At 46.9% G+C, this 142520-nt stretch overlaps 2 protein-coding genes and 1 long non-coding RNA gene across 11 annotated transcripts; 2 read left to right on the plus strand and 1 right to left on the minus strand.

Annotated features, from left to right (window-relative positions):
- Positions 1 to 7830: 7830 nt before the first annotated feature.
- DGKE (diacylglycerol kinase epsilon) lies at positions 7831 to 35173 on the minus strand. Of its 2 annotated transcripts, XM_060646476.3 has the most exons (12): positions 35064 to 35173; positions 34132 to 34608; positions 24344 to 24503; positions 22480 to 22599; positions 20310 to 20453; positions 19879 to 20036; positions 19497 to 19548; positions 18153 to 18266; positions 17076 to 17147; positions 14663 to 14790; positions 13873 to 13984; positions 7831 to 13263 (listed from the first exon to the last, which is right to left on the minus strand). In XM_060646476.3, the coding sequence occupies exons 2-12, from the start codon at positions 34584 to 34586 to the stop codon at positions 13084 to 13086; spliced, it is 1695 nt and encodes a 564-aa protein (XP_060502459.1). In that variant the 5' UTR covers positions 34587 to 34608; positions 35064 to 35173; the 3' UTR covers positions 7831 to 13083. The 2 variants fall into 2 exon arrangements, with proteins under 2 accessions (XP_060502459.1, XP_060502460.1); XM_060646477.3 differs by lacking the exons at positions 22480 to 22599; positions 35064 to 35173 and having other exon boundaries at positions 34132 to 34843.
- Positions 35174 to 35182: 9 nt separating this feature from the next.
- CE1H17orf67 (chromosome E1 C17orf67 homolog) lies at positions 35183 to 70143 on the plus strand. 8 transcript variants are annotated; one of them, XM_081791244.1, is made up of 6 exons: positions 35183 to 35272; positions 36708 to 36945; positions 40024 to 40226; positions 47190 to 47290; positions 67942 to 68079; positions 69952 to 70140. In XM_081791244.1, exons 2-5 carry the CDS (start codon positions 36908 to 36910, stop codon positions 68056 to 68058), a joined length of 459 nt encoding a protein of 152 aa, XP_081647370.1. In that variant the 5' UTR covers positions 35183 to 35272; positions 36708 to 36907; the 3' UTR covers positions 68059 to 68079; positions 69952 to 70140. The 8 variants fall into 8 exon arrangements, 6 of the variants coding, with proteins under 6 accessions (XP_081647370.1, XP_081647369.1, XP_078293467.1 ...); XM_081791243.1 differs by lacking the exon at positions 35183 to 35272 and adding an exon at positions 35302 to 35390; XM_078437341.2 differs by lacking the exon at positions 35183 to 35272 and adding an exon at positions 35375 to 35469.
- A 47606-nt stretch (positions 70144 to 117749) lies between these two features.
- Positions 117750 to 121263, plus strand: LOC132687884 (uncharacterized). Its single transcript, XR_009614312.3, has 3 exons — positions 117750 to 119805; positions 120484 to 120588; positions 121104 to 121263. It is a non-coding gene; the product is annotated as an uncharacterized LOC132687884 (long non-coding RNA).
- The last annotated feature ends 21257 nt before the right edge of the window (positions 121264 to 142520 follow it).

Below are 142520 nucleotides of genomic sequence, written 5' to 3' on the forward strand. Positions count from 1 at the left end.
CTGGGGACTCACTTTGGGAATCACTTACTGGTCTAGAAGAACACCTCAGGGGGCATCAGCAAATACATCCATCTGGGCTTTTGTGTGTCAAGTTCAGGCCCCGTTGAGGTCCACCACTGTGAGTGGAAGAGAACTCTGTGGCATTCTACGTGGTGGGGCCATCCCTCGCGTACTGATACGCTCACCTCCCTGGCTTGCATCACACTTCCCTTCCCCTTTCCTTTCCTGGTTATTTGTCATTTCATCCTCTGTTGATTCTGCTTGTCCACTCCCTCCCCTAAAGGTGACTGATTGTCCAGAGTCCCTGCTATCCTTACCTCAACATTCTGCCCTCCAAGAACCCACCTACCATCACCATCATCACCACCATCATCGCTGACATTCATTTCCACTTACTGGGTTCCCGGTAACATATCAGACTTTACACGAACATATTGGTTAGGATGCTGCTTTTGATGGCAATGAACAGAAAACCCAACTTAAACAGATTGGGAAGATTTTCATCTCATATACCAAGTAGGCCTGAGGCAGGGCCGTTCCAGGGTCGACTGACTCAGTGCCTCAACATTGCCCTCAATGGGTCTTTCCTTCTTTCCACACTACCATTCTTGGCCAGTTGGCCTTGTCTTCAGGCTTGCTTACCTCATGGTCAGAAAATGGCTACAGTGGTTGTAGGCATTCCACATGGTCATGACATTGTAGACCATAATGTGTTATTAGATCTTCTAAGCAACCCTGGGAAGCAGGTTCTATTCTCCATTTTTTTTTTTTTTTTTTTTTTGTAGATGAGGAAAACAGGCTCAAGAGATGATGTTAGAGTCTGAAAGCATTATGCTATGTAAAATAAGCCACACGCAAAAGGACAGATCATGTACCATGCTACTTATCCGAGGTACGTAGACTAGACACATTCATGAAGATAGAAAGCAGAACCGCGGTTCCCAGGGGCTGGAGGGGGCAGGGAATAGGGAGTCAGTGTTCCAGTTCCCAGGCTCAGTTGGGGAAGATGAAAAAGCTCTGGAGATAGGGGTGATGGTTGCACAACATTGTGAATGTACTTAATGCCACCGGATTGTGCACTTAAAAATGGTTAAAATGGTCAATTTTATGTTACGTATATTTTACCATCAGCGTGAGAGAGAGAGTCCCAAAATGGCCACAGCCCTCTTTTCATTTCCTCATGCTCTTCCAGAACCTTCCCACACCCTCGCTAAGAGTCCAAGCCTATTTCTCATTTTGTTGAAACTCAGCAGTTTTGTCACCACCTTGGTGATGGAAGCGACACTGTGTGACTTCTGAGGCTAGGTCACAAGAGGAGATAGGGCTCCTGGGGCGCCTGGGTGGCTTGGTTGGTTAAGCATCTGGCTTCAGCTCAGGTCATTGTCTCGCAGTTTGTGGTTTTGAGCCCCGCCTCGGGCTCTGTGCTGACAGCTCAGAGCCTGGAGCCTGCTTCGGTGTCTGGGTCTCCCTCTCTCTCTGCCCCTCCCCTACTCATGCTCTGTTTCTCTCTTTCTCTCTCAAAGATAAACAAACATCAGGGCGCCTGGGTGGCTCAGTCAGTTAAGTGGCTGACTTCAGCTCAGGTCATGATCTCAGGCTTCTTGAGTTCAAGCCCTGCATCAGGTTCTGTGCTGACAGCTCAGAGCCTGGAGCTTGCTTCGGACTCTGTGTCTCCCTCTCCCTCTCTCTCTCTGCCCCTCCCTTACTCATGCTCTGTTTCTCTCTCAAAAAAAATAAACTAAAAAATAAATTTTTTTTTAAAGAGATGGGGCTTCTGCCTGGCTCTCCTTTCTGGAATGCTTTTCTGGGAACTCAGACATTGCATGTGAGGGAGCCCCAGCCCCAGCTGGAGTCCCGACCCACAGGGTGTGCGAATGAGTGAGCTTTCTGCCAGCTCAGCCCCCAGCAGACACCGGGCGGAGACATAGACTCATGTGAGAAATGCAGAGTCCCGCCCAAGTTGCAGAGTCAGGAGCAAAATAAATATTCTTACTCGAAGCCACTAAGTTTTCAGGTAATTGGTCACACGGCCATGGTGACTGGAACACACACGTAGTGAGTGACAGTCGGAACCTGAACCCTGGAGCTGAAATGCACTCGGTCACACCCCTGCTTCTCCGCAAATGACCCACAGATCTGCACCTGTAGTTGCGGCCAGCCCCGATCAGGTCTACACGAAGGTCCCAGTGTAACTTCACGGTCTGTGCAGCTATTTAGAACCAAGCTCATCTTCTGTTGCTCAGAACCAGCTGTCCCTTGTGTGGAGGAACAGCTCAGCCACGGTATCACGGTGTCCTTGCACATGTCATCCACTTAGGCCAAGGCTCGAACCACCCCTTCACTGAATCTTGGCAGAGCGCCTCGCGATCCTCGCAGACGTGAGTGGATGCGAGGTCTGGAAGGAGCTGGTGCAAGGCCATCTTCTGTTTGCCTCCTGTCTCTCCTGGGAAGCTGTCAGGAGAAAGTTTCGCATTTCTCCGGGGTTCCGGTGAGGCATGGGTTTCAGACTTTCACACCGCCTCCCCGCGGTCTCGAGCCAGCTCTTCAGCACGGTGTGCTCCACGACTCACCCTGCAGTCACCTGGCCCCTCTTGCTCTGCTGTGGTGGTTTTCGGTGAGCCGAAAATCCCAGGGAGCTCGCACCGTTGGCTAATTCTTTTTGCTGCCTTTATTTACTTATTTTTAAGAAATGTTTACTGGGGCGGCTGGGTGGCTCAGTCGGTTGAGTGTCCGACTTCGGCTCACGTCATGACCTCGCGGTTCGTGAGTTCGAGCCCCGCGTCGGGCTCTGTGCTGACAGCTCAGAGCCTGGAGCCTGCTTCCGATTCTGTGTCTCCCTCTGTCTCTCTGCCCCTTCCCTGCACACACTCTCTCACTCTTAAAAATAAATACACGTTTAAAAAAATGTTTATTTTTGAGAGAGGGCACACGAGTGGGGGAGGGGCCGAGAGAGGGAGACCGAGGATCCGAAGCAGGCTCTGCACTGACAGCAGAGAGCCTGACGCAAGGCTTGAACTCATGAACTGTGGGATCATGACCTGAACCAAAGTTGGATGCTTAACCGATTGAGCCACCCAGGCACCCCTCTTTAAGTAATAAACTGTCTAAATCGAAAAGCGGCTCCTTGTAACTTCACTGGTTGAATCAGTTAGGCCTTGGCCTTGGCCTTGTACGTGTGAGCTTGAAACCCTGCACTTCTCCATTCCTATCATTTATGTATTCACGGTCAATATTTATTGAGCAAATCCATTCTTCCAAGGCTCAAAATCTTGAGACTACTTAATCCTTTCCTCAAGGTATCCTTCATCCAGATCTGTCCATTCTTCGTCTATAAATGTTCTCATTTCTGCTTCTATTTCCATGTCTGTTGTCTCCCTCAAGCCCTCGTCCACTCACTCCTAGATTGTAGTAAGATCCTTGAGCTAGGCTTCCTGTTTCCATTCCTTCCCCTTATAAGTCATCTTCCACGGTACTGCCCGAGTAATGTTAAAATGCCATTTTGTACATGGCACCCCAAAGTTCACAGGCTTGAAGTTGACATGCTTTAGCTTCATGTTCAAGGCTCTACAATTTTTGCCGTATCTCCACATTAATCTTCTCTTAATCCTCCACATTAACTTTTTCTTCTCACCAGCTTGGCCAACACAGTGTTCTTTGAATATGCCAGATGGCATCTCCTATGAAGTTCGGGCTAAGTGCCACTTTCTTTCTTCCCGAAGCGTTTCTCTACCACTAGCTCTCCTGACCTCGTGTGCCACTGAGTTCTCTGTAGTACTCAGTGGGTCTGTGGATGAGTCAGAAAAGAAAATGACTAGAGACGGCAGAAGATAACCAGATAGTACAGGTTTATTGACAGTGGATACTAAATGTTTGAGACACCCCCGCTGGGCCTGCTGTTCTTGGCTCAGAGGTTCTTAAGTGGAGGGGTGCCTGGGTGGCTCAGTGGGTTGAGCGTCCAACTTTAGCTCAGGTCATGATCTCACAGTTTGTGGGTTCGAGCCCCGCATCGGGCTGTCTGCGGTCAGCGCAGGGCCCGCTTCAGAGCCTTTGTCCACCTATCTCTCTCTCAAAAAAAAAAAAAAAAAGTTCTTAAGTCTAGGAGGCCCCTGAAGTTGGTCGTAAAATTCTGCGGTACGTGCAGATCACCACTATCACGCCGTCTCTGTGTGTGTGTCCGTAACCATAACCAGCTTCTTACAGAGGTCTGCTTACAGGCTGTGAAACCCTGACCTACACAGAAGATGGTATATGTTAGTGACAGACAAAGCAAGAACAAACGCCATTAGATTTTGGAGTCCCAAGACTGGACTGGTGTCCCAGCTCTGTGAGACCCTGGCATGTCACTAACCTTTCTGAATCACAGTGTACTCATTTGGAAAACAAATTATATCTGCTCTGCCTACTCAATTGGGTTTCTGTGAAAAATAAATAAAATACGTGAAATTGCTTCATAAGCGACTGAATGCTCTATAAATGTAAGTTATTGTGCCACTTAATTCCAAACCATATGGTTCTGTTTATATGTTCCGGTTTACATCATGTCTTAACCTATCTTGAAAGGATAGGTTCTTCAGTAGTCGTCTTTTTCATTTTCTTGAAGATTTTACAGCCTTTAAAATTTTACAGTTAGTTAGGTTCTAACAGGATGCCTGGAGGTCAGCAATGAAGAAGTCACGGCCAGCTGTCGGGAAGGTTGGAGCCCTGTCCTGGCGGACTCCACGAGAAGCCGGGTCAAAACCACCCTTTTTTGTTTGTTTGTTTGAAGTATCGTTGACAAGTTCTTATTCGTCGTGTTTCCTTGGTTCAGAGTCCACTGCCCTTGCCTAAGTCATGATCTTAAGCTCTCGCATGACACTATAAAGTACGGCTCCTATCACCAAATTAAAGCAAGCCTCCTGCAACATTTCAGTCAGAGCTCGTTGATAAGGAGACTCACCAAACCTGGGAGCCCCTCTGCTGAAGGAAGCAAGCATTTATTTAAAGCAGGGCTTCTCAAAACTGGTGGACAAGGTGGGTTTTTAATTTTAATTTTTTAAAAATTTCCAACACATCATATAGTGGTATTTTTATAAAATAGAGAAAAATGGCATGAAAAACACATAGAAAATACAAACCACATTTTATTATCACTAGATTCAATAATAGTCAACTGTCAAAATAAGCTATAAAGATGAAAAAAAAACCCCACCTTTTTTTAATGTTTATTTTTGTGGGAGAAAGAGACAGTGTCAGTGGGGGAGGGAGACACAGAATCCGAAGCAGGCTCCAGGCTCTGAGCTGTCCGCACAGAGCCCGACTTGGGGCTCAAACTCACGAACTGGGAGATCATGATCTGAGCCGAAGTCGGACACTTAACCCACCGAGCCACCCGGGCCCCCAAGCTATAAAAATTTCTGAACTCTTAATTTCTGCTGCACTTATTTCCTGATAGATTAGAAGCAAACTAAGTGGGCCATACTTTTGGTACAGATTTCAAGTACTTAAGTACTTTCATGAAGTCCATGGAAACAAAGCCCCGCGGAGAACCTGATTGGCTACTGGTCTATTGACGGGCTCCCCGGGTCCAATCAGCCACAGGGGAGGAATGATCACATGGCCCTTTGGCAGAGTCTCTGGCAGGGGGCACTTCCCTGGGAATGGGGCGGGAGCTGCTCAAAGGGATGCTGTTTGCCTGGGCTGCTGTACGGTGTACGGTTGTGCCTGTGTAGCAACTTGTTCAGAGACCTTGGAGTGCTCCCCCACCCCCCCACCCCCCCCTCCGCCGCCATGAGCTGGAAATTGGGAGGCTGAGAGTAATGTCCTGCAGAGGTGTTCTATATAACACATAGAACAGAATCTTAACAAACGATGTGCAAATGCTCGTTAATTTGAATGCAGAGATGAGCCAAAGAAACTCCCAGCCTTCAAGAGCTCACAGCTTTCTCACAGACTAATTAATGCTGTTTCTATTTCCTAGTTTCAAAACCCTACCCCAAAATTTAAACTCTTACGATGGCCAATGTGTAACGGTTTCAGCTTGTCAAAATCTCCGACCTCCTTCCAGAAGTAATTCATCTTTGTTTCCCTGTGTGGGGAGTCCCTCTGAGGGCTTATCATAAACCCCAGCATTCCCAGTGCCCAGAACAATAACGTGTCTGTCTACACCTCGCATTACTTTCTATACGATACGCTGTTGGTGGTGGGTGTGTTGATGATGCAAACACATCAGGAGTGACCTGGCATCACAGGCACATGAAAAGATGTTCAACGTCGCTCCTTATCAGGGAAATACAAATCAAAACCACACTCAGATACCACCTCACGCCAGTCAGAGTGGCCAAAATGAAGAAATCAGGAGACTATAGATGCTGGAGAGGATGTGGAGAAACAGGAACCCTCTTGCACTGTTGGTGGGAATGCAAATTGGTGCAGCCGCTCTGGAAAGCAGTGTGGAGGTTCCTCAGAAAATTAAAAATAGACCTACCCTATGACCCAGCAATAGCACTGCTAGGAATTTATCCAAGGGATACAGGAGTACTGATGCATAGGGGCACCTGTACCCCAATGTTTATAGCGGCACTCTCAACAATAGCCAAATTATGGAAAGAGCCTAAATGTCCATCAACTGATGAATGGATAAAGAAATTGTGGTTTATATACACAATGGAATACTACGTGGCAATGAGAAAAAATGAAATATGGCCTTTTGTAGCAACATGGATGGAACTGGAGAGTGTGATGCTAAGTGAAATAAGCCATACAGAGAAAGACAGATACCATATGGTTTCACTCTTATGTGGATCCTGAGAAACATAACAGAAACCCATGGGGGAGGGGAAGGAAAAAAAAAAAAAAAAAAAAAAAAGAGGTTAGAGTGGGAGAGAGCCAAAGCATTAGAGACTGTTAAAAACTGAGAACAAACTGAGGGTTGATGGGGGGTGGGAGGGAGGGCAGGGTGGGTGATGGGTATTGAGGAGGGCACCTTTTGGGATGAGCACTGGGTGTTGTATGGAAACCAATTTGACAGTAAATTTCATATATTAAAAAATAAAATAAAATAAAATAAAAAATAAAAATTAAAAAAAAAAAAAAAAAAAAAAAGAAATTGTAAAAGTCATTTTTACCCTTAATGTAATCTGCCAAGAAAAAAAAAATTCTGTTTTGCCTTTTATCAAGCCTTGAATTCTTAAGAAAATGGTGTCTTCTCTATTAAAGGAGCTAAGTTTTTTTATATAAAAAAAAAAAAAAAAAAAAAAAAAAAAAAGGAGTGACCTGGCATCAACCTTTAGCCCCGAGTTCACAATCTGTAAAATGGACTCAATAACATCTACTTGCAGCACTGTAGATTATAATGAGGTAAAAGTAAAAATATCGAGCATACGACCCAAGTGACCAATAAATGTGTTAAAACCCTAAGAAGTCAAAACACGGACCTGTCAGGGGTTAAGTTAATACAGAGAGCCTTCCTTGTGAACTTCAGTGGGTGTCCCGAACAAGCAAGGTAATTCATCTTTAAACCTCATGATCAAGAAAAGGTACATCATGTTTGGCATTGTCTGCTTAAGATAAAAAGTACGCAAGTGACAGTGACATTTTATTTTAAAAAATTTATAAAAATGGACTTTTGGATAAAAATGACAAGAACGGATATGCATTCGTTTGTACACTCTGTGCCCCAGGCTGCAGAAGCCGCGCAGTGGGGCTCTTTTTCTATTCTCCTGTCACAAGTACCAGACCCCGAGCTTGCCACACTCTCCGTCCTGCTGTAGATCAAGGACCACTCTGTGAAACGAACTCAAAGCTGCTCATTTCATCTCGTTGTGTCAAAGAACAACACGGGATCATACTTTCTGGAGTGCTGCACTTTAACTTTTATTAAAAAACAAGCAAAGGTTTTCCACGTATCAGTGCTTTAATTCACATTTCTCAGCAGGCATCGACCACAACATGGAGCAAACCCAACAAAAGCAATTCAGTGACACAGGGTGCTTAAGTGGTGTTCGTGGCGTGTGGCCCGGTGGGGGATGGGGGGGGGGGGGAGAAGTGCGAGGCCAGCTGGCTGAGGAGGCGGAGCCACCCCAAGTGTCCACACCGTGGGCCAGGGAGCCAGTTCAGTCAGCTCACCTGCGAGCGATCAGGGCGAGGATCCAGGCTGCTCGAAACTCGTATAGAATAGAATTACAAATCAGAGCGCCCATTCATCCGTCGGGCTCCTTCAAGCAGCTCAAATTCGAGAGGAAAACTACTGGCAGGGCCCAGAACGAGAGTGGAGAGTGAGGGCAGCAAACACTCCGATGAGCCACCGTCCTCCGACTATACCCCGCCTGCCCTTCCTGCAGGTATGTTCTCACACACGGTGAGGTCGGCACATAGGACAGATGCCCTGTCGCCTGGTCAGTGTGAGAGGAACAAGGATAGCGGCCTAACTTCCCAGCTCTCCTTTTCAACGTTCCACACTGGTCACCAGAAAGCACCACAAGGTGGACATTTCGTATGGTTTATCTTGCTCAGTGCGTTCTGCTTGGACACTTTACTGGAGGGAGTCCGAGCCCCTGCAGACACCGAGGAAATACACCTGCATTTACAGCTTCTAGGTCGCTGACTTTCTTCAGACCTCTCTGCAGATGGCTAAGTGCAATCATTTATGTTTTGTGAGCTTCTGAGAGGGGGACACTTTTGGATTCTTTCTCCAGATCCTTGGAATGCACCTCCTTCATTCCTGCAAGCCTCAGGCACAGACTAGTTGGGGCCGTGGGGGGGAAATGTGTATGTGTATTTACTAACTAAAATGAACTAAATACTCAGACCATTTCTATACTAACATTAGAAATGTGAGGAACAGAGGTTAAGCCAGTGCTTTACTATTAAAAAAAACAAACAAACAAAAAAAACAGAAAATGCCTTTAAAACTTGTGAAATAGCCAGATGGTCATATTCCAAGCAGCAAGACCTTCAAAATATTTTTTGTCAAAAAACACGAGGTTTCTGAATATGTAAAAATCAGCAGAAAATTAACCAGGTGACAGAGTCATTCACTGAGTAGTGGCTTCCAAACCCTTTTAAAAAGTATGGAATCCTTTTTTTTTCAAAAAGAGGCAGAATTTTATTTACTGAAATCTTACCTTAAGCAGCATCCAGTGGGGGGGCTGCACCGAATGAAGGGAGAAAGCGGGAGCCCCTTGGGGGTCCATCCCACTGGCCCCTGAGCACCACCTGTTCTCTAAGACTCCCTAGATCATAGTTTCAAAACCTGTTTCCACGTAAGAATCGGAGGCTACCAATTTTTATGTAATAGCGTCCAGATAAATATATTAATTTGGATAGGATAGGACATGAACAAATCGTTCACAGCATTCCTTTAGGAGAGTGATTTGTGGGGGAAGAACACAGTTAGTGGAGTGAAGGAAAAATAATTTTAAGAACATCCGATTCAATTTTCCTGCATGATACCCATCCAGCAAAAGCCCTGGGTGAACACATGAGGTACAGACCAGTAGCTTTAAAAATGTCAGCGTGCATCAGAAGCACTCGAGGTGCTTGTGAATAAAAGCACCAAGGGTCAGCAGGGAAGAGCCTCGTGGGATTACGAAATGTCTATGTCCCATCAGAGACACCGATTCATGACGTCAGGGGCCGGCCTTCGGCATCAGAGCTCCCCAGGTGATTTGGACGGACGCTGCAGACAACTGGTAGATCACACTTTGATAAAGAGGAGAGAGGCCTTACAGGGAAGATGTGGGAAAGCCAGGGCATACTTTAAAAGCAAACGCAAAACCACTTCTTCTGTCTTGCTGCTGGGAACATGCCTTCATTCGGCGTGGGACAGAGTAACAACACTCTTTTCTTTTTAAGTTCCTAGATATATTTTTTTTTATAAATCGACCTACATTCCATTGTCCCAAATTAGGTAGAATTAAAAACAGTTCTGAGTATAAAGTGCTGGTTCTTGCTTCAATGTTATCACCTCAAGGAAAAACCACACAAAACTATCACCTATTCTACTGACCTATTTGGCCAAGTAAGTACAAATGATGTATTCGGATCCACATGAATCTGTAAATTAACATAACCTTTACAGTTTCCTAGTTAGTGCAAATTTAAAATTCCATAATATACAGTAAATACAATTTTACATTACAAATGCAAACTATTTTTCTTTTGACATGCTGGTAGTGTTCATTTTTACAACGCAAAAAGGACTTGACCATTTCTGAGCCACAGAATATTTTACAACTCGAAGTAGGCAAACATATTTCAAAAAGCAAATACGACACATTCTGACACACCCTAAAAAAATAAAAATAAATTAATTTTGACTATAAAATTTTTATAAACAGTAGCTACATTAGGGGTTCCCAGCTAATTGCTGCAGAAAACCTAAAACCCATTTAAGGTCGTGTAACCTCACTATCAGACAACTTGTGTTTTAAAACACAAGTCGGTTTGATTTCTACGCAACATAAAAAGCACTGAGAAATTATCACCATCTACTTATGGGGTCCATAAGAGCTGCCAGGTGTTCAGTGTTTAAGCCACGAAGTTGAAGGGGTTAGGAATGTAGGAGGACAGTAAAGGGGGAGAGGAATCTGAAAACAGACTTGGAGCTAGGCTTCACTTTATGTATTTCTTCCTGAGAACACAGAATTTGTTTTCGTGTTTAGTCAAGACAATTTAAAATGGAACAGGAAAATATTATGGCAAATGATTTTTTGTAAAGTACAGAATCACTGGTCATGTCAACAACCGCTACTCTTAAATATACTTAGAATATACTTGCAACATGAGTCTTGTAAACTATCCTTTTGAAAACAAGACCCGTGCCTGTACATTTATTTGAAATGCTGGACAAATGTGCCTAAAAAGTAAACGGACTTTGCTAAAATAAGATGTGTGATGACATGGTATTCAAAAATAAGTTTCCTAAATGAATCTGAATGACTGAGACTAAGGTAACGGAAAAGCTTCATGAAGGGTCAGCAGGGAAAAGCCTCACGGGATTATGAAAATTGAAAAAAACAATTTGTTTAAATAAACAAGGGTGTTGTATATAAACCTGTTCTAGATCCGATGTAACATTATGGTTATTACAAAAGCTTTCTAGCTATTTTGAAGATTTGAATTCTGACATCCCAAACGATTTACTTTGATTCTACAATTAGCACTGTGGAATTATAGTAAGATAAATTGTAGCCTAGATTTATAAAATGTGATACCTGTAACAGTGTCGACCATGAGTTAAGGAATAAAATTCGTTATACTCAAAACATGATCGGTCCATGAAAGAAAACCTACAAAACTCTGCCACCAATAGCGACAGGTTCCCTACCATGAAAGGTGGATGAAAAGGTGAAAACAGATCCGCTCGCAAAATCTGTCAATACTAGAATTTACCATCTCCTGTTGAGATGTGGAAGAGGTTAACTGAAGCAGAATCAGAGTATTTTATATAATGCACTGACTACTGTATCACTACTAAGTTTTTCCTTTAAAACATGGCTTTGGCCTGAAGGTGAATGAAATTTAAGTTTCATGGCAATTCACGGATGGCAGATTCATAATAGATCCTTATAGGAAGCTAATGGTGTTTTGGGGGATACAGTCTCGTCTTTCAGAGATTAACGTCATGAAAGACCACCAAGCCCACAAATGGGCCATTTGTTAAGAAAACACCAGGCTGGTGGCCCAAGGGTGTGCCTCACTGGCCTGAGGGATCAGGCGGGTTCACACCAGGAGAGTGCCATCTACTGGGGAACCAGGAGACCAGCCCTTCAATCAGCTTCTGGCAATTGAGAGTCAAATAAAACAATGAAACAAAACTTTCAGTTACGTAAAGGTAGTTTGCCAGTGCTTTCATTCTCCCTCTTTTTAAAAAATATTGAGTAATGTTTCCAAAGAATGAGACTATCCGGATGATATTCCAGGAAAATTAAGTTATGGGTTTTACTTCTTTAGTCAATAGGCTACATTTCTGATTGTGACTAGCTGAATTTATGTGACGAATTTAACTTATTAAATAAAGCCATCTATTGTAAACACTAAACACAAGTATACCACAATGAAGAAAATAAATAAATAAAAAATATCTCTCTCTCATTTCAAAATAAATACGATATAAACATTTTAGCACAGGATTCTGTCTGTTTCCCCAAGGGGAATTTCTGTACTTTGGATATAAAAGACTACTGTACTTCAAATACTACAAGACCACTGAACTTTTAGAAGTTACTAATCATTATCGAACTTCTTTTGAGCAACTAATAGGACAAATACATTTTCTGTAGTACTTTTTTTCAATTGTTGATACTGTCTCTTACTCAGGAGAAACTGGGTAACAGTCTAGCTTGGAAACTTTCAATCCGCAGTGCTCTGAATGTTAACTGTTACCTATTCAACTGTGTGGCTGTCTTCTGGCTCCACAGGGTCATAAATGAGATGCTGAATTTCAGCTCAACGTGGTCATTAACAGGGTTAACCAAGCAACATCTGGGGGTCTCAATCTGCTCCTAAAAGTTATATAAAAAATTTAAGTAATGTCCTCCTTTAACACTTCTCCTTTTTAGGTTTCCTGGAAACAGATCCGTATGCATCCACACAGTGCTAGGCTGAGAAGTCTTCGGGGGCCAGCCGCTGCGGAAGGCCCTCACTAACCCTGGGGGTAGGACGCCAGTCATCTCCGTTCAAAAAAGCAAGTTAACTTTCCAAATGTTAGGATGGTGTCACAACATTAAGAATTAAGATGGCAATGATTCTGCCACCTACATCTTGTCCATCAGATATGTGTTCAAGAATAAGGAAGGAGAGTGTGGACCTCAGAGCGAGTCCTGCTCTCACACATCAAGCCATGACAAACATCTCACCTGCAAGTCATTAGCCCTCTGGGACTTTGTAAAGTTAGTACTACAGACAGGACCATTTTGCTGAAAAAAGAACAGGCATCTGTAAACAACTGGCAATTTGGCTGTTTTTGGAATTGCTATTTACACGGATGTATACCCATTCTACTACTGGTGAAATTAAGACCAAACAGCTGATAGAGAATTTTACTCCTGGACAAATATGTATCTGCTTGTTTGGGAGAATTCTAAACTTTCATTCCTCATCCATCTACTCGGTTTCCTTTATGTCCTCTTGATCTGAAGTACTGGAGATATCATCGTCCGTCTGTTCTCCAGAGAAATACAACATCAGTGCGTGTGTCTTGTGAGTTATGGTGACAGTGCAGGGGCCCTGGGCCCACGGCTCCCCATCTACCTGCATTGGCATCATCGAGCACTTCAAAATCAACTGGTATTAAGGAACAGATAATTAGAAACAAGTAAGTCCCCAGAAGCTCAGAAAGGTCTTCCTTAGTAATATCATCCACAGTCCCTTAACTTTTCTAGGGACAATTATGAGCATTTCCTTCTTAGAAAATTAATCTGAATATATCTTTATCATCAGTCGTTTAAGGGATTCTTTTCCACTGAACACTTTGTTTCTTCCCCATCATATCGAAGCCTTTGGTGGAGGCTGAGTGACAGTGTGGGTGTAAACCACTGTTTATTTATTTACTTCTTAGAAAAAAAAATCTTAATTTATTTAGAGAGAGAGAGAGTGCATAGTGCACGAGCAGGGAAGGAACAAAGAGAGAGAGAGAGAGAGAGAGAGAGAGAGAATATCTGAATGAAGCAGGCTCCCTGCATTGCCAGTGCAGAGCTTGAGGTGGGGCTCAATCCCATGAACCCTGAGCTCATGGCCTGAGCCAAAATCAACAGTCGGATGCTTAACTGACTGAGCCCCCCGGGTGCCACTGTGCACCACTGTTTCTGGAAAGCTAGAGTGTGTATTTCTTTCGCTATGGATCAGTGGCTTAGAAATGGGACTCAATGAAATACAGAGCAATATATCACTTACCCGCACCGTATGTGCTTGTCCTATTCGAAAAGGGTTTGCCAGTTTCACCTGAATCTGAGCACAGTGGAAAGACCCATACACTCCAACGACCTCTAGCAAACCGTCATCATGCCTACAGTTGGAAAAAGGACACATGGATTGTGTGATGCAATGAAGTAAGATCAGTCACGTTAAGACAAATACTTTTTCACAGCAGTGGACAATCAACTTATTATTTAATAAGGTATTCATATTAATGACATATACAAAAATAGAAATTTGAAAAAATATTAGTCTATAAACAACAGAGTGCCTAAAAAAAATTTTTTTTTAAGTTTATTTCAAGAGAGAGAGAAAGCACAAGTCAGGGAGGGGCAGAGAGAGAGAGGGAGAGAGAAAGAACCCCAAGCAGGCTCCGCACTGTCAGTGCGGGGCCCAACGCAGGTCTTGAACCCACGAACCACAAGATCATGACCTGAGCTGAAGTCGGACGCTTAATCAACTGAGCCACTCAGGCACCCCAGATTGCTTTTTTTTTTTTTAAAGCTTATTTTGAGAAAGAGAGAGAGAGAGAGAGAGCGCGCGCATGCGCATGCATGTGAGCAGGGGAGGGGCAGAGAGCAAGGGAGAGAGAATCCCAAGCTGACAGTGCAGAGCTGGGCGTGGGGCTCGATCTCATGAACCATGACACCATAACCTGAGTTGAGATCAAGAGCTGGACGTCTAAGTGACTGAGCCACCCAGGCGCCCCAAAAACAGACTGCTTTAAAGAAAACAGTGTCATAAAAAACCCAATCATAAATGTACATACCTGGCTAGAGGGTAAGTCTCATCTCCCATCCCTTCCCACAGTCTGCAGCCACCGCCCCAGTAGCCGATGTTCAGAACTATAATACCTTCCAAATTGGGCAGTTCTACTCGCTCACCATCCAGTTCTAGCTTTAAAGAAACACAAGTAGTGAATTACTACAGGGCATACTATTTCTGCACACTTCCACCAAGGGTTCACCTCCATCTGCATACATACAGGATGTGAGAGACACACGTGTAGAGAAGACTATTTCCTACCCGCGCCCCTCCCCCCCCCCCCCCCCCCCCGCCCCAGGAATCAGCCTTTCCCATCTGTTCAGTGGTTATTACATTAATTATAACAACTTCATTTTTTTAAACTAAGGTAAAATGACACAGTTTTTGTTAATCTCATCTTTTTCAGGCCTTACCCAATTTGCTATTTCAGTGGCACCCGACACCCTTTCCTGAACTACTCCCTCCCTTCACTTCTGGGAGTCAGACCCTCCTCCTCTGGGTGTTCCTCCTCGGTCACTGCTGAGTTCCACCTTCCGCCTCTAGCTATGTTCTAGGCTCCTCTCTCTTCTCGGGCCACAGACTCCGGAGGAAAAAGCCAGTGCGATGTCGTTAACTGCCATCTCAGCGCTGACAGCTCTACCTTGCTGGTCCAGGACAGCAAACCGGGCCAGATCTGTGGATCCTACTGCCCATAAAACGGTTCCAACCAGTGGTGGCACCTGCAACTGCTGGGCGCAAGACTGGGTTAACGCAAAGCATCTTCCCTGCGGCCCCTATCTACCTCCCAGGAAAGAGCACCCCCGTGGGCCTCGGGTGCCTGGGCCAGAAACCTGGGGTCATCTTTGATTTCCTCGCCTTTACCCTCCACTTCCAAGCACCTCCCCTCTCCGTCACTCCGTCACTCCGGACAGTCCCAAGTCCAGCACACCCTCACCTCTGCCCTGCGGGTGCCTACCTGGCCCGTCTCTCCTCATCTTCATTGCTCTCAGAGCAGGAAATTGAGCACTTAGGGAATGCAAATGTGTCATCCTGACTGCAGCCCTTCTGCGCCTGACTGGAGCTCAGGATGAAATCCAAGTTCTTTCACGGGCCAGTACGGCCCCTCTGAGATTTGGCCTCTGCTCCTGCTCTGTCCCTCCTGTGAGCTATCCTCCAGCTGGAGCTCCCTCGAATACACCATGTCCTCTCTCACCTCTGGGCCTCTGCACATATGCTTCTTAGTGGAGAACAATTTCCACCTCCTTTTTCACTCAGCTATCTCTTATTTAATGTTCAGATTCCAGCTCATCACTTCGTTCAGAAAGACATGTTACAGTCACTTTCCCTAGACAGTCTCTCCAGCCCCTGGGTTATGTACTACCCTTATTTATTCTTGTAAGATTTCCTGATCATGTCACCTGTCACACTATCCTGCAGTGTGCTTTAAATGTTTTCTTTCCCTCTACACTGTAAACTCAGTGAGAGCAAGGGATTTATCACTGGATCCCCAGTACCTAGGACAGTGCCTGGCATCGTGTAGGTGGCTTCACAAATAATTTTTGTATAAATAAAATATCAGACAAAACAATAAAGCATTAGCATGTTTGCCCATTCCGCCAAGGTTATCAAAGCCCAGGATGAAGCAAATGTAATAAAGGGCAAGGAACTTTTTTTATGGCAAATCTTGCCATTCCTCCTGCGCTGTGGCCGCAAAGCGTGTGAGCTCAGCGTTAGCCTAATTGCCCGGCATACGTATCATCAGGCCCCTCACGCTCCCTGCTCACTTTTCTCTCTTCCTAAGCTCTTGCCCTTTTATTCTTTTTACTAGTTTTTACGTTTCTCTGTATTAATGTGTTTGTTGGTGCTGTTAACCATTACAGATTCTTTCTGGAAGCAAGCAAGGAATATACACAAGATTTTGCCGTATCATGACATCAGGGATACTGTAGCCACAAGCACTCATTAATATTCTGTTTTTCCTGCTCCTACATCTCGACTTTGCTTTGTATAGAAGAGAGACACATCACAATTGTCATATAAACTTTGCATTTAAACTTCCTCTGAGAGTCCATGATGAGTCGGGTACTACGTGAAGATGGCTTCACATTTGTCATCAAGTGTGAATGGAAAGCTGCTCAGTATCAGTTCAACAGACCGGAGGGAGATAAACCTGGGTTCAAATCCTGGTTATGTGTGCCTTTGGGCAAATTACTTAATTTCAAACAGTTTTCTCTTCTGCATAATGGCAACAGAGTAGTGCCTGACTTGTAGGATTGTGGTGACAACGCAGTGGGATAATGTGTATGAAGCACTTAGTAAAGCGCCTGGCCCACAATAAATATTCCATGTATGTTAGCAAAATATGTTAATAGAAAATTCAGCATTTTTCTTAAAAAAAGTTTATAATCCAGAGACCACCTAAAACTTTAAAAGCTTACCTCAACTTTTTTATTCAAATCTTTACATTCTTGTACCAAACAGTCTTTGGTTCCATAGAACAAGTAAACAGCCTAGGAGAAATGGACAGAAAATGGGATATTAAAGCAACCTAATGAGCTCGTAAGCAAGATAAGACACTGAACCAACGATCCCTGACGTGATCATCGAGCCTTGCTTGCTTACAGTGGACTAGGTTCTCCTGGGGAAAAAGGACGTGTTACTTCTGAGCTGAAGTAGCCCATTTTTCAGTAGCATGTGCCTAAATGGTGCTTTCTCCCAGTTTATCCAAAAAGCTACATTTTACAAAGAAATACTGTATCAAAATTAGAAAACTCCACCTTTTTCTAGTACTTGAGATCACTTAATGAAAGGAATAGAGACACATCTAAAGGACACTTATAATCACTTCCAAAAATAGAAAGGTTGATGGAAGCTCTGAGACGTTAATTACTAATCGTACAAACGGCAACACTTGCGGCCTTAGTAATTATATTAGTAAGAGGTAACTATTTGTAAACGTGAACTACTTGTAAAACTGAAACCAGGAGCAAAACCGCTTTGCATTAAATTTTTACATCCTGTTGCTCAATCACCAAAAGCCATTAAAAAAAAAAAAAAAAACAATGCCAAAGTGAAACTTGCACCAAAGGAATCACTTGTACTAGGAGTCAGAGTGGTGAGCGTAGGTAAAAGCCGTGGCAAACGAACTGCTCCCTCTCTTCCTTCGTCTGCATTTCGGAGCTTTCTGAAGCCAAAGGAATCTATGTTTTTCCCGTTCATGACTTCACCAAAAGTTTATTCTGCCTGCCTAAAATTCTTTCCAATGTTTGTTGCCATTTAAGTAAGATAGGCTATCGTGAATTTCACTTAGTTGCTGCTGGAGCAGAATGTGCTGTGGAACATTCTCCAAATTGTAAGAAGTTTGTCACAGCCACAAAACACTTCAATAACAAAACAGATGAACGTTTCCGTAAGTAAGTTCTATCTGAATCTACTTGGAAGAGGGCTAGATATAATTGAACTATTTTTACTGTACCTTCAGCGATAAGCAGGAAATGTTATTTTATCCAACACACCTTATTAAGAATTCTGCTAGAAAACAGAGATGGTGCCTTCTCGCGATGAGCATGAAAATTGAGAGCCATGAGAGCATCAGGTCCAACAGAAAAATAGTTGTTCATTGTGAATTCCTGCGAAAAGGGGGAAGAATAAACAACTGCAATATGCTTCAATCTAAGCCTGTTACATATGTGTAATCTGTTAAATCTCAGTCTGTATGTTCTTTATCAAAATTTAATGCTTTCTGCATTTACATTTCACTTAGAGCTGATGCTACCTATCCAGTGAAGTTTCCAGAAATAAAGCTTCGGTTCAAAGGCCGATGACAATCCACATAAATTTCACTTTGCTTTTCTGAGTAATGTGCTGCACCTCAGACCTTATCATCTAGAATGGCTCTACTTTGCACCCAGGTTTCTCCTGTATGCCCATTACACCTGCTTTTCACTTTCACTGCAACCCCCAGGGTCTCAGTTTCTATCCGTGTCAAGCCAGGATGTTGGTCCTTGCTTAATTTATTTCCCAGCCCAGCATGAGTGCCTCAGTCTCCATCCCCAGCCCTGTCTTGTTCCTGAGCACTAACTAAGCCTGCATTTCCAACCCCCTTCCAATGTGCCACAGCCTCAAGGCTGGTATGCCCCCAATCTAACTCCTTTTCCTCTTACTCAAACCTGAAACTCTTTCTCTTTGTATCCTGGTTACGGTCATTCCCACACATCCAGCCTCAACAACTAGAAATCTGGCATAACGTGTATTTTCTCTCTTGCTCTACTACCGAGCTGCCAAGGGTCGATCACTTCCACCTCTACAATGTTTTTGCTGTCTTCCTGCTAAAAGTCCCCGTATTTTGCCCTCGTGCAACTTTCAAGGCTATTTTCACTCCACCCCCAGAGTATCTTTTAGAAAACACAGAGCTGATCTCTGCAGTATTTGCTAACCATGATTTGCGTCCCCAGGATCTATTTCCTCTGCCTGGAAAGTCTTTTGTTCCTTTCTCTGTCCATCTAAATTGCGTTTACCTTTTAAGGACCACCTCACCCTTCTCTTCCCCCGAAACCTCTCCAGCTCGATCTGCCAGGGAGGCGCTACCCGCACTCACAATGTTTCCCCCACAGCCCTCTTTACAGGCCAACTGGGGGCTGAGCACGTGGGTTTCTCTTCTGCTCCATAACCGGCCCCCAGAGGGAATAAGCACCGCGTCCCTGTATCTCACCACTGCGCCACACGTGTACAAAGCAAAACTGCTTTCCAGAAATGGGCACTAACTTGCACTCGTGATGAATTTGAAAAATCCACTATAAAATATGACGGACTAGTTAAGAGTGCTAAAATCACGTGCAACTGAGGCCCAGAAAACATACCTTGGGTTTTCTTAAGTTGTAGTATCCTTTATTTGTTACTTGAACTTTCCATCTAAAATACAGAAGTTAAAAAAAAAGGCAATTATTATCAAATTAACTGCCACTTAACTTTGCAGTCCTGTAGATGAAGTACTTTTATTAAAATAGCATTTGAAAAAATAAGCACACCTAAGTGACTACACAAATTTTGAGATGAGTGCTCTACCTAATGTGACTTCAGTCCTCATATAACAGAATAAAACCCCAGCATGGTGGATGAGTACAATTAACACAGTCTTTTACATTTAAGTTACATTTTGTAACTACTTCAAGTCTTCATTTTTAGACCAAACAATATTACCGAAGCTCCAGAAATCTACCTTTTGGAGGAAGTAAAACTCACCTATCTAGTTTAATCCCATCTGCTTCCATCACATTTCTTAAGACCTGAGCGACGGGGATCTCTCCCGCGTACCCTGTGCCCCAGCCCAAGGTATTGGACAGATCGTTGCCTGTTCCCAGAGGCAGGACTGCGACTTGCGGAATGTACTTTTCTTGTCCCTAGAAAACGGAAGACGTGTGTTGGGAGTTTTCTCTTCAGATGATTTGTGGGGTAATGTTATTTGGTAAAATTTATAGACCAAAGCAAGAGAGACACAAATATAACAGCTGTATGTTGTTTTGCTGAAGGTTATAGGAACTGCTTAATCATAATGTTCAAAATTGGCAATGTCTTCTAATATTTATCTGCGTAATAAAAAATGTAACCATAATACTGTATCTGTATCTCGGAACTGGTTCTGCGAAGGGCACGCAGGTCTTAAAGGTTGATACCTTAATCTTCATTTCGTCAACTGCGTCCAGGACCCAGCCCACCGTGCCGTCCCCTCCACAAACAAGCACGCGGGCCGAGTGACAGGGAAGGAGAGTGCAAAGCTGCAGGGCTTTGACAGGGGGGGTTTTAGTTACATCAAAAACCTAGAAATGAAAGAAAAAGAACACTTATTTGTATCCAACACTATCCTCCATCTGTGAGGATGACGTCCCCCCAGATAAGTATGGATGCGGTTAGAGAACAACGCGGGCTACGAAGTGCCTAGCGATGTGCCAGACTGCTGATACTGCGGCTTGTCCGGACGCTGGCCCTACTCACAAGTAAGCCTCGTTCTACTGACCAGGAAGTTGAGGCGCAGGGAGGTTAAATAACTTGCCTGTGAGTCCCCCAATACTTAAGTGTTGACATACACCTTCAGTCCTATAGTCTATCCATTACACGACACTGCCTCCTTCCTGTTCACGTGAAACCAGAATGTGCTAAGTTCACCCTTAGCACATTACTTCATATTTTATAGTGGATTTTTCTTTTTTTAAAAATGTTTATTTTACTTTTTGAGACAGAGAGAGACACAGCATGAGCAGGGAAGGGGCAGAGAGAGAGGGAGACACAGAATGTGAAGCAGGCTCCAGGCTCTGAGCGGTCAGCACAGAGCCCGACGTGGGGCTCGAACTCACGAACTATGAGATCGTGACCTGAGTCAAAGTCGGATGCTTAACCGACTGAGCCACCCAGGCGCCCCTATAGTGGATTTTTCAAATCCATCACTAGTGCAAGTTTGTGCACATTTCTGGAAAGTAATTTTGCAACATACATACAATGATGTAAAGATGCAAGGACCCTTGATACCTCTAATTCTGTAAATGATCTAGGAAAACATTTCAAAAAATGAAAACACCTGTTTATAAAGGTATTCAGTGTGGCATTATTTATGGTTGTATAATTATGAGACAAACTCAATCTCCAACAGCAGGAGCCTGGATAAACAGGATATATCCATTCAATTAATTATCTTCATCATTTCAGGTGTAATTATGAAGACTACATCACACCAGGGACAAATACTCTTTAAGTACTGAAAACAACACAAATTTTAAATCTAGAGTATCGTTACTGTGATGTTAATATGCAGACGCACAGACAATGCATGCAAAGAACATGGACAAATGAAAATAACCGGTGTATTCGTGTGGGGAAACTGCAGGTGATTTTCTTTCCATTTTTATTACTTTTATAATTTCCTTAAGTATCTATTGTTGAAAGGGAAAAATACAAACGGCAAGGAAAAAAATTATTGCGTTTCTGATTGTCGCAGGAGTTGTTTATAAATGTTTTTCAAAGTAGAAGCAGCCAGCACGTAAACTCAATGCTGCCATCCTTTTATTCTTCTTGTTTAAACTGAGGCACAATTTATATATATGGAAATGCGCTTTTAAAGTGCCAATTAAATGGCTTTTAGTCAGTTTACGGAGCTGTGCAACCATCACAATCCAGTCTAGAGCGTTTTCACTGCTCCGAGAGGGTCCCTCAGTGTCTGGGTGCACTCACTCCCATTCTGCAGCCCTGGCCTCAGGCAACCACTCACTCCTCTGTTTCTGTACATCTGCCTGTTGTGGACAGGTCACATAAAAGGGACATACCCCGAGGGTCCTTGCACCTGGCTTCTTTCACTTAGCATGGTTCTGAGGTTCGTTCCTGGTTGCACGTATGCGTCGTGCCTCGTCCCTTCCTATCACTGCGTGATACTCCCTTGTGTGGGTACACATTTGGTTCTATCAACTTACTGGCGAATGGACAGTTAGGTTGTTTCCACCTTTTGGCTATTATGAATATCGCTGCTATGAACATTTGCATAGAAGTCTCTGCGGGACATATGCTTTCACTTCCCTTGGGCAGACTGCTAGAAATGGGATTGGTAGGTGGTAGGGTAAATTTATATTTAACTTTTTAAGAAATTGCTTCACTTTTCTAAAGTGGCTGCACCATTTTATGTCCCCACCATGAGAGTACCTCTTTCTCTATATATTTGGATGGCTTGATACTTTTATAATTCTTTCCTAAAATCAAGTGATGACTGGTTTGAAGCATTAACCACCATTACAACTTAGGGAAAACGAAAAGCTAAGCATGAGAAGATTAATACAGAAGGAAAGTTTTCTCTTTAGTTACCTGGACTGGGTTTAGGAGGATCCTAAATTCTCCCAGCAGCCCTTCTCCCATGTTAGTTCCACTACGAGAGTTGGCCAGGATTATTAATGGGGTCCACTGCTTTCCAAGCTTAGAGGCTAGCTAAAAAAATTAATGCGAGTGAAAAGGTTTAATATCTCAAAGATGGTGAGCAATAAATTTTTCTTTTTTAAAAAAATGTTTATTATTGTCGAGAGAGAGAGACGAGCGCGAGCAGGGAAGGGGCAGAGAGAGAGGGAGATACAGAATCTGAAGCTGACACAGCACAGAGCCGGACGCAGGGCCCAAACTCAGGAACTGTGTGTGAGATCATGATTTGAGCCGAAGTCAGATGCTCAACCAACTGAGCCACCCAGGCGCTCCAGCAATAAATTTTTCATTTCTTGGTAGCAATAGTGCTGTAAATACGCTGGGAAAAAAACAACTATCACACTACAATGAATACAAAAATCAAAGAATTCTAAGAATGGAAAGGGAACTTATAGATGAATAATTTAACTCACGCTTCATGTGTTGTTAGAAAGTTTTGACTTAAATTGAGTTAAAAATCTGTGTTTCAATAACTTTCATTCATCATTCTAATTTTGCTTCCTAAGGCAACCAGAAATAATGTTATTTGTTCTTCCATATAACTGTTGTGCTCAAACACCTGAAGCATTGTATCTTTCATCAGTTTTGTCTCCTGGGCAATCCATTTTGCATCCTTTCAACTGTTCACAGCATGGACACAGGTTTTCTCTGCTCTCTTACCTTGACTGTCCTTCTCTGGATATATTCTAATGTATTTTAGTTTGTAAGGCTTTTTTTTTTTTTTTAATTAAAAAAACATTTTAAATGGTATACTCAATTAGATTCAAGAATCCAGATTTATACAAAGCCCAAAGTCAAATGAAATTCGTATTTCTCTAACCTAACCCTTTCTCTCCTCTCCCTTCTCCTTGTGGATGTGAACAACGATGATGTTCTACAGTTTTACTTAGTGATTCTCACCCCTTATGATCTTAGATTGAAATCAGACACATTAAGGCACTGTATGTACGTTTAAAAAATATGTACCATAACATTAAACATAATATTTAAAAATTTTTAAATGCCTTTTTCTTTGGCAGGACTACTGTCAAAGATGACATTTAAGATATAAAACCCTAAAATAAAATAAAATAAAATAAAATCCTAATTTGGAAAAGACACAAAACTGAATTTCGAGATAAAATAGTTCAACTATTTTGGCATATTCAAGTAGGAAATAAATGCAAATTTTTACAGTTATCCCTTAAGAACCACATAAAGACTGAAAGATACATTTAGATCAGTTTCTACACACATACATGCTGCGAAGTGTTGACAGCTTTAAGGTCCAAATTATTTGTTGGAGCATCTAATGCTCCAAATAACATAAAGTTCCGAATAGAAAAATTCTGTTAGAACAATGTGTGAGCAAAATCCCTGTTTTCTTTTCACTGATAATGATAAAGAATTTCCAATCTGGCTGTTTATCAGAATTGTCTGAGGACCTTAAAGAAAAATACAGATTCCTGGGACCTACCCTCGGCCTCCTAATCAAACCTGGTGATGGAGGTGGAGTCAGGAATCTGCATTTTTAAAAAGCTCCCCAAGTGATGCAGGTGCAGGCAGGGATTTAGAAACCAGTAATATAACATTTCCAATTTCCCTTTAGATGTGAAAGGACTCAAGGGCCGAACTTGGTGGCACAGCTCTAAACACTGGGCAGGGCTCTGCAGCCCACGGTAACGATTCTTCCCTCAAGGCCACCATTAAGTGTCACACAGGGACTCGGGCAGCTTTGTGAAAATCAATTACATAAGGAAAAATGAACTCGGCTTACCACCGCATAATCTGTTTTTTTGTCTTTACGCATCTGATTAATAGACGTCAAGTAACTTGGTGGAATGATGAGATTTTTGAATTCTCCAAAATCACACTTTTCGTTCTTTAAACTATTTTTCATGCACTCATCATGTACCGTTTTCTGACACCAAATGCACCTGAGGGAAGGAAGAAACAAAGACAATAATTAATCTTAAACCATAATTTCACTGATGTGCAAACTGATCCTTTAGTAATCTCACCACTATTGGGCATAAAATCTAGCAAAGAAAAGATTTATAACTATCTGCACAGTGAAAATGAGCAATAAAGTTTGAAAATACTTGGCAGTTTAATAGCGTTTTTTAGAACTTAAAAAAAAAATATTACTTTGAAAGAGAGCTCACGTGCGCACATGGGAGCAGGGGAGGGGCACAGAAACAGGGAGGGAGAGAATCCCAAGCAGGCTCCATGCTCAGCGCAGGGCTGGACGCAGGGTTCAATCTCCTGACCCTGGGATCATGACCTGAGTTGCAATCAAGAGTTGGATCCTCAACTGACTCAGCCACTCAGGAGCCTCTATAACTTTATTTTTATTTTTTAGAAAGTGAGAGAGAGTGGGGATGGGGAGAGGGAGGGAGAGAGAGAGAGAACGAGCAGGGGAGGGGTGAGGAAGAGGGAGAGAGAGGATCTTAAGCAGGCTCCACGCTCAGTGAAGCACCTGATGCAGAGCTCGATCTCATGACCCCGGGATCATGACCTGAGCTGAAATCAAGGGTCAGACACTCAGGTGCCCCTAACTGTGATTTTTAAAGTGTGGTCTAGGGACATCCGGGTGGCTCAGTCAGCTGAGCATCTGACTTCGGCTCAGGTCATGATCTCGCCGTTTGTGAGTTCCAGCCCCACATGGGGCTCTCTGCTACGAGTGCAGAGCCAGCTTCAGATCCTCTGTCCCTCTCTCTCTGTGATCGCGCTTTCAAAAATAAATAAAAAACGTTAAAAGAAAAATAAAGTGTGGTCTGGAGCCCCTCAAGATCCTTGCAGGGCGACTCTGAGATTAAAATCATTTTAATATTAATACCAAGATGTTATTTCATCTTCCTCCTCTCAAGTGTGTACAGACCCAGTGCAGCAGCCGACAGGACGATCTAGGTGGCCTCTAAACCAAAGAAATGTACCAAAAAGGTAGAATAATGTCACTCTTCTCACTAAATTTTCATAAAAATATTTTGTCACTTTAAAAATGAGTATTTAAGCAATTTCCCAGTTTTAATTTATAACATGGTAAATGCCAGTAGACATATCCACATAAACAAGAGTGGGTCTAGAACAATGGTTCTGTATTTTAATTATTTGTGCTTTGGTTGAAATAACGTTTGTGAGGCCTAAAGTCCTTGCTGCTTAATTAAATGCCCCACTGGCCTGGGTCTTTGTGTTCCTCGGGGTCCAGTCTGTCCAGTTTGAAAACCTCGTAATTTATGACCATCTGAAAATATTTCAGTAGATATAGCCAAACAGTGCATTTCTTGTTGGCAGTTAATACAAAACCAATCTCTGTGTTTGTACTTGAAATATAGACAGAAGATATGTACATTCAGATTCGCCTCTCTGGATATGAGCGTGAAACAAGCAGAGAATAGTGCTGGTGAAGGTCCCAGGTTTCTATTATTAATCTGCTAAGACTTTAATCCAGTCACAGATAAGGCAGGCAGAGCTGAGTGTACAGACAAAAGCAGGCCGGCAGAAAATAAATGAATTAAAAAAAAGAGAGAGAGAATAAAAGTCTTTTGCCCAAGGTCAACCCTTTTGGATTTCTATTTTAAGGTTGTTTTTTCCGGTGGATGTTCAGATTTCTCAACTGATTACTGCTATTTACTCAGGAGTCTTATTTACCCCTGAAAGAAGTGTTACCTGCATGATCCGTTAGACAGAAAACTGTAAAGTAACTTGCATATGTTTAGTGAATAGTTCCTTTCAGACTAAGCTTGAGACCACACCATTAACTTTACAACAGGGGACTGTAATTGAGAATAATCTGAAAGGGTGCCCCTGAATTATTTCACACTGGTTTCCTCTGGGAAGAAAAGTGGGATGAGAGGGCTGAGAAGAATATCTGCTTTTTATCCTATGTCCTTCTGTATTGCTGTACTGCTTGAGTCTCTAAAAACCAGAATACATTCGTCAACTACCTACATACATTTTTAAAAATACATTTTCAATAAGATAATATCAGCATATGCTTGAGAATTTAGAAAATACAAAGAGACATTAAATAAAAATCATCCAAAGACAATAAATCTTAACTTCTTGCTGTACTTTTCAGTTTTTTTTGTTTTTTTTTTTACATTTATTTACTTTTGAGAGACAGAGATAGAGCATAAGCAGGGGAGGAGCAGAGAGAGAGGGAGACAGAGAATTGGAAGCAGACTCCAGGCTCTGAGCTGTCAGCACAGAGCCCGACACGGGGCTTGAACTCACGGACCATGAGATCATGATCTGAGCCGAAGTCGGATGCTCAACCAACTGAGCAACCCAGGCACCCCTGTATTTCTCAGTTTTACTGTGCATAGATGTGTTTCTCGTTATGATATATGTACATCTGGACGGTACTTTTCTTTCCATGTTATCATGAATGTTGTCCTATGCCATTAAACATTTAAAAAAATATGGTTTGTAAAGAATGTATAGTACCATACATACGGATATATAATTTAACATTAAAAAAATAAGACATTTATTATTTTTTAATTTTTAAAGTTTTACTTTTTTATTTTGAGAGAGAGAGACAGGGAGAGAGAGAGAAAGGGTGGGAGCAGGGGAGGGGCAGAGAGACAGGGGGAGAGAGAGAGAATTCCAAGGAGGCTCCGCACTGTCAGTGTGGAGCCCGATGGGGCTCGATCCCATGAACTGGGAGATCATGACCTGAGATGAAATCAAGAGTCAGACGCTTAACTGACTGAGCCAGCCAAGTGCCCCTAAAAATAAGACATTTAGATAGCTTATTTTTCTAAGTATAAACAACATGAAGAACAACCATAAGCATAAATGAGATTATTTCCCTTGAATTCTAAAAGCCAAGTTACTGACTCAAAGGGCATGCATTTTCCTAAGACTGTTTTCTTTTTAATATTTTTTTTGAGTACAGTTGACACATAACACGGACATCAGTTTCACAGTAACCAGTATGTGGTCCATCTGTCCAGTGTGCTTGTTACCAGTTCATCGAGATGTCTATCATGTCTAACACTTGCTAATCCTGCACGTTAGTATTTTAAATTTTTTCCTTGATAGAAAACACATTTTTTTGTTTTAATTTGAAGGCTTTTGATCACTAGGTGACGCTGAATATTTTTTGTCTTCTTCTGTGAATGGATTCATGTCCTATAGTCACCTTTTACTAGGTTTTAATAGTTGCATGCACTTTGGATTTATGTAGGGTATTAACCTCTTTCCTGTCATATTTATTGCAAGCTTCTTTCGGTTTCTTTTCAATTTACTTTTTAATGTACTTAAGTTTATTTTTTGATAGCTCCCTATTTCCCTTTGGGGTTTACTTAAATGCTTTTAAGCTCTGAAGTCCTTCACTATTTGCAAATTCCCACCCATTCAGTTTTCACACCCATGTCTTTAATTTAGTGCTTCTTCCGGGGCTACAGGCTCCACTGAAAATCTCCTGAAAGGGTCAGGGTTTCTTGGAATCTTATCCATCTGTGAACTAAGAGCCCTTGCTTTAACCCATTTGGAGTTTATTGTGGCAGATAGTGTGGTTTCAAGACCTCACTTTCCCCCCCCCAGAGAATACCTGTCCTAGCACCATTCGTAAAACAATCTTTTCTATCCCCACAGACTTGGGACACCTTTATCATTTACTGCATTCTCATACATTTCAGAAAAGATTCTTTTAGCTAAAATGATGGCTATTATCAGCCTTTGTTCTTTAAAGGTAGAGCCAAAATGCATACTAGTTATTCAACATTATACTTTTCCTTACAAATACTATATTCAAAATTGAGAATTGTCTCTATGTGTTTTGTAATTAGTGTTTAACCTGATCTAGATTTCAAACCTGATGGGAAAACAAGACATTACTAATATAATGTCTTGATATTTTAGTTCCAGCGATCATGTCACTGACTCATTGCTTATGTTTTTGACATTTTAGATCTACACAGAAGTCAAAAGAATAGCAAAGTGAATACCCTTAAATCAACCCTTCACTCTGATTCTTAATATTTTTCCCACATTTGCTTTATCTCTTTGTGTAAACTCACATATAGCTAAATCGTTTGAAAGTATTACAGACATTATGAGATTTTATCTTTCAATATTTCAACAAGGATTTCCAAAAAACAAGGATAGTCTCCTTGCTTTTTAAAATGTTTTGTGAGGGGCGCCTGGGTGGTGCAGTCGGTTGGGCGTCCGACTTCAGCCAGGTCACGATCTCGCGGTCCGTGAGTTCGAGCCCCGCGTCAGGCTCTGGGCTGATGGCTCAGAGCCTGGAGCCTGTTTCCGATTCTGTGTCTCCCTCTCTCTCTGCCCCTCCCCCGTTCATGCTCTGTCTCTCTCTGTCCCAAAAATAAATAAATGTTGAAAAAAAAAAAATTTAAAATGTTTTGTGTTAGAATTTTTTTTTTACAGTAAACAGATAAACAGTAAACCACCTACATTCCAGCATTAATATCTTCCTATAGTTGCTTTGTTACATTTCTATCCATCCATCAATCCACCTAATTTTTGGTGTATTTCAAGTAGAATGAAGATATCAGGATACTTCCTAAATAGTTCAGCAAGCAAGCCTATCTTTATCTAGAGTTCATCATTTATTTATGGGATTTTTCTTTTGATGTAAAATTTACAATTAAATATACAAATCTGTACATTTGCTGAGTTTTGACAAATGAACATTTTCCTATAACTGAAACCTTTATCAAGACAGAACATCACCCTATGTGCCATTTTTATGCAGGTGTATGATAGCTTTATTTAAAAAAAATTTTTAATGTATATTTATTTTGAGGGAGAGGGAGAGAGAGAGAATGAGTGGGAAAGGGGCAGAGGGAGGAAGAGAGAATCCCTAGCTGGCTCTGCATTGACAGCAGAACCTGATGTGGGGGTCGAACCCTCAAACTGTGAGATGATGACCTGAGCTGAAATCAAGAATCGGACGCTTAACTGACTGAGCCACCCAGGTGCCCCTGACTGCTTTATTTTTTAAAGAAGCAGCTTCACAGGGGAAAAAAGAAACTACAGGCAACACTTCTTAGAATTTTTTGTTAAGTTACCTGTTCACGATAGCTCTCTTCTTTAGTATGCTAGAGGAGGTGGCAGAACTATACATGAGGTTGAGATGTTCATTTATTTATTTATTTTTTAAGTTTTTAAATGTTTATTTTTGAGAGAGAGAGCACGCGAGTGAGCTGGGGAGGGGCAGACAAAGAGGGAGACCCAGAATCCGACGCAAGCTCCAGGCTCCGAGCTGTCAGCACAGAGCCTGATGCGGGGCTCAAACCCACGGATCGTGAGATCATGACCTGAGCTGAAGTTGGACGTTCAACCAACGGAGCCGGCCAGGTGCCTCGGGGTGTTCATTTATGATATTCACACCATAACGGGGGTTGGCCAACTACAAATACGTCTGCCACCTGATGTTGTGAATAAAGTTTTATTGTAGTACAGCTACACCCAGTCATTTATGTGTTGTCTAGTGAGTCAAGTAGTTATGACAGACCATATGGTCTGCAAAGCCTAAAATACTTAGTTTTGGCTTTTCATAGAAAGGTTGTCCACCTCTACTCTAGAAAATGATCTGGGAGGGGCGCCTGGGTGGCTCAGTCGGTTGAGCGTCTGACTTCGGCTCAGGTCATGATCTCGAAGTCTGTGAGTTCGAGCCCTGCGTCGGGCTCTGGGCTGATGGCTCAGAGCCTGGAGCCTGCCTCCGATTCTGTGTCTCCCTCTCTCTCTGCCCCTCCCCCGTTCATGCTCTGTCTCTCTCTGTCTCAAAAATAAATAAAAACGTTAAAAAAAAAATTAAAAAAAAATGATCTGGGATCTTTCATCATTTCAGATAATTAAAGAAATGAATAAATACATACCAACAGAACACAGAAACATACAGTTTAAGATCAAAGTCAAGACTAAAGTGGCCAATGTAATCACCTGCTAAAAGTCAGAAGCTTTGTTTCATTAATCAGTGTGTGTAAGGGGCATAGGATGTAAGGAAGAAAAGCTTTGGAAGCTTTTCTTACATAGGATGTAATGAAGAAAGCTTTGTTTCATTAATCAGTGTGTGTAAGGGGATAGGATGTAAGGAAGAAAAGGCCTTATAAATAAAAAAGCACCTTAAGGGGGCGCCTGGGTGGCTCAGTCGGTTGGGCATCCGACTTCAGCTCAGGTCATGATCTCGCGGTCTGTGAGTTTGAGCCCCGTGTCGGGCTCTGCGCTGACAGCTCGGAGCCTGGAGCCTGCTTCCGATTCTGTGTCTCCCTCTCTCTCTGCCCCTCCCCCGCTCATGCTCTCTCTCTCTCTCTCTCTCTCTCTCTCTCTCTGTCAAAAATAAATAAACATAAAAAATAAAAAAAAAACACCTTCAGTTTTCTTAACAAGAGATGGATTACTATAAGGAACAAAGGTTCATTTAACAAATATAATGAATACTTATAACACAATTCCCTATTTTAGTCAGGTGACAGTTAAGAAAAAAAGGAAGGATAGGGAAGGAGTGATATGATACTAGGTGCAGAGACACATTATAGTGGTTGGGGAAATATACATGAAGAGAAAAAAACCTACAGGGAAAGTAGAATCTGGCACAGCGCCTGAAACAAAATACATAAATGCTCACCGTGTGAAAACTGAATCAAGACTGAATGAGTATAAATTAAAGGGCCTCTGTCACTTATTCGGCAGAGCTGAACTGGCCCGCAAGCTTCAAAATCAGTTACTACCTGGGTCTTTCTAGTTCCCTTAAGACTCACACTTCTGTAGTGATACAGACATGGTAGAAGCCCTCGCCAGGGCTGGGTAAAATCCAGAGGGACGGTCTGGCTTGTGTTTAAAGTTCGAATAGATAGTTTATTTTCCTGAAATATCTCATTCCTACGGAAGGTCAGAGCATTCAGTAACCCTGCATAATGCTATTGGCTAAAACACAGGAGAACACTGCAGAACATGCACAACTTCAGGGCGCCATGCTCTTTTCTCCTGGGAGTAACAAGCATTTCCTAAATTACACAGAAATAATCCCCACCTGTGGTGAGGGGCTCTAGCAAGCTGAGGACAGACTGTTGAGTATCTGGTAAGAACAAACTCGTGAGAAAAAGATGTATCATCACATTCACTGTGTACAAAGGGGAGGACACAACATTAAGGACAGAGGCTGACGTTGTAAAAGGTACATACAACTTTAGAATTACCTGCAGGGCCTGCCAGAGCAAAGACTGCTCGTCTCCAGCCCAAGTTTCTGATTCAGGGGGTCAGAGGTGGGAGTAGGGTCACGAAGAAAATAGAAGATGCTTAACTGAATTTCAGCTTCAGATAAACAACGAATGATTTGGGGGGATATAAGCTGGCCGCAATATTGCAAATGTTTTTATCTTGTTTGCTAAGTCTGGCAACACTAGAATTTGCATTTCTAACAAGTTTCCAAATGATGCTAATACCGCTGGTTTGGGGAACCTACTTTGAGAACCACTGAGATATCGGATATTACGTCATCATCAAAAAGGAAAACTCTGGGCCTGGGGGTGAGTAGATCAGGCAAGGGTTCCTGGAGGAAAGGACACAAGACAAGTCTCTAAGGATGCCTAAAAGCTAGCCAGGGGAGGAAAGCCTTGAGAAAGAGAAGGGAAATATGAAAAAGCCAGTGTTGCTGGTGCTTAAAGTTTAACGCAGGTGGTGGCAGGTAAAAACTGGAAGGGCAGGCAGAGTCCAGAGAGCACATCAGCCCCTGGGCACCATGTTAAGCACCTGAAGGTTATACTGAAAGACCATCAGGGTAAGTGACCAGGAGCAACTGAAGGGGTAGGGGTTTAATTAAGCAGAGGAGGGACAGGGTCAGATATGCTTTTTTTTTTTTGTGCAAATGCAATTTTTAAAAAAGTGCTTATTTATTTTTGAGAGAGAGAGAGAGAGAGAGAGAGAGCGAGAGAGAGTGGCAGAGAGGTAAGTAGAGGCTCCAGAGCAGGCTCTGCACTGACAGCAGAGAGCCCAATGAGGGGCTCAAACTCACCAACTGTGAGATTGTGACTTGAGTTGAAGTCTGACACTTAACCAACTGAGCCACCCAGGCGCCCCACTTTTTTTTTAATGTTTATTTTGAGAGAGAGAGAGAGAAAATGAGTGGGGGAGGGGCAGAGAGTGAGGGAGACAGAGGGAAAGAGAGAATGCCAAGCAGGCTTCCACCCTTAGCGCAGAGCCAGATGTGGGGCCTGATCCCATGACCGTGAGATCATGACCTGAGCTAGACGCTAGACCTGAGCTAGATCAAGAGCTAGACGCTTAACTGAGTCACCTAATCGCCCCCAGATACTCATTTCTAAGAAAAATCATTTGGGTGGAAGATCAGAGCACTATTATTCATTAAGGAGTATCTGAAGTGCAGTTCAGATATTTATGGAGGCCATTTTTATCTAATTCTACACAGACACCAAGAAGGGAAGGAAATAATATGCCAGTCATGTCTTCTTTCCAACTAATCCCAGCTTTTGAAGACTAAAGCTTAACTATAGAGAGAGCTATTAAATTTATTTAAAGACGCTGGTAACCTAGCTCTCATTGATGCCAAAAGTACATCTAAATTTGGAAGACAAATTAAAAAAAAGATTTTGAAGTAAAAGAAAAAAATAAAGACGGAAATAAATAAAAAAGTTACTTTCTATCTAGTGTCAGCTTTCTCTTTTAGGTCTTAAACATGTTTAGGGCCCTTTCTACTTGTCAGAAATAAAACTCAGGACAGTGGAGATGTCCAGACTTAAGGATGAGACAAGTCTAAGTGTTAGTACTCTTAACACTATGCTGGGGGTTAGAAATCCCAGACACCAGTTCCATTTTACCACTGACTAAAATTCGCTCAACTGCAAAATGAGTTAAAGCAGATGATCTGCGGGAGCAGCATCTCCTTTTATTATGAATCTCTAATACCAGCAAAGAGCATCTTCACCTATTTTCAGAGAATATTTAAGAATGTTCATGTGTTGTCTAATGTGTGTTTATTTAGAAGCCATCAAAATATTCTTGGCTTAATCCAAGACTGTCTAAGATGCTACCGGTCCTAAGAAGGCCATGTGGCGAAAGGAGAATCCTTTAAGTTTTGTCTTTCATCACAGCACCAATATCTATATTTGAAAAAGATAATTAAAGCGCTGCCATGGAATGATGCTTGTTTTCACTGTCCATTCATAAAAAGATGCTGAGGAGAATCAGTTTTGTGAGTCTAAGGAAAAGTCAATTTGTCCACACTTCGTTTTTTCTCACTTAAAATGGAAATAATCCATAGTAACAAAAGCGAAAACGTAACATGGTGGCTATGAAGTATGCAGTACTTAGAGGCCTCTGGATCAAAGTTCAGTGCCAAGTTTTATTGCCCAAAAGGGCAGGCTGGCTGAGGAGCGGAGGCTAGATGTATCATCTAGGCAAATGATACTGCAAAGCTGCCCTGCTTGTCCAATACCCGGGATGTTTATTAGCTTGGTTCCTTGAAGTGGGCAGTTGAGGCCATTTGCAGAGATCAAGGTAAGTCTCTAGCGCACTCTGCGAGATCCCGACTCCTACCCCGCATCCTGGGACAACGTGTACCCACAAAGGCCGTACCTGTAATCGCAGAGCTTGGGTTGGCTGCCGCACTGCTGCTTGCAAACCACGCAGCAACTGCACAGGGGCACGTTGCCCCGGATCCAGTGGTGGGGCATGGCGTCCAGGGCCCTGCCGTCACTCTTAAGCATGATCTCCTTGCACGGGAAGCGCTTGTCGGCCTTCTTGAGGCAGCCCTCGTCCACGCGCAGCCCGCAGCAGTCGCAGAAGGCGCCCAGCAGAATGTGCTGCGTGCACACGCAGCAGTAGGTGGGCTGGCTGAACAGGTCCGTGTCGCGCCACCCGTGCTTGCTCTTGCGGAAGATGTCCCGGCGGTGCAGCTGGCGGCGGGACCGCTGGAGGCTGCACCAGAAGGTGATGAACACGGGCAGCAGCACCGAGCACAGCGTCCACAGGATCAGGTGCCCGTCGGCAAACAGGCCCTCGTAGGGCGCCGGCCGCTTCTCCCCTTCCATCTTGTCTAAGACCGATTTCTAACTGGGAGACAAACAGGCGGGGTCCGCCCGGGGCTCGCGGTCCCCCCTAGCCCGCCCTCCGCCTTTCAGGGGACACCGAGGGCGCCTTCTGCCCGGGTGGTCCCACGGTCTCCAAGGGGGAGCACGCGCCGCTTCTTCCCCGCCGCTACCCGGGAGCCTCCCGCCGAGCCGCGCCGAGGGGGCGGCGCCCAGCGCTGTCACGCTCCTCCCCGCGCCGGGCACGGGGTCGCCCACAGGAAAAACGGATAGGCTGCCCTCCGCGGGGACGCGGCCGCGGAGCTGGGTGCCCGGGTCTCTGGGCGCGGTGGCGCACGTGGGTCGCGCGGCGCCGCCAGCGTTCGTGACCGTTAGTTCGCGGCCCGCACTCCCCTCCCGGGCGCAGCCGCTCCGCCCGAGAGCGGCCTCCCGCCGTCCCCTCCCGAGGCCTCGCGACCGGCCCCGCCCCTCAGGCCCTACCTCGCGTGGGCGGAGGCGCGGCTCCGGGACCAGGCCTGGGGCCGCTCGCGCGCGGCCGCGCGCGCGCGCGCGAGCAAACCTCCGGGGCCTACCTGCCCGCCGACGCCGACGCCAGCGAAGGGCAGAGTGAGCCCTGCGCACGCCGAGCCGGGCGGCGCGGCCGCGGGCGGGGGCGGGGCCTGCGGCGCGAGCCCCGGGGCGCAGTGGAGGTGAGAGGTGGAACGCGAAGGCAGACTGGCCTGGGGGAGAGGGTGGAGCCGGGTGGGAGGGGCGGACTCCGAGGGCGTGGCTAAAGGAGAGCGGTGGGCGGAGTAACCATTAGGTGAGGTACGTAGAGAGGATGCAGGTTTGAGCGGTGCCGGTCCGTAACCCACAGTATAGGAAGTTCTAGTATGAACGGTTTACGGTAAGCTTATCTATGACCTTCAACTTCTCCCACCTCCTTCAGTGGCGGAGGTGGGAGCTGGCACAGTTTTGAGTGTTGGGAGAAAACTGGCAATTTTGAGTATTATATACTGAAAGAATGGGACAATCCAAGTAAAAAATTGGTAGATGTCACCTGAGCTAGTTGTTCATTAAACCCACACTGGCTTAGGGTGAGCCAAACACTGTGCCAGGAGCCCCAGCTGCCACAGGGTGCCAGTCCTGTTGAAACAAACCCGACAAGAAGCATTACTTTAGACCTATTAAAAAAATGGCTTACTGCACCCCTGCTTCCATCTCTGCACTTGCTAGGCACCAGGCTGAGTTTATCATTCCCATTTTTCCAGATGAGGAAAACTGAGGCGCAGAGCGGTAGACAAACATGCTTGATGGCCCATAGGCAATGTTGGGACTGAGATCCCTTCATTTTAACTTGGCCATCCAAGTTAGCTTCAATCCAAATTAAACCATCAAAGAGAGAGTGTCTCTTATTTTGTTACATCTCTAAAAACCTTGCCTCTGGGGATCTTGTTAAAATGCAGGTTCTAATTCCCTTTCTTGGGGAAGTGGGGTGAGAGCCTGCATTTCTGGCACATGGTCAAATGATGCTGATGTTGATGGTTCCTGGGCTGCATTTTGAGTAGGGATCTAAAGTGTTTAACCATCTGGATTATAAAGATTGGTGGCAGACTGTGGTGAAGTGAGAAGACTGTGTGGCTTGGATCAGATGGATCCTGGCCATACACATCTGTGAATCCTATTGGAAGCAGAGCCCTTAATTTAGTTTCGATTTGAAAACGTAACAAAGGATATACTTTAAAAAATTGAGGGGTTTAAAAAAATTCCCACTATAGAACATTTGGAAAATGTAGAAAAGTAAAAAGAGGAAGAAAATTATCCGTCTCTCACCCCGAAGACGACCTGTATTTGAACACCGAGGCATATTTTTTATTTTCTATGGAAACTGTGGTTTATTTTTTTCTGCACATAATTTTGATTATATTCTCCGTCTGGCTATTTTTTTTCATTTACAAAATAACTTTTCCATGTTTCTATGAATTTGTATATAACGGTTGCATAGTATTCCATTCTATGGAGATAGTTCACAGTTGTGAGCTTACCTCTGTTTTTGGCCATTTGTCTCTAATATTTATATTATATTTATATTTGTCTCTAATAATATATAATGTTTGTATATGATTTATCATTCTCATTTTCCAGACGAAGAAAACTTGCTTGATGTCATACAACCAGTAGTCAACCGAGTTGGGGCCTTGACTTCAGTTAGTCGGATGCCAAAGCCTACCATGCTCTGAAGCCAGGCAGGTGGCTCAAGATGTGGTCTTTTGACCGCCTACATCAGCATCATGGAAGAATGTGGATTCCCAGGTCTTGACTAGGTCTCTCCAATCAGAATTACAATGGAGCTGAGATTCTGCCTGCTTAACAAGTTCCCCAGGTGATCCTTTTATTTTCTTATTCAAACTTTTTTGGGGGGGTTTAATTGTGAAATATATCACATGTTCAAAATATCTAATGAAACATATAAGCACATATACGCAGTTAAACATACGTGCAGTTAAAAACAATAATAGAATAAATACCTGTGTAACCCACCACACAGGTTGACGTATTGAACATTCGGAGCCTCTCCTGTGCCCACCTGATTGCTAGCCTCATCAGGAAACAACTACTCTCCTAATCTGTATATCCTTCATTCCCTTGCTTTTCTTTATAATTCTACCATCCCTAAAGTAGCCCCCCCCCCCCCCCCAATATAGTTCTGTTTTGAAAAACAAGCCCAAACCTGGTCCTGAGGAGATGAGCTGAGTAGAGTCTGGGGCAGAGTCTGAATCCAGCTTCCCCGAGGAGATCCCCACCACCCCCGGGGACATCAGAGAGCATGGTCTTGGGAAGATTGCTAATCACAGTGAGGACAACTGAACAGGGCTGTAGTTTGAACATCAGGCAAAAATCTGGCTGGGAGAGGGGCTGTTTTCCATGTTTCCTTCTTAGCTGCTTAGGACTTCCTTCAGATTCTTAGCACCTTGCTCAGGGAGAAAGGAGTATTCAGCTGATCCAGGAAAAACGCATAGGGCTGGGGGAGCAGGAACCTTGTCAGCTCATGGTCATCAAAGTATAAATAAATAAGAACCTGGCTCACCCAGACAGTCTGTCCTCAGTGTGTCTTCGGTTGTGATGTAGATCACACCTTGTGCCAAACTGGACTGCCTGCCCTCTGCATCGGAGCACAGGGGTCATCTTGGGATTTCCCTTCACCACTCTTCTGTTTGTACCTTCTGTTCTCTGGGTCCTGGCACTTGGCCTTTCTTGGTGAATTCTCTTGTCTTTCTGGAGCTCACCCATCAGTACCTTTAGGAACAAAGGTACATGGGAGGTATTGTTTTGAGTCCTTGGATGTCTACAGATACCCTTATTCCACCTTCCATTCCTGATTATTTTTCTGGGTATAGAATTCAGAGTTGGAAATGATTTCCCTTCACAACATTGAAGACATGGGTCCATTTCTGCTTGCTTTTAATGTTGCTGTAGAGATGTCTGACGCTATGCTTATTCCTGATCCCTTGAATGGGACTTGTTTGTGCTTCCTGGAAACTTGGGAGAATCTTCTCTTTTTCTCTAGTGTTCTGAAATTTCACAGACAAGTGCCCGGTGTGAGTCTGTTTTCATCTATATTGCCAGGTTTGCTGGGTGCTTTCAGTCTAGCAGCTCATGTCCTTTGGTTCCAGAATTACTTTGTTCATTTCCTCCTCTCTATTTTCTGTGATCTCCTTTTTTAAAAAAAAAGTTCATTTATTTATTTTGAGAGAGAGAGAGAGAAAGAGAGCGCATGCACAGGAGAGGGACAGAGAGAGGGAGAGGGACAGAATCCCAAGCAGAATCCAGCATCACAGATCCCGATGTGGGGCTCGAACTCAGAACCATGAGATCATGCCCTGAGCCGAAATCAAGAGTTGCATGCCCAACCAACTGAGACACCCAAGTGCCCCTATGATCTCTTTTTAAAAACTTCTCTTATTTAGATGTTGAAACTACTAGAATGTCCTCTTTCTCTCTATTTTTTAAAATAGACTTTATTTTTTAGAGCAGATTTAGGTTCACAGCAAAATGGAGTAGAAAGTACAGAGATTTCAGGTATTCCCATGTCCCCACACAGGCAGAGCTTCCCCCCACTGTCAGCATCTCCCACCAGAGTGGTGCATTTGTTACCAACGATGAACCTCCATTAACACACCATCATCCCCTCAAAGTCCCTAGTTTGCATTAGGCCTCACTCTTGGTGGGGCAAATTCTGTGGGTTTGGACAAATGTATAATGACATGTACCCACAATTACAGCATCATACAGAATAGTTTCACTGCCCTAAAAATTCTCCGTGTTCTGCCTGTTGATTCCCACCCCTCCCCCAATCCCCAACCCCTTGTAACCACCGATCTTTTTACCATTTCCATAGCTTTGCTCTTTCTAGAATATCATATTGTTGGAATCATATCATATGTAGCCCTTTTGGATTGACTTTTCTTAATTTAGTAATAGGCATTTAAGATTCCTTTGTTTTCATGGCTTGATAGCTCATTTCTTTTTAGTGCTAAATAGTATTACATTGTCTGGAATATTACTTATCAGTTCATTTATCCATTCACATACTGGAGGACATCTGGTTGATTCCAAGATTCGGCGATTATGAATAAGGGACTATCGACCTCTGTGTGCAGGTTTTTGTGTGGACATAAGTTTTCAACTCATCTGGATAAATGTCCTCTCTTTAAAAATATTTTTTCTCCCTTGCTTTGTTGTTGTTATTTTTTTAAACCTCCCTCCTCCTCTCTCAGTATCTCTCTCTCTCTCTCTCTCTCTCTGTCTCTCTCTCTCTCTCTGTTTGGCTCTATTTTTCTAAAATAGATATTTTCTAAAATAGCTATTTCCATTTTCTAAAATAGCTATTTCCATAGCTTTATCTTTGGATCTTTTTTAATTTCTAAGAACTTCTTTTTTGTTGTTGATTCGATTTTGGAATATTCCTTTTTTCCCCCCAACTTCTTGTTCTTGTTTCATGAGAGCAAAAATATCCTCTGAGAATTCAGAGGATAGTGTTGGATAGTTTTCTTCCCCTTCTCTCCGTGCATAGTCTCTGATGGCCCCAAGTTGCTTTTCCCTTTGGTTTCCTTTGTCTTCATCTTCTATGTGAGAGGCTTTCACAGATGTTGGATGATTCTTAGCTGCTTAAGGTTAGGGAATCCGGGCTAGAGTGTCTCTTAGTCTCTCTGAAGCTTATCATCCCAACTGAGATCCCACAGAGAAAAACAACACAGATTTCAGGATCTCTTCCCCAGAAGAATCAAACTTTTCTCTCCCAGTTGAAGGCCTAGCACTTTTCCTGAATGAAGTGTAATATGACAGCAGCCTTAGAAGTGGTTTCACAAATTATTTGGTCCATGTTCCACTCCCCTAGTGTGTTTATTTGTACCACCGTACGTTCCCACACTTTGCCAGTACCCCTGTCATTCCTGTTTAGGTTGGAGAGAAGCCTGGCCCTGGCCATCAGGAATCTGATGCTGACCTTGGCTGTCCTTACCTATTGGGCAGATGTACGCTGGGCCAATGTCCTGGACCCAGCACAGAAATTACAGCCTACTTGTGGAAGCCTGCAGCAGGCCAGAAAGGCTCCTGTCCAAGGCCAAACCATCTTGCCATTGTATTATTGCTCCAAACAGGAAGGTATGTGTTTGTGTAGAAGTCCTGAGGATATGAGAAGGGAAGCCAAGGGCACAGGGTGTGGAGATGGAGGGGGAATCAACTCCTATTGAAAAGGGGCCGTGTTTTCTTTTCTAATAAAGATGGATTTTTATTTCAACAATATATAGAATTATATATCTTAATATGTGCTTGATTAATCTCTATGTTATTTGGCCATTCAAAACATTTTTTATGGACTTTCCATCGTGTGTCTGAGAATGGGGTGGGTGTGTGTATGCAAATATAAGCAAAGATGATTCACAAATCATCTTTCACGGATGAGAAGAAGGAATGGTAAGAATAGTGACAACACCAACAGTGGTTTCCAAGTATTAGATCCTTGCAATATCTGTCAAGTACCTTACATACACTTTCTCTTTTAAGTCTCAAAACAGGGGCACCTGGGTGGCTCAGTCGGTTGAGCATCTGACTTCGGCTCAGGTCATGATCTCACAGCTCTTGAATTCGAGCCCCGCGTCAGGCTCTGTGCTCACAGCTCAGAGCCTGGAGCCTGCTTCAGATTCTGTGTCTCTCTTTCTGTCTGCCCCACTCCCACTTGTGCTCTGTCTCTCAAAAATGAATAAACGTTAAAAAATTTTTTTAAGTCTCAAAACACCTTAAGAGGAAAGTTATATTGTAATTATTATTCTTTTCTTATAAATGAAAAAGCAGTCATTTGGACAGTTAAGAAATCTGCCCAGTTACAGCTTCAGTGTGACCTAGGTACTAAGTTTCAGAGCTAGGATTCAAGCTCAGGTTTATTGATGGCTCTGTGCTCCACAATCTTGACCATTATATCACATGGCCTACCCAGTAGATATTCATTCACTTTTGAGTGAAGCTTCCGGCAGGACCCTGTGATTAGCTTAGACCCAATAGCACCCAGTTATGGACATACTACCCATCTCATAAGAACCCCTTGTGTTGGTTAGCTGTTGTCAGAGTGATGCTGTGTAACAAACCACTCCTAGACTCAGTGGCTTAAAATAACAATCATGTAATCTTAAGGATCTGCAGGTTATGGGCAACTGTACTTCATGCTGTGGTGGCTGGAAACTAGGTGGGGCTAGGTTGAGTGAATCTACTGCAAGCTGTGGATCTTTGTAGGCTGAGCTCCTTGCTCGGGTACATCTGAGTTAATTTTGAGACCAAGGTGCGGGGGCGGCTATCTGGAGGAAGCTCTTTTTGTAGCAATGGCAGCAATGCAAGAGGGCACAACTACCTGCACAAACACACTGCATATACCTTTGTCTGTGTTGTGTCTGATACCATCCCATTGTCTGAAGCAAGTCTCTTGGTTGAGCCCGAGGTCAAAGGGCGGGACTTCAATGTCATATGGCAAAGAGCATGCATATGTGGTGGTGGTGAAGAATTGGTGCTAATGATTTAACCCACCACACCTGCCCAAACCTGACATCTGCCTGCACAGTGTGCCTGTATATTAACATGTATATTGTTCATGTACAGCTTACAGAGTTACTACTATAAAAGTTATAGAAGAATTATACACCATAAAAATATAGAATTTATAGTCTAGTGGGGAAGGTAGACAAAAAAAAAAAAGAAAACAACTACAAAAAGGAATATTAGAAAATATTTAATTGACTCTGGGCCTAAAGAATGTGGACACATTATAATTCTCTTGGGACAGATTCAGCATCTTTCTATTTATTTATTTATTTATTTATTTATTTATTTATTTATAAAGATGTGCCCTTGTCCCTGAAGTTTCTTTAGCTGACAGAATTTGAAATCACTGTCTTATCCTTTTTAGAGAATATCTGGTGGGATGATGTTGGAGCTTGATGGTGTCAGGTTTTTCAGATCTTTAAACATCAGTGTAATTTGAGAATTCCTTTCATTTTTTGTTTTTTAAAGATTTTATTATTAAGTAATCTCTACACCCAAAGTGGGGCTCGAACCCACAACTCTGAGATCAAAAGAATTGCACGCCCTACTGATTGAACCATCCAGGTGCTCCGAGAATTCCTTTTAAGAAGAGGGAAGCCGACACAAATATCAGCTGTGTTCGGATGCCTTGAATATGGGTGGTAGCATTCTTCCTGTTGGTAGTTGGTAATGCAGAATTTCTAGGCCTCAGCATCTAATGAAGACCTTCAGATTGATTCAGATCCTAGGAAAATAGTCTGAGGCACTGCAGCAACATCTCTCTCCATCTCCAGTGGATTCTCTGGTATTCCTGGCAGCTTCTAGAATAGTTAACCTTGGTGGCCTTGTTTCTTTCCCCTGACCTTGGATGTCCCTGGTTCTGCTCTCTAGTCTGCCACCTTGTGGAGCTTTTGGGAATTGCACCTTCAACTGAGAGCCCTGCAGATTCACCTGATTAAATTAAAAAAAAAAACGCAAAAAAACCCACGTTTATGTATTTTTGACAAAGAGACAGAGAGTGAGCAGGGGAGGGTCAGAGAGAGAGGGAGACACAGAATTCAAAGCAGGCTCCAGTCTCTGAGCCGTCAACGCAGAGCCCAACATGGGGCTCAAACCCTCAAACTGAGAGATCATGACCTGAGCCCAAGTCAAACGCTTAACTGACTGAGCCACCCAGGCACACCCAGATTCACCTGATTGATCTGGCTTCTGCTTTCCCTGGGAATAAGGATAGGTGGTAGAAAAGAATTCTCCTCACTAGAGTGACGCTCACTACAAAGTGACCTTGCTCTTTTGGTTTTCCTATAGTTCCCCTTTTGGAACAATATGGGCACTGGCCCAGCCATAACAGCTGAAGAACGCTCTCCACCTGAAACCTTGAACCAATATGCCAGGGGAAGGGTGGGGGAGAACAGGTCCCTGACTTTCTCTAGTAGCACCTTTCCAGTCCACCAGAGGATCCTTTTTTCTTTTTTTTTAATTACAAAAGTAATACATGCTTCCTTAGAGCTTATAGTCCAGCGGAAAGAGACAGATTTTTAAAAGTAAACAAGTCCAGTATTTACACACTATGGTGTGTGCTAGGAGATGGAGTGTGATGGTAGTGGTGGGGAGTGGGCAGGGAACCTTCCTCAGGTTGGTGAAGGCAGGCTTGCGTGAGCAAGAGAACTTACAAATCAAAGCCTGAAGGATGAGAAGGATCCAGTCGTTAAAAGTGTGAGGAAAAGTATGTGCAAACGTCCTGAGGTGGGAAGAGTTTGTTAAGTAGAAAGTAACCACGCGTGGCTGGATTGCAGTAAGCTAGAGGGGTGTGGTTAGAGTAGGGCTGGAAAGAGCGGCAGGCAGAGATACCACAGGGTCCTGTAGTGCATGGTAAGGATTCTGATTTTGTTCTCGGTCCAGTGAGAAGATAAGAAAGGTTTCTTAGGCAGGGAAGTGGTGAGGTCCATTTCCTATTTTATATTTCTATTTTAAGAAGACCATCCTTGCTGCTGCATGGAGAATGCATCAAAGTGAACAGGAGGGGAGGTTGGGAGACTAGTTGGGAGCCTGGTGCCAGAAGCTGGGGGAAGAGTAACAGTAGCCTAGACTCAGGTGGTGGCCAGAGAGAAGGAAGGATCTAGACCCATGCCATCCAATATGGTAGCCACCAGCCACATTTGGCTACTGAGCACTTGAAATGCATGAACTTTTACATAAAATATATACTGTAGTTTGAAGACTTGGTGCAAAAAACCTCAGAAAATATCTCATCATTTGCTTAGTTTTATTACGTATCGACATAATAATATTTTGGGTATTCATGATACATAAAATAGAATATAAAAAAATTTCATTTTTGGGGGGCACCTGGGTGGCTCAGTTGGTTGAGTGTCTGACTTCGGCTCAGGTTATGATCTCGCGGTTTGTGGGTTCGAGCCCTGCATCGGGCTCTGTGCTGACAGCTTGGAGCCTGGAGCCTGCTTCAGATTCTGTGTCTCCTCCTCTCTCTGCCTCTCCCCTGCTCATGCTCTGTCTCTCTCTGTCTCTCAATAATAAATAAACATTAAAAAAATTAAAAAAAAATTTTTTTTACTTAAAAAATGTGGCTACTAGAAAAATTTTAATCATGTATGCAGCTTGCATCTGTGGCTCACATCATATTTTTATCAGACACTCCTGATATGGACAAAAGTTACTGAATTAAAAAAATACTTTCGTAGTAAATTTACATTGGACACATTAGAAATTTCTGGCTGGGTATACATTTTCTTTTTCTGGTCCACTGAAAGTATTTATTTGATAAAACAATACGGTTAGTGTTCGATTCAACCACAAGAGCAAAAGCAACGACAGATTTGACAATGCACATAAAAAACCACAAGGTACATAATGTGACAAATATCTATTTCTAAAATAATGCTCCTAAAATTCCTCAGTTACTGAAAACTGCATAAAAACGGAAGGACGTTAATAGCAACCGAGAGCATAAAACTGAAGATCAAATTCTGAGCAACTTTGCTGACAATGCATGATTTTTTCCTCTTGTTTACAATTTGTTCAAACTGTCCTTATACCAGCAGAGTGGATAGAACATTCAGGTTCAATATCAGTTGCACAACATTAGCATCAATTCGGACAACTACAGAGAGAACATTGTTTTCCTCTGAGCTGGGCAAAGTGACCACAGAAACAGCAGATCATTTCTCTGACTCGAGAATCTCATCCCCGTAAATGCCGCATATCTTCCAGACATTTTAAAGAATCTATTTAATAATTTCTTTATGTAATATTTACAGATGATTTGAATTTAAAAGAACTTCAGATTACTGAGATTTTATTGTCTTTGTAAAAGTAACCTTGAGTCTGAAATGGGCTGCTTACCCTTCTAATGGGCAGCAAATTGCAGGAGGCCCTTTTGGGCATAATGGGAAGAGCAGTAGCCTTTGAAGAGAGGAGAATTTGGCTCTACATCAGCATCCATAGTCTGTGAACTTGGATATGGTTTCACCTCTCCAAACCTCACTTCCTTATTTTTTTTTTTAACATTTGTTTATTTATTTTGAGAGAGATAGAGAGCAAGTGGGGGAAGGGCAGAGAGAGAGAGAGAGCGAGGGAGAGAGAGAATCCCAAACAGGGCTCGAACTCTCGAATGGTGAGACCATGACCTGAGCTGAAATCAAGAGTCAGTCTCTACTGACTGAGCCACCCAGGCGGCCCTCACTTCCTTATTTGTAAAATGGATATGGTGCTAGCTGCTGCTTATCCTTCATCTTTAATCACGACCACAAGGTAGGGACTGTTCCTCCTTTGTACAGGGGGGGAGACCAAAGTTCAGAAAGGGTAAGTGATTTACCGAAGGTTACGTTGCTAGAAAGAGGTGAAGCTAGGACACGAACCCTGGGTGTTCTGGCTCTGAAGTCAGCTGAAAAAAACATTTTCCCCTTTACTATGCTCCTTGCAAATTTCCCTACCTACCTCTGAAACTATTAGGAAGGTCAAACCTAATTAGTGAATGGGCTTTGGAGAGATGTCATACAATGTGCAAATGTAAGAGACGGTTAATGAAAGAGATGAAAACAGGAGCAAAAACAGACACTCACAAACCAGTGTATGATGTAGCTGCGTCTGTTTAAATGAAGTCAATATCACATGTTGCTTTCTCCAATTCATGCTCTGAAAGTCACATCACAGAGGGGTGATTTCCTTGCTCAGGATGAAAATTTATAGGGATTCGGAGGAAAAGTTTAGTGGTCATACTAAAAACTCAGAGTCAGATGCACTTAACATCATACCGTAAGTGTAGTTAGTCAGAGCATAAACAAGTGTGTGGGGGGGTGAGGGGATGGGGGAAGTGGGGTTGGGGGGGCGGAAGTGCTTCCTTTAAGTAGGCTGGCCCATTCAGGGGCGTTCATTCTGCAAGAGGCTGAGAGCGGAACAAAGACAGGATGAAGAAGCTATTTGTGCTTGTCCTCTGCCTCACCTTACTGACTTGCTTCTCAGGTGAGCGTGAACTCTGAAAACAGCCGTTTCTATGCTGACATGACAAGCTGGGATCAGTCTATTTTATATTTGTAAAATATTTTTTTCATTTCAAAGAATATGTAATATATAATAATTCAGTGCTCTTTTTTTCCTCCCTAAGAGCAGGCTCCCAGAATTGCTATCATTAGGGATAATTATTTTTCAGTCTTTATTTTTAAATTTTTTATTATTTTTTAAAAGTTTTATTTATTTAAATAATCTGTGCACCGATGTGGGGTTGAACTAATAACTCAGAGATCAAGAGTTGCATGCTCTACTGACTGAGCCAGCCAGGTGCCCCTATTTTATTAATCTTTAAATGTATTTGAATATTAATTCTCAGAAATGCTGATAAATCTTCAACTATACTGTCTTTTAGACTTCATATGACATCATCAAAACTTGACAGACTTTTATTTGATATCATTTGGAGTTCGTGCGTGATTATCAAAACTTAATATAATTTTATCATGATACCTTCTTTGAGAGATCATGTGTGATTATCAACTTTAACACAGTCTTGTTCTCACGGAGAATCTTCCAGTAACAACTTTTAGCTGATTTAGTGTTTTGGGGATTAGAAAAAAAAAGAAAAACCATCAAAGCAAAACTAAGGGACAAGAAACACATTGACCAGAGAACTGAAGAAAATGTGTTTTAAAAAACTTACTCAGGGGCGTCTGGCTGTCTCAGTTGGTGGAACATGCGACTCTTAGTCTCGGAGTTGTGAGTTCGAAAGATTACTTAAAAAAAAAACAAAAAAGAAAAAGAAAAAAAAATCCCGTATTCATTAAATTAGCACCCACTTTTAAAGAAATGCACCGTTGCAATAGGTAACTATGTTTATGTTGTGCAGCTTTGGCTCTGAGTTAGAAACAATTTAGAATTCTCCTCGGAGCTCTCTGGAATGCCACGTCCTTTGGGACAGGTCCCCGTGAAAGCGCTTTTGTGTTTGACCGAAATCGAACTTGCAAATCCTTCACCTTGGACTGTGAGATGGTGCACGAGCTCCTGTTGCGAGAGTCCCGAAGGCCCCTTCCTGACTTTTTTCAGGGGCCTCTCCGATTCTGATGGAAAAGGAGGCCAAGCAGCTCCTGAGATCCCGACGGCAGGACAGGCCGAGCAAACCCGGGTTCCCTGATGAGCCCATGCGGGTGAGTGCTGGGCTCCCGACTATTGGAAGGGAAAGTGTGATCGCTTGAATGCTCATTCACTATGAAACCCAGCCAGGTGCTGGCCCCACTCCAGCGTGGGCCACTAGACGGAGGTTCTGCCGGGTCTCAGGTGTCAGGTGACCTCAACCTTTTACTCTCCCCTTTTCTCCCCCGGAGGCTCGAGCCCCACACACCTACTATGCACACGATATTTCAAATGGAAACAGTGTGGCCGATGGCCAGAGTCCCAGGATCCCCTGTGGGCTGCCGGATGCCACCCCCGAGCCGGATGTCAGGGCCCTGTGTCCTGTGACTGGGGCCAACCCCCTCTTCCTCCTCTTCCCTGGGGATCCCAGCAAGCTGGACCAGCATCCTTGGCCAGCGATGCTCTGTCTGGTCAGGCAGAGTCTGTGCCCTATGGCCTGTGGGGGCTCTGCCCTAACCTTGTGACTCTGAGTTTGGTCTTTAGTCTCTGTCCTGCCCTGTGGGTTTGTGGCGGCCACCTGCCTTGTGTTTCTGAACCAGGGCACCCTTCCCTGCCTTCATTTTGTGACTTGTGGTGGGTGATATTAGACACTGCCCTAGTGGCCCCGGGCCTGGCTTGTCTCCCCATCCTGTGGCTGAAGTACTAACATTCCTGTTTTTTTTTTTTTAAATCAGAATTAGTTCATTTAAAAGTCTCTTATTGAGATGCAGGATTGCACATTGCTGAGGAGTGCTGGCTCTGGGGCACACCGTCTGGGCTTTTCTCCCCATTTTCTAACTGTGCAAACTGGGGAAGGTTTCTTCATGTTTCTGTACCTCTGTACTGTCAGCTATAAAATGGGGTTGACAATAAATATTACCACTTACATTCCTATAATATTATTATAAATAATGACAGAAAATAGCTACTTTATAAGGATAAAGTAATTCCTAATAAGGCACTTATAACAGTACTTAGCAAACAGTGACTACTCCTTTGAATATTAAGTATCAGGGACCAGCAAGGTGCTGAGGCTGCAGGCTGTAGTTGCCTGGATTTCTGCTCAGAAGTTGGGAGCAGACACAGAGAAGCTGGCGAATTGCTATTGTACAGAGTGGCTTAGAAACAAATCAAGAACTTCAGGATGTCAAGGGTAGATGTGGCTTCCCTCCCTCCCTCCCTTCCTCCCTCACTTCCTTCCTTCCTTCCTTCTTTCCTTCCTTCCTCCCTCCCTCTTTTCCTCCCTCCCTTCCTCCCTCCTCCTTCCTCTCTCCCTTCCTCCTTCCCTCTCTTCTTTCCTTCCTTCCTTCCTCCCTCTTTTCCTTCCTCCCTTCCTCTCTTCCTCCCTCTCTTCATCCCTTCCTCCCTCTCTGTATGTCAGATGTGGCTTGGAATATCTAAGTGCAGGGTGGAGGGGAATTGGGAGGTGGGCAGGAGCAAGATCAAAAAGGGTTGGAGTACCTTGGACTTTATCTTGTGTTCAGTGGAGGACAATGGGAGTTTTTAAATGGGGGAATGCAGACTGGAGCTTTAGATAGACAGTTTGAGAAGCAGTTAGAAGAGAAGAGGCCCGGGATTGACATGTGGGGACATCGACGCTCAGGGGTGGGCAGAGGAAGAGGGGCTCCAAGAGGCTAAGAATGAATATGGGGAGATATTGGGGAACCCAAGAGAGTGTGGGGAGCAGGACGTCTGGCTTGAGGCCCCTGGGGGCTCTAACTGGCCCCTTGTGCTTTTGGCACGATGTCTGGAGGGCTTCCCCCCGGGGGAAGGCTGGTTCGCAGGGCTCCGAAGGAGCTGCTCCCCTCCAAGTGGTCAGGGGACAGGCTCTAATCAACAGCGGAGTTGGCCACTGGGCGTTTTCTCTGCCAGCATCTGCCCCTGGCTCCTCTGAGCTCTGACTTCACAGGGGCTGAAGGGTCTTAGGCCCTGGGCAACAGGTGAGTTTGGACTGTTGCAGCAGGTGGGCTTGGACCATAGCAGATCAGCTTCCTGCCTCCCGTGCCCCTCCCGTGCCAGCCTTCATGCCATGCTAGACTTGTGTCCCCAAACACGGCCTGATGTGGTCCTTCCCTGGCCAGAACTTCTGAGAGCTCCTTCTCTGACCATTTCCCTTCTCCTGGCCTCTGGTCACCACTGGTCTTCACCTGTGACAACCTTCAGCTTGCTTCCAATTTTGTGATTTTACTGAATATCTGGCTTTTTAAAAAATTTGTTCTGTTTTGGTCTTTTTTTAAAATGTATGTGTGTGTGTTTGTTGGCTTATTTATTTATTTATTTATTTAGGGAGAGAGAGAGGGAGGGGCAGAGAGAGAGGGAGACACAGAATCTGAAGCAGGCTCCAGGCTCTGAGTTGTCAGCACAGAGCCCCATGCGGGGCTTGAACTCAGGAACCATGCATTCATGATCTGAGCCGAAGTCGGACGCTTAACTGACTGAACCACCCAGGCGCCCCTTGGTCATCTTTTATAGGCTGATGACCAAGGCTATTGACTCCTCTTAATTGCCTTGAACCTATCGGATCTAGTTTCTGTGTGATTCTCTCTGGCCTCAGAACCCACCGCTGACCCCACCAACGATTTCCCATTCATCCTGCGTACAGCCCAGCCCTGCATGCCTGTCACCAAGACACTGATCCCATTGTCCAGAATCCTCTCTGCCACTCAGCCAAATTTGGAAAAGTGCTCATGGGATCTGCCGTTGAAATGGGAAATAAACATGCAATAAATGATTTGGTGGCTAGTCTGCATCGGTAGTTCTCATCCACGGGTGATTTTGCTCCCCCAGCCCCAGGGACATCTGGCAGTGTCTGGAGGCATTTTGGGGACGGGAGGAGAGACAGTTTGCTCTTGGCATCTAATGGGTTAAGGCCGGGAATGCTGCTAAACATCGTATAATGCACAGGGCAGCTCCCATAGCAGAGAATAATCTTGCCTAAAATGCCAACAGCACTGAGGGTAAGGGACCCTGGCTTCACCATGCTGAACAGTCTCCTTTTTTGCCCCAACCTTTCTCATTCTGTGTCACTTTGTGTGTCTCTTGCACTGTCATTCACTGTTGTATTGTACTATATTATATTGCATTACCCTCACGCAGAACCAGCTGAATCAACAAGCAGTTTCTGCTATCACATCTTTCTAGGAATGTGATTCTGAACCATGGCTGCATACGCTGGAACCAACTGCGGAAGTTAAAAATCTGGTGCCTGCTCCCAGGGGGGTGGCGTGGGGTGTGGGGTCTGGCCCGGGCCTTGGGTGGGTGTCAGAGTCCCCCAGGTGGTATCAGCGTGCAGCCAAAGCTGAGCCCCGCCGTGCCAGGCTTTGCGGGCCACACGTGATGCTACGTGTAATACCAGCTCCTGGGGTCCGGTCGGGAACACAAAAGCTAACAGCGCGAGGCATGTAGGAACCAACCGAAGGTTGAACTGAGTGGTATGGAGAGAGTCAATGCGCTAGTTTAGATTCAGTTCAGACAGAGGGAGGGAGAGGGTCACGTGGAACATGCAGAGAGCGCTCCTCGCCGGCCGAGACATGCACTTAATTATATTTCACATTGACTGGGCCTCACCAAGTGCCAGGCACTATGGACGTAAAATAAACTAGACGTTCTTCCTTTGTTCCATTGGGTGGAGACAGGTAGAGCCAGAGCCTTCCAGCTGGATTCAAGTTCTCTAATGAGGTTGAGAAAAGAGGGTCTCTCGCCCTAACTGGAAGGAGGGAGGGGGCTAGGAAGGCTTCCCAGAGGAGGTGTCCACCGGGCTGAGGCTTGAAGATGAAGAGTTTTCAGGCAGCGGAAGGGGTGGAGGTGAGGTGGGGAAAATATTCCACCCAGTACGATTTCAGTCCGTATTCTGCCACTGACTAGTCATGGACTTTGGGCTTTGGACTTAGGAGAAATCCGTGTCCTTTTTCTGGACCTCAGTTTTCTCTAAAAGTGCAGCTTTTCTCTAAAAGCTGGCTAAAAGGTTTACTCCGGGGCTCATCTTTTAGGGTTCTGGATAGAGCTTCGGGGACGATGCGGGTTTCCTGCTGCCAGTCTACAGCTCGGAGGAAAAGCGTGGGCAGCAGGACGCGGCCCCAGGCGAGAGCCGGAGGGTTTACGTAGAGGCCCCCAGAGGCTTTCTCGGAAACGCCAGGGCCTCCTCCCTTCAAGCTGGCCCTGCTGCTGCACCTGAAATCCTGGACTTCTGTCTGGCCTCTCCCCCACCTTGGGTGTCGTGGCTGCCTTCTCCCTTTCGTGGGTTTGTCGAGAGCGTAGTAGGTGACCGGCCAGTCACCGGCTGTGGAAGAGGAGCCATTTGCTCATTTTAGGCGAGCGGCTGGCGTCACAGTGACCGTGGTCCTGCATCGCCGTTGAATGTGAGCACTGGACTCGGTGACCCCGTATGACTGTGTGTGTGAGGTTGTGTGGGTATCACATTGTCAGCAGGCCACGAGGAGGCCACGAGGCGGGACCTCTGCCACAGGGGAGGTGGGGGCTGCTGGGCGGAACTGCCCCACAGGCTCACGTCCGCGTGGGAACCAAGGGGTTAAGTCGCCCTGATCTGTGGGGAACCACACTTTCCTGCTCCTTATCTTTTGCCAAGACCACCTGCTGCCTGCCTTGTTTCTCTGTGCAAACCATCTGCTCAGACGTCCCTTTGCTGGGGAGAAGGGCAGGCGGGAGCATTGTCCTGTGTTTTCAGGATTGGAAATGTCATGTGTGTTGTGTATGTGAGACTGTGTGTGTATGTGTAAGGGTGTGTATTGTGTATGTGAGGATATATTGTGTATGCGAGGGTGTGTGTGTGAGGAGGTGTTGTGTATATAAGGATGTGTATACATGTGAGAGTGTGTGTGTCTGTGTGTGTATGCATGAGGGCGTGTGAGTATGGAAAGTATGTGTGTATGTGAGTGTGTGTATGTGTGTGTGAGGGTGTGTGTGAGAGTGTATGTACATGAGGATGTGTATGTACATGTGAGGGTGTGTGTATGTATGGGTGTGTGTACGACTGTGTGTGTGAGGTTGTGTATATCTATGTGAGCGTGTGTGTATGTGTGTATGGGTGTGTGTATATGTGAGGGTGTGTGCATGTATGTTTTGAAAAAGACCTTGCAGAATAATTTTTCAGAAGGTCTGGATTCCAATTCCCTCTCTTCCACTTTTGACCTTGACTTGAGTACCTGAAACATATGAAAGAACGGCAATGGCAAGAGAAGGTCCTCTGGGGCCAGGTTGGAAGGCCACGGCTGACAGCAGCAGAGTTGACTTCCGTTCTGTAGTCAGGAGGAGCCAGCTGGGATTTTAAGCAGGGGAGCGAGGAGATCGGAGCCAGGTGACAGGAGCCATGCAGAGGTCCGGGAAACAGCCTCTTCAACGCTGCCCTTCAGATGCCACTCTACATGGGTAATGGGAAATAACATTTTTGGACAGGTTGTCACTCCTCCTTGCCATGGTACTCAGGAGACAGACAGGTGGACGGGGACGAATGAGCAGAGGGAGTGATTTCTGGGGAATGGGTGTGCCCTTGGGACCTGAGCCTTGACTCATGTGCTCACCTCTAACTCAAAATCACCAAGAGATGACTGGTTGGGTTATTTTATCTCGCTTCTCCCCTCTGAGGGACTGTGCAAAAGAAAACCGGTTCAGAGAGAGGAGAGGCCAGCGATGGGAGTGAACCATTGGAGTTTTCGGGAGGTATTTGGAATTCAAAATGCAAATGAGTATGAAGATTTGCAGCAGTTCATGAGTATTTACTAAGCAATGTTTATAATCTTGATGTGTGGCTCAAGTATTGGCAGATGTTGGCTTTCTCAAAAATAGAGGCTTTTTGGAGACAGGTTCAGACAAGCTGTGCCCCGCGCGTCCAGGGGGAGGGACTGTTCTGACCCTATGAATCCTGCCGGTGCACTGTAAGGACTGTTCTCTGACTGTGTGGCGGGGAGAACACGGTGCTATTGGAAAGGTCACTTGTGTGGCCTCGGGTTGCGGGGAGGACTGGTGTCCACCCCAGAGACGTGTAAGCATCCTGTTGGATACTGGCTAGAAGCAGGTAAAACGCCAGTGGGGATGGAGACAGAGGAGCATGGCTCTGGGGAAGAAAACAGGAGGGATGTTGGATGTATGGAGGCTGCGGGGCAGGCAGGGTGGGGGATGTGAAGAGGGGTCCGAGAGAGGGAGAAGCAGGTGGGAAGGTGGGGCCTCTGGAGGGCACACTACTGAGAAATTCCTTGTGGTAGCAAATAGCAGATACTTTTATTTTACAGCAGCGCCTGGCGTAAAACAATTTGCCATTGTTTTCTGCTCTCTGCGCCGTCGTTGCCCAGACCTTAGGAGCAAGTCTGCTAACCCAGTGACGTTGTGTTAGTGGTTCTTCGTGGGGAATGGCAGGCGGGTGGGTGATGTGTTGTGTGGTTGACAAAGGAGGGTGGTAATCGCTCGAATCTAGAAGCTGCCGTGGTGGCGAAACAGGCCATGAGACTGACTCGGGAGAAACACGGCCCCCGAATCTTCAGGGATTTGGGGGAGTGGATTCTAGACCTCACGGGAATAAGATGGGCACTTCCAGAAGCTTGGGGACAGCCCGTCTGGATTGGGTTTCCGCCGAATCACTTTGGAGTCTGCCTTAGGACTAACTACTTCTGTTGGTCAAGACATCCTGTCAGAAAAGCCCTGGTATAATGAAGCCTCAGGACCTTGATGGAGGAAAAAAAATCTGCCTGGGCAGAACCTGATGCTGGGAAAGAAGGTCCGGGTTTATGTCTAAAGGGAAGATAGTGGCAACAATATTCTGAGCTCTCCTTGACTATTTCTCAGTCACGCTTGTGCTTACGTTAATTTTCAGGGTTTGGGTCTGTGCCCTTGCTACTCAGAAGGTGGTCCCCAGCCCTGGCCACCGCTGGCCTCAGGCGACCCCTCGCACCACCAGTCTGCATCTCCTTCCGCCAGCCCTGGGGGTCCCCTGCCTGCTTTGGCTTGAGAGGACTGACTTCCGGTCCTGGAGGGCTAACTGCAAGGGAGGCTCTTGGCCTCTGTTCCCGGTGTCCTGGGGACCAGGAGCCCGCCCACGTTTGTTTCACGTGACACAGCTGATCTCTCTCCCTTCCTTCCGGGCACCCTGCTCATTGGGGTTCCAGTCATCCAGGACCCTTGCCCTCAGCCTCTCGTCCCCCTTTTTGGTTTCTGTGACTCAATGTGATTTGGTGAATCCTTAGTCCTTTAAATGCCAGAGTGTCCCAGGGCCTGCCTTCCTGCCTCGTCCAGTCCTGTGAGTTTAAACTTCTTTTTTTTTAATGGCCTTTATTTTTTCCTGGTTTGTTTGTTTACTTTTAATATAATTTATTGTCAAATAAACTTTTTAAAAAATGTTTATTTTTGAGAGAGAATGACAGAGCGTGAGCGGGGGAGGGGCAGAGAGAGAGGGAGACACAGAATCCGAAGCAGGCTCCGGGCTCTGAGCTGTCAGCACAGAGCCCGATATGGGGCTTGAGCTCACAAACTGTGAGATCATGACCTGAGCCGAAGTCGGACGCTTAACTGACTGAGCCAGCAGGTGTCCCAGTCCAGTGAGTTTAAATATCATATCTATGGTGATGGCTGCACGTGGCCTCACCCGGCGGAGCTCCAGACTCATTTCCGTGACTGTCCACGTGACCGGCAACATTTCACAGGCAGCTCAGACCCAGCAGTCTTAGGTGGGATTCCTGACTGCACCGTCACACGGGCAAATGGTGCCACCTCCTAGTTGTGTGGGCCCCACATCCAGACTCTGGCCACTCCTTCCCCTCCATGGCTGCCAGTGGAGCCCCGAGAGGAGACTGGGCAATCCTCTCCAACCCGCCTCCCTGCTTCCTCTCTGCACCCCTCTGCGTCTGTTCTCAACAGGGCAGCAAGAGTCCGATGTTAAAACCGGGGTGTGGGGCACCTGGGTGGCTCAGTCGGTTAAGCGTCCGACTTCGGCTCAGGTCACGATCTCGCAGTCCGTGAGTTCGAGCCCCGCGTCGGGCTCTGGGCTGATGGCTCGGAGCCTGGAGCCTGCTTCTGATTCTGTGTCTCCCTCTCTCTCTGTCCCTCCCTCGTTCATGCTCTGTCTCTCTCGGTCTCAAAAATAAATAAACTTAAAAAAAATTAAAAAAAAAAACAAAAAAAAAAACAAACAAAAAAAACCGGGGTGCCTGTGGGGCTCAGTCAGTTAAGCAGGTCATGATCTCATGGTTCGTGAGTTTGAGTCCTGCCTCAGGTGAGCCCCACTTCTCTCTCTCCCTCTCTCTCTGCCCCTTGCTCACTTGTGCTCTCTCTCTCAAAAAAAAAAAAAAAAAAAAAAAAACCAGTTCTGGTCCCTCCCCTGCTCAAAACTTTCCAATGACTCCCTGCCTTGTGCTCAGTAAAATCCACAGTCCTACAGTGGCCTCCAAGACCCTAGTCTGTCAGCCCCCTCCCCTGTCCCCACCTCCATTCCCCTCTGCACGCTGGCCTCCTCACTGTGCCCTAAATATATCAGGCTCACCTGTCCCCTCACTGCTGAAGTAACACTGTGTGGGAAGCAGGGCTTGGTTGATTCTGCAACTTGCTTTTTTTTTTTTTTCACTCAACGATACATTTTGTTCTTGCTCATTTTTACCTGAAGCACAGTATAAATGTATTATGCTGTGGTGTCTCCCTCTACTCCCCAATTCATGTGTCGATGTCCTAACCCCCAGTGTGATGGGATTCGGCTCCAGAGAGCTCCCTTGCCCTCTCTGCCAAGTGAAGATACAGGGAGAAATGTGTGACCCCAAAGGCCCCCACCTCCAGCCCTGCTCGTGCCCTAACCTTGGACTTTGAGCCTCCAAACTGTGAGAGGCAAATTTCTGTGCTTTATAAGCTACCCGGTCTGTAGTGTTTCGTTAGAGCAGCCTGAATGGACTGCTGAAATATGGACATATTTCAGCTTACTTGTTTAGCCATTCCCAGGACAATGGATGTTATTAGTTATTTCCAGTATGTGATGAAAATCCTTATATGCGTGTGTTTTGCTGAATTCAATGATAAGAAATGGAATTGCTGAGTCGGAAGGTTTATGCACTTTTAACTGAATTAAATACGGCCAAATTGCCTAATCAACTGTACCAATTCCCACTAGCGGTATGCGTAAGGATCCTTGGGTCCCTACACTTTCAAAATGGAAAGAAATTTTTAATGTTTATTTGTTTATTTTTGAGAAAGAGAGAGAGACAGAGAGAGTGAGTGGGGAGGGGCAGAGAGAGAGGGAGACACAGAATCCCAAGCAGGCTCCAGGCTCTGAGCTGTCAGCACAGAGCTCCATGTGGGGCTTGAACTCACAAACTGTGAGACCATGACTTGAGCTGAAGTCGGACACCTAACCGACTGAGCCACCCAGGTGCCCCTGGAAAGAAAGAAAGTTTTAAAAGAAACCTCACTTATCTACTCTTCTATCTGTACTTATGTGTGGAGACATGTTCCCAAATAATGGCAGTATTTTCTCAGTGATAAGATTTGGGACAAATTTTTACTTTCACCTTTTATACCTTTTGGTATTCCTCAGTGTCTCCATTTCCTATGGCTGCCATAACAAAGTACCACAAATGGGGTGGCTTCTCACAGCAGACATCGATCCTCTCACTGATCTAGAGACTGGAAGTTCGAAGTAAAATGTTGGGATGGTTGGTTCCTTCTAGGGGGCTCTGAGGGAGAATCCATTCTGTGCTTCTGTCCCTGCTTCTGATGGTTGCTTCAGTCTTTGGTGTTTTTTGACCTGTCTCTGCGTCCATGATCACATGGCCTTGTGTCCTGTGTGTCCCTGTGTTCAAATTGCACTAATCTCATAAGTACACCAGTCATTGGACTTAGGACCCACCTTAATCCAGTATGATCTCATCTTTGCATGGTTACATCTGCAAAGACCCTATTTCCAAAGAAGGTCACATGTGCAGGTTCCAGATGAACATAAAATTTGGGGGGGGGGGACACCACTCAGTCCAGTACACTCAGTTTTCTATTTTCTTAAATGTTTATTTATTTTATTAAAAATTTCTTTAATGTGTATTTATTTTTGAGAGATGAAGAGAGACAGAGCATGAGTGGGGGAGGGGCAGAGAGAGGGAGACACAGAATCCCAAGCAAGCTCCAGGCTCTGAGCTGTCCACACAGAGCCTGATCTGGGGCTTGAACCCACAAACCGCGAGATCATGACTTGAGCTGAAGTGGGATGCTTAACTGACTGAGGCACCCAAGTGCCCCTGTTTATATATTTATTTTGAGAGAAGGAGAGAGAGAGAGGGACAGAGACAGAGAGAGCATGAGCAGGGGAGGGGCAGAGAGAGAGAGAGAGAGAGAGAGAGAGAGAGAGAGAATCCCAAGCAGGCTCCCTGACGGGCTCTTAGTCCCACAACTGTGAGACCATGACCTGAGCTGAAACCAAGAGTTGGACGCTCAACCAACTGAGCCATCCAGGAGCCTCACAGTTTTCTATTTTCAATAAACATATGTATAAGTCTTACAAAAACAACACAGGAGAGGGGCGGTGGTGCTCCAGGGAACTTTATAGTTGATGTTTGAATTTTAAACAACAATGTGTTCGTGTAATACTTGTGTAATTACAGATAAAAATTTAAGACATTCATATTTATTATAGAAACATTGGAAACCAAGAAAGAGTCCAAAGAAGAAAATCAGGTTTCCTCTCCCCAAAGACAGCATTGCCATTTTTTGATGTTTTGCTTTCTAGTCTCCATGTGTATATTTTAAAATAAGTGTGCTCATATTTGATCTATAGTTTTGTATCCTGGTTTTTCTTTTAATATGATAACATATGCATTTCCCATATTGTTATAAACTCTTTATAACAATAATGATACCGAATTACTCTCTTTGTTAGATAGTTGTATCATTTCCACTGTTTTTGTTACTAACAACACTCTGAACATTTTTGTTATTAAAGTGCTTTTATTTTTTGTTTTATTTTGTTATTTATTTATTTATTCTTAATAACTTATTTATGTTTTAATTAGCTAGCATAATAGTGCAAGTTAGTTAGTGTATAGTGCAACAATGATTTCAGGAGTAGATTCCTTAGTGCTCCTTACCCATTTAGCCCATCCCCCCTCCCAGAACCCCTCCAGTAACCCTGTTTGTTCTCCATATTTAACAGTCTCTGATGTTTTGGCCCCCTCCCTGTTTTTATATTATTTTTGCTTCCCTTCCCTTACGTTCATGTTTTGTATCTTCAAGTCCTCCTATGAGTGAAGTTATATGATATTTGTCTTTCTCTAATTTCGCTTAGCATAATACCCTCTAGTTCCATCCACGTAGTTGCAAATGGCAAGATTTCATTCTTTTTGATTGCCGGGTAATACTCCATTGTGTATATATACCACATCTTCTTTATCCATTCATCCGTCGATGGACATTTGGGCTCTTTCCATACTTTGGCTATTGTCAATAGTGCTGCTATAAACATGGGGGTGCATGTGTCCCTTCGAAACAGCACATCTGTATCCCTTGGATAGATGCCTAGTAGTGCAATTGCTGGGTCATAGGGTAGTTCTATTTGTAGTTTTTTTGAGGAACCTCCATACTGTTTTCCAGAGTGGCTGCACCAGCTTGCATTCCCACCAACAATGCAAAAGAGATCCTCTTTCTCCGCATCCTCACCAACATCTGTTGTTGCCTGAGTTGTTCATGTTAGCCATTCTGACAGGTGTGAGGTGGTATCTCATTGTGGTTTTGATTTGTATTCCCCTGATGATGAGTGATGTGGAGCATTTTTTCATGTGTCAGTTGGCCATCTGGATGTCTTCCTTGGAGAAGTGTCTATTCATGTCTGTTGCCTACTCACTGGATTATTTGTTTTTTGGGTATTGAGTTTGATAAATTCTTTATAGACTTTGGATACTTCAAAGTGCTTTTAATATTTTGGACTATTTGCTAAGGAGAGATTCTCAGAGAGTAAATTACCAAATCCAAGGATATGAATTTTTTTTAATGTTTATTTATTTTGGAGAGAGAGAGAGAGAGACAAAGCACGAGCGGGGGAGGTGTGGCAGATAGGGAGACACAGAATCTGAAGCAGGCTCCAGGCTCGTGCTGTCAGCACAGAGCCTGACACGGGGCTCGAACTCATGGACTGCGAGATCATGACCTGAGCCAAAGTTGGATGCTCAACTAACTGAGCCACCCAGGTACCCCAGGATATGAATATTTTTAAAGCTTTTAGTGTATATTATCGAATTGCTTTCCAAAAGGCCTTTCTTTCTCTTTCTTTCTTTCTTTCTTTCTTTCTTTCTTTCTTTCTTTCTTTCTTTTTCTTTCTTTCTTTCTTTCTTTCTTTCTTTCTTTCTTTCTTTCTTTCTCATTTGTAAGAGACTCACCTTAAATGATGCCTTTTTGGGGACGCCTCCCTGATGTCCCTACCCTCCTACCATGAATGAGAGCATCCCTTTGCATAAAACTCACAGCACAAGTTAGCTACTTTTGACTTTTATTTTTTTAATCTGTATCTCCTACTAGACTGTTCTATACTGCTTGAGCAGATGGACTGTTTGTTGCACATCTGGGTGCCCAGCACCAAGGACAGTATTTGACATTTGCTAGATGCTTATTATACTTATTCCCATTCCTGTTTCTTTCTTTCTTTCCTTCTTTCTTTCTTTTCCTTCCTTCCTTCCTTCCTTCCTTCCTTCCTTCCTTCCTTCCTCCCTCCCTTCCTTCCTTCCTTCCTCCCTCCCTCCCTCCCTCCTTTTCTCTTCCTTCCTTCCTTCCTTCCTTCCTTTCCTACCCCCATCCCTCCCTTCTATCCCTACCTCCTTCCCTTCCTTCCTTCCTTCTTTCTCTTCAGGGAGAAATTTTGTAGGTAGGCCATAACTCTACCCTATAACCGGGAGGTTATTTCAAAGAAATCTTTTCTATGGCCTCACTTAAATTCATTAAATTTCTCCTAATCATCCCAAAATTTAGGGAAGAAATTATCTGCCAACTGCTGGGGTAAGTCATGGAAATTCTTTAGAAAGATGACATCTGAGCTAAAATGATGTCTTTTGTGAGTGCATTGGTAAGTGCTCATGTGCCCTGGGAATATGCTTTCCATTTTGGCCTGTGTTGCTTTAAGGAATGTTCTTGTTGGTCAAGTATAAATCATATTAGCTTTATTGTAAGTAAGTCTTTTAAAAATATGCTTTCGTGTTTAGCCCCTTGATAAATATATGTAGTAAGTACTACTCTTTTGTCTCCCATGATCTCAAAGGCCAGGTTGAAGTGACTGTGATGTAAATTGCACACGTCACCAATCTGCCTTGTGTTAGGCCTAAACCTTCTGGTGTCCCCAGGTAGTTAAGTTCTGGGCTACCTTTCTGCCTATGTGCTTGCCTTGCTCCTACTCGTGAGCAAGATAATTCATCCAATGTTGATGGGCTCTTAATTTCATGCAAATGTCAGAGGAAGGATTTTTCCTTCTTGGAACAAGTTCCTGCCTTGATAGATTAACTGTCCACTTTATGTTTCTCAGCTTAGATCAGGGCCCAGTGGGTATTTAATTTCATTATCACACCTCCAGTGCCATAATAAAGGATCACTTCCAATTTCCGCTCTAATTACTGAGAAATTATTTGCTTAAATCATAACAGTTGGCATTGGACGTGGAATGCAGATATTAGTTTCTCTGTTGCTTTTAATTTTTTTTCCCCTTAAAAGAAAGGAATCTAAAAAAATTAAAACTTATTTTCCATCTATCCCTTCTTTCTCGATCCAGGAACATTTGAGTTTATCATTAATGCCGGGTCATTACCAACTCTGCCAATGCAATTGTTGAATTTGTGGTTTTCAGCAGATTTGCAGCTTGGCTTTTCATCTTTGACTAATGATTGCTTTTCGGCCTTTGTGGCATATCCATTTTCCTAACATTTTAAATAAATAGGGAAATGTCATGGAAACCAGCGCTCATTTCTTTCTCTCTCTATGTGTGTGTCTGTTTTGGTTGTTTTTCTTCAACGATGATTTCAGCTGCTATTTAGGAGTGTGAAATATAGATTACCCTCTGATGCTTTTTATGTACGTTTGGCCCGGGCCTTTATAATGAGTGGATCAACACAGATGTCTAGGAAACTTCCAAGGAGGATTTCGAAAGGTTACGGAAAAAGAGCAGTCATTTCATTTATTTGTTTGTACGTTTCTCCAATGGTTTTTTATTGAGGTCCTACTATGTGCCAAGCGCCGAGCCATGTACTAGGTAGCCCTTGGTCCCTGCCATCAAAAAGCCAGTTGGAGGTTTGGCTGATTAGGACAGGGATTAAGTGGGCAAGGAGGCAAATGAGCATATAATGGTAAGAAGTGTACAAATGCTCTATACCAGCGGTGCCTGAGCGATCTCATCAGAAAAGTCGGTAAGTATGGAAGCTGTCAGGTTTTTCAAAATTCTCATTTCTCCTCAAAAGCTTGAAGTTTATCGCTTTAGTAACTAATACTGGCAGTTGTTTTCCTTGAAGCGACAGGCTCACTTCGTTCATTTTCAAGGAGACGCCTGCCAAACACAGCGAGTTCTGTCCTTGACATCAGCAATCACTCAAGGGTTCTTCTTTTTATTTATTTATTTTTATGTTTATTTTTGAGAGAGTGAGCACGAGTGGAGGAGGGGCAGAGAGCGAGGGGGACAGAGGATCCAAAGCAGGTTCCGTGCCGACAGCAGCGAGCCCGATACAGGGCTTGAACTCCCGAACCGTGAGATCATGACCTGAGCTGAAGTCTGATGCTCAACCGACTAGGCCACGAGGCGCCCCTCATAAGGGCTATTCTTTGAGGAGACTGTCGTACTTGGTCATGCGATAGAAGTGCTGTCTTCATGCTTCCCGTTGGGTCACTTTCTTCCACTTCACGGGGTGGGAGGTGTTCTTCAGGGAAACTGGCATTTGAAGAACATTCTGTATTTATTCATGGATTTTAACTGTGAGTGTGTGATGGTGAAAGATACGAGGACAGTGATAGTGGTTGTCACTGCCCTGACTCCGGTTAAGGCACCTGTTTTACCCGCCAGTGCACACAATGAAAAGGCCAGTAATGTCTTGGGATTATTCTAAAGAGAGTTCTGACCTCGTGGACCCCCGAGGGGAGCACAGACCAGAGCTACTTTCGTCTTTCACTCAATCGGCACTTATTGACAGGCTCCTGTGGACCAGTTCCTGGGAGAGAGGCTCCCCCCACAACCTCAAGTCAGGCTCAGATCTTTCTTATTTAAGAGTATCCGCAAGGAATCGGGCAGAGCTTGATGAAGAGACTTTTTGCAAAGGCATGGCAGCATTCAGGTCACCCAGCAAGGGATGATGATAAAGGATCCAGGGCTAATAGCCCCTGGGCTTGATGGGGAAAGGCAGGTTCCCAGAACAGGAGAGGGCAGCCCCCTAGGAGCAGTGGCCTTCAGGAGAGAATGCAGCCAGCCGACCCGCTGGAACTCCTCCGGAGGCACCATGGGAGGACACACCATGGCCTCTCTCACCCCTACCTCTAATCCCCTGCTGGCATCTCTATGTCAAACCCACCGGGAAGCCCCAGGTCAAGGGAGTCTGGTTGCACTTTTAGGCCAGCCTCTTACTGCACAGGCCCAGGTGAAGGAGGGGAGGAATGGATTCAGACGGGCAGAGGGAGACTACGTATGTGGTACAGAACTTGTGTCATCTCATTGAATCCTGGCAACCCAGGGAAGTAAGTGCTAGCAGCATCCCCGTCTTGCAGATGGACGCATCACTTGACCAGAGAGGTCAAGTGATATCGGCAGGGTGTGGATTTGAGCAGACCCCCAGCCAGGCTCACACCTGGACCTCTTTGCCTCTCTCCCACACCGTCTGGCACACAGGCAAGGAGACGGCAACATGGGCTTTCTTCGGTGAGCTGCTCACACTGAACGGTAGAGTAAGGGTCATTGTGTGCCGGGAAGACTCTGCTCTTTATTTACAAGACCCCACATTGCCTTCCTTTCCCCCCAATTCTTCTTCTTCCACCCAAAGACTCCCCAGACAGGCAAATTATAAAGATATATGATGATTGTCTCCTCGGCATTGCATTTGGCCACATACTTGTTTACTAAATAAAATATTTTTTTCTCTTTAAGCTAGCTAAAGAAAATATTCTTGAGTAGGGTTAGTTCTTAAAGCAATAAACAGAAAACATGAGCAAATAATAAAATCAAAGAATGACAGCATGTCAGGGCTGGAAAGGACCTTGGGCTGTGTCCTCATTTATTCCAGGCAATCTTTGGAGCACACGCCCCAAACTGCCCCAAACACAGGATTCAGCCCCAACTCACAGACGGGTCCTGCTGCTGGGGATTCACCGTACACACAGTGGGGTCCTGCCGGAGCCTCTCACCATCCGCCCCCTCTCTGGCCGCCCCACAGACCCCCTGTCTGGGACGAGTCAGATGAGAACTTTGATAAAACAAATTCAAGCTGCATGGTTCCTGTGGGAAAGAAAATTCAGGAAAATTAGGCACTTTATAATTCATGCCTTTGCACAGTCATTATTTTTTTTTAGGGGCACCTGGCTGACTCAGTCGGTTAAACGTCCGACTTCAGCTCAGGTCATGATCTCATGGGTCATGAGTTCGAGCCCCACGTCGGGCTCTGTGCTGACAGCTCAGAGCCTGGAGCCAGCTTTGGATCCTGTGTCTCCTGCTCTCTCTGCCCCTCCCCTGCTCATGCTCTGCCTCTCTCTCCTTCAAAAATGAATAAATGTTTAAAAAAATTTAAAAAAAATTTTTAGAGCTATGTTTAACACGGGATGCAAACTTCCTAGAGGATTTCATAGAGACTGAAAAACTTAAAGTTCTAAACTGGATCATCTCTTAAAGCTTTATTGACACCATAGGAGGGTGTTCAGGATTTGGGATTTTTATGATATCGATACATACCAAAATAGTTTAATCTTGTACAGATATTACTGAATATGACTACTCCCTCCCGGGGTGAGATGCCACTTCTCTGATTATTTGCCTGCTTTTGGGTTATAAATTGTTTATGTGGATCTGTTTCATACGTTGTGATGGTTCACATCCCATCATTGCAGCACCCGGGCTTCATTCAGGGCAATGTCAACGGCATACATCCTCCAAGTTAAAAGTCATTCCCAATCTCCACCTACTCTCTTTTGAGGAGAAAACATCAAGTTCGTGTGTCCACATGTGAGCCCGCCCACATGGCACCTCCACTAAAAAATGTGATGTGGGCCAATTAAGTCCTTACTCTCAGGGACAGAGGTCACTGCCCACCAGAGCGACCAGGGCTGTGCTGGGGGATATCCAGGGAGCGCTGGGGTCACAGGGAACCTGAGAACGCTTCCTGGAGGAAGTAACATCTAAGCTGAGGCCTGCGAAGTCGGGTAGAAGTGTGATGGGAGAAAGAGAAGGCATGTGGGTGTTCTAGGCAGAGAGAATAGCGTAGGCTGAGAGAGCAGGGCCAGTGTGGCCCATCCAGGGAAAGCTCGGGAGGCAAGGGGTTGATGGTGAGGGGAGGTCAGAAGATAGGCAAGGCCAGATCACAGGGAGCCCCACAAACCACATTAAGTGATTAGAATTTTCTCCTGAGCCCCGTGGGAGCCATTCAAGTATTTTAAGCAAGGAAGCAACATGGGTAGATTTTTTTTTTTTTTAAATCACTTTTTCTGGGTAGTCTGGGTGGTGTTCAGCACCACTTCTCTGTTTGCACCAGGAGGTGGAGAGACGAGGTATGCGGGGAAGGAAGAGACTTTTGTCACCAAGGGAGGAGAAGTAACACTTTCCCTCTTAAGAAGCAACCTGCTGTTTTATCATTTTTCTGTTTTGTGTATCAATTACACGAGGTAATACGACGAGAAACAATGTGGGATAGCCCACAGCCTGAGCTGGCTCTGTTGAGGACCGAGCTGTGTTGGGAAGAGAAGACCACCCTGACCCTGGACGTGACCCTCAGGTGTATGAAGACCGAGCTTGAGCAAACAGGGAGGAGGGCGGGGAGAGAGCCACTGCACGCAGAGCAAACAGTGGTCCTCCCGAGGGCGGGTCCCGGTGCTCAGTGTGTTCAGTGGGCAGCTTCTCTGCCCCAGACCTCAGAAGCATCTGTTATTTGTGTTCTCTGCTCCCTTCTTCTGGCAACAGCGCGCCCCTTGTGCCCATCATCCTGGCGTGGCTGCTGGCTTCCTCCACCCCATCCCCCATCCAGCCTGCACCTGCTCTGCCCAGCTCAGGTGGCTGGCCCCCGTGGACCGCACTGCCAGCTTCCCTGGCAGGCTGGCTTCTGCTTGGGCGAGGCAGGAGATGGGGGGCAAGAGGAGAGAGACGATGGGGCATTTGTTCCCCGCTCCCTCCCTGCCCTGCAGAGGCTGTGCCCCTCCATGACCCTGCAGGTCTAGGCACATCCATGGCTTCCCTCTATTGCTAGTCCTTGGGTGCTGGAAGGTTCTTTGGTGGTTCCCTTAACCCTGTCCACATGGCCGCTTCGGTAAAGTCCCTTGAGGTGAATCGTGTGAGGGAGAAAGTGATTCTAGAGAAGCTCAGAGATCAACATGGCTGTGGTGACAGCCGTGGAGCCGGGCAGGAGACAGGGCCTCTCTCTGTCGTGAAGCGTGGGGAAATGGACTGAAAAACTTAAAGTTCTAAACTGGACCATCTCTTAAAGCTTTATCGACACCATAGGAGGGTGTTCAGGATTTGGGATTTTTATGGTATCGATACATACCAAAATGTATGTACAGGGAGCTGCCCTCACCTGCCGGCTATAGTGATGCTATTCAGAGCTGCAGCCCAGCTCACCTGCTCCTCCTTCCCGGTGGGTGGTGCTGGTGAAGGCCTGAGGACAGCCGTGGCCCCTTTGGGCAGCATTTTGGACCAGTCACTGTCAGGCTGGAGCAGAGATGGTGGGGGCAGGTGAGACGTGGGGTGGAGGGAGGGGGGGGCAGGGTGAGGAGTGGAGGGGTGAGGAGGCTGTCATAGCCTGGGTGGGTGGCACTGAGGGCCCGACCCACAGACATGGCGGCAATGAAAGGGGAGCATCTGGGACCATCAGGAGTTGACTCGAAGTCCTCATGCCCCGCGTCACATGAGTTTGGGGGTGAGGGAGACAAGGAGGGTCCGCATTCTGGCTTGCGTTCCTGAGTAGATGGTTCCAGCGATGGACACGTCAGACGGTGAGCTGCTCTCTGCTATGAACACGTCCACGTGCAGGGCTGGCTGCATTTCATGGAAATGGGATCACACAGTATGTGGTTCTTCGTGACCGGCTTCTTTCGCTTAGCATCGTGTTTCCAAGGTTCATCCCTGTCGAGGCACGTGTCAGTACCTTATTCCTTTTTATGGCCAAATGATATTCCATCGTATGGAGGTACCACATTTCGTTTATCTGTTCATCAGTTGATGGATATTTGGGCTGTTTCCACTTTGTGGCTATGATGAGTGATGCCGCTCTGAACACCGTGTGCACAGTTAGTATTTCTGTTGGGCATGTACCTAGGAGTGCAATCACCAGGTCACATGGTCGCTCTGTGTTCGACATTTTGAGGTTAAACTATGCTTAACATTTTGAGGACCCCTTTTTGGGTTGTAAAGTCTCTTCTGTTTGATAATAGTATAGCGACTTCAGCTTTCTTATAGTTATCCCTTGCCTTTTATGTATTTATTTTTCCCCTCACCTTTTAAAAAAGATGATCTTTTTAAATCACAAATGCACGCAGCCATAAATAATATTTTATTTAGCGATGCATGTTTTGAGACTTTAAAGCATGATGTTACGCTGTGAATGTTGTTCTTCTTGGATTTGTTCTTTCACTCAACATGCTATTTTTTTTTTAAAGTTTATTTATTTATTTCGAGAGAGACAGAAGACAGCATGAGTGGGACAGGGTCAGAGAGAGAGGAGACAGAGAATCCCAAGCAGGCTCAGTGCAGAGCCTGATGTGGGGCTCAAACTCACGAAACTGTGAGATCATAACCTGAGCTGAAGCCAAGAGTCAGACACTTAACCCCAGGTGCCCCTCAACGCTATTTCTAAGACTCACTATGTCAGATGTAGCTGTAGTTAATTCATGTTCACTGCTGTATAATATTCCATGGGGGTGACCCTACCACAGTTTATGTATCCCCCCTCCTGTCAGGGCTGTTTGGCACAGTGCCAGTGTTTTGTCACTACAAGTTTATTGCTTCTGTGAACATTCTTACACGACTCCTGACACACGTTTCTCTTGTTCTCAGAGTGACCAGCAGCACCGGCATTGGCTGGAAACTTGCCCAAAATGTAATAAGTTCTGGAGCCCAAGCCCAGACTCGCTGAATCAGAAACTCCGGGGGTAGCACCCAGCAGTCTGAGTTTTGACAAAGCCTCCAGGTGCTTCTGATGCCTGCCAGCGTTTGAGGACCACTGCGTAGGGGCATCATTGAGGAGCGGGATTTCCGGATTGCAGGCCACTAATTGTTTTTCTGAGTGGTATTTCCATGCTACACCCCATTAGTGTGTGTGAATTCCCATAGACACACATCCTTTCAGCCCTAGGTTGTCAGATTTCTTTATTTTGCCCATCAGCTGGGCCCGTCTGACTGCTTTTCCCTGCGGACAGGCGCAGGCATGGCGGGTTCCCCGCTGGTCTGGCCTCCCAGCCTCCCTTAGCCTGGTCGCCCTGTCTCGGGAGCACGGCCGTGCCGTGCTGCACGAGCTCAGCTGTTGCTGAAGAGCCGCTCTGCCGTGTGGGTTTGTTTTGACAGGAGTACATGCATCATCTGCTCCGCCTGGAGCACCGGGCCGAGGAGCAGTTCCTGGAACACTGGCTGAACCCTCACTGCAAGCCCCACTGTGACAGGAACGTGGTCCATCCCGTGTGAGGGGCTCGGGACCAGCCTCTGGTACGTTCCTCCCCCCACCAGGCCTTCTGGTTTAGGGGGACGGCGGGGGATGGCACACGCATGGCTCAGAGGATTTCGAGAGCCGTCTGGTTAGCCGGGTGTGGGCTGGGGAAGTGGCAGGAGCCAGGCAGGGGTGAGAGGCGGCAGCCAGGTGGAGAGGGGCTCTGGGCACACACCAGGGAGCCTGACGCCTACTGACTCACCAAGAGATCCCAAACAGGGGAGGGCTGTGACCCTGTTTGCTGTCCAGAAAGGTCACACTGGAATGCAAATCTGGAGAAGTATGGCTTGTGGAGACTCGGGTCTTTGCAGGTGGGGTCAACAACCCTGGGCCTGACCAGTGACATCCATTACGACCATCACCACCGTCACCAGGACCAGCAACTTCTTTCCTTCCTTCCCCTAGCCTTCCGGCCTGGGGGTCTGCCCGGCCCATCCGTTCCGCCTCCCCCTTGCCCTGGGTTTGCTCTTTTAGGCCCCTGAACTGGACTGTCAGCACCTGCACAGTCCGCCGGGCACCTCTGCTCCCTCGCGAGGCGGCTTGCTTCTTTCCTCCCGGTCTCTCTCCTCCTTCCCAGATCCTATTAGATAAAGTAGCGAATCCCTTCAGAGGGTGAGCCTAGCGGCTGTAGTTGCTCCTCTGTAATTTTTACGGACAGAGCAGGACAGGATATAACTGGGTGGTTTATCATCAGTGGTCGGGAGAAATCTCCTGTCTTCATTGTTGTTGATTTGGTGCTACTGCGAGCCGACCGAGGAACACTCCCTCTAGAGTATCGCTCTTTGTAATTTGCAGAGTGCTCTCACATAAACTCTCCTCTTTGGTCCTCTTCGCACCTCTGTGCCATTTGAGGGCTTACGGTTTAACCTCATGTGATGGAGGAGCTAACTGGGCAGGATTACGCCCTAACTCGTGCTGGGCAGTGGTTGGGATGTCAGTCTTCTGGCGACACCACACCCCGCACCCTCCCTGTGGACTCCCCTGGAGTCCCTCCGAGGGACAGTCAGCAAACAGTGAGGGGAACATCTGGTTGAGGGGTAGGAGCTGGACTGACATCCCTCCAGAAAGGGAGGCACCTGTTACTGTTGTGGGAAGAGTGGTTTGTGGGCGAGCGTGCCCCGCGGCAGCTCCCTCCTCTGCCCCTGGGTGGGATGGGCCCTGCTGCTGAGCCCGCCCCGCCCGGGTGTGGACCTCCGGCTCCCGCAAAACCCAGATTGCAGCGAGGCCTCATGGCAGGCAGCTCGCACTTACAGGGAAACAAGGAAGCGGCGGCCGGAGGGGCGGGGCGCACCAACTTGGAATGCGGAGTCAGGGAGCGCTCCGATCATGAAATCTGATCTCGGGAAAAAGTGTCCAATTTCCCTCTGTCTCCTCATCTGCAAAACGAGGGTAATAAGGGCTCCTCCCTCACGTGGTTGTTCTGAGCATTAGAAAAAAGTCAGCGAGTGGCAAACGGTGGCGGCCTGGCACACACGGGGGAAGTGCTCGGAAACGACAGCTTGCCGGCTGTTTCCCCCTCCTCCTCCTCCTCTTCCTCCCCTCTCCTTCTTTTTATCCACAGGATCCTCACACAGTTTATTCTCTCCTTCTTTTCCAGCAAACATTTTCACAAACACCCACCTGGCTACTGTCAAAACAGGACGAGGCTCCTTCTTTCATTTGTTTTTCAGTTGCGGAAATGGATGGGTTCAGACCTTGTGAGCTGTGGGCACAGCAGAGGTTGCTTTGGGGATTGATGGCAAATATATACACGCTGCTTCATTTTACTAACCTGTGTCAGTCACTAAAGCCAATAGCTTAACGTATAACGGGCGTCCCCCCCCGCCCCGCCCCCCCCCCCCCCCCCCCCCCCCGCCATGGTCTTCCTACAGGTTTGATTGGGTGGGCAGAAGGGGAAGCTTCCCTGGGGCTGATGAGTGGGCAGTTGGGGCAAGCTGCCCACCCTGACGACTCGAGGAAGTCTTGCACTGAGGAGTGAAGCTCACCAAGGGGGCGGTGGGGGGGACGGGCGCTGCCGAGCTGCTTGGTCATCTATTGCCCCCCCCCGCCACCGCCCCGTCTGCTTTAATAAACGTTGGTGTTAAACCTGCTGTCTGCGGTGTCTCTTCTCTCCAAGAAGAAAAGCTGAGATGCCCTCCCCCCACCCCGTGTATCTTTGTGAATCCAGCATCAAAAGCTTACGGTTCTGTGAATACGTGGATGAAAATCCAAGCACCCAGCAGCTTTTCACGAGGGCCATCCCTTTTGGTAAAGAGATGACTTTCCCAAGGCCTGCTCTGGAAGTAGAGCCATCGCAGTATAGCAGGTGCACCCTCTGGTCTTTTAGTCAAGGATACATTTTGGGGGTGGAAAGGGGGTGGCGGCTCCTAAATCCCTCACGTGCCCACAACTCCCAGAGTCAGAGATTGCTCTGTCAAAGAGCAACAAAATCAGAACTGGGGAGGGCACGGGAAAATGGACCCAACGGTCCCAGGGAGAATCTGGCATCCTCAAAAAGAGGTAAGGAGAGATGCCCATGTACCCTGGGCTACAGGGGAGGGCCCGCCCCTGTTTCCGAGGGAGCTTGGGCAGACTTGTCTAGGGAGAAGTTCCAGAGGGTCTCGGGGCCTAGCTCTGCACAAGGGTTTTTCCATACACGACCTTGTTGAATCATCACACCTACTCTACAGGGTAAATGTGGTTTTTATTCCCACTTTAGAGATGAGAAAACAGGCTTACAGCATTTAGATGGTGTATTCATTTTCAGTCTTGGCTGTAGCAAAGTACCAGAAACTTAGTGGCTTAGAACAACGTGGCTTTATCGCCTTACGCAGGGCTGCGTTGTTCTCTGCAGGCTCTAAGGGTGAATCTGCTTCCTCACCTCCCCCAGCTTCTAGAGGCCGCCTACAGTTCTCATCTCCTGTCCCCCTCCTCCATCTTCAAAGCCAGCAGTGACAGGCTGTGGCTTTCTCACACCACATCATTCTGTCTCTTCTGCCTCTCTCTCCCACTGTTAAGGACCTTTGTGATGACACTGAGCCCATTCAGATAAGCCAGGACAGTCTCTCTATCTTCGGGTCAGCCGATTAGCAACGTTAATTCCATCTGTGACCTTAACCTCCTCTCTGTCCCTCGAGGTAGCACATTTACAGGGTCCAAGGATTAGGAGGTGAATGCCTTGGGGGTAGGTGGGTGGGCCTCACTCTGCCTCCTAGAATTTGTCCAAGTTCACACGACTGGTAGGGAGAACAGCAGCTGGGATTTGAAGCTAGGAAGCCCGTCGCTGCTCTGGGCCCCCCAAACGCTCTGCATCTGTGCCCTAAACCTGCAATCCTTCTGCCTTGGATTAAGTGGTTTTCTCAGCTGAGCTCCCTGAGGGCTCAGGATGTGTCTTTACCGGGACAACATTGCACCCCTCACCCGCGAGGTGGGGCATCAGTTGGGTGCCAGACCCATTTCGTGGACTCTGACACTGGACACAGGGACTTGCCCTGGGGCACGCAGAACAGCCACGGACAGAAGCTGCCGCTAGTGAACCATGCCACCTGCCTCTCAGGGTGCTTTTTAAGAAGTAGGAGCTGAGAACGTGTGTGTGGGACAGATGCAAGGGGCTGAGACTAACAGGTCAGAAAACAGAGAAGGACTGGAACAGAATTAAATATACAGGGGACCCAGAGGGAACCAGGGTCTTCTATCTGAGCAGAGGAGGGACCTCCTTGAGCTTCTAGGAACCCTGGGCGTGGTTCATTTCTCAGGAGAAAAGCTCCCCTTATGACCACAGGAGATTCTTCATCTGTCGTGTACAGCCCAGGTTTTAACCTCTTCCCCTTGACACACACGATGGATGTGCTTACCCAGGACATGCACCCCCGAGGCCCAGAGACAAAGGGTCTAGAGCTCTGCAGTTCACAGTGATCTCGCTGCCCCTTCTCCTCCCCTCTGCTCACAACAGCTCCTCAGTGAGTGAGAGCAACAGCACGACAGGACTATCTTGACAGCGGCTGAGATCAGTGGTTCAGGATCCAGGCTTGGAGCCAGACTGCCTGCATTCTACCCCAGGCTCCACCACTGACCGGCTGTGTGCCCTCGGGCAACTTGATGGACCTCTCTGGGCTTCAGTGTTCTTATCTGTAAAATGGGAAGAATAATAATAATAATAGTACCTAGTTCAAAACCTTATTGTGATAATTCCTTTATAGAGTAAGCACCCCATAAAAGTAGCTATTATTGCTTAAAACGATTTTTGGGCATTACTTCATTAACCAAGATAAAGTCTCTCTCCCTTTATTTACCTTTTTACTTAGGGAAAAGGTAGAGAGTGTTTGTGGCATCCAGAATAGAGAAGGGATGCCTCCCCACTTAGAAAGACTTGCTCTCTGGGCTCTGTGCTGACAGCTCAGAGCCTGGAGCCTGTTTCGGATTCTGTGTCTCCTCCTCTCTCTGCCCCTCCCCTGCTCATGCTCTGTCTCTCTCCCTGTCAAAAATAAATAAACATTAAAAAAAAAAAAGAGAAAGACTTGCTCTCTTTACATTATTAAATCTTCTTACCTGTGAGCATGGTCTATCTCTTCACTTATTTAGGCTATTTTAAAATTTCCATTATTAAAATTTTATAATTTTCTTGGCAAAGACTGTGCACGTCTTTGGTCCGCATTGTTTATAGGTACCTTGCAAGACTTTCAAAATTATAACCAGACCCATAACCATTAAGGAAATTGAAGTAGTAACCAAAAATATGCCAAAAAACAAGAGTCTAGGGCCAGATGGCTTTCCAGGCGAATTTTACCAAACATTTAAGTAAGAGTTAACACCTATTCTCTTGAAACTATTCCAAAAAATAGAAATGGAAGGAAAACTTCCAAACTCTTTCTATGAAGCCAGCATTACCTTGATTCCAAAACCAGACAGAGACCACACTAAAAAGGAGAACTATAGACCAATTTCCCTGATGAACATGGATGCAAAAATCCTCAACAAGATACTAGCCAACCGGATCCAACAATACATTAAAAAAATTATTCACCACGACCAAGCAGGGTTTATACCTGGGATGCAGGGCTGGTTCAATATCCGCAAAACAATTAACGTGATTCATCACATCAATAAAAGAAAGGACAAGAACCATATGATCCTCTCAATAGATGCAGAGAAAGCATTTGGCAAAATACAGCATCCTTTCTTGATAAAAACCCTCAAGAAAGTAGGGATAGAAGGAGCATACCTCGAGATCATAAAAGCCATATATGAAAGACCCACCACTAATATCTTCCTCAATGGGGAAAAACTGAGAACTTTCCCCCTAAGGTCAGGAACAAGACAGGGATGTCCATTCTCGCCACTGTTATTCAGCATAGTATTGGAAGTCTTAGCCTCTGCAATCAGACAACACAAAGAAATAAAAGGCATCCAAATCGGCCAGGAGGAGGTCAAATTTTCACTCTTCGCAGATGGCATGATACTCTATGTGGAAAACCCAAAAGATGCCACCAAAAACTACTAGAATTGATTCATGAATTCAGCAAAGTTGCAGGATATAAAATCAACGCACAGAAATCGGTTGCATTCCTATACACCAACAAGGAAGCGACAGAAAGAGAAATCAAGGAATCAGTCCCATTTACAGTTGCACCAAAAACCATAAAATACCTAGGAATAAATCTAACCAAAGAGGTTAGAAAAATCTATACACTGAAAACTATAGAAAGCATATGAAAGAAATTGAAGAGGACACAAACACACACACACACACAGGAAAAAGATTCCATGCTCCTGGATAGGAAGAACAAATATTGTTAAAATGTCAATACTACCCAAATTATAAACAGAATTTTCCTTTTTTTTTTTTCAGTATTTATTTATTTTGAGAGAGAGAGGGAGGGAGAGAGAGCATGTGTGCGCGCTCGTACTTGTGAGTAGGAGAGGGGCTGGGGGAGAGTGAGAATCCCAAATAGGCTCCACACTGTCAGCGCAGAGCCAGACCCGGGGCTCGACCTCATGAACCACAAGATCATGACCTGAGCCAAAACCAAGAGTCAGGCACTTAACTGACTGAGCCACCCAGGCATCCCTAGAATTTTCTTAAAATTACATTTTCTAGTTGGTTCTTCTGGTATGTATAGGAATAAAATTGAGTTTTATATATTGGTTATATCCAGCCACCTCTCTGATATCTCTTACTAATTCTTATAGTTTGGGGTTTTGAGATAATTACTATATATGACTTTTACTTCTCTTCTAAGGTTAGAACAAACTGAGAAGCAGATGTAGGAAGTCAGAATAAAAATGATCCCCTTTATTACCAATAAGTTTCTTTGGAAAATATAGATTAGATATATACTACAACAGGCTCTTTAATACTCCATTCCAGAATTAAATGTGTCCTGTCACAGACAGAGCTGGAAAACTACAGGCATCTTCTATGGGCCCTGCCCTTGTAAAAATCCTGGAATGGGGGAGCAGAGAATGAGTGCTTCCTAGAGGCAGGCTTGTTCCCCAAGACAGTGGAGAGGAAGGTACTGAGCTATGCAGATCGAGTTCCTTCTCCAAACCCAATAAATTACTCTTTTGGGGTGAATGAGAGAGCAAAGAGAGGACAATGGTGTTATTCTAATGCAGTTACCACCATGAAGAAACATGAAATAAATGTCTCTCACATATTATAGATTTCATTGCATTCTCTATATAGAAAATAATATTGTCCAATACAGTACTGTTTTTTTCTTGTACAATCCTTATACTTCTTATTAGTTTTTCCTGTCTTATTGCTATAGCTAGGACTTCTAAAACAGTGTTGAGTAAATTAGAAAAAAAAATTTTAACTTTTTTATTTTTGAGAGAGAGAGAAAGACATAGTATGAGTGGGGGAGGGTCAGAGAGAGAGGGAGACACAGAATCCAAAGCAGGCTCCAGGCTCTGACCTGTCAACACAGAGCCCGATGCGGGGCTTGAACCCATGAACTGTGAGATCATGATCTAAGCTGAAGTCAGATGCTTAACCAACTGAGCCACCCAGGTGCCCCAAGAACAGTGTTAAGTAGATGTCATAATAATGTGTCTTCTTGCTTCATTCCTGTCTTTCTTTTTTCTCCCTTGCTTCCTCCCTTCCTCCTTCCCTCTCTCTCTCTCTTTCTCTTACTCCTTCTCTCTCTCTCTTTCTTTTTCTTTTTAATTTCTTTCTTTAAAGGGAATAAATATGATTGCTGTACGTTTTTGGTAGAAAGCTATTATCAGGTTGGGGTAGTTCCCTTCTGTTCCTAGTTTGAAAAAAAATGATAAATAGGTATTTAATTTTTCAAATGCTCTTTTGCATTAATTGAAATGACAATATTATTTGTAATAGCATTAGTGTAATAATAAATTTCCCTAATGTTAAACTATCCTTAAGTTCCTGAGCTAGTATGACTTGTCAGGGAAGGGTTCTTAGAGGGGGTGCTTTCAATGATTGTGAAAGGATTACCTGGATAAGAAAAGATGGAGAGGGGATGAGAAGTAGGGAAAGGTGAGGGTGCAGATGGGGAGTGTTGTTGCAGGCAGAGGCAGCAGCAAGTGCAAAGGTCCTGAGGTGGGGAATGAGCTGGTTTGTTTGAGGAGCTTCCACAAAGTCAGGGTGACCTCACCTCTGAAGAGAGAGGGAGAATGTCTGCCCCAAGTAGGTAGCCAGTAAATCTCAGAACAGTTAACATTCTCCTCAAACTTGTGAACTCATCTGATAGAAAACAAGTCTCTGCTTCAGAGCTTTTTCAACTGATTAAAATGGACTACTCATTTTTTTGTGTGGCTCAGTTTTCAGGTGGTTCAGATCTTTCTCTCTTCTAATTAAATGTGGGCCCTGCCTTTCCTCTATCCTGGCTGTGTCAAAGTTCTTCTCTTGCAGTTTAATGGTAGCACAGGGCAGTTGTTCCTAAAGTGTGGCCCCCAAGGGCCAGCAGGAAATTGTCAGACATGCAAACTTTCAGGCCCCACTTAGACTTTCTGAATCAGAAACTTGGGGTTGAGGCACAGTGATCTGTGTTTTAGTGAGCCCTCCAGGTGATTCTGATGTACCCAAGAGTTTGTGAACCATTGAGTTAGAGCCTCCAGGAGCTTTCTGGAGCTTCCTGCCATTTTGGAAAGAACCCAAGACCAAGAGCTGGTAGGCCTGGGCTCTGATCCATTTTACTCATTCCTCTGACAAGTATGTTCTGAGGGCCTACTGTGCACCTCACACTGTTTGAGGCCCTGTGGCGCAAGAGAGGAAAAAGACAGAGGGGCGTCTGGATGGCTTAGTTGGTTAAGCATCTGACTTGATTTTGGCTCAGGTCATGATTTCATGGTTCATGGGTTTGAGCACCGCCTTGGGCTCGGTGCTGCTGGAGTGGAGCCTGCTTGGGATTCTGCCTCCCTCTCTTTTTGCCCCTCCTCCCTCACACTCTCTCCCTCAGAATAAATACATAAACTTAAAAAAAAGAGAGAGAAAGGCTGATTCTTTTTAAATTATTTTTTTAATGTTTATTTTTTTATTTTTGAGAGAGAGAGAGAGAGAGAGACAGTGTGAGCAGGAGAGGGGCAGAGAGAGAGGGAGACACAGAATCCAAAGCAGGCTCCAGGCTCTGAGCTGTCAGCACAGAGTCAGATGCAGGGCTCGAACCCACAAACTGTGAGATCATGACCTGAGCCGAAGTCAGATGCTCAACTGACTGAGCCACCCAGGCATCCTGAGAAAGGCTGACTCTTAAAAAAAGCTATAAAATTCATGTAACATCAAATCCACCATTTTAATAAATTTAAAGCATAAAATTTAGTAGTATTTAGTACATTTACAATATTGTGCAACCACCAGCCTAGTTCCAGAACATTTTATGATCCCCACATGAGACCCTGTACCCATGAAGCAGTCACTTTTTATTTGTCTCTTTCTCCAGCCTCTGGCAACCCACAGTCTGTTCTCTCTCTGGATTTACCAATTCTGGACATTTCATGTAAGCGGAATGATACAATATATGGCTTTTGTGTCTGGCTTCTTTCACGTATCATATATTTTTAAGAGTCATCCATGCTGTAGCATGTATCACTCCTTTGTATGGCTGAGTCCTATTCATTGTACATATAGATAGACTACATTTTGTTCACCCATTCGTCAGTTGACGAACATTTGGGTTGCTTCATATTTCAGCTATTGTCAATAGTACCACCAGGAACATACGTGCGCAAGGTCTGAATAGCTGTTTTCACTTCTTTTGGGTATATGCCTAGGAGTAGAATTGCAGGGTCCTATGGTAATTCTATCTTGAACTTTTGAGGAACCACCCAACTTTTCCACAGGGGCTGTGCCATTTTACATTCTCACCAGCAGTGTGCCAATGTTCCAATGTCTCCATGTCCTTGCCAACACTTGTTATTTTCCTTCCTCTTCTTCTTCTTTTTTTATTTTTTTGGGATTACAGCCAGCTGAGAGGGTGTGAAGTGGTATCTGATTATGGTTTTGATTTGCATTTGCCTCCTGACTAATGATGTTGAGCATCTGTTCAGGTGCCTGTTGGCCATTTGTAGATCTTCCTTGGAGAACTGTCTAAGTCTTTGGCCCATTTAAAAACTGGGTTGTTGGGGTGCTTGGGTGGCTCATTTGGCTAAGCGTCCGACCATGGCTCAGGTCCTGATCTCACAGTTCGTGGGTTTCAGCCCTGCGTCGGGCTCTGTGCTGACAGCTCGGAGCCTGGAGCCCGCTTCAGATTCTGTGTCTCCTTCTCTCTCTGTCCCTCCCCTGCTCATGCTCTGTCTCTGTCTCTCTCAAAAATAAAATAACATTTAAAATAAACAAACAAACAAACAAATGAAAACCTCAGTTGTTGAAGGGCTGATGTTTCTGATGTGCTAGAAGCAAAGCTTACCAAGGGTAGACTCTTGGACAAGTGTCTGAACCTCTCCTGCCTCAGTTTCTTCTTCTGTAAAATGAGGATTGTAACAGAACCTGCAGTACAGGATGACTGTGGAGACTAAAGAACCTACTGTGTGTAAAGCCCCGGGGACCCTGCGAGGCACAGGGTGGGTCTGTGCTGTGTAACTGATAGCCCTTACTTTGTACGTGAGATGAGACTAACAATAGTAACTAAGCAAGAAAATTACCAGAGATTAATGGGTGCTGGGAAGAAAATAAAACAGTGATGCAATAGAGAGTGACTGGAAGGCTATTTTAGGTTGGATGGACAAGGCAGGCTTTTTGGAGGAGGTGACACTTAAGCTGACACCGGAATGACAGGAAGGAGCCAACCGCATGAGGATCCCTGTACAGGAAGAGCATTCCAGGCTGAGGGAATGGCCAGGGCAGAGGTCCTAAGACAGGAACAAGCCAGCCAGTTCAAGGAGCTGCTTGAGAGAAGGACAGGGCTACAGGGGTGGGGGCCGGGAGCCTGGGCTTTCCCTCTGTGGGGATGCTGGCAGGCAGTGACAGCATCATGGGAGGATGTGAGCCTCAGAGTCAGGGAGCCTGGGGGGCCAGGTCTCTCCGTACTGGGAAACTTCAGACAAGTGACTTAGCCCATTTGGAAAAGGCCTCCGATTTCTCATGTGAAAAGTGGGGCTGGTGATTCCTACCTCGTGGGGCTGCTCTGAAGCTCAAGTGACATAAAATACAGAGGGACACATACATTTTAGATGGTAGTAATCCCAGGAGGGTGGCCCTGCTAAGCCCCGTGCGCTGGCCAAAGAAGAGCGTGGGTGTGTTTGAAAATACCTTATGGCGGGGGTCGTGGTGGAGAATGCCACCCCAGCAGCATGGTTCACGCAGCCCTCTTGGCCTCCCTCCTGTCTTCCCACCTTCCTTGAACCTTCCTTCGAGGTCCAGCACCCCCTGTGTGCCACGCATGAGGCTGTGGAGGTGAACGACAAGGTCTGTGACTTCCAGGAGCCTCAGTACCCCTTCTCCACAAGGCGTCTTCCCTCCGAGGCAGTGACAACGACTGCTCACTCTCCTGTGGCTGCGGCACTTTTTCTTTAGGGGATCAAGGAAGTACGGGGCAGGGCTGGGGTTTAGAATCCTGGCCACCCTCTTACCAGGTGGCATCCTGGGTACAGGCAGCCCCGTGTGGTGGCTGAGAGCCCTCTGAAGCCAGACTGCTGCGGCCTAATGCTGGAGCCACCACTCACTGGTTACTTCACCTTTCTGTGCCTCAGTTTCCTTATCTGTGAAATGGATATAACAGTAGTATTTACCTCATAGGGTTGTGATGAGGATTCAGTATGGGTAGTTTTAATACAGGGAAAGCACTAGAAGCATGCCTGGCAGGTAGGTGCTATGTAAATATCAGCTTATTCAAATAAATACAATCACATTCTCTCTGTCGCCTGGGCAAGCCATTTGATGGTCAGAGCCTCACTTTCCAAATCTGCACATTGGAGCTGTTGTGAGGCTCTGGTGGGAAAAAGCCTCCATGGATGCCGGCTCCCCTCCTCCCTCTCAGGCCTGAGTCCTGCGGCCGGCCTGTCTTTCCCTCAACTCCTCAACACCAGACAAGCAGGCCTTATCTGAAGCCCAAGGTCAGCGCCCTGAAGGTTCTTAGGAAATCCACGCTCCATGTAATTGGAAAAGGAGAAGAAATTGGACGTGAAGGAGGTGTGTGTATGTCTGTGTGTGTCTTTGTGTGTGTCTGTGTGTGCATTGGTGTGTATGTCTGTGTCTGTATGTTTGCGTGTATATATGTCTGTGTGCACGTGTATCTGTTTGTACGTCTGCGTGTGCGCGTGTGTGCTCTGGGGCACCCGCCAACCCCAGCCCACTCAGAGCTGCGGGGAGGAAGGAGCTATTGGCCCCAGTCAGGAGCGGGGGCGGGGTGCAGGGGCTGCGAGGGCCCAGCCGGCCACTAGGGGTCAGTGTGTCTCCGCCGCAGGCGCCGGGGGCCGCTTACCTGATTGGGGCAGGCGCCCGCTGACAGTTCCTGACAGTTTGCAACATCTCCTGCCTAAGGTTAAAAAAAAAAAAAAAAAAATTAATTAATGTATCTGTCTTCGGAGCAGAGAAGGGAGCCCAGACGACCGAAATAACAAGCCGACTCTCTCTGCAGGAAAATGCAGAAGGTGGTTAACCCGGCCCCGTCCTTTGCATTCCTGGGCTGAAGGACTGAGAATCCAGTTGTGGTTTCTGCTCTGGCTATCTCGGTGCCGCCGAGGGTGCCTGGGGGGAAAATCTGCTGAATTCTTCCTTTTCTATTTTCTGCCTGGGCGAGGAGGAGGGCGTTAATGCCGGCTGGCAGTTACTTGAAACTGAGATGGATGGTAATGGGGTGTGTTAACAAACAAGGGCAGGAAATAAAGTGTCATATTTTCTGGAGGGCGAACCGCTCCCCGGAGACAGAGCAGCAGGATTCTACAGAGGAGACACTTTGAAGGAAAAAAACAAAAAACAAAAAACCACCCTGCATAATCTCCCCCTCTCCCTTCTCTCTCCCTTCTTCCCTTTCTGGTGCCTCTTTGGTGAGACATAAATTCAGTCTCATCCTGGGGCTGGCTAACAGGCAAATAATAGGGCACCAAAAAGAAAACAAAATTCAGTTACATTCCTGCTTAGATGTTTAGTTGTTCCTTTGTCTCAGGCTGAATCTGGAGACACAGAAGACTTCACAACATCAGGGCTACCTGCCCGGAACCCGGTTCCCGTCTGTAGGCAGTGGCCATCCGTCCTCAAGCCCCCTGACTTGCAAATGGAATATACCCTGAAGCGGGCCCCTTGCGGTGCTTTTGCACACGCAGGAAACAACCTCACCCCATTTCCAAGCATCCTTGTCACTTTCCTCCATGGCACCTTCTCTTATTCCTTCTGCAAGGACCCAGGACTGCCACCCTCCTTGCCCCCTCTCCCGCTGTGGCTGTATCACAGCGTTTCTGAACAATGCCCTCATGGCAGGCCTGGGCGCTATCTCATCCTTGGTTTGCCCAGCACTGGCGCCATGCCTGCTACACCGTTAGGAGGTGCTTGATCTGTGTTTGGGAGTGGACAAATGGTGATGACCCGAAGCTCTCTGCTAGAAATAATAATAGCCAGTGTTTATCGAACACATTCCCTGTCCTAAATGCTTTGCAGGCTTTTTCTCACTTAATCCCTACGCCATCCTTGTGAGGTAGGAAGTGGCGTCATCATCCCCATCGTCGTCATCGTCTCCATTTTATAGATTTGGAAGTGGAGCCTCAGAAGGAGAAACTGATCTGCCCACGACCACAGAACTTGGCAACCAGAGCAGAGATGCGGACCGGGAGCAGGATTGGAGGACCCGCCCCCACTGCTTGGGCAGCCCGATCCTTGGCCCCTGGATCCCTCACGTGGCGCTGCACACTTACTTGCTCGTTCACGCTACCGTAAAGCGGTGTGCTCCTTGAGGCCAGGGCCGTGCTGGAGACTTCGAGAGAGAGAAGGCCAAAGCAGGGTGGGGTCTGAGTCCTCCGGAGGTGGGTCCCCCGGCTTGACTTTGACTTGGACCGAACGCATCCCCGTGGGGGCCCCCCTCCTTCTGGACTCTGGAGCCAGGCTCCCTGGGTTCCAGTTCTGCCTCTGCTGCTTACTAAGTGGGCCATTCACTTAACCTCCCCGAACCTTGGCTTCCTCATTTGCAAAATGGGGATAATAGCAGCACCCACATCGTGGAGCTGTGGTGAGAATGGATGAGCCCAAGCAGTTGCGTGGAATGGCGCTTGGCCCGGTTGCTTACTACCTGTTTAAGACGCTGCGTCCAGAATCTGCGTTCCTTGCTGCCCCTTCTGAACTGGGTGTCTGTCCCCATAGGGTTCATCAGATGTCTGTGGGCCTCGCAAATCCCTCTTTTTCATTTAAAAAGTAGGCATTCCATTAAAAACAAACAATACCCCAAACCAACAACAAACTTGCGCCTTTCAGATGACAGGGGAAGGCAAACGTTTGGCATTCTGCCTCAGCCATCCACTTCACGTCACTTATTAACAACATATAAAGCAACGAGGGATGCCCATATAAGGCCTGGTATTCAATACGTTCAGCGTATATAGCTGCTTTGGGTGGACACACGCTTACAATTAATGAAGCCAGCCGGCTTCTCCGGATGGCTATAAATACTCTAGGAAGAGAAACCCAAGACCAGAGGCTCAGGACACCCCACGCGGCCGGCACCAGCTGAGGCTCTTCCTGTGCATGATGCAGCATGACTCGGTACTGCTCCTTCCTGAGAGCTGGGTGAACCCACTACGGCCACATTTTTGTCAGCGTTCCCAGTGGTGTTACCAGATACCATGTTCTCTAAGACCAGAGTGCATGCCATTGAGTTTTTCTTTAAAAGGTGCACCAAGAGGAGTATGGGTGGGGGTTTTCAAACGGCTTGGGGGTGATTCTTATAGTTATCACTCAAGTCTCCAAATATTTACAGAGCACCTGCTCTACCCTTGTAAGTGTACTAGGTGTGGGGACATCGGTGGGTTCCTGTCTCCGTGGAGGGTGCAGCCTGATGGGGAATGGCTAAGGGACAAGAAGTGCTGTGATGCTAAGCATTGTGCAGGAGAAGCTCAGGTGTTTATATGGGGGTGTGTGGGGGGCAGGGTAGGCTTCCCAGCTTGCCATCCAAGCTGAGTGGTTAGGAAGGAGCAGGAGGAAGTGAGGCAGAGAGGGGGAAGATGGCCTGTTCCAAGCTCTTGCAAGTCTCTAAAGGTGAAGAGAAGAGGAGGGAGCCCTGTAGGGCCGGAATGAGAACAGAGCAGGGACCGTGAGTTGAGGTGAACCTACAGAGGTAAGGAGGGTGGGCCGTCTAGAGCCTGCATAGCCATGTTAGGGATTTAAGGATTCATTACAAGGTTATAGGATATAGTTGAAGGAAAATAAGGTAATGAGATTTATATATTTTAAAACGTGTAATTAAATTATATATTGTAGCTGCGACATGGATTGGAGATTAGAGAGAAGCAAAGGTGACCCTAGAAGACCAGTTAGGAGTCTCCGTCGTAGGCTGGGGGAGAGATGCGGGCAATCTGCAGGAGGGTGGGAAAGGTGGAGAAGGGGATTCTACAAACACTTAAGTGATAAAATCCTTTCACAGGGTTGGATGTGGGGCGGGGGGTGGGGTCAAGGGAGAGAGAGGAATCGTAGATGACTCCCAGGCTTTGAGTTTGAGCAAAGGAATGGATGTTGGAGGGAAACAGGTTTGGGGCAGAGCACTGTTCAATCTTGGACTTGTTGAGTTTGAGGTCCTGCGGATCCGTCCAAGTGGGGGTATGGGTCGGGTCTGCAGTGCACGGACAGGCCGGGCTGGTGTTAGAGATTGGGAGTCATTGGCCAAAGATGGCACTGGAAGCCCGAGAGTGGATGAGGTGGCCCAGCTGGGTGACAGGTCAGTCCTGGAAAGGAGAAAGTGAACAGCATTCAGGGAATTGAGGCGGTGGCTAAGGCAAGGCCGTGGATAGTGGGGAAGGGCTCCCTTGTGGCCAACTTGGCATTAGTCTGGGTGACCCATCTTAGGTGGCAAACCAGTTTTTGCACTCTTTGGCTTTGGAAGAAATGCCAGTGACATGGGCCTGTGGAATGTCAGCCCCACAATGAGAATTTACAGTCATTTCTTAGTCTGTTGGGGGGGAACTGCCTAAACTTTGTTGGGATCTAAAAGTCACAGGTCCTTTGCTGCTGCCTGTCTTTGCTCTGTTGAAATTCTTGCAGGAACAAGGACCTCTCTTGGGCACTCTTTCTGTTTCTTGGTCCCTTCTAGTCCTCTCTAGGCAGGCGCCAGGGAAAGGTAGGGATTCCTGATAAAAGAAAGGTTTGGGGGGCGGGGTCCGCTCTCAGCTGGTGGGCTCTCTGGCTCTGGGTTAACAAAGGGGTAAGAGCTGCTTTGGAGGGAAGGGTGCCTCGGGCATGTGGGTGCATGATCTGACCCTTGCCCGCTCACCTTCACACTCTGATTCTTTCCCAGCACAGGCAATGTCCTCTGCTAGTGGCGTGGGAGATGATTTTAACTGGTAGAGGGACAAGACGTTAAATAACATTAAGTCACAGAATGAGAAACTTACCTCGTTTTCAACAGTGTTTATGGAAAGGAGACAAACTTGTACTAATCTTTCCTGTGAACAAAGAGCGAGCAGGTTCCTAGGGCCAGAGAGAGGCTTCCACCAGACCCGCTGTCAAGTGACAATTGCTTTATTTTCATTTATTTTAATGTTTCCTTCACATGAGATGCTGGTTTGCTTTTACGGCTGTAGTGCCCTTGATGGTGTCTTCTCAGCCGTGTTTTGCGGGGTGCTTTGTTGCCCCAGCGAACCTGGCCTATCCTGACTGCTGCAGCCATGATGTAAAATATTCGGTTTGAAATAAATGTATCTGAGTGATTTTACCATTGGTAAAACCCAGTTTTGGCAAAACACATGAGGGTGATAACACGAGTGGCAAAGTTTGGAGAATGATGGGTGAGATCGTAGAATTTTAAAAAGGGGGTGGTGACCTTATCAGGGTGATCAGCCATACCACTTTTCCTGGGATCGTGTTTCTGGGACGTGGGACTTTCAGCTTTAGAACCGGGAAAGTCCTTCACCAGGTAGGTGGGGAAACTGAAGATAGTAAAGTGATTTGTTGCAGGTGGCACAGGTAGTTAAGTGGCAGAATGGAGAAGAGAACCGCATCTCCTGACGGTTGGTTCTAGTTAGCTTTCTTCCTCTGGGTCCCCAGCTAGAGCTCTCTCTTTTTTTAAAAAAAAATTTTTTTTAAGTTTTTATTTATTTTTGACAGAGACAGAGGGTGAGTGTCTGGGGAGGGGCAGAGAGAGGAGACACAGAATCCAAAGCAGGCTCCAGGTTCTGAACTGTCAGCACAGAGCCCAACACGGGGCTCGAACTCACGAACTGTGAGATCATGACCTGGGCTGAAGTGGTACACTTAACTGACCATGTGACCCTGCCTCTCTGGGCTGGCATGCTTTACCAATCCTGCGTATTTTAATTTATTTATTTATTTATTTATTTATTTATGTTAAAATTTTTTTAATGTTTATTTTTGAGAGAGAGAAAGAGAGAGAGAACATGAGCCAGTGGGGGAGGAGCAGAGAGAGAGGGAGACAGAGGATCTGAAGCAGGCTCCAGGCTCTGAGCTGTCAGCACAGAACCTGATGCAGGTCAGGTTGAGATCACGACCTGAGCCGAAGTTGGATGCTTAGCCGACTGAGCCACCCAGGCGCCCCCACCCCTGCCTATTTTATTTAATTTTATTAAAAAAATTGTTTTTAATGTTTATTGATTTTTGAGAGATAGAGAGACAGAGTGTGAGCAGGGGAGGGGCAGAGAGAGAGAGACATACATAGAATTGGAAGCAGGCTCCAGGCTCTGAGCTGGCAGCACAGAGCCCGACGCGGGGCTCCAACTCACGAGCCGTGAGATCATGACCTGAGCTGAAGTCCAATGCTCAACTGACTGAGCCTCCCAGGCGCCCCAGCACCCCTGCCTATTTTAGATGGTGAACTCCCAGGGGCAGTGTCCCAGTTTACCCGGCGTGCTGTAGTGGAAAGCGTTCAGGTGTAGCCCTCAGGAGATCTGACTCTGCATCCTGGCTCCAGCATTCATTCAAAATGCCTGGGCTTCACTTTCATTGTGCGTCCAATGGAGGAAAAATTATATCCTGTTTTTCTCTTCTGGTTGTCATAAGGATCACATCCAAGTCAGTCTGTATGACAGGTCTTTGTGAACAGCAAAGCACAAAACAGGTATAGTTAGTTTCTGTAAAACAGACAAGTGGCCCAATGAGATGCCTGTTAAAGGCATGATAATAGTGGGAAAGCCAGCTGTGAAAAGGCAATGGACGGGCTCATTAGAAAGGCCCTGATTGAAAGTCTGTATGGCAGGGACATACACAGTACGTGCTCAGTAACACTGTTGAAGGGACGAAGGAAAAGCGAGAGCTGGAAAGCAGAGCCGTGGGAGAAACCGTGATGAAACGGGACCTGGTATCACGCCGCTATTGTTAGCTCCATGTCACGGGTGAGGAATCCACCGCGCACCGCACGCAGACCCCTGCGCCTGCGTCAGACTGCGTTTCCTGCCAATCCTTACCTTTGGGGCATGGGTGGGTCGGGACCTGTCTGAGCCTCGTTTGCCTCCCCTTGCATTCAGGGTGGCGCGGCTCAGATGAAATAAAACCACCAAGTGCTCTGCACAGTGCCGGGCACCTGGGAATCCCTCAGTCAATATTAGCGATTATTATTAGCGGCGGAAGGACCTGGTTTAAAGCGAACCAACGGCCGCCACAGGGAAGATGCTGATTTGCATAGATCTCTCTCCACCGAAACGCTGGAAGGAGTTAGTTGGTAGGGAGGTTGTGAAATCTCCCTCTGATTTCAGAACCCCTGAGGATCCTTTCTGGAGGCAGGGGCTGCCTTTCGAGACCCCTTGCAGCCCCTCGCGTTTGGGTCCAGCCCGCCCTCCGGGTTTGGGTATCTCTTTCAGCTAATCCTTTAACTCTTGGAGCTTTAGCGAGGGGTTACCAGATGCAGGGACGAGCGTTCCCACAGTTGCCTTACAGCTTCCCTTCAAAAACGAAATGCTCGCTGCTAACAAAGTGTCTTTCAGACAGCAGAGGCACAGGGCGCGGGGCCGCCGGCATGCGCTCTGGTTTCCCGCTCCTGGGGGCGCCGGCCCTCTGTCCTGCCCTCCCCCTCTCCCTGCCACCCCCAGCATGTTATCTATGGGGATTGGAAAACATTATCAGAACAGGCCCCATCTGTTCCTGAAGTCGTGGAAGAATACTCGTGTGATAAATTTACAGGGTCACTGGAAGACCCTCTAATTTTCTGGGAAATGACAAGGCGTCTGTGGCCACGTTGTGTAAAATTTCCTCTTTTATACCCTAGTTACATGCCATGGACTATTTACTCGGAGTCTGAGGGTATATTTACCATTCAGGCAACATCACAAGCCGTCAAAGAAATCTACTCAGAGTAGGATGTGTTGGGTGTCTCGCCTTTCTAAAAATGACACTCAGTTTTTTTTTTTGTTTTTTTGTTTTTTTTAATAAATCTTTTTAGGCGCTATGTTCACAGTGCAAATAGCTCAGGAAAGACACTGGTAGGGAGTCAAAGTTTAAGTCAGGGCAGACGTCTTGCATGGAAACAGGACCCAACCCCGCAGCTTTGCCAAGAAAGGAAGCTGGCTGTGCATTGGATTCCTCTGCAGAGCTCCCCCAAAGCTGATTATTGATACATTGATCTGCCGAGAAAGCACCTTGTGTGTGTGTTCCAAGCCTCAGTGTGTCATTCGGAGCCGGCTTCGGAGAACCACACGGTATAGAGAAGTTGTCTCCAAAGTCAATAGCTGAAGGAATGCTTTGGGGAGAGCTTGAAGAACATGTTTTTCCAAATTTAGAACCCACTCACATTTCGTGGGTTCTGAGATTAATATTGAACTTGAATATAAAGTTCTGGCAAAATACAATTTCCTGATTCAAAACAAGACTGTGTCCAAGGGAGCCTGCAGAGGTGTCTTGGAAAGTCCTCTGTCTCTTGCAAAACAGCCTGTTTGAGGATTCAGATGTGAATGAACTGGGACCAGGCTGATTCCCTTCCCTTTGAGCTCCGTGTGGCTTTTCCAATTAAGTAGCAGTGCAATGGCAGTGGGGGTGTGGAGTGTAGGAAAGAACTCTGGAAAAAGTGTGTTTGAGGTTTTGCTGACCCGAAGACGTTTGAAAAGTATTTTGAATCCTTCTGCCGGGTCCTGGCCGTCCAAGGATCTTGCAGACTCTGTTTTTGGTCTGATAACGAATCTCCAAGAGGAGTTGTTGGAGAAGAGAGTGGACACGAAGCCTCCCTGAAAAAAGGAAGGCCGGCCTGGGGCTCTGCCTGCCTGTCTTTATCACAACACTGTGTCCCTAGGATTGACCCCGTGCGGTCCCTACTCCCAGGGAGGGGAAGGAATGGCTGCCTTGCAGGGGGTTTGGCCCCGAGCCTGAGCCTCCCACAGTTGAGCGGCCCCATACCCAACCCCTCCACTCTTGCCAGACTCTCTCATCGTGTCACTTCTAAGTTTAAGGTCTCTCAGCATCAGCAGCTCTGCAGTCATAGCTTAACGTCCACAGTCCTTAGCATGGCCACCCGAGCTTTCTGGCCTTGCCTCGTCCACCTCTCTGGTGTTTCTCTCGCCGCCCCTGCGGACTTCATTCTCCAGCCCTGCTGGCCCATTTTTGTGCACCCCCCGAAGCACCATGCCTCTCTGGCTTCTCTGTCCTTGTCATTTGTTCCGCTCGAAATAGCTTCTTCCCATCTCCCTTTTTACCTGGGGGTCCCTCCCAGAACCTAGCCCTCGTCTGTGCTACCTTGCATGGGCATCCTGAACTCACCCTGTTGTGGTGCTTGCCACTGCCTGTATCCTAGTGGTCTATTTGTGTGTGTGCCAAGTTGGAGCACGTGATAGTCACCAGATGCTGGGGACAGCCAACTGTCCTGGGTATCTCAGAGAACTAGAGGACACTCCCAGGGGCCTGTGCGCTGGGGAGGGTCCCATGCTCATAGCTTGGGATTTTGGAAAGTGGAGGGTTATTGGGGGAAACTGGCAAGATGACTGTAGAGTGTGGGACATAATCCTTCACCGGAACTCCTCAGGTCTACAATAAAGTCATCAAATCTATAAAACCACTAGAATTGTCTTTCTTGTGGAGCATGGTAGAGGAGCCTGGGGCCTCCTCCCAACTGGCTCAAGGCCATATTGGCCTTATTGGCAGGAATGCAGACAGGGTCAGGAGGAAGCAAGAATTTGCATGAATTGTGGGGAGGGGGTCTGGATTCTCACAGGTTATGAAATTGGGGATTTGGGCGATGGGTAACACTTGTTGTCTAGCCACTGGATGATGAGCTCTTTGGAGGCAGATAGTGTGGCTCATTCATCTCTGGATCCCCAGTGTCTAACATAATACCTGGCGCATAGCACACGGGGCTCAGTGGCTCAGTGAGTCGTTGCTGGATGAATGGGTAAATGGATGGGTGGAAGGAAGGATGGAAAGACGGGAGGATGGAGGGATGGGTGCGTGTATGCAGGGGTAGACAGATGGAAGGATCGATGAATGGACGGATGAATAGATGGATGGGTGGCAATTCTAAGCACGCAGACACACTAGTTGTGATTTTTTCCTCTGCCTCAGATGCCTTTCCTCATGCTGCTCCCCCCCATTCCTCAGCTGGCTAACTTGAAGTTGCCCTTTGTAACAAAGAATTTTGAGCAGAGGGAATCATGTAAGAAAAGGCTCGGAGGCCCGAGGGAGTCAGGCCCAGCTGGGAAATTGCAAGAAGGTGTGTGGGTGTGTGTGGTTGGAAAGCACATTTTAAGGGAGGGGGCATAGGTGGGTGGTGCAGCTGGAGAATTTTAATCAGGGCTCAGACCACGAAAGGACTCCGTACCTCAGTCCAAGCCTTTGGACTCTGTTCTGAGAGCAACGGGGCCCATTGAGAGGTTTCCCGCCGGGCAGCGTCCTGCACGTTTGCACGTTCCGCTTCTTTGTCTGTACTGATTTTAAAATAGATGCTTAGAATGGCTCTTCTAGGAACACCTCAACCCCTCGGAGCGGAAACCAGGCCGGCCTTGCCTCTGACCTGGGTTTATTTTGCGGCTTGCCCTTTCGTTGCTAGCTGAGTGACACTGGCAGTCCCCCCTTACCTTGTGCCTCAGTCTCCTCGCCTGTAAAATGAGTAACATCGAGTTTGCCCAGGGCTGGCTTCGTGGATGTGCAGTCCCCCCAGGACCCGGTGCTTACAGCGATCCCATCCCTGGTTTAATGCTCTGCAGTCACTATCTTGAAATCCTTACAGATTTTTGCCCAGAGAGCCCCACATTTGCATTTTGTACTGGGCTCCAGAAATTATGTAGCTGATCCTGAATCCATCTCACAGGAATGGTATGAGAATAAAATAACAAAAACAATTTTTTTTAACATTTGTTTATTTTTGAGAGACAAAGACAGAGCACGAGTGGGAGAGGGGCAGAGAGAGAGGGTGACAGAATCTGAAGCAGGCTCCAGGCTCTGAGCTGTCAGAGCCTGATGAGGGGCTTGAACCCATGAGCTGTGAGATCATGACCTGAGCCGAAGTCGATGCCTATCCGACAGAGCCACCCAGGCACCCCCAAAGGTCTTTAAGGATGATGCAGCACTAACCCAATGGAAGGCCTTATTGATATTATCCAAAATGAGGTAGTCTTTCTAGGTTTGTCGATCCTCCTGTATGCCAGGTGCTGGGGACCCAAGATGATTCAACCTAGTCGCCATCCTTAAGGAACTCTGGGAGATTCAGTGAGGGACAGAGCTGGGAGCTGAGCCCTTGCCAACAACACCCAAGTTAGGGCTCTTTCTTCTACAATCAGCTCTTGCTAACACACCTGCCTGCTCCACTGTCCTCTAAGAGACCTAGTGTTCAGGGCATCTTCCCCATCCTCACCGTGCCTGGAACGATGTTTTGTACATGCAGGTGCCCAGTAAATGTTCGTTGGATAAATTAATATATTTGAGAGAATGACAAGATTATGTTTCAAGTGTCCCTGTTTAAAGGCTCCCTACCATTCTCAAGACCCAAACTTTATGTCTTTGTGTGAGGCCCTCAGTGGACAGGCGCCTGCCTATGTCTCTGTTCTCCTGTCATGCCCCTACCCTTGGGCAGCCACTCTGGCTTCCTTTTGGTCACTCACACCCACCATACCCTTGCTTCCCCAGGACCTTGGCACATGCTGTTCCTTCTGCCTGGAACACTATTCTTCGCTCCCGTCCATTGCCTGGTTACCCGCAGCTCGTTGTTCACATTGCATCCCAAGCTTTGCTTTCTCAGGGTGGCCTGTGCTCACCACCCCGCCCAGATTACCCTCCTCCTGAAGATCTCTCCAAGCCCTGCAGACCTCACGGTCCTAGCACTTCTTGTGACTATGGCTTTGCACACACTGATGACTACATTTCTTCCCCTGGGCTAATTCTGGGTTAGCTGGATCTGTATGGTTCTTTCCAGCCTGTCTTTCCTCCTGCCCTAGCCACACCATCCTTCCTGCTTTTTGAACGTGTGAAGCTCCTTCCTGCCCACAGCTCTGGCACCTGCTAGGCCCTTTGCCTGGAACATCCCTCCCTCTGAGCTTCAGGTGGCTGGCTGGTTCCTTGGTGTGCAGATTTCAGCTTAGGTGCCACAGAGAGGCCTTTCCTGCCCACTTGAACTAATGTGGGGGCCCCACGCCAGTCAGTCTATTACCTGGGCCTGGTTGGTTCGCTGCGTAGACCTTAAGACTATTTGAAATTTTGTGTGTGTGTGTGTGTGTGTGTGTGTGTGTGTGTGTAACTTATATATACTATAGATATACATACGATTTGTATATAAAATATAATTTATAATCTTTCTAAATAAATATAAAATTTTATCTATCTATGGGTTTTTTAGGGGTCTCCTGTCACTAGATCCATGGAAGCGTGGCATTGGGTGTCTCCTGTATTGCTGCACCCGTATTTTTAGCTCTCAGGAGGAGTGCAACGAGTATTTACTGAATGCATTGGAGGGTCGACTGAATGAGCGAAAGGGTGAAAGAATGAGTGAATAGTTCTGTGCTCTCTAAAGCACCGAGGATGGAGAGACATAGCAGGGAGGGAAGGTCAGGCAAGATCAGGGCCCCTTGCTTCCATTGTCAGAAGCCCAGCACCAACCCCAGAGCTCACTTCCTGCAGCATTGTAAGTGCCCAGTAGTCATTCAATACATGAATTCATTTAACCAGAGCGGCTGTGGCATCTGCCCTGCTACGGCATCTGTGCTTGCTAACCCAGTAAGAATTATCCTGAAGAAGGATCACGAGAATCCAAAAGAGCTCAGATGAAAGGGCCCCTCCTACCCCACCCTCCTGCCCTTCCTCCCTCTTCTACCAGAGAATGTCAGCGTCCAGCTGCCGGAAGGCACAGCCTGTTTGAGTCTGACCATGTCACCCAGGAAGCTTGTGTTCAAATTTTGGGAGCATTTCCAAAGCTCTCAGATGTTCTGCTGATATAGAATCTACAGGTCTCCAGGGCCTCCAAGGGTTTACATCTGATATTTTAGAAAATGTTCTACAGCGTGAAGGAAGTGTACTCTCGGCCCCACTCAGGCCTGCCACGCCCCCTCCCCACCTCCCACCGCCCACTGCCTGCCATCCTGGTTTACCATTTGATACGTTCGAGTTGCCCAGGGGCTGGAGAGAAACTGGAGAGATTTTATTTTACATCCTCCAGCTGTTGCAAAGCTGGAGAAACCCCCACATATTTAAAATAGTGAAACGGCTTCCAGGCTGAGAATATCTCTTCTTCAGTGTTTCGAATCTGGAGCCTGCTATTCGGTAAATACAATAAAAAAGTAAAACGTGAAGATTTTCATCCTATACCGGTTGCCCTCAAGTACGTAAGAGCAATTTAAGCACAGCATGGTGACTGAAGTTAATAACGCTATACTGCACATTTGAAAATTGCCCAGAGAGTAGATCTTAAATAGAAAATCCATACTTTGTAACTAGGTATGAAGACAGATGTTCAGTAGGCTTATTAGGGAGATCATTTTGCAATATATATTAAATATCAAATCGTTATGCTGCACACATGAAACTCGTATAATCTTATATGTCAATTATACCTCAATTAAAAAAAAACAAATATGGGGAAGCAAATGAGAAAAACAAGAGAGCAATTTAGGCTGAATGTAGTATTTGCTGTTTTCACCTGCTTTCCAGACCAACTCTCCAACCAGAGAGGTGGGGAGGCTCGGTGCTTCGACTGGGCAGTGTCTCCTCAGTGAGAAGAAGAGGTCTGAGACTCCCTCAAGTCTCTCCTTGCTGCCCCTGGGCTGGCCCTCAATTCGCCGCCCAAAGAAACAAGAATCTCAACACTTTTGAGAGAAGGTGATTTCACAGTCTCGCTGGGAGTCCTCTTTTCATGGGCCAATAAGCCCTTACAGTCAGGAAGTCGTTTCTTGGTCTGACCTAAGGCTCTTATGCTGCATTAAACCGTGCTGATCTTAAAGGCTCCGAGTTTCCTGGATGGCACCTATCTCGGGCTTTCCTGGGGCCCACGAGGGTAAATGAGCCGCCTTTAAAGGGACATTTTAGAGGAAATCTGTCTTCCTCTGTCTAATGGCTGGAGTGTTCCTGCTGCTGGAGCCTTTGATGATTTCCTTGCTCTCCAGAGCTGACTGCCCCACAGCGGGGAGGCCGCCCTGACTTCCGCAGAGTCGTCTGTCCTGCGGGGATGGTCTCTGAGGCAGGATTCGGATGAGGGTTGCTGTGCTGGATTCCAGTCCTCATCCGTCCTCAGGGGCCAGTGCTGAGAGTGGTCTTGATTTCATTTTGTAATTGCTTTGCTAACCCCCTGGCTCCACCTCATTCTTCACGCCCCTCTTTGGGATACCCCGCTGGAGAGGGGGGTCCCCGTAGAGAGGCTGCCTCCAGGCTGCACCCAACAGTGGCCTCGAGGACTGCAGGCACTTTCCCCCGTCTAACCAGTCTGACCTCCCCTTTCCAGCCTCGAATGAAAGCCCTTGCATCACAGCTGCGTGAAGTGGATGGGCAGTAGGTATTTGTGAATGGAGAGGTTCATGAATGGATGGTGCGTTCCCGTGTGTCCCAGACTAGACATGCTGGCATTTTGGGTTTTCAGTTGCTTCCCTGTTTAGCCGTGGGTTTTTTGCCTCCCACTAACTGAGATCACAAAGCACATTTAGTAAGTAGAGAATTTGCCAGTAACCCAGGACAGGGAAGACCCAGCTGGGAATCCGGGAAAGACTTTGACCAGATTTTGGCTTCGGCACTCAGCCATGAACCAAGCAGGACAGAGGCCGAGGGGACAAAACTGCCCCTTGTATTGGTGGCATCCGCTCCCAGGTGCTTTTATGACTCCACCTTCAGGATCCAGTAAACTCTTCTCTCTACCCTTCTCTGCCTCAGGCCTAACAGAGCCAAACTGAGGAGAGCAGTGTCAAGTTCAAGGTCCTCTGAACTAAGAGGTCAGCTTACTCTCCTGGAATTCCTAACCAGGGGTATGCTATAAATACTATGTCTGTGTCTCCCTGTCCTCCCCTGACGAGGCAGCCCCCGGAGCTTGGAAACCTGGCTTCTAGAATAAAATGTAATAATGTAAACTACTGGACTGGAGGGGTTGACCCTGTTTTATAGAAGCCACGTATAAGCGATGAGTTTGGTCACTGATTGTCCCAGGGATCAGATCCCGCTCCACGAGGTAAAAAGGGAATTTCGACAAAAGAAGCTGGTCTCTTTAATATTTCTGTTAGGCACGTAGTAACTCCCCCTCTCTAGCACACACCCTGTTCCTCCAGACCAGCAGGGACCCTACAGCCTGCTGCTCATGAAGCCCAGGGCCTGGAGTGAGTGTGTGACCCTCTCCCAAGCCTCCGGTGGGAGCTCCGGGGACCTAAGCTCCCCAACAGCCTCAAAAAGCAAACCTGCACATCAGCCCTTATGAGACCACATGACGCCCCCAGAATCAGAAGAGCGCAAACAGTGAACCGGCAAATGAGCGAGCCAAGGAGCCAGTGACATAGTACTTCTTCCTACTTGTTCTCTAGTCAATGGAGCGAATTAATTAACGACCCTCTTCAGCTTTTTGCAGCATGAAAAACAAAATAAAATACAGTAAGGTAAATCCTGAGTTTCTCTCTCTTGGAAGGTGCTTTAAACTCCTTCGTTCGTCCCCCCCACCGGCTTCCTCTCTTTCCCAGGAAGCAGGATGCCACTCTTAGGATGTGATACCCTTTCTTGAAGCTCACATGAGCTCTGACAGGCCTTCTTTATAAGTCCCAAGTTTACTACTGAGTTCCCAGGCAGGTGGGAAGCTGTCTTCACTGTAGGAAATTTTCTCCATCTGAATTTTGCCCCACTCACTGTACTTGATGGTCTTTGGGGAAAAAAAGGTTGTCTTGCCTGACAGACTAGCATGTATCTTTTAAAGGCTCACTTCATCATCTTTTCCTTTATGCTCTGGCCACCAGGAAACTCACGACAGCTCTTTGCTCAATTGCACTAGTTTTCCTTAATATAGGTTTTTTTATTCTGGCTCTGATTCTGGCTTTTCTGTCTGAGTTTTAATCATCCTCTTCTATTTGTTCTGCCTTCCAGTGCATGGGAATCCAGGGGATGTTGAGACAGCTTCGGGGTGGGCATCTGGGAGGGTTTGTGACGAGAGCTGTTAACCAAGGAAATCTGAAGAAGCCATGCGATGTTGGGCAGGATCATAAAGGAGAGAACGCCAAGTCGGAACCAGGAGGATGAGATAATGTTTAGTCTTTCAGCAGGACTGGAGCCAGAGTAGGGCCCTGGTATGAGGTTATTTTCAGGTGAAAGATTCAGGATTTTGCTCATACATTCATTCATTTATTCATTATCCATCCATCCATCCATCCATCCATCCATCCATCTGTCCAAGCATTTATCATTCTATTTATTAAGGATGCATCCCATGCAACATATTTTCCAGACACTGGAAACAGAGGGAACACATCTGGCAAATGTTTTTGCCTTCGTAGAGCTTACATTCATTACGTTGCACAAATATGTGAAATATATCATGAGGAGACAAATAAGAGAGGTCAGTGGGTGGGAGGGTGGGACAATGGGAGCCATTGAAGTGAATGAAAAATGTATACCAGGGAAGCCCATTTACATGGGGCCAGGCATGAGTTGGCATGATCTAATAGTCCCTTCTAGAAGGAGGAGGGAAGGTACAGAAACAATAATTACTGTAGAGATTTTCACACCGAGCTTAAGCACTCATCTGAGTTTGCACACACTTGGAGACTGCTTTCCATCTTCTCCTCTGTGTCTCCCACTAAGCCGACGGTCTTCTGAGCAAACAGAGTGTCTAGTGTATCCTCTCAACTGGGCAAAAAGGCTCTGAAAAATTGAAGGTGTGAGGAGGGATAGAAATAGAGATAGAGAAGGAAAGAAAGAGAGAAATCTCCAAAAGATTTGTGGATATAACTTTTGGTGCTAAAGCTGAAACGAATACAATTCACAGAAAACTTACAAAGTTTTATTGGTTTATTTTTTTTGAGAGAGCTTGTTGCCCAAACTGCCAGATCTAGAAGAAAATGAGGCTGTTGGAGATGTAAACAAATGTCCGGGTCCCCACCTTTCTTTGGCAGTGCTGCTCTCTGCTAAGAAGGACATACTCCCCAGGGGACACTTCAGAAGTGCCCAAGGCTGAGAAAAAGGGAGGAAGGGCCTCTAGAGGGCACAGCATGGAGCCCCAGAGAAGAAAGGACTAGGGAGCAGGTCTGAGAATGTAGAACAGGGTCCAAACCAAGAAATATTCTCCACTTCCGGATTACTCCCACTTCGGAGGGGGATGTTTTTGCAGTGATTCTGTCTTCATTCCCCCATTGCATGTTGGGCGTGTCTGGGGAAAGCAACTTGTCTTTCTGATTTTTAGGTCCCTGGATCAAGAGGAGCTTCAATGAGATCTGATGTAGGTCATGAGTTTCCAGCTCAGCGTCAGGATTGGATGCGGTGTTTGGAATGTCTTAGGACTCAGAGAAGTGTATTTTGCATGCGGGAAAGGATATTTGTGACCAAAAGGGCAGAGGGTGGGCGTTTTCTGTAAATATTCATTCTTTCCTCTTTTTGTCCAAGGTAAGTATACTTGGCTTTGACTTTGGGCTTAGTTATTTTACTTGTTTTGGCAAATGAGATATTAATGGATGTGACACGAGCGGGGGCTTGAAATGTGCTTGTGCTGTTGAGGTTGCTGTCTTGCACTTGTGCCCATGCCATGAGAAAAACATGACACGGGCTCAGGAGAGTGAGCGGCACATGGAACAGTGTTGCCTCAGGTGACCTGCAGACGTGTAGCTCAAAGCAGAGTCACCCCAACTGACTCTCAGGCGCTTGGGTGAGAAACACTTAGTGTTACATGCCACTGTTATATTTGTGGTTGTTACATAGCAGTAGCTGACTGAGACAACCCACAATAGCAACCTAGAGCCCCAGGGCTTCATGAACCAATAAATGCCTAACAAACAGGGAGTGAGTCAGTGCCAACAGAAAGGAGAAATGATCATAGCCTTGAGAGGAGCTGAGAACGTTCTCCTGACTGCTCTGCAAACTCAGCATAAATAGTGGGTCCTGGCAAGGCGGGAGGCTGTACAGAAGCAAGTGCACCTCAAAGTCTCCCATGCTGGTCAAAGGGAAGGGATAAAGAGTCGGTTGAGGTTGTGGGTGAGGCGAATGGGTTTATAGACTGTGGCTGCCCAGGAATCTCAGTGCATATATACAGTGCACATACTTAGTGTTTGATATATTTGCTATATAGTCATTTTCTGATAATTAAGCTTCTTAATATAACTTTGTGGTAAGAGTGCTTTCCCCACATTCCAGAGATTACCAGGAGGCTGACTTTTTTTTTTTTTAATCTTGTTGTATTGTATATATTTTTAGAAGGAGGTAAAGTAAAAATAAATAGATTAACCAGGAGTGCTGGGAAAGGGGGTTGGGTGGGAAAGAAAAAATGCCATTCAGAAATAGACCATGAAACCAATTACCTGGATAAACCAATGTAAAAAAATTTATTGTTTGAGACAGAGGTCATAAACTCAAATGCCTTAGGGGCCAGGCAGGTGACATAAACAAGCAAAGCAGACTGGGTGGGGATTTGTGGTGATAGGGAGAATGTGTGCCCTGTCCAAGGTGGGCAGCAATGAATTGGTTCCCTCCAGCTGTTGCAATGTGGGCATGGGGCCTAGTGTTGCCAAATCTGAGCTTTACGGCAAAGCAGGGCTGCCCTGTATGCTTGTGCAGGTTGTACACTGCACAAGACTGCTCAGCTGATAGGTCAACCGGAGACTGAGCTACAGTCCAAGCTCCACCTAACAAGCCCTGGGCCAGGACCATGGGACTTGGGGAGCAGAGGTGGGCTGGATTTTGACCCCCACCCCCATCCTTTTCAGCTCACCTTTGTGTAGCATGAAATTGTCCAGTGTGACCCCAGGGTGGAGTATCTTGCTTCCCATTGTGGAACTCCTCCCTGTCCATGGCAGCCAGGGCACAGGGGCCCTTCTTAGGTTCAGACAGTTAGATGCTCCTTTCCAGGGCCTGGCGTCTCACGTTAAGTGTCAGTAGCTAAAGAGATGGAGAGATTACATGGGGCGGCCCCAGCTGTGTTTAGGTGTGTTTGAATGGTGGTTGATACAGCACTTTTGAAAACCCTGAGCTGCCAAACAAAATTCACTGGCATGCTAATTGAGCAGTGGGTCCCCAGCTAGCCACCTTTGGATTACTTCCTCCAAGCATAGGAGGCAGACTGTGAGTATATTTACCTGTTGTCAGTAACCTTTGCGCATGCGTGGGTTTCTGCTTCGCGAAAGTCCCCTAAATTGTGTGTTTCACCACAGTGGGGTGTCCTTCCTGGGCATTACAGTACAGGGCAGTAAGGTTTGCATTTGGTCCAACTCTATGAGAGCTTGGTCCTGGAGCTTATCAGCTCTGTGATCTTGGTCAAGTTTTGGTCATTTTCACCCTCAACGTTCTCACCTATAATGCTGTATTAGAATGCTGGTTCTCCTGGTCTCCCGGGAACGCTGTGAGGATCAAGTCCAATGAGCTGATGCACGAGAAAGTACTCTACAAAATCTGATATCGTGGAAGCATCAGGTACCACACAGCTGCTGAAACGTGACGATTTATGGTGCTGTTTTTTTAAAAACACTTCTTTTTAGTATTTTTTAATGTGTATTTTTGAGAGAGAGGGAGAGACAGAGCGTGAGCGGGGGAAGGGCAGAGAGAGAGGGAAACACAGAATCCGAAGCAGGCTCCAGGCTCTGAGCTGTCAGCACGGAGCCTGATGCAGGCTGGAACCGTGAGATCATGACCTGAGCCAAAGTTGGACGCTGAACCTACTGAGCCACCCAGGTGCCCCCCATGGTGCTGATGTTTTAACCAGAGATGAAAAGGCCACTTGCTTATTATCAAAATGCTGAAAAAAAGGACTTTGCACTTCCTCCCCAGGCTACTCACCCTGTTCGCTGCTGCGAACCCGTGCCTTTCCCATTTCAGTGAATATTTGTATTGCACCTTCATGTTCTTTTATTTGATGCTCACAAAAGTCCTACCTATTTTCTGATTAGGAGATGGGTTCAGAGAGCCCAAGGTAATGCAGCTGGCAAGGAACTTGTAGTTCACAGTGGCTCCTCATGGTCTCCTGGGACCATCAGAGGCCAGCCTGGAGCTCATCGGCACCATCAGTGGTAGGAAGGACTCAGCGCTCAGGTAGAAGATCAGCTGGACTCTCTTCTCTCCATCTTCTGCAAACAGTAGCCTCCACCCCTCCTTTTGGGGAACTGCCTCCTTCTCTATTAATGTCATTTCATGCAGAGCTGCTTCTCAGGCCTGAGAGGGGCCTGCAATTTATTTATTAATTTTTTTTCATTTTATTTTTTTAATTTACATCCAAGTTAGCATATAGTGCAACAATGATTTCCTTAGTGCTCCTTACCCATTTAGCCCATCCCCCTTCCCACAACCCCTCCCGTAACCCTCAGTTTGTTCTCCATATTTATGAGTCTCTTATGCTTTGTCCCCCTCCTTGTTTTTATATTATTTTTGTTTCCCTTCCCTTATGTTCACTTGTTTTGTCTCTTAAAGCCCTCGTCTGAGTGAAGTCATATGATATTTGTCTTTCTTTGACTAATTTCACTTAGCATAATACCCTCCAGTTCCATCCACGTAGTTGCAAATGGCAAGATTTCATTCTTTTTGATTGCCGCGTAATACTCCAATGTATATATACACCACATCTTCTTCATCCATTCATCCACCGATGGACATTTGGGCTCTTTCCATACTTTGGCTATTGTTGATAGTGCCGCTATAAACATGGGGGTGCATGTGCCCTTTCGAAACAGCACACCTGTATCCCATGTATAAATGCCTAGTATGGCAATTGCTGGGTCATAAGATAGTTCTATTTTTAATTTTTTGAGGAAGCTCCACACTGTTTTCCAGAGTGGCTGCACCAGCTTGCATTCCCACCAACAATGCAAAAGAGATCCTCTTTCTCTGTATCCTTGCCAACATCTGTTGTTGTCTGATTTTTTTTAAAAATTTTTTTTTAACGTTTATTTATTTTTGAGACAGAGAGAGACAGAGCATGAACGGGGGAGGGTCAGAGAGAGGGAGACACAGAATCTGAAACAGGCTCCAGGCTCTGAGCTGTCGGCACAGAGCCCGACGCAGGGCTCGAACTCACGGACCGCGAGATCGTGACCTGAGCCGAAGTCGGCTGCTTAACCGACTGAGCCACCCAGCTGCCCCTGTTGTCTGATTTTTTAATGTTAGCCATTCTGTATTTCCCTGATGATGAGTGATGTGGAGCATTTTTCATGTGTCGGTTGGCCATCTGGATGTCTTCTTTGGAGAAGTGTCTATTCATGTCTTTTGCCCATTTCTTCACTGGATTATTTGTTTTTTTGGGTGTTGAGTTTCATAAGTTCTTTATAGATTCTGGATACTAACCCTTTATCTGATATGTCATTTGCAAATATCTTCTCCCATTCTGTTGGTTGCCTTTTAGTTTTGCTGATTCTCTCCTTCGCTGTGCAGAAGCTTTTTATTTTGATGAGGTCCCAGTAGTTCATTTTTGCTTTTGTTTCCCCTGCCTCCAGAGACGTGTTGAGTAAGAAGTTGCTGTGGCCAAGGTCAAAGAGGTTTTTGCCTGCTTTCTCCTCGAGGATTTTGATGGCTTCCTGTCTTACATTGAGGTCTTTCACCCATTTTGAGTTTATTTTTGTGTATGGTGTAAGAAAGTGGTCCAGGTTCATTCTTCTGCATGTCGCTGTCCACTTTTCCCAGCACCACTTGCTGAAGAGACGATCTTTATTCCATTGGATATTCTTTCCTGTTTTGTCAAAGATTAGTTTGCCATACGTTTGTGGGTCCATTTCTGGATTCTCTATTCTGTTCCATTGGTCTGAGTGTCTGTTTTTATGCCGGTACCATACTGTCTTGATGATTACATCTTTGTAATACAGCTTGAAGTCTGGGATTGTGATGCCTCCTGCTTTGGTTTTCTTTTTCAAGATTGCTTTGGCTATTCGGGGTCTTTTCTGGTTCCATACAAATTTTAGGATTGTTTGTTCTAACTCTGTGAAGAATGCTCATGTTCTTTTGATAGGTAGAGGGGCCTGCAATTTAATCTAGACTAAGGAGATACATGCTTCCAAGCATTTGAATCTTGAAAGGTTACACATGTGGATGGAGAGAAGTTGCAGCTGGCTCATTCCAGGACCAAGCCTTGCTCAGTGGTTCTGGAGCTTGAGTAAGCACCAGAGTCACCCAGAAAGCTTCGTAAAACGGGTTGCTGGGCCTACCTTCAGAGTATCTGATTCAGGAGGTCTGAGAATTTGTATTGCTAACAAGTTCCCAGGTGTTGCTGCTGCTCAGGGGACCTTAGTCAGAAGTTCTCAACCAGAGGTAATTTTGCCCTGCCAGGGGACATGTGGCAATGTCCAAAGACATTTTTGATTTTCACACCTGGAGGGCTGCTGCTAGCATCTAGTGGGTAGCGGTTAGGGATTCTGCTAAACGCCCTACAGTGCACAGGACGACCTTCACAACAAGGAATTATCTAGCCCAAAATGTCAGTAGTGCTGAGGCCGAGAGACTTTGCTCGAAAGGAATGGTCTATGTGCTCCATAGACTGAGGACCCAGAGAGGCCATGTTCCTGCCTCTCTCTATGCTCTTCCTTGAGTCTCTGGGCTATGCCAGGATCCTTCCAAAACATTCTATTTTCTTTTATCTAATCAGAGTCAAGTTTTGTTACCTGCAACCAAAGATCTGATGGAGATGAAGATTTAACTGTTTTAGAAGCTCAGGTGGGTGTAGGAAGAGCACAGGCTGGTTTCTGGATTAGAATGACACGTGAATTTCTCTCCTTTTCTCCTGTGACTCTCGTCCCTCCAGGTAACTGCTGTATGCTCTCCCACGTTAAATATATACCATAATTTGTTTATTTTTGGTGATAATGACTTACATTCTTTGCCTTCCCCTTTTAACTTTACTCTTTTTCTTGCTTATTTCTTAGTGGTTTATAGGTACCATGATATATTCTGGGTATCAATCCATTATCAGTCATATGAATCGAGCATCTATTCTGTGATTTGCCTTTTAACTTTGTTTATGGGGTCACTTATTATATAGAACTTTTAAATTTTACTTCAACCACATGTACTCATTTTTTTCCTTTTGGAATTTTTTGTTCTTTCTGTTTTAAGGCTCTTTCTGTATGCCAGTATACTAAAGATCATGTCCTCTATTTTCTTTAAAAAATGCAAAGCACTTAAAACAAAAAAGTCTAGTCTTTAATCCATCTGGAATTTATTTCTATTTGTAGAGTGGGCCAGAGATCTCATTTTAATTTTTCCATATGAGTAGCTAGTTGGCCCAGCACCAATTATTGAACAACACATCTTTTCCCCATTGATCTATAATGTCACCATTGCATGTGGTTAGTTTCTATTTATTTGCCGGTCTGTTTCTGGGCTCTCCATTCTGTTCTATTGGTCTGTTTGCCAGTGTCTGCACCAATGCCACACTGACTTAATTACTGTAAATTTATAATATGGGGAAGCATGAATATTTCCTCCTCGTTTGTCTTCCTACAAATTGTCTTGTCAAACTACCTTTTAGTCTATATATATGACTGTATGTGTGTGTGTGTGTGTGTGTGTGTGTGTGTGTGTGTACATATGTGTATGTATATAAAGCACTATGTGTGGAAAATCTCATTGAAATATTGATATATTAAATATATGGAATAAATTAGGAAAAATATATTTATGTTACTTTTGCCTTGTTTTAAAATGTGAACAGATAATTACGAATCATCTAATATTTGAGAAACATCTGTAATGAGAAGTGGGGGAAGAGATAGAGAGAGAGACACACAGAAGGTGGAGAGAATGACTAAGAAAGACACTTTGGAAGATACAATTTAGAGAGCAGAGAAGAATTACAATTAATATTCTAATTGTAATTAATTAATTAATTTTCTAATTAATATTTCTAATTAATATTCTCAGAGATTTGAGAAGATACTATGCCATGATAACTAAGCATGCGCCCAAACCTAACAATTACAGAATAAGATCTAGTTCTTCGAGATGAAAAATACCAGTAATATGAAAAAATTCAATGGGTGGCTTGTTTGATAAGGACAATGAGATAGCTCAAAGGTAGAAATTGACAGAGGTAGAAACTATGAAAAATAAAAGGCAGAGGTTGAATCCAGGAGAGACAATATTCAACTTACAGGAGTTCCAGAAAGAGAATAAAGAAAATAGAAGGGAAGAATTTGTAAATGGAATGTTTAAAAATTTCCAGAGCTGATGGACATGAGTTTATAAATTGAAGGGTGAGTGAAAAAACAGGTCAAAAAGGGAAATTAGTGTGAAATTTCAGAGCACAGAGGGAAACGAGAAGATCCTAAAGGAAGGAAGAAAAAAGGAAAGAAAGAAAACACGTCATCTACACAGGAATCAGAATCAGATTTCTCATCAGTGATGCTGGGTCCTGGAATATGTAATGAAGCAAATGACTTCAGCGGTATGAGGAAAAGTAATTTTCAAAAGTAATTCAGAAAAGTTATTGAATAAGTGAAAGATGTTTTCAAAAGATACAAGGATTTGGAGAAGGTATCTCTTACAAATTCTTTCTTAGGAAGTTACTTGAGAATGTGCTCCAGTGAATTTGAGGGAGTGAATCGAGAAAGAGGAAGTCATAAGCTTTGGAATATTGTAGAATAACCCAGGAGAGCACTTTGTGAGAATTTTCAGAAGGACTAGACAGGAAACATGCAGGAAGATGGCGTGGAAGTTGGGGTAAGGATGTTGGGCAGTGTTGCTAACTGAATACTTTGCCTGATGGAGAATTTGAAAAGAAAAAAAAAAGGTGATTATAAAGATAAATAAAGTAAGAAAAAAGGCAATTAGAAACTCAAGGGAAAACATAAAGCTAAGAATAAAGAAAGCATAATCATGATATATTACTTAGGAATATTATTTATAATAATAATGTAAATACTGCTCATTTTCATATTTGAGAATATTTCTATAGGTAAAGAATTGAAGATTTAATTATATTTGCTAAACAACAGAATGTAAATGTTATCAATGGACAATGTAAAGGTACGTATGTCAGAAGTTAGGAGATGGGTGTGGGGAGGAAAGCTAGAAAAAGATAGAGGCCCTAATATTTTTATAAAGTTGAAAGTTAAATACTAACAATAGTTGAAAGATGAATATAATGTATAGATATTACTTGGAGTTACAAATATAATTAATCAACAGTGATGTAAATATTTGAGGAGAATAAAGAAAGAAGGTAGAAAGCAGCTAAAATCACATCTTGATATCATAGCAAGGAATCAATAGCAAATATACAAAATTGGCAAATGAAGAAATAATTAAGTAAGCATATTTAGAGATTTCGAGTTAACTACCAGAACCACCAGGTGAAAGAGTTAAAAAATAGTTATTTTTGGAGACTGGAACTAAGGGTGGGGAGGAATGAGGCCTTTCTTTACTATTTAATATTTTTTAAGTTTTATTTATTTCTTTTGCAAGAGACAGAGACAGTGTGAGCAGGGGAGCGGCAGAAAGAGGGAGAGAGAGAAAGAGAGAGAGAGAGAGAGAGAGAGAGAGAGAGAGAGAATCTCAAGCAGTCTCCGCAGGGTCTGTGGAAAGCCTGATGCAGAGCTTGAACTCACAAAACGGTGAGATCATGACCTGAGCCAAAACCGAGAGTCAGACTCTTAACTGACTGAGCCACCCAGGCGCCCCTTTACTATTTAGTTTTTTAACCGTGTGATTAATTTTACTTACAAACAAAATAAGACAAAAGTCATGGGTCTTAATCAAGCAATTCGTATGTTATTCTCCTGTATTTGAAATCTTTGATACTTGCAAGCTATGTAGGTGTCTGGCCCAGAAGTGGGGGCTAGGAAATATACATATATATATATATATATATATATTTTTTTTTTAATTTATTGATTGATTTTATTATTTATTTTTTAAAATTTACATCCAAGTGAGTTAGCAGATAGTGCAGTAATGATTTCAGGAGTAGATTCCAGTGATTCATCCCCTACATATAACACCCAGTGCTCATCCCAACGAGTGTCCTCCTTAATGTCCCTTGGGGCTAGGAAATATTAATTTCCTATCCCTTCTTCTGAGGTTCCTTGTCGTTACCACCAGGAACGAAGCCTTCTTGGCTTTGTTTTATTCAGCCCCTGACCCTGTGCCCTGAACAAGAAAACAGAACTGCTGTGCCAAAATTCTGGGAGGCACTTTGTCACATGTAGTTTCCTTACACATGTGACCCTAGCTCTGGACACATAATAGCACTCAGCAAATATTTGCTGGAATGGAATGGAAATGCCTAGAGAGACCGATGCCCCCAGCGGGTTCTGTCTGTGGGCGTCTCTCCAACCAGAACCAGAAACAGCCCCATGTTTATTCATTCAACACGTGTTTGTGCAGAGCCTACCGCGTTCCTGCGCAGGCAGTGAGACATCGCCTCAGCCTTCACGGAGACGGGCATGCAATGACTCTGTCTGTAATTACACACTGCAAAAAATGCCTGAATGAAAAGAATTGGACGGTTAAGGGAGAATGACTTAAGTGAAGGGAAGATGGAGGGAGGCTTTTCTGAGGAAGTGGCATATGAGTCCAGGATGAGTGGGGCCAAGCCAGGCCAAGAGAAAAGAGGATTGTCTAGATGGAGGGGGCAGCACGTGCAAAGGTCCTGAGGTGGAAAAACTGGGTGTGGGATAGTGGTGCATCTCACACTTTGGGGTGCACCTGGGGATATTATCAAAAGGCAGATTCTGACTCGGGAGTTCTGGGATGGGTCTGAGCTCCCGAATTTCCACCCAGCTCCCAGGCGATGGCTGGTGCCACAGCTCACCTTAGAGAGGCACTGTGTTAGAGGAACTGACCACACACGGAGAGCAAGGATGAGGGTGAGGAGAAGGGACTAGAAGAGCAGACAGGGATCAGATCCGCAGGATTTAAAAAAATTTTTTTTAATGTTTGTTTTTGACAAAGAGAGAGACAGAGCATGAGGGCGGGGAGGGGCAGAGAGACAGGGAGACACAGAATCCGAAGCAGACTCCAGGCTCCGAGCTGTCAGTACAGAGCCCGATGCGGGGCTCGAACTCACAGACCGTGAGATCATGACCTGAGCCAAAGTCGGACGCTCAATCGATTGAGCCACCCAGGCACCCCAGATCCACAGGATCTTATGGGCCACCTTCTAATTGTAAGGAGCAGATCCACACGGTCTGATTGGACAACTGATAAACTACTTCTTACATTTTGTAAATGCTCTGTAACATTGCTGACTGCTAGTGGTTGAATCGGACACACCCTTGGGAGATGAGGACGCCGGGCTCGTTCCTTGGTGCTGGAGAACTCTAAGAACCAGGGGGTTGCTAGAGGTGCTCAAAGTAGAGGCTGGTAAACCAGGCAGCCAGAAGCCCACCCCGTCTGTCTCTCGTCTTCCCTCTGTCCCACCCTCAGATCCGCTGCGTGTTTACAAGAAAGGCAGTGTGGTACGCTGGAAAGAGGAGCCTGAGGACGCGGGGAGAAACCTCAGTTTACCACCCGTGTGTGTCTCTGGCCTTGGGCACGCCCTTAATCAGCCCGAGCCGTGCTTCCCGCAACTGTGAAATGGAGGTGCCTCATCTCCCTGGCAGGCAGGGCTGTGTGCAGTGAGCGTGGCCGTTCAGCAAACGAGATGTGTTTTTCCTCACTCCCAACCCCGAGTCCCGAACCCCGGGGAAATTTCAAAATACGCCATCTTCTGCTTAAAGTGTGAGAACCGGAGACTGGCACGACCTTCTTTATCTTGACATGCCACTCTACTCGGAGAAAGTTCCCCGTCTTAAGTAAGCCAGCAGTATCTTGGGTTAGACTGGTAAAATATAGGCAAAGAAACAAGAAAGTGAATATTTTCTTTTTCAAAAAGAAAATTCTCTGTAGGAAAAAAAAAAAAAAAAGACCTGGGTTCCCTTGCTTAGGTCTGTGCTGACCTTTTCCTGCCTGTCTGTCTGTCTGTCTCTGTCTTTCTACTCAACAACAGGATGCCCTCCTTCCCCGCCCCCCGCCCCCCCCCCACTGGCTGCCACCGAGCGGAGCCGCTCTGTCTGCCGAGCTGTGCTCTGTTTAAAGGAACAGACACCCGTTTCTCACAGAGGAACCATTAGGTAAACAATAATATATTTTTTTAAGCCCAGAAAGTGGCTCAACACTCTCAGCATGGAGTGAATGTCTCTAGCATTCCCCAGCTAGTTTTAGGACAAAGGTCTCCAGGGGAAGGATGCCTCTTTTCTTTTCTTTAAAAAGAGTAAAAGAGGACAACAGGAAACCTTGGCTGAGCGGGGCGGGAGGCCTGAGGCCGGTAGGCAGGAGCCTTGTCTCGGCCTAAAGAACCCCCATAGGCTGCTCTCGGCACCCCTGGCCCAAATGGGCAGGAGAGGATGGGTGGCTTTCGCTCTGATACCCTCTCTCCCCTAAATGCACCTCCTGTTTGCTGAGCACTTCCAGGACTGTGCAAAGGCCCCTCTGATGTGACCTCAGTGCACCCCCCTAATGACACCCAGAGGTATGCATTAGTACCCCTATGTCACAGATGAGGAGACCAAGGCTCAGAAGGATAAAGTAATATGCCCGAGGTCAGAATTCACATCAGGACTCAAAGCTGAAACTCCGAAGTCCGTTTCTAAACAACATCGACTTCCTGGATCCAAGCTTTTTGAATAACTTGACCTCACCCCATTGCTTCCCAGGAGAGGGAAAGGACCCATTTTCTATCCCCGGAGGAGTGCGCTGCTCTGGGTTACCGGTGGGGTCAGGAACAGGGCTGAGGTTCCCGGGGTCCTGACTCAAATCCCCAGGGCTGGTGGTTTCTTTCAATAAGAGAAAAATCCAGAGGTGCCGTCAGCATCACTGTCTCCTCGTGCGGATGCTCCACTCTGGGACTTGCCCCAGTGAGCAATTCCCGCTCGCAACCCCCATCTCCACCCGTGGAGGCCGGAGACCCCGGCTGTGCACCCCTGTTCCCCTGTGTTCGTGACAACAAAGAAATACAGCAAACCCTCTTGTGCACAGTTTTGCTTTCTGCCCTGTCAGTTACCTGTGGTCAACGGTGGCTCGGAAACAGATGACCCTCCTTCCGAGGGAGCATCAGAAGGTCCACGGCAGCCTGCCCTGACGTCACTTCCTCTCATCACATGGGCACGTTATCATCTCACATCCTCACCAGAAGGGTGAGCGTAGTGCCCTAAGATATTTTGAGAGAGTCATATAGCTTTTATTACAGTATATTGTTGTAGCCGCTCTATTTTATTGTTAGTCCTTGCTGTGCGTCTCTTACTGCGCCTAATGCAGAAGTTAACCTTATCGTGGGGAGGCGCCCACGGCACAAAACATAGTGTCTGTGGGGTTTGGCACTCTCTGTGGTTTCGGGCATCCACCGGGAGTCTTGGAACGTATCCCTGGTGGATAAGGCAGAACTACTGTAATTACCAGAAAAATAAAGCCACAGAATGTATTCTCAAGCTGAGTAGAAAGAAAATATATTTTTGGCTTCTTCAAAATATAGTGACGGTGCCCTGATGGGGGATAGGTCACCTGGGAGGGGTGTTGTGGGGTGGGAGGTGGCGTCCCACTGGCTCTGGGCGAAGGCAGACCCGGGGCGGAGAAGAACTTGCTGGTGTGGGTCGGTGAGAAACCGCTTCCTGGCCATGATCTTTGTTTCCTCATGTGTCACATCTGTACTCCAGGGTTGATGTGGGGAAGAGGGGGTTATGGAAGTCTTCTCTGTGCCAGGTTGTCCTTCTCTCTCCGCGGCAACCCGCAGAAGGGCCGCATTACGGTTTTCACAAGGAGGAAAGTGAGGCCAGAGGGGCTCGGCAGCCCTCCCGGGGTTGGCCTGGCTGCCCAGTGAGTGTTCCTCATCGGACCCGTGAGAGCTACACTGCCTGTGGGTGAAATGTACCAGACACACCGCGCGGGCTCAGTGTGATTCACGTCGTTGGTTCCTTGCCTCCAAGGGCACGTCACAGATGGAAGGCCTGGCTGGTAGGCTTCACGGTAGCTCGATGGTAAGCCAGGCAGAGGGTTTTAAAGCTTCGGTGGAGATAGGGGGGTTTTGACGCTTTGCTGCGCCCTGTGAGATGAGACATGGCGCTGAAGGTTGTCATCTTTGTGAATTATTTGCTCCCTACGCAGACAAGGGAAAACCAAGTTCCTGCACTGGCCTGGAGGAAGGAGGGGCAGGACGGAGCAGGGGTGGGGGGAAGCGTTCTTGCAGTCAGTAGTCTGAAACCGAGACCTGGAGCTCGAGGAGCGCCTCCTAGCGGCAGGAGCCGAGCCCAGCTCTTCATAGCCGGCTGCCGCTTCCAGGACAACAGTGGCACCGCTGGGTGTGACAGCTGTGTCCTCCAGATAGCTTCTTGGCCCTGCTCTCCATGCCCGGGAGGCTGGACTCCTGGGCTTGTCTGAGATACTAGCAGGACATCAGAGGCCCAGAAGAGAGAGGTTGGGGGATTTCCTCCCTCCCCTCGGTGTTGCAGCTCTGTGTCCCTGCAGTGGCAGGCCCTAGCGACGGGCCCTTCCAGTGCCTCCAGCTCTTACCAGGGCCTCAGTCCTGGGGGAGGTAACAGCTTTCTTCCTTCACTAGGCTCTCTTCAAATCTCCCTGCAGAGTATGCCTTCTGTTCCCTGCAGCCCCCCTGCGTGGAGACTGCAAGGTGCTTCTTCCTCTGGTTTGCAGAGGGGGAGGCTGAGGCCTGGCATAATAGATCTTGCCAAGGCCAGAGGGCTCATGAGGGCAGAGAGAGGACCCAAGCTAGAATCTTCCCAAATCCACCCCCCATCGCAGAGAGGCTGGCTAACAGGGAGACTTGGCGAGGCCTGCACGGGGATCCCCTTTGTTACTTCCGAAGCCAGCTCCTGGGTGTGGGGGAGGGTTGAGGGAGCACGTGGGGTGGGAGGTCAGCCCGACTGGCCATGTGTCTTCACCGTAAGTGACCTGTGCCGCAGACAGATCCAATCGCTCCGCCTGACCGACGGATTCTTCTATGAGCTAAGCTGGGAGACGGCAGGGCACTATTCCCTGAACCCACTTTCCAGCTGGGGACACTGAGGCTCCGAGAGCTGCAGAGCTGCCCGGAGGGCGGCAGGGGACTTGCAGAGGGAGGTGTTGCTGCTCCGGAGGCTCAGCTCCAATGGGGCTTGTAACGTTTGCCCTGAGAGCCACCAGCTGAGATGAGCAGGTACCCTGTCAAGGACCACCTAAAGCTCTGACAGATGGGAAGAAGGGAAAAGACAGGAGGGAGGGAGGGAGAGTCAGCATTTTGGGGAACAAATGTGATAAGAGGCTAGACCCTCATCTACCTCACTGTGTCGGCTTGACCACTGTTTATGATGACATGCGTTGTCCAGATGACGAAACACTGACTGAATAGGTTGAGTAACGTTGCCCAGCTCATCAGTGGCAGGGCTGGGAGTGTAGTTTCAGTCTGTCTGACCCCAGAACCTTCTGTATGCGTCAGCAACATTGCCTGTGCCCAAGAGAAATAAAAAGAGAGGAGGGAGGGAAGACTGAGAAAAGCAAGAGAAAGCCACTAGCTGCTGGACTAGAGGCCCTAGGGGAGGTGCTGGAACATTGCAGTGAAATGGTGGGTTCTGGAGGCAGGCTGCCTGGATTCAAATCCCCACGTCTCTACCTACCAGCTGTGTGATAGTTGGATATGTTACTTAACTTTTCGGCGCTGCTTTTCTTCACGTGTAAACAGAGATAATAGCACCTGTGCTGGCCTGGGCCTGTTGGCCTTGATAATCCCTCTGTACCTTCCCCCTGCTCGGCATCGAAGAGGGACTGACCCTTGTGGTTGCCAGCCTCCAGGAAGGTTTAACCAAGGGAAGGGACTGACAGAAGCTCGGTGAGCAGGGTTGGAGAGGCCAGAGTGTTCTTTCTCTCCCACACTGCCTCTGGTCTCTGGAAGCGGCTCCTTCTCCTTCATGGTGTTTACCCTTGCTGCACAGGGCCGCTGTGATTCTGGCTTCTGGATGATCCCAAAGCCGTAACACCCGCTCTCTCTGTCTGCCCAGCCGTAGCTGGGGGCGGCGTAGAAGCTTCTTCCTGTTGCTGCCCTCTGATGTTTGGCCTCTCTGCTCTTCCAGCCCTAAGAAAGCCAATTCTCTGTATTACATTTTTCTATTCGAAGGACTCAGGGTGATTTCTCTTTTCCTAATTGCTACTGCATACGGTTGATGTGAGAATTCAATAAGTTAATCAACACCCAAGCACTCAACACGTGTTAGCCTCCAGTCTCGTCATTGCCGAGGCCCCGGGTTGTCCAGCCCGGCTCACGTGTTTCCGAACCGTAGGCTCCTCTGTGGCTCTCTCCCCCTGGGGGCGGAATACTCTCTGCGTCCATTTGTCCCCCCTCGCCTAAGCACCGATTCCAGCCAGTCACCTGCGCTGTCTGCACCCCGCGCAGCAGGTGTTATTATTCCCATTTTACAGATGGGGAAACAGGCTCCGAGCCATGGTAGCTGTTTGCTCGAGGCCAGGGGCGGGGTGGAGATTCAAACTCAGGTTTGTGAGATACCATAGCTGGAGTCCTCACCGCCATGTGGGGCCATGGAGAAGCTGCAGGCCCATTTTCCATGAGTCAGAAGGGAAGCTGGGTTGTGTTCCTGAACTTTCTTGTAGAGTTTCCCTCTGGATGCTGCTAGCACTAACAGCCAGGTTGTGTGTGTGGGGGAGTGTGGGTGGGTGTTGGGGGTTCTCTCTTCCTCCCCTAGATCCTGCTGGAGCTGATCTGACCCTTGCCACCTGTGGTAAGGGAAATACCGGATCTTGACCTAGAGTCTTTACGGGTTAGCTGAGGGCGCCCCTCCCTGAGGTGGGGGTACAGGAGGGCGCCATACTAGGAAGGAGGAACTAAGAAGGGGTTTCTCTTTTACCAGAATCCTGGTAGCCACATTTGTGGATGTGGAAAGACACCCACAGTCTGTTGTGCTGTGAGAAAAGCTGGCTGGAGGACTGCACGTTGACGACGAGCCTATCTGTGCAGAGCTGGGCACGTGTGCATGTCTGTGAGTAGACAGGTGCCTGGGAGCCGCACGGGCACACACGGAAACTAGCTCTCTGTGGCAGGGGGGATTTTGCATTTTTTAAACGTTTTTAAACGTTCCTGCATGATTTGACTCTTTTGCCAATCAGTAGTGAGTCGATACCCTTTTATTAAAAGAAAGAAAGCCCCTCAAGGATTTCCACCTTAAAACTCCAGGAGTCGGGGCGCCTGGGTGGCGCAGTCGGTTAAGCGTCCGACTTCAGCCAGGTCACGATCTCGCGGTCCGTGAGTTCGAGCCCCGCGTCAGGCTCTGGGCTGATGGCTCGGAGCCTGGAGCCTGTTTCCGATTCTGTGTCTCCCTCTCTCTCTGCCCCTCCCCCGTTCATGCTCTGTCTCTCTCTGTCCCAAAAATAAAAAAAAAAAAAAAAAAAAAAAAAAAAAAAAAAAAAAAAACCTCCAGGAGTGGACTTACGTGGATCCTGAGAAACTTAACAGAAACCCATGGGGGAGGGGAAGGAAAAAAAAAAAGGTTAGAGTGGGAGAGAACCAAAGCATAAGAGACTCTTAAAAACTGAGAACAAACTGAGGGTTGATGGGGGGTGGGAGGGAGGTGAGGGTAGGTGATGGGCATTGAAGAGGGCATCTTTTGGGATGCACAGGGTTTTGTATGGAAACCAATTTGAAAGTAAATTTCGTATATTAAAAAAACAAACAAACAAAAAAAACAAACAAAAAAAAACGTCCAGGAGTGGAAAACAGAGAAGATGTTGTAGACGCGTGCCTGCTTGCAGGGTCCTCAGCCAGGAAGGTCTCAGGGAAGTAAGTTGCCACTCAAGGCAAGGACAAAAGGCTAGGACTTTCTTCTTTTTTCAGAAAGGGGGATGTGATCAAGCATTTGGGCTGAGGGAAGGGTGCCCACGGCTGGGGAAACGACACGGATAGCAGAGGGGGGTGTGCTCCTTGGTGGGACAAGGGCTTAGGGAGGTGGGGGTGGGGTGGAATCTTGGCACAGGTGGTGGGATTAGCCCCGGACAGGGGGAGGAGGACCCCTTGCACGCAGCAGGAAGGGCAGTGTAAGTGGGCAAAGGTCGTAGGTGGGGTGGCAGGAAGGCGAGGGCGTCCTTTCCTGATTGCCTCTATTTTCTCTGCGAAGTAGGAGGTGAGGTCATCCCGTGAGAGTGAGACGGTCAGCATCCCAGGCTGGGGGCTCGAGGGGCCAAGGGAGGTTTGGGAGGTGCTGTGGGGGATCGAAGAAGGGCTGGCTGGTGGGGACCAGTGGAGGGACGGTCAATCTCTGTTGAGGACAGCTGCTGTTAGAGACCTTTCGTCTGGACCTCGTCCAAACGTCTTTCTCTAGTGGAATTCCGGTGTCTGGAGCTGGCGATGGAAAGGGCACATTGGTAGGTTGACTACACAGCTTTGAGGCTTTATGGGTTGATGTGACTGGGGGACAAGGTGGGGAAGCATTGGCAGTGACCGCAGGAGAGTGGGTTAAATGAGGAATCATGACCCTTGGGCCACCTAGGAAGGGAGGGAACTCAGCGTGTAGGAGAGAGAAGTCTCAAAGAGAACAAAGGCTGGGCTCTGAAGGAGTAGATGGGCGGGAGGAGGGTGTCTGCTGTGGCAGGGGATGAGGTGCTGGTGTGGGCGGTGGCAGCTTCCCGAGTGACCGTGGGGGAGGGAGTGGAAATGGACGGGAGTCAAAGTTCTTGAATGGAGGCCAGGGTGAAGGACGGGCCATCCCCGTGTTGAGGTGGAACTTGGAACGGAGAGGGAAAAGTAGGAGCTAGGAGCCTCAGGGAATGGATGTCGGGGAGGGACTGGCTGGTGGCGAGATCAAAGCCGTGAGAGGAGATGGGGAGGCTCAGGATGGCCAGAAAGAGACGTTTTTGTTCAAGGTGGGAAGAGCAAGACAGATGAAGTCTGGAAAGTGAACGTGTGGGAAAAAGACCAGGTCCTGGGTCCCGGAATGTCACCGGGGAGCCTGGAGGCCACGAAGCACGCTTCGCAGTGGGGGGAAATCGAGACAAGAGGAGAGGACGTGCGATGCTCATGGCTAATTAGCAGCAGAGACCATGTGCTCTAACACTAGGCGAGAGCTTCTTCCCTGTACTGAGATCACAGAACCACGAGCCTTTAGTGCTGAAAGTCATCCCGAGAAGGCATCTGTAGGCCAATCCTTAGGTTCTAAAGCCGAGCAAACAGCAAATTGGGAAAGTTCAGTGAAGCTTAGCAGAGCTGGGACCAAACCCAGGTGTCCTCACCCACGGTTTGTGCCCGGTGCTGGCGTGGGATGGGGGAGAGAGTGGGTCCGAAAGGGAACGCAGAAGGTAGAGCGTATGGATGTGTAAGGGGGTGCGTGCACGCGCGCATGCACGTGTGAATTCACACGCACAGGTCTGTATTTGTAAGAAAGCTGGAACCAGGACTATGTTTCTCTTTCCCAAGAAAAACACGTGGCTGCCTTTGGAAAAGGTGTCAGTCAATGCTTTTCTTTGCCAGGAGTGGCGACGGGAGAAATGAGTCACCCCATCCCGTATCTCCTGATTCCGGAGGATGCACACTGGGGAGGCAGCTCCGAGTATGCTTTGTGACCTCACGGGGCACCAGAGCTGCCTGCGTGTGGCCGTACCTGGTCGAACCAGCAGGCTTGCAGGCCCACACTTCCCCTGGTGTGCCAGGGGAACACCAGGACGCCCACGCTGGGCACACGTGCTTGGTCAGGCCTTGTGGTAGTCTGCTGGGCTGGCCCTAAGGTACCACAGACTGGCGGGGGGCGGGGGCGCTTACACAACAGAAGCTTATTTTCTCCCAGTTCTGGAGGCTGCAAGTTTGAGACCAAGATGGCAGGGTTGCTTTCTTCTGAGGCCTCTCTCCTTGGCTTGTAGATGCCCATCTCCCTGTGTCTTCACACAGTCTGTCCCCTGTGTGTGTCTGTGTCCTAATCTCTCCTGATAACGAGACCAGTCGTATTGGGTCAGGGCTTACCCTAATGACCTCATTTTACCTTAATCACCTCTTTAAAGACCCTATCTCTGGGCGCCTGGGTTTAGCGGGTTAAGAGTCTCTGGCTCAGGTCATGATCTCACAGTTTGTGAATTCAAGCCCCGCGCCGGGCTCTGTGCTGACAGCTGGGAGCCTGGAGGCTGCTTCGGGTTCTGTGCCTCCCTCTCTCTCTGCCCCTCCCCTGCTCGTGTTCTACCTCTGTCTCTCTCTCGAAAATAAATAAACATTCAAATTAAGCCTTAAATAAAAGAAAAGAAAAGAAAAGAAAAGAAAAAAGAAAAGACCCTATCTCCGCATACAGTCATGTCCTGAGGTCCTCGAGGTTAGGACTTCAACATTCAATTTTGAGGGACAAAATTTAACCCCAAACAGGATTATTTTGGTGGCAAGGCACAGAACCCCACTCAAGTTAACCAAGTAAAAAGAGGGTTTATTTGTAAGGATGAGGCCACTCAAGGGGACTGTGAACTAGAAAGCAACTCTTTCCATTTCATTCCTTCCTGAGGTGGTGGTTTTAAACTATGGTCACAAGTTCTTTGACACCCCGCTGCCATAGAGAGGTGGGTTCTATATCCCGCCTCTTGAATCTGGGTGGGCTTATGACTGTTTTGACCAATACAGCATAGTGGAAACGATGCTATGCCACTTCTAAGGCTCCATCACGAAAGGCCATGCAGCTTCCAGCTCGTTCACTGAAATACTCACTCTTGGGGCCTTGACCTGCCTGTAAGAAATCCAATGACCCGGGGGCGACTGAGTGGCTCAGTGGGGTAAGCATCCTACTCTTGATTTCAGCCCACGTCATGAGCCCCATGTCGTCAGGCTCCATGTGTTGACAACGAGAAGCCTGCTTGGGATTCTCTCTCTCCTTCTTTCTCTGTCCCTCCTCTGCTCATGCTTCTCTTCCTGTCTCTCAAGATAAGTAAATAAACTTTAAAAAGAAAAAAAAAAAAAAAAACGAAACCCAATGACCCCGAAAGGCCATGCTAGAGACACCATAGTTAGGCATTCTGGTTTACAGAATGATATATGATATATGACAGGATGGTTGTTGTGTTGAACCACTAAGTTTTGGAGTAGTTTGGTGTGCAGATAGATAAGCAGAGCACCGGAAGTCTGCTTTTTTCTGCTTTTCTTACCTATGGGTTTTTCCTATTTGCTCACATTTCCTGCTCCCCTGTAAATTACCTGCCCAAGTTTTTGCTCTAGTCCCGACATCTCTGGGATTAGAGTCTCCCTATTAGTCAAAACGCTGGAGAACCTGATCGGCCAAGACCAGGGACAGGGCCATGTGTTATGGGGAATAGGTCACGGCTCTTGGAGGTTGGGGCCCAGCAGACCCAGAACCTCATCTACAGTGTCCACTTCCACGGCCTGTCTGAGTCTGGCCCATGAGAAGTTGCTACCTCAGGCCTCTCTGAGAATGTACTGCCCTTAGACCGCAGCAGGCTCTTCCAACTCAGAATCACGTGGTCAGCTTTAAGACGGAAGAGGGTCCTGTGATCAGCCAGTTTATTCTCTGATCTAAACGGGAATTCCTTTGATGACGTCAGAAAGATGAAATCTCCATAGCCTCTTTTTGATATTCTCCGGGCTGGAATTCATCAGGCCAGCTTATCAGGTAGCACATTGCCATCCTGCCTTCTGCTTGTTCAAAACGTTCCGCAGGTGGGGATAAGACTGCTTTCCCCCGTCTCTTATTCGTTAGGCTTTGTTTGTCCTGTCCTCAGCATCATGTGAGTAGACGATTCCCTCTTTTAGCAGCAAATCTTTGAAATACTTGAATCCTTCATTTTAAAGTTTAATTCTTATTTACTTACTTACTTACTTACTTACTTATTACTTTTGATTTTAGAGAGAGAGAGAGACCATGAGCGGGGGAGAGGGGGAGAGGGAGAGACAGAGAATCTTAAGGAGGCTCCATGCTCAGTGTGGAATCTGATGTGGGGCTTGATCCCATGATCACCCTGGGATCGTGACCTGAGCTGAAATCAAGAGGTGGACGCTCAACCGACTGAGCCACCCAGGTGCCCCTAAGTTTTGTTTTTTGTTTTTTTTTTTTAGTGGAGTATAGTCGACACACAATGTTACATTAGTTTCAGATGTATGACATAGAGGTTGGACAAGCCTATAGTTATGCTGTGCTCACCACAAGTGCAGCTTCCATCTGTGAGTACACAACACTATCATGATAGCATTGACTCCATTCCCTGTGCGGTGCCTTTCACCCCTATGACCTATTCATTCCATAGCTGGAAGCCTGTATCTCCCACCCCCCTTCACCCATTTTGCCCTTCCCTCCACCCCTTCCCTCTGGCAACCACCGGTTCGTTCTTTGTAAAGTTTTATCTCTTCGTAGCAAACCTGGGACTCAGGAATAATTATCAGAATGTGTGACCAGAGAGGAGGAGGGGGAGAGAAGCTGATTCGATCTCACTAGGAATCGAATGAGTGCGGATAGGGATTGAGTTCACTTTCTCAGCTGCAAATTCTTTTTGATCATATACCTGTTCTTTAGAAAAATGTCTGGCATCCCCCCCCCCCCGCCCTTTCTTTAAAAAAAAATTTTTTTTTAATGTTTATTTATTTTTGAGAGAGACAGAGTATGAACGGGGCGAGGGAGGGGGGCGGGCAGAGAGAGAGGGAGACACAAAATCCGAAGCAGGCTCCAGGCTCTCAACTGTCAGCACAGAGCCTGATGCGGGGCTTGAACCCATGAGCTTTGAGATCATGACCTGAGCCGAAGCCGAACGTTCAACCGACTAAGCCACCCAGGTGCCCCTAACGATACCCTCCCCCCTTTCCTGTGTTAGCTTTGGAGGGCTGTCATAACATGACCACAAACTGGGTGGCTTAAAGCAACAGGAATTTATTCTGTCACAGTCATGGAGGTCTGAAGGGCGTTGGTAGGGTTGGTTCCTCCTGGATGCTTTGAGGGAGGATCCATTCGGTGCCTCTCTCCTAGCTTCCGACAGTCCTGGCAATGTTTGGTGTTCTTCAGTTTGCAGACGTGAGCATCACCCAGTCTCCACCTCTATCTTCGCTGGATGTTCTTCCCCATGTCCTCTGTGTCTATCTATGTCTAAGTTTTCCTCTTCTTCTAAGGATATCAGACATCGGATCAGGGCCCACCCTAATCCAGTATGACTTCATCTTAACTAATTAAATGTGCAAAGACTCTAATTACAAATAAGGTTATCTTCTGAGCTTCCAGGTGAACATGAATATTTTGGGGACACCCTTCGACCCAGTACATTTTCTTTCCTTCCTTTCCTGTCTCCCTTCCATCTTTCTTTCCTTTGTTCCTCCCTCTCTCGTCTTCTTTTTCTCCTTCCATCCATATCTCCTTCCTGAAGCACAATATAAACACCCGGTGTACTCAGAGGGGGCGCTGTGCCTGGGGGAGCACGTGTATAATTTGGTGGGGGGTCAGAAAACTTTCAGAAAGCAGGGACCATGTTGCCACTTGTAGAAGACCAGCAAATCACTCAGTGCTAACATCTTTATTAGACGTTTTAGCAAGTAATACTCAAGAAGAAGGAGAAGGAAGAGGAGGCGGGTAAGAGGAAAAATACAGGTCGTGAGCTGAAGTGACTCCGACACTTGAGTCTGGGGAGCTCAGGTGGAGGTGAGAAGCTGTCCTCTCTAGGAATGAAGACGAGTCAAGCAACAGGGATGCCTGCCTTTGTCTGAGATTCTCTCACGGCCACGCTCCTTATGAAAGCCGTGTTAAATCCCTCTAGACTGATGCTGGCCCGTAATGGCCACGAGCCACAGCGAAATGAGAATGAGCTCCAAGTGCAAAATACACACCAGACTTCAGATACTTAAGTATGAAAACAAAGAATGTAAAATATCACATGAATAATTTTTGCACTGATTACATTCTAAAACAATATTTTGAATATAAGGAGGTTATACGAAGTGTATTATGGAAATCAATTTCACCTGTTGGCTTTTTATTTTTTAAAAATGTGGCTACTAGAAAATTTCAAGGGACATATGTGGCTCACTTATCTTTCTCCTGGGTAGTGCTGTTATGGGTCCAGAGTAACATGGTATAAAGCTTATCTGCAGGGTGTGAACGTTGGCTTCGCCATTGACAAAGTGTATGCTCCTGGGCAAGACGCTTTGCTTCTCTGGGCTTTGTTTTTCTCCCCTATGGAATGGGGATGACGTGATCATGATTCCTAGCCCACCTCCCTCCGGAGGTCCCTGTGAGCATCAAAGGAGAGAATGCATGTGAGGAGGCTTCATGACTGTAAAAGGCAGACAAATGTGTTCTTAAATTTTTTTTTAAATGTTTATTCATTTTCTGAGAGACAGAGAGAGACAGAGCATGAGTGGGAAAGGGACAGAGAGAGGGAGACCCAGAATCTGAAGACAGGCTCCAGGCTCTGAGTAGCCGTCAGCACAGAGCCCGACGTGGGGCTCGAACTCACGAACCGCGAGATCATGACCTGAGCCGAAGTCGGACGCTCAACCGACTGAGCCACCCGGACGCCCCAGACAAATGTGTTCTGATCAGCATCAGCTGCCGTAGCAACAATGACATCTACATCAACACTGCCACCATCACCACCATCACCGTGAGGATTGCCTCCTCTTTCAGCCAAGAGACTCAGGCCGCCGGGGCAGGAGCATAATACCAGACCCAGGGTAAAACACAGCCCACAAGAATTTCTGCTTTCAGCTCTTCCCAAACCCTGTGGCTGGATCGTAAGTGACTTGCCCTCTGCCAGCTGCCAACAGGGCTTTTGTCTGCTCGGAGGGGGTGGGGTGGGGCAGGTCTCCGAGAAAAATATGCCGTCCACCTAGTACTTCTCAATCAATACGGCGTTTATGCATGCTTTTGGATTAGAATAAGCCATCCCACTTTTTTTTTTTTTTTAAAGCATTTCTGTTGCATCAGACCACCAAAGCATTTCCCCTCTCTTTTTTTGGCCACCAAATATTTTTATGATTTTCCACATAAACAGCTAGGGAAAATGCTAGCAGCCACTCAGGCGGCAGTGGCAGGCACACTGTCTCCCATGAGAGTAGGGGATTAAAAAAAAAAAAAGACAAAAACGCAACAACAACAAGACCAATGCCTAGGGGGTGGGGGGTGGCAAGGGAGAGGTAGTTGGTCTAAGATACAAGGATTTCTATGAATTCTTCTTGGGAATTCTGGGATGATAAACTAGCAGTCACCCTGTGGCTTCAGGCAGTGATGCTCTCACTTTTGAAAGAGTGAAATATTTGCAGATGGAATTAGGCATTGGTGAGGTCAGGAGGTGTGTGGGAGCGACCCCACCCATCTGAGACCTGCCTCCTTCTGGTCCCCTCTCTTCCCAGCCTGACTTTGTGCCCCTCCCCCTCCCCTCACTAAGCGAGAATCACCGTAAGGTTGGGGGACCTGCCTCCTGAAGGAGACTGGGTGCAGATGGCCACAAGCTCATGGTAACTATTGATTATTTGGTCTTTTTTTTCCTCTCTTATTTCCATCCCCGGCCAGCTTTCCCAGAGACATAGCGGGGCCTCTTGTAGCCAGCCAGCTGCTCTGTGCTGAGAGATTTAAAATCCCGCAATTGATTCTGACTGTGTCCAGAACAATAGGCGTCTGAATCTGATTTATTAATCTTCTGGGGAGTGAGGGAGGCGGGCTTCATGTCCAGGCTGTTTACTGCGATGACAATGAGCAGGGCTCGGACTTGCACTTCAGCCGGGTTCATTATGGGCCGAGGCCCCGGGAGCAGCAGGCAGGGGACACTTCCAACCTGAGTGAAGCTGTGAGGACCCACCGCACAGAATCAAGGGAGAGGTGTGGAGGGAGCAGTAGGAGGGGCGGGGTTGATTTAGGGAAGATCCCCAAATGGGTCACCGTGAGTGTCTTCCTGGGGGGTGGTGGGCGTGGCTCCCAGTGGATGTGTGGTACAGTTCATCCCATTATCTCCGTTTTGTGGTTGAACCTGTAGGTCTCTGGAAGACAGAAACTGGCTACCCGGGGCTAATGCCTTCCTTCTCAAAAGCCGAAGGCTGGCCGACAGGGCCTCTGAGGAGGTTGAGGGGCACGTGGCTAAAGGCATATCCTCAGCCCTGAAAAATCCGGATCAAGGAGACATGGTGTCACCTCAGCATGGGCCACTAGACTGGATGACTGGGCACTCGGCAGGCATGTGGTCACGAAGCAAACCATCTCACCCCATGAAGAAGTGACGATCCTTTAGTATTCGAAGGTTTGCAAACGGAAGACAGAAAGAAACCAACGCAGACCAATGGCTGAGAGAACTGGCTTTCCAATTGGGTTGCCTGGGTCCCGATCCTAATTCTGCCGCCTATTGGCTGTGCAATGTGGGATCCTCCAAAAGCCTCAGTTCCTCCAACTCTGAAATAGAGGAGAAGAACCTATTCTGTGGGGTTGCTTATGAGGATTAAGTGAAATAATGCATGCAGAGCTCCTAGTACAAAATAAGACCCGAATAACATTTGCTGTCACCCTTGGTGGCATCCTCATTGTCATTGTTTTTATTATTGATGGTTCTGCATGGCCCCAGAGAACAGAGGCAGGAGCAATGGGTGGGAACTGCAGGGTGGCTGCTAGTGGTTAGACTCCAGAAAGAACAGTCCATTAGAACTGCAGAGAAAGGGAATAGGAAGAAGGGAGGGTGGAGAGAAGAGGCGAAGGAAGGACATAATGGGGGAGGGAGGCGGGAGGGGGCTCACGCTCTTGGACTGTAGTGGACAATTCTGCAAAGGACAGTGATAAGCCTGATGGAGGCAGGAGGTGAACCCAACTCCAGCCGGGGCTTAACCCCAGTCTGTGTTGGGGTGTCCAAAGGAGCAAAGAACAGAGAAGCTTCCGCAGACACTGATCGCTGAGAACAGAAGTCTCCTTCCCCTCCCTTCTCCCCACGGTGGCCGGACCCCTCCCCAAGGCTGGCCCACAAGGTCAGTGAAGAAATGAGGTCTTGACATTCTTGAAGGTCTAGGGTTGCTGTTTGGCCTGTATTCAAGGAGGGCTTCCAGTCCAAACAGACCGCTTAGGAAACTGAGCCTGGCGTGACTGTGGGGGAGAGCCCCGCCCAACCAGCAGCAGCCTGCAAGGGCTGGGGGTCTTCTAGAAGCAGGCATCCTTCTTCTTCCTTCTCCCTCATCTCTCCCAAGCTACATGGCTGATTCTCATTCTGTCCCTTCCCTCCTCTCGGCCTGTGCCATCATGGCCTTTGGCCCAACCTTATCTTCTTTCCCCTGTATGCAGCTCTGCTCCCAGCCTGGTGGATGGCACTGAGGGGGACTGGCTGCGAGCTGGAGCCCCAGACGCCTATGCCAACCTTGACCTCTTCAGCCCAGGACCTCTTCACTGAGTGATCTGCCCCCTGCAGCCTCGGGTTCTTTATTTGTAAAATAGGGTTTCCACGCAGATTTGGGGGGATAATAGATGCCCCCAGCACGGTGGAAGCTGTGATTATATTATTATTGCCATATTGTCAGATAGGAGGGAGCGATGGAGCCCGGCTCTCCTTGCAGGCTTAGGAAGAAGACCGCAGCCTGGAAAGAGACACCACAAACAGAGGGTAAGACAGGGCAGAGGAGGAGAGAGATTGGAGGGGGGCGGGGGAGGGGGCGATGTTAATGAAGTTCATGCTAAAGATACTTGGCGGCAGTGAGGCCACAGGCCTGTGGCTGGGCGCCAGGCCCAACCTCGAGCCTCATTTCCATATGCGGGTCAGCCCGCGGCATGTTTATAGCTCGCTCTCCTCTCCAGAGCTCTACCAGGAAGGGCCGGCCCCCCAGGTCCGTGGGAGGGAGGCGGGCCCTGGCTGTGGGAGGTGGGCCGCGCGCCTTTGGCTGGGAGAGGACGGTTCCCATCAGAGTCAATTACCGGGCAGGCCCCCGACGACGTGAGGTCAGTAAGCAGGCCCGGCACCTCGGGGATGTGTGAATGATGTAGGTGAGATCTATATGTGGGGCTGTCCACACACGGCTGTGCGGTTATAAATACACACAGACCCAGTCGCGCAGCGCTGTGGGTGCCCAAATAGCTCAGCACGCAGCTATATATGAGATGTAAACACACAGAGTGGGCCTGTGGTGCTGGCCGACCTCCCCGGAGATCTTAGGCAAGCGCTTCCTTCCTCCTACCGCACAGGGCGGCCCGGGGGCTCACAGGCTCGCCCTGGGGCTGTGAACCCAGGACGCCGGTGAGAAGGCGCGCAGCGGAAGTGCACAGCCACGTCTTTGGGTTGGTAGTGCTTCTTTATAAATAGACGGTTTTCCGGAGGAGAGGCATCCTTCTCTTCGTCCTCTGTGTCTCTCATCTCCGTAAAACTGCCTAGCCATCCCCTCCTCTCCGTTTATGCCCCCGCGGCCCTAGATCCCGCCCACCCTCCTTCACCTGGGGCTCAGGGATGGGCTGGTAAATGTTTAACGGTGGATTCTTTGGCGGGGGGCGGGGAGAAAAGCCGTGATCTGTAGCATTTGCCCATTTCTGTGGTGTAAATATTCCCACAACCGTCAGCTTCCAGCGGCTAGTGTGAGGTCACAGAATGCAGAGTGGGGGAGGGAAGGGGGAGGGTTGCGTGCCTCCTGGCGTGTTGTGTTGTAGCGTCTCCATCGTGGGGAGGCACTCCACGTGAGCCATCTGAAGAGCGAAGCTCATCGTAAAATGTCATAAAATAATGAGAAAGTGATGAGCTTTTGAGTACTTACTACCTCTGTTTTAAACGTAATCTATTCAATTGTAATGTGATAAAATCTAATTGGGAAATAATGACTGTATTCAACAGCTGGCTCACAAAAGCTCTTGACCATTCAACAGGTGGCTTTTGCAGGCGTATCAGCAGGACTAGAGCGTCACCGCCTGCACTAAAGCCGCCGTCTCTTAGTCTGACTACCACCAGGCTCTCTCCGCTGCTGAGTTACGCTCCTCGGCTGCAATCCTGATAACCTAATCTTACCCAGGTTAAAGCTTACGTGAGCAGCCAGCTTCCACCCTCACACGCACCGCTTTCCATTTACCAGCTAGACTGTATCTTTGTGTGTTTTCCAGACTTTGAGAAGACTTAACACTGTGGAGCCATGTTTACTGTTACCCTAACCCATCCCTCCACCTTCCCTGGCGCGTTGCCAATTCAGCCTTTAAGACGGGTAGGCCATGGGCCAAATCTGACCTGCTGCCTGATTTTCTTGGGCCTATGAGCCAAATATTTTTTCTTTTTAAAAAAATTTTTTTTTAAAAAACGTTTATTTATTTTTGAGAGAGAGAGAGAGAGAGAGTAAGTGGGGGAGAGGCAGAGAGAGAGAGACACACACACACAGAATCCGAAGCAGGCTCCAGGCTCCGAGCTGTCAGCACAGAGCCCCACGCCTGGCTCGAACTCACAAACTGTGAGATCATGACCTGACCCGAAGTTGGCTGCTTAACTGATTGAGCCAGGCAGGTACCCCAAATGTTTCTTCATTTTAGAGAGAGAGTGTGAGCGAGGGAGGGGAGAGAGAGGGAGACAGGATCTGAAGCTGACTCTGCACAGACAGCAGGGAGCCCGATGCAGGGCTCGAACTCATGAACCCGTGAGATCATGACCTGAACTGCAGTCGGATGCTCAACTGACTGAGCCACCCAGGCACCCCTGGTTTTTATATTTTTAAATGATTGAAAAAATTACCAGGACTAGGCAGAGAGGGGGCTGGGGATGCTGTCCTGCAGGACCTTGGAGAGAGGTGGCTGGACCCTGTCCTGTATGACCTCGCAGGCTGTGGTAGGTCCCTGTCCTATGGGACGCAATAGAGAGGTGGCCGGGGACCCTGTCCTGTAGGACCTGGCAGAGAGGTGGCTGGGGACTCTGGTCCTTGGAGAGAGATGGCTGGAGACCCCTCTCCAGTTAGGAAGCAATTGCAGAGATCCTGAGAAAAATCTTGACTTGCACCAGGGTGTATGTAGCATTGGAGATGGTGGAAAATGTCCAGATTCTGGGACATGTTGAAGGAAGAGTCAGCTGGCTTTTCTGATTGTGTAATGGTCATGACGAGATGAGGCAGAAGGGTATGGAAGTGACAACAGCATGTAGAAGCTGCCGAGCGAAGAGATAAAATCTGATCGGGGATGAGGGGAGGCTTCTCAGAGCCCTGCAGGCCGAGGGAAACATCAGAAGATGGAGAAGGGGGAGAGCATTTGGCAACACGACAATGATGTGAGTGGAGTCATGTAAGTAAACGCGTGCTAGGTGAGCACGGGGGTGGAGGGTGGCCCATTGCAGTGGGTGGTAGGGAGCAGAGAAGTGCCGTGGGAGGTGGGCCTGGGTCATGCAGGGCCTGGTCAGTGTAGCTGAGGGTTTAGAACCTTTTCCTATAGGCAGTAGGGAGCCGTTGAAGGCTTTTGGTAATGAATGACACTGTCTCTGATGACAGCCTAGGAGGTCGGCTTCAAGAGCAATGAGGCTTCAAAGCAGGCTTCAAGGTTGGCTTCACGGGCAACAAGGATACAAGGTAGGAAGCCGCTGTCATGGCCCAGGTGTGAGAGGATGAAGAGATAGACTGACCCTGTGGAGCCGGCGAATTTTCCAAAGCAGAATTTACAGCGTAGTCGATCCGTTGTTGTAAGCCAGGAGGGTAGGGGAGCTAGAGGTGGCAGCACGAGTCCTGGGGTCCGTCTATGGCTCTGTGGTGATACACGGGTTAGTGGAGCCCAGACAGGCTCCCGGGGCACGTTTAGGACATGCTAAGTATAAACACGTAGTGCATATAAACTTGTTAAACGGATGAATGAATCAAGGTCAGACTCTGAGTTTTGTGGTCAAAGAGTAAAATCTCCCCTCACCTGACCCAGTCTCTCAACGACTTAGATTAAACTGAACAATTTACGGCAGCTGCTGCAAGGATGCTTCCCTCTGCCCAGCCAGGCAGGTGCTGTGAAGAACCCAGAGGTGGTGGGGAGGGCGTTTGTCTTTTGGGGGTGACTTTAAAAAAATAAACTTAGGGGCACCTGGGTGGCTCGGTCGGTTGAGCGGCCAACTTCGGCTCAGGTCACGATCTTGCGGTTTGTGAGTTCAGGCCCCACATCGGGCTCGCTGCTGTCCGCACAGAGCCCGCTTCAGATCCTCTGTCCCCTTCTCTCCGCCTCTCCCCTGCTCGCGCTCTCTCAAAAATAAATAAAACATCAAACAAAAATAAACTTAAAAAAAAAAAAAGAAACCCAAACTTGTAATCAAAGTATAACAGAAGTGCAGAAAACTGCACACATGTAAACATACAGCCCGGGGGATTTTCACCAGGTTATCACACCTTGTAACCAGCACCCAGATGAAGAGCAGAACATTGCTGGTGCCCTGAAACCCGGCTCTTTGGTGGACATGGTGGAAGCCGTTCCGGGGACCTTCTCTCCTGCTCTGGCTGAAAGCTGACAGCCTTTCTCCCCTGGGTGGCCCAGGCTCCCTGCTAACGGTCTTGCTCTCGGTAAGCCTGGCCTGGGCCAAAGCCCAAACTCCTGTCCCAAGCATCTGAGCAGGGCCAGCCGTCATGAATGGGAGTCACCCCCCATACCCCCATGCCTTCCTCTTCTGTCCCTTCCCTCCCCTCCATCTCTTGCAGCCTGGGCCTGCAGGCCATCAACAAGAGCCTTCCCCTGCTCAGCGGTGAGGGGCTCTGGCCTCAGCCATGGAACAGAGTGGTCTGTGGATGTCAGGCCAAGTCTTTGTAACTATAGACCCCTCTTGAGTGGGATCGATCAGAGCCGAGAGAAAGTCTCTTGTAATCTCTATGATATTTGAGACACAGGAATTACAAACCTTGTTTTGATGAAAACAATTGCAGTTACTTTACTGAGCACTCACTCCCAGCCAGGATGAGTTCTGGGCCCCCGTCACCTCCTTTCATCCTCCCAACCTCCCTTGCGGCTGCTGCCTGTCTGTTTCCAGTGGGGGCGTAAGTTTCCTCACACCCATCATATGCACAATGAAATTATAGCTCAATGACAATTCTTTCTCCCGGATTCTGTCTTCCTTATGAAGGAAGGTGGAAGGGAAAAATGCCCTTAAATTTTGGCTCAATCAGGTAACCTTAGGTCCAAGCCAGTAGCTGACGGTGTCTTTGGGAGCTAAGCTTCAGCTTGGACTATTCAGGTACCTGCTGTGTCTTTCGGGATGCCTCCCTGTTCTTTGTTCCTCTCCGGGTTGGTGTTGGGTGAGGACGCTGCAGGGAAGGAGGTGGGCCTGGTACTGATGCCTTTTCAAGCGGCAGCGAGTGGATGCATTGATCACAGAGGAGGGCTCCGGGTCAAACTTGATGGAAGTGAATCCAGAGCAGTTCCTCTACTTCCTCATCTGCTCCATAAAATGCGGATTTTTCTGGAAGCAATAGTCAAAGGTAGCATCCAGGAGAGGGCAGCACTGAGGCACAGGGCATGGACTCCCTGGGAGAAGATTGCATCAGGGTCTCTGGGCAAGAGAAGCCTGGGACGGAAGGATAAGGTGACCGGCAAGTGGCAGACATCAGCCTCTGGCTATGCTTCCCACAGACTCTGTGGAGGACAGCATGTGGGTCACAAGCTGCCCTTCCCCCAGCCAGGGGTGCCTCTCATCCATGTCAACCTGCACAGGGTTCTCCTTCAACAAAGTGAGCAGCAAGAGTGACCCTCAGGCAGGCGGAGAGCTGGTACCCTCCCACTGAATCTGTAGTTGCTAATTAGCATCCTACCACCCGGAACCTGCTGGCATGTGGGCCCTTCTTGCCTGAAACTGAGACCTGAGGTATAGAAAGGGCAAAGGCCAGTGGATGCCCCTGAAGCCTACCATGGCCTCATCAATTTCCCCAGTCTCGCAAGAGAAGTCACGTTACCCCTTCTCCCTTCCCCATCAGGTACACAACTAGGAGGATGGCGTGCATTATCCCCTAAGACCCTGGACTTGAGGTTTTCTTGGTACCACTGCATCCGTAAGGGGAAGGGACAGATTCTCCAAGGTATGAGGGAACTTTTCTGGGACTGGTAATGGTCAGAATAGGAGCCCTAATGGCGTTGGTGGTGCATGGGCAACCCTGACCTTGGGGAGCCAGCTGTATGTACCTGGACTTACAGCAGCCAGAGGGCTGCTCTGGGTCCCCGGGAAGCTATAGCAGGCCATGGCTCCCGTACTCTGCTGGAGGGTGGGCTATCTCTTCACCTCTAGCCACTTCCAAGGGAGGGCGACAGAGCCTCAGGCTGGGCCTCCTCCCGGCTCCTGAGTGGGCAGAGCACAGAACACTTAAGGCTGTGCATGAAACAACCTCAGTGCATAGCTGGAGTCTGGCCATGAAATGCCAAGATACACAGGCACCACTGTTCCAGCCCAGGTCCCTGGGGACTGGGGCTCCAGGGAATGAATGCCTGCACATTACCTCCTCCTCAGCAACCTGAACGCGCTGTGCACGGGCTGGGGAGGGCACAACTGGGAACTGGGATGAAGTTGACCCATGGGCTGTGGAGTGTGGCTTCAGAAGACACCGTTAGGAGCCGAAGCCGGAGTCACTAACTAGCAGATGGTGGGACAATGTGTTTTTGTGAAAGGGCTGAGCAGAGAGGTAATAAGTAAATATCTGGCAAGATGAGCTGAGGTTTTGGAAGAGTGGGGAGGGGTCAAAGACTGGAGCATTTCCCTGAGGTGTTGAAATGAGACATGTACTGGGGTATGGTGGAGCTTTTTGTAGAGAAAGGACCAGTTTGGACCATCCATCCATCCATCCATCCATCCATCCATCCATCCAAGCATCCATCCAAGCATCCATCCAAGCATCCATCCATCTCTCCATCCATCCACTAAGCCATTCATTCATTCAACAGCACTTAAAATATTCAGGGAAATTTGCTGAGAGCAGTGGGGGATATAAAGTAAAATAAGGCCAGTCCCTCTCTGGTCTCTATCCCCCCAAATATAGCAAAAGCTAGTCTGGGGCTCAAGGAATAGCCCGTAATGGCATCACATCTCACATTAATACCCTCCAAACACCTGCCTCTTATACCCGTCTGGAGAAGAATTACAGTGCCAGGATTTTTGAATATCTGCCACAGATGCTGCCCTGGGTGCTTTGAATACATGCCCTCACTTTGTGTTCATGACAGCCCTACAAGAGAAGCAAGATCTGGAAAGTTTAAGGAATTTGCTGAAGTGACTTGCTGTGTTGGTGAGGAACGGCACTGCAGTATGACCTCAGACTTGAGTCTGAAGTGGATGCTTACTGTTGGCTACCCGACTGCCTCTCTACTTCACGGGATCCTGGGGCTTGGTGGCTTTGAAATACCTAGAAGGCATGGGTCAGTGTCTGCAAGGCACAGCCTTTTTATCTCCGGCCCCGAGAGTCTATGGTCAGATCCGTAGGGACAAAGCGAACGCCACCCTGTCATCAGCAAAAGAAACTGTATTTTTGTCTGGGTCGCATATGGGATTTTCAAGCAAATTACTGTACTTAGTATTTTCTGAGTTTGCTAATCTCTAGTAAGTACCTAATATATAGAGTGCTGTGAGGACTAAGTGGATTGATGCATGTGAAACATTTAGATGGATGCCTGGTGTGTAGTAAGTGCTCAATAAACATGAGTCATGGGTACTGCCCACACTTTTCTTTCCATCCAGCTTTCCGGGCTAACATACCTGCAAAACTGATGGTGCAGCTCCTTCCTATTAGAGACCAGGAAACCCACACAGGGAAGCAGACCTTGCCCGGAGTTGCTCAGGATGCTCATCAGTCTGCAGTGCCAGGAGAAGTGCTTCTGGAAGGGGAGCCCAGGCTTGCTGGGCAGATGACCGCAGAGGGCGCCTTGAGCCATGGGTGGTGCTGAGTTACTGCCCGGACCTGTCTCCTTCCTTCCAGCTCTTGGAGTGCACCTGGAGCAACGGCCAGCTCCCGTTGTGCAGGAACCAGGTGTCTACCTTGTGGCTCATCTGTGGTCCCCATTCCCTTCCCCTTTCCGCTGGACCAAGGCTGAGCTGCCGCGGAGCCAGGGTGGTGTCTCGGCATCTCTGAACCACAGGGACTGGCACCTGGTCGGGATCCAGTAAATCTTTCTTTGAGAAACAAGGAGGGATTGCTTGGGCACTAAAGAAGCGACTATGCGGTCTGTGCATATGTGATACTAACATGAGGCCAACCAATGGGAGCAAACTGGGGTGCGTCTAATATTGGGGATTCTCCTTCAACAGAGTGAAGAGCAAGAATGAGTTCACAGAAGGAATCAATGTGTTCCATGACTCACTGAGGGCTGGGTGCGATAAGGGTGTGGAGACCCCACAAGGACCCCATGACCATTCGAGTGAATTGTTTGTCTCTGTCACCTTCTCTTTCTTTAGGTTTGAGCTTCTTCAGGCCAGGAGCATCACTGATGTGTCTCTGTGCCCTGGCAGCTTCACACAGAGCCAGGCACAGATGGGCAAGGCCATATAGAGCTGTGGTCGGGAAAACTGCCCCTGGAAGTCTGCAGTCCCCAAGCCAGTGGGGACCCCCTTGTTCTCCCAGTGCTGTTGCTTCTGATCCCACCAGACAGACCTCTTTTTTCTAAGCCCATCCCTGGCCACTTCATTATCTTCCATGTCCCCTCCACACCTCCCCTGCCCCACCCCCCAACAGAAACACAAGGAGCCCGGGCTCTGAAGAAAGAGTGCCTGCCCAGATTTGATCAAGACACAAGTGAGAGGCAATGATTTGTGAAGAAATCCTGGTCCTGTCTAATGGAATTTTCCCAAAATAAATTCATGTAAACAACTTCCCACAAAGAGGCAGTCAGGGGAGCTGGGTGTGTAAACAGCGTGAACAGTCACAAGTACTATGGGCTCCAGGGGTGCCGTGTCGTCTGGAGGGGGGGCGGTGGGGAGACTCCCTTTAGCAAAACACCTTTGGCTCCAGTCCTTCTGACATCATAATGTCAGCCAATTCATTAACTTAAAAAAAAAATCCTTATTTTACTATCATCCCCCAAAACATAGCAACACCACTTTGTAGCTAAAAAGACTGCAGAATGGATTTTGTTTAAATTTCTCATCCCATTTCCAAACGAATTGAACTGGGAGATGATCTTCGTGTCTCGAGAAGGTGGGGGCAGGAATGGGGTGGGTGGAGAGAATGGGGAGAGGAGACTGGCTGGAGGAAAAATCCCTGGAGAAAATGATGTCTCTTTGGTGCTCAGTGATGGATATGAATAAACTCATGCAGTTCCTAGAATTAAGATGAAAATCTGCTCTTCTTAAGGCATTCAGAAGGACACTGAACGCTTGTGGCCTGGATGTCTCTGGCCACGTCCAAATGGAAGATGGCTGGGAGCTGGGCCGTGTGCATAGCCCTGCAGACCAAGCTTCCGGAGGGAAGTATGTGCAGGGAATCTTTGTGGACACATCTTTCCCCCAGACATTTTTCCCAATCCAGTCGGACTTTCCCAAACCTGAGCTGTTTTCAGGATCTGGGCGTGATGACTTTCTCTCCTTCCCATTACTGGAGCCTGGAGAGAGACTTCTATTCAAGTTCCGGCCGGGCCACTGTTACGCTACCTTGAGACTTTTAGCAAATTGCATAACTTCTCTGAGCCTCAGTTTCCTCATTTATGCGGGAGGAAGCTGGATAACATTCACAGCCCTGTGTAATTCAAGGAGGTGTCAAGTTCAAGTAGGAAATGGCTGCAAAGTTGAGGGATTTTGATTATTATAATCAATTTGATCCTGATTTTTGCTTAAGCTCTATGTTGGCTCAATTGCACGTTGCTGAGAAATCCAACCTTGCAAAAGGCAGAAACAGGGAAACAGGAAGAGTTGGGGGGCGGGGGGAGTACCTGGAGGCAGTGGGAGGAACCAAGATGTCCCTGGTAGTTAGAAAGGGGCACAAGGGAAGTGGAGGCTATTGGCCCCCAGCCGGGCTGATGTACCCCACGCAGGGCTGCAGAGGATCTTAGGACTGCTCCCTGCTAATCTGTTCTTTTAGCCAAGCCAGAAGTCTGCTTGGTCCTGATGATGAAGATGCTGACTGTGGCTGTTGGCTCTGCATTTTAATCTTTTGCCCCCTGGAAAAGAGTTGTACATCCCCACTCTCTGCCGTGTGACTTTGTAGCGCTCTCCCGCTGTGGGCAGAGGCTGCTTCCTCACCCCATTGGTGTTGGCTTGGCCACCTTGACTTGTTTTGGCCAATGAGATGCTAACGAGGCATTCAGAGGCCTTAAATGTGCTTGTGCAATTGGGCCGCTTGTGCTCCCAAGATCTGCCACGAAAGGAACATGTCCCAGTAGCTGCTGGTCCAAGAAGAATGTGTGGATACATGGATAGGCCTGCACACCACCCAGCGCCCAGAGCCAAGTGCAGCTGATCTATAGGCTGCTGTGGAGCTGCCCCGGCCGACAGAACGGACAGTGACACAAATGCTTGTTGGTGTAGGTCATCGAGCTTTGGGGAGTTTTGCTGGGAGGCATTGTTGCAGTCTGACACGCTGATAATGAGGCTGATAACAGGCAGTCCTCAGTCTGTCGGGTTCCATGAGAGCCGAGATTTGCTAAGTGAGAACATGGGTCTGATGTCCAAGTCTCCGTTAATATGGTACATGCAAAGTGAGGCTGGCCTATAAGGATTAATAGCACATTTCCTTAAAAAAAAAAAAAAATCAACAACAGAAATATATTTGTCACAGTTGTGGGGACTGGAAGTCCACGATCAGGGTGCAGGCACGGGCGTGTGAGGGTTCTCTTCTGCGTCACAGACCCTTGTATCCTCGCATGGCAGAAGGAGCCTGAGAGCTCCACGGGATCTCTTATAAGGGGTCTCCCATTGAGGGGGGCCTCCACCCTTATGACTTGAATCAGCCCCCCCACAGGCCCTACATCCTAATTACCATCACAGTGGACATTAGGATTTAATATATGAATTTTGGGGAGACACAAACATTCAGACCATAGCACTCTCTAAATTCTCATCCAATTCCTTGGTCACAATAGATGACCTATCCATCAGTGTTCCCGAGGAAACAGAGGCCATTGGGATGGAAACTTTCTCAACTTGAAACCGCACTCCTCTCAAGCTAAGGGACCTTATCTCCTTCTCTTTCTCCTATCAGAGAGGATTGCCCTTCTATTACATCCTTTATCTTTGCTCTTAAACTTTATTTTAGAAGAAAAAAGATAACAAGGGAACAAGAAACAACTCTCCTGTAAATCCTCGATATCCTTCTCTTTACAGTCCAGATTCTGCAAATAGAATTGATTTTCATTCACTCCTCAACCACCAGAGTCCAGCATTTCCTTGAGACGCCTCCTGAAAATTCAATGAAGAGCTCAGTCATGCCTTGGTTGTTTACACTTTAGGGATATCTTCTATTCTTTTTCATAGCGAACATTTCCTTTTTAAAAAGCATCAGACCCCCCACATTTGTAGAACACCAGATGCCTATGACAACATAGAAAGCAGGATGCCATATAGCTTAACGAGTAAGAGCTTGGCCGCTGAAGGATTCTGACTTCGCTACAATTGATCTTGGGGACGTAGGACAATTTACATAGCTTCTCTGAGCCTTAGGTACTTCTTCTTTGTAACAAGGATAATCATTTTGGTGAGAGGGACGTGCAATGGGTTATTAACACTTTTAGTGCAGTGCCTACACCTGGTAAGTGCTTAATAAATGCACTCATTACTATTAGATATTATTTTGAATGTGGAATGATGTTTGTTTCCATTAAGCAATGTCTCCATTAAAGGCCAAACACAGTGAAGACGTAGGTGGCTGTGGGGAGATATAAGGCCCATTTGCTGGGAGCCTTCTCAGAGGGGAAGGTCATCTTATCCCTACAGGGGGACAAGGGGAGGATGTCACCAGGGTGAAGTGATGACATTCTTCAGCATTCTTGAGTTCTTTTCCTTTATCAAAAGTCCCTTCTCTCTCTTGTCATCTGCTGCAGAGTGAGGCCAGTTGCCACTGATGGACCTCTAGGAAACAGGGCTTATTTTGCTTGAAACAGGGGTGAGTGTTGAGGGACAGAGAAGGAGCCATTTGTTTGGAATTAGGGCCTGTGGGCCGAGGGTCCACCAGGTTGGGATTATGGGCACGAGCCAGGAAATGGAACGTTCCTCCTTCCCTCCCCACCATAGGCTGCCAGAAAGGCATGGCTCTCATGCTTTAAAACCTCCCTGAGTTGGATGCTTGAGGCTCCTTCATCAACATTGGCTGAAGCCGATGACATCAAAGATGGCGGTAATGATAAGCTTTGGTTCAGAGCGATGTGCAGGTTCCGTGAGGCACGTTATTGGATTTTGGGTCCCACAGCTCTCCTAGGAGGAATGCAGGTCGGGATTTTCAGCCTCATTCTTGGAGAAGCAGCAAGAGAAAGTCTCAGTTCATAAACTCAGATGGGCAAATATTCAGCTGAAATTTTTGTTTCAAGCTCCCGTTGTGTTGGGAGAATACAATGTAATTCTTGGTCAATTCTTTCTCCTGTGCCCTGTGGCATCTCTCTTGGGGTTTTGTCTAAGTTCCGAGAGACAGACTGGTCTTTGCAGGTCTCCACCGAGAGGTTCCCTGTCCTATCTGGCTCTTGATCACTGCGGTCACCATTGTGTCTGCCATTCCTTATTCCCAGTTGCAAGAGGTCTGGCTGTCTCTCAGATAAGGTGTGGGCCTCTCTCGGCTCCACGGGGAACAGTCATCTGCTCCCTTGGCGCTCTGGTGATTTTTAAGTCAGCGAGGCACCACAGGGTCCTCCTTTTCTGTGCATGTCACACAGTCACTCCACTGCCTCTTCCAAGGCTCCATCTAGAGAAGGAGACCCTGGCTGTCTGTGTTGTCAGATCTCACAAACCTAGGTGTGGAGAGCCTGTTATTTTCTCATGCCACCACCACCACCACAACTAAGGCTTTATTCATTATTAGCTTCTTCTCCAGTTGTATTAAAAAAGGCAGCATCAGATGTAAATCCCGCAGAGGTATGATAGTTCAAATGCTGTAGAAGTTTGTCAGTCACCTGACCTCCAGAATGGGTGTTCGTCATCGGTAGGTGGCTCTTCCTGCCTGTGGCACACTTATCTTCAACATGTGGCTTCCAAAGTTATGGGGTGTGCTGACAGTGGGCCAGGGGACAAAGGGAGAGCGTCAAAAGATTGAGCTTGGAAGGTGTTTCTGGCCCAGGCCTAGAAGTGCCTCACATCACTGCTGATCACATTCTATTTGCTAGGACTCAGTGACATGGCTGTGCATATCTGCAGGGGTGTCTGGCAAATATAATCTCCCTGCATGCCAAGGAGCAAGGGGTAAGGGGCTTGGTAAACAGCTAGCCTATCTCTGCCACACCATTGCTTCTTTATATTGGCGGGGGGGGGGGGGGCGGAGGAGGAGTCTTTTAATCAATCTTGTATGAAGCCACCTAATTCCAGTTCATCATGTAATTACTCTGTCCTGAAACAGCAGGGTCTCTATTTCTTTGCTTCTGGGGTAGCTTTTCCTCCCTAAAGAAATAGATGGTGCAAAGTGCATTTGCCTAATGGGATAAGGGAAACGGGTATTCCCTAGAAATAGAAAAGAACAAAGAAAAACATGCCAACAAACATTTTGCAATCTTTAAGAGGTTGACTTGTTGGCAATGGCACAGCTCATATGTGATGGGGCTGGGGCCTGGATTCAGAATCCAAAGCCTCAACGTCTTTGTTGGGGATCCCCAAACCATAACATCTGGTAAGCCAAGAATCCAGGAGAACACCAGTTCATCCATATTCTGGTGTGTGGTGTCTGGACCGAAGACACTTGGGCACACTCAGGGATGTCAATAGGGATGAACAGGGGAACTCAGAGACTTGAGAATTTCAGGAGTCTGGGTGGGGATCTGCAGCCCAGTGAATTTATGCTGATCTTGTCTTTCCTCCTTTTCCTTTCTTACTAGCACGCCCACCCCAACTTCATCTTAGCTCTTCCTCCTCCTTTAAGTGACCCCCACACCTCCATCAACACCTCCTGCTCCTCAGGGCTCTATGCTCTGCTGCTGCTAGAGATTCAGATCAGCATCTAAGCTGGGTTTCAGGTCATTTTATGCTTATAAACAATACTTCGTTCAGCTAACACTTATGGAGCGCCCCCTCTGTAATGAGCACTGTTTTCTGAGCTTTTCTGGGTGACATGCTGAAGAGAACATAATCTTTGGGTTGGACAAACTGGAGTTTGAATTCTGGCTTGGCTGCTCAAGAACAGGATGATGGGCAAAGGAATGTAAATTTCCTGGGCTTCATCCCTCTCATGAAAATGAAACCAACTTTTCAGCATTTGTGTTGAGGATCAAGTGTGGAAGGGTCTTGCACAGAGCTGGGTACTCACTTCCCTATGACCAATGTACAGACCCTTCTTTGTCTGGGAGACCCATTTTCTCCCTTGTCTCCTTAGAAGCTCATCTTCCCATACATGCTCAGGACCCAGACTCCTGGGACCTCTCAGGGCACTTCTCCCTATCTTTATCCCCTCTCCTGATTGTGTTGTCCTTTTGTCCTGCGTACTGGATCATTCCAGTCAGTGCTCTAACAACTGCCCAAGTTTGTCAACTTTTTAAAAGGATGAAAAACATCCCTTGAGCACTGCCCCATTTTGTTCTGGCTACTACTTTTCTTCTACTCCCCACCCACCCCAGATTCAAGCACGGAAAAGAACTGCCCACATATGCTTTGTTTGCACCCACTTAATCCAATATGGCGCCCACTCCACTACTTCATGAGGCTGCTCTTGACGAGGTCACCAACCACTGCCATGATGTCATATACAAGGTCTCCTTCTCTGTCTTCATCATACTTAATAGTGAGGTAGCTATGGACACTGTGAACCACTCCTTTTTTAAAACATTAATTTTTCCTGGTTTTCCTCCTATTTCTTAGGTGGGTCCTTGTCAATCTCTTTTGCCAGCTCTTGTTTCTCTTTCTGCCTTCCAAATGTTGGAGCCCCTGGTCCTGAGCCCTCTTCTCTTCTCTCTCTACAGTCTCTCCCAAGTGATTTTACTCATTCTCATGTCTTGATATTATATCCATATGTTTTAGTTCTCAAATGGATATGTCCTAAATGTATATTTCTTTGGAATTCCAGATTTCCATATGGAACTGCCGGCCTGACATCTCCAAAGATGACTCTTTACCTTGCCTCACACCTGTTCCCCCCTCCAGTCTCTCCCCATCTCAGTTAAATGCCATCTTATCCTCCCTCTCTCTCACTTCCTACATCCATTCCATCACCGAGTCCAGTTGATTATATTTGTGGGTGTATCTCTGATGTCCCCATACTAGCCACTTCCCTGCTTATCATCCCTTCTTTCTGATGTCCTCAATGCGTCTCAGGTTATCAGCACAGTGATCTCTTGAAAATGTACATTAAATAATGTCTGAACAATATGCCCACTCCCAAAACACTTCGCTGGCTTCCCACTGACTTAGAGTAAAATGCTCCGTTCCTCATGTGGCACACGGGGCCCAGCAGGAGCTGGCTTCTGCCTGCTCCTCCCGCACCGCCCCTGACCAGGGCCTTTTCTGTCAAGCTTGCTGCATTGCAGCCACGCTGGCCCTCTCCTTCCAATTTCCGATGGCACAGTGTTCATGGCCACCTCGAAGACTTGGCATGCCATTCTCGGCTCATCGCCTCATTCCTGCACCTCCTTTCAGTCCCAGCTTACATGTCACTACTGCGAATCTAAGTCCAATGCCTCCTCCTATTTCTGTTATTCTCCCCACTCATACCACCCATTTTCTTTGCAGCACTCATCACAGTGGGTGATTATACAACTGTGTCCTTACTTTAGTAGTAGCAGCTTGCCTCCCCAGCTGACTGTAAACTCTGTGAGTCAAAGGGCAGGCATCTTTGGTTCACACCTGCAGTCCCAATCCTGGCACACAATAGAAGCTCAAGAAAGAGTCATTGTCGGATAACAGCTAATAGTTCATGAGCTCTTACTATGTGTCAGGCAGGTTTCTAAGACTTTACCATGTTGTTTGGTTTAATCCTCACAAGAGCCCTGTGAGGTAGGTACTATTCTCCACTTTATAGATAAAGACGTGGAGGCACAGAGAGTTTAAGTGACTTGTCCAAAGCCAACCTGCTAGGAAGTGGTAGAACTTGGATGTGAACTTCAGGCCCCAAGCTCTTAATGTCCTTGCTCCGCCACCACTGAAGAGTGAGTGAACACAGTAGTTTCTCAGGAAATGGAGCTGCTGGGTGGTAGTTTCCACTTAACTTCTCTTGGGACTGAAGAGGAAGGGAGCTTGGGACTGAGTGGCATCCCCTGCCCCGTCCCGTAGCATGGCCATAGTACCTTCCATCCCAGTTGGTAAGTAGGTCAGAGGGACCCTGGAGCCTCAGGCAGGTTGGGTTTTGGGGGAAGCCCAGGGCTTCAAGACACCAAAGAAAATGGACCAGGCTGTTGTTGAGAAGGTCTCCCCAGAAAGGAGACGATCCTCAATACTAAGGCAGCACAAGAGGGAGGGGGCTTGCCTGGGCATGTTCTGGGCAATGTGCAGTGCTCACCTACCTGGGACCCTTGGGAGGAGGGACCATAGAGGAGGATAAGCAAGCTTTAAAAATGCCATTGAATGAAACAATAATATTTGCATTTCCTCCCCAAGCAGGGGAAACAGTGGGTGGGTGTGGAGAAGCCACTGGCTGCTGATCCTGCTTTGTCTTGCCTCTAAGCCTTTCTTTCCTCAGGCTGTTCCCTTTGCATCAACTTCCCCTAACCCACAACCCCTGCAGCCCCAAACCACATGTGGTGTCCTCTCCACCTTCTTCCCATACCCTCTTTGGGGGCAAGGATTGGGATTTATTCACCCTTGTATCCCCAGGTCCTCCTACTTGGCTCATAGAAGGATCTTTCTCATGTTTGCCGAACAGATGAATTCCTCCAGGCTGAGTTGGCTACTTTCCCTTCTTCTCCTTTTCCTTCTTAATGTTTATTTATTTTGAGAGAGAGAGAGAGAGACAGCTTGAGAGTGAGTGGGGGGAGGAGCAGAGGGAAAGGGAGAGAATCCCAAGCAGGCTCTGTGCTGTCAGCGCAGAGCCCAACTGGGGCTTGATCCTGAACACCATGAGATCACGACCTGAGCCTAGATGAGAGTCTGGTGCTCAACAGGCTGAGCCACCAAGGAGCCCGGGCTACTTTCTCTACTGTGTTATCTTCCTAAACAGTACACACTTCTATCATAGTAGCTGGCCCCTTGCACTTCAGTATTTCTTCATTCTTCTGCCTCCCTGTTAGAATACAAGCTCCTTGGAGCCAGAAGCCATTCCCAAACCATCTTTGTATCCTCAATGTCCAGCACTTGGGTTAACTGAATGAATGAATGAATGAATGATCTTCCTTCTTCAGTCTCCAAGAACCCCAGTTTCCCCCAGGTGACTCCCTGGCAGGTCTAACTTTGGAGCAGTGCCCCCCAGAGGCAGGGAGGTGAAGGAGCAAGTGGAGAGCAGAGAGCCCCGCCCAAGAGAGGGCTGGCTCCTGGCTGTTTCTGCTTGGAAACCTACTCAGGGTTTATATTTCAGTTGCCCTCAGCGTCTAAAGACCAAGTATACCTCTGGGGGAAATGAGATACATGCAGTTGCTTCTCAAATATAAAAAAAATTGCCTTGAGTGTCCACTAGATATCAGTCACTGGACCTATATTTATTTCGCTTTTTTGGATATCCACAAATAAGGTATCAAGGTATCATTGTTTTCATTACACAGATAAAGACACAGAGGCTCCAAGAAGTGAAAACGTCTTGCCTGTCTTGTCTGGTAAGGACTGAAACCAGACGCCTTCTTGACCAATACATTTTTCTTCTCTCGGAAGAATTATAAAAGATCAGGTTATGTTCCCTTCTTCACTGCAGGACCTCCTTCAACCAGGTGACATTTTGAAGGCCGTCCTCTTTTTTTTGAGCCTCCCTACCACCAGGCTGAGAAAGTCGGAGACGGAGGCGACGTCTGCCAGATCTCATGGATGACCACCAGGTGGTGCTGTTGGCTCAACATATAGTCCTGCAACACTGGCCTTTTGGGGAGTGTTAGCGTGCGTTGGGAAAGAAGCTTCCCGAGTCTGGAGAGCCACCAATCCTTGACTGTGTTTCCATAAGTCACCTCATCTGAGCCCCAAAACTGCCCCAGGGAGTTGGCATGTCCATTCCATGGAGCCTCGGAGAGTTTAAGTAATTGGAGCGAAATTCCCGGAGTTACAAATCAGTCAGGGTTTGAAACCAGGTCTGTTAGATTCCAACTCTCCAGATTCTTGGGATGAAAAAAAAAAAAAAAAAAAAAAAAAAGCAAGACCCGACCCATGAATTTCACAGCAACCTTCCAGCCTCTGTCTTACCTGGTGTAGCTGGAGGTGAGTTGTCTGGGAAATGTCTGGACAACGTCGGACGCAGACATCTCTGCACCTCCATAGAGCACTGTACCGTTTCTTTTCTTGAGAAGTGATGTTATTCATTGGCCTTTTCATATCTTAGTGCATTCGTTCTCTTGGTGGAAACTTCTAGTTCAACTTAGAGTTATGGGCAGTTCATGTGACCCTGTGGAAAAGAGCATCTCCATCTTCTTGCTTCTGAACCTACAAGTCAGCTTTTATTTTCCTCATTTTTCAAAGGCATCCATCGTGATCTATGTTGACGGTTGTAATTGTATAAACAGAAACAAATTCAGTAAAGAACAGGGCTGCTCGGGATAGGGGGAGATCTAGGGGAGGCAGATATCGTTTATCAAAATAGGAATTAACAAAACGATTGCTCAGCTATCCATGTCCCTGGGCACTGATGAGAATCTGGCCCAGGAGGAGTCACGTTGGCCATGATGCAAGCTTCTGTGTTTGATCTGGGATGTGCTAGGGATCACGAGTGCATTTTTTCCAACGCTCAAGACAGCCTATGAGGAGGATATTATTGTCCTCATTTTATAGATGAGGACGCAGCATCATGGCTCAAAGTGGGGGCTCCAGTATCAGGTCCCTAGCTGAAACGTACCTCTTACACTGAGCTCCAGGCCCAGGTCTACCTGACGCATCTGTGTACTTTCAGGGGCCCCACGCTGCCTCCTACCTTGCAACTGCCTGCCTGGACCCGAGGATGGTGCTTGGGAGGAGAGGCCCAGATGGAGGGGGGGGTCAAGGATGCAAAGATCAGACTTGAGCTGAGTTTTTTAGGATGACTTTGGGATCTGGGACATTTGGCTGCCTGCTTTGTATCCTTCACATATCCCGTCTCTGGGAGCTCCTCAGTCCTTCCCCTTCCTATGTCTTTTACCCAAACAGATGATCCTCAAGTCCCTTCTCCAACCTTCTGGAATCTCCCACATCTTCTCTCGCTTTATACCCTTCCCTGGTGCTCAGTAAAAGCTCTTGTCACATCATTGCGCCCATCCTGTGACCTCCTTGTGGACCCAGATATTCTGCTGGTACTTACTCATATTCATGAAGATACTCTTCCTCCTCCTCCATCCATCCCCCCTCCCCCCACCGCCCACATTCTCCTAAATAATCAAATAGGAAATATCTTGAAAGAATCAAATGTTTTCTTGGTTTTCTAGAAGAAAGTAGACCCCAACTTTCTTCAAAGCATAAGAACTGAGCTGGATCAGAGCCCTCCCAGTTGGGAATATTCCTGGGCTCACTCCCTGCAGAGCTGGCTTCTCTCCTCAGAACTGCAGGCCTCTTATCTTTTCCATGAGTGCCCGGACCAGTCTGCTCAGGAATCTGAGCCTGGGGAGTGACCTGGACTGGGCTCTATGGTCATCACTGGAGCCCAGCAGGAATTGATGACTCACTCTGCTGTTAAGTGTGAGCTAGGTATTTCCTAGTTATTATTTTTGATCCTCACAACCACCCTGCCAGGTAGTTTCGTGCCCATTTTATAGATGAGTTAATAGGGTGCGAGAGGTGAAGTAACTTGTCCAGTTTCCTCAGATACTAACTGGCAGAGTCAGAATCAGGATCCAGACGTTAAGGCCCTTGTTCTTTCTATTGTTCCTTGATTCGGAGTCCAGGGTGGAAGGGGGTTGTGGAATCATCATGGAATGGACAGTGTATTAGTTTCCGGTGGCTGGTATGACAAATTGCCACAAACAGAGTGGTTTGCAACAGAAACGTATTCTCCCAGTGCAGGAAGCCAGAAGTCTGAAATCAAGGTGTCAGCAGGGCCACACCTCCTCCAAAGGCTGGAGGGGAGAATCCTTCCTTGCCTCTTTCAGCTCTTAGTGGCTTCAGGCGTTCCTGGGTGGGAGACAGCATCACCCTGACCTCTGCCTTCATGGGGGCCTCCCCTCTCCCTGTCTCTCCTTTGTGTGTTTCTTATGAAGACACTTCTCCTTGGATTTGGGGTCCACTTGGATAATCTGGGATGACGTTATCTGGAGATCTTTAACCTTATTCCACCTGCAGAGACCCTTTACCCAAATATGGCAGAATTCAGATGTTTGGGGAGGT

The sequence above is a fragment of the Panthera onca genome, chromosome E1, assembly GCF_046562875.1.
Source record: "Panthera onca isolate mPanOnc1 chromosome E1, mPanOnc1 haplotype 2, whole genome shotgun sequence".
Taxonomy (NCBI): domain Eukaryota; kingdom Metazoa; phylum Chordata; class Mammalia; order Carnivora; family Felidae; genus Panthera; species Panthera onca.

What these genes read in the sequence shown, in the direction of transcription:
- CE1H17orf67 (XM_081791244.1), top strand. Translation starts at nt 36,908, where the DNA reads ATGGAGCTGAGATTCTGCCTGCTTAACAAGTTCCCCAG. An exon ending in CTGCTTAACAAGTTCCCCAG is followed by an intron (nt 36,946 to 40,023) that starts GTGATCCTTTTA and finishes ATTCCTGTTTAG; the next exon opens with GTTGGAGAGAAGCCTGGCCC. An exon ending in TTATTGCTCCAAACAGGAAG is followed by an intron (nt 40,227 to 47,189) that starts GTATGTGTTTGT and finishes GACTTTTTTCAG; the next exon opens with GGGCCTCTCCGATTCTGATG.
- DGKE (XM_060646476.3), bottom strand. Translation starts at nt 34,586, where the DNA reads ATGGAAGGGGAGAAGCGGCCGGCGCCCTACGAGGGCCTGTTTGCCGAC. An exon ending in CCCAAGCTCTGCGATTACAG is followed by an intron (nt 24,504 to 34,131) that starts GTACGGCCTTTG and finishes TCCTTCCCTCAG; the next exon opens with GTGCATTTGGTGTCAGAAAA. An exon ending in CTAGCAGAATTCTTAATAAG is followed by an intron (nt 17,148 to 18,152) that starts GTGTGTTGGATA and finishes CATTTCTCCTAG; the next exon opens with GCTGTTTACTTGTTCTATGG.